This window comes from Canis lupus, chromosome 7 (genome assembly GCF_003254725.2).
Source record: "Canis lupus dingo isolate Sandy chromosome 7, ASM325472v2, whole genome shotgun sequence".
NCBI lineage: Eukaryota > Metazoa > Chordata > Mammalia > Carnivora > Canidae > Canis > Canis lupus.
In genome coordinates this window covers 43,669,712-43,794,423 of record NC_064249.1, presented here as the reverse complement: position 1 = coordinate 43,794,423, position 124,712 = coordinate 43,669,712, and the positions used below count along the sequence as shown (strand labels likewise).

The window sequence follows — 124,712 nt, the reverse complement described above, 5'->3', positions numbered from 1 at the left end:
TATGGCTGCTGATAGGATGCAGGCTTTTCTTTGGGGTTTTTATAAATCAGCCAGAAAAGACAACCACTTTCTTGCTGAGATGTCCTATTCAAGGCCCACCCCAAGATCAACTGCTGGCTGACTTTGGTTCTCAGTCATGGAGCCTGGGGCAGCCTGTCCCAATCTGGGACATTGGCAAAGCTTGAGTTTTGATGCTTTCTACTTAGTCTGTCTTTCTTTCTTTCTTTCTTTCTTTCTTTCTTTCTTTCTTTCTTTCTCTCTCTCTCTCTTTCTTTCCTCTCTTTCTTTCTTCTTTCTTTCTTTTCTTCCTTCCTTCCTTTCTTTCTTTCTTTCTTTCTTTCTTTCTTTCTTTCTTTCTTTCTTTCTTTCTTTCTTTCTTTCTTTCTTCTTCCTTCCTTCCTTCCTTCCTTCCTTCCTTCCTTCCTTCCTTCCTTCCTTCCTTCTTTCTTTCTTTCTTTCTTTCTTTCTTTCTTTCTTTCTTTCTTTCTTTCTTTTCTTCTTTTTCTTCTTTCCCCCACGCCTGCTCCCCAGGGCAACTTTCTTCCTTGGTTTCTACCAACTGTTTTTACCCTGGGGTGCTCAAACAGAAGAGGTCCGAGAGAATATCCTGCAATTTGGCTATGCTGCCATAAGGGGCGGTAGTTCCATTGACCAGGTAGCATGAATGGTAACGTTAGAGGTGAAAACCAACAGTCAAAAGAACCAACTAGGGGTGGTGGAAGGGGAGGTGGGCGGAGGGGGGGGGGGGTGACGGGCACTGGGGTAGGCACTTGACGGGATGAGCGCTGGGTGTTAGTCTATATGCTGGCAAATTGAACACCAATAAAAAATAAATTTATAAAAAAAAGAATGTTTCTTTCGGCATTGTATTTATTTTTTTAAATCTTGAAATTGTCACCAAAATTTTAACATTAGGGGACAGCACATAAAAATCCTGATTTGGGCCTTCCTTTAAAATATCAAGACATTTGGCAACATTTCCTCAGGCCTACAGCCAGCTGGGGTTGGGGAGGGGTTGTCTGCGATGGGCACGCCATGTAGCCTCCATTGGTACTGTCCTCTTCTGGTTGGCAGTCTCTTATTACATTACCTGTCTGCTTCTCCAAACCCCTGGTTTAAGCTTTAGGCCTTTCTAGAATTAGAGATAAACCTAGTTTAAAAGAACATTAAAATTGCATTGCTTAAAAAAATTAAAACAACTGAACTGATGTGGCAATAAATTAACTCAATATTTAAATATGATATTTTAGGATCAACTTGGAGATTTTAGACAAAGTGTAAGATATGTTTCTTATTAACTTGTCCTAAACTTGAACCAACTTCTATTTCCAGAATATTCCATACTCTCACTTACTGCTAGGATGACCAACAATTCCAGATTGCCTAACTGACTGGTTTCCTGGAATGTGGAACTTTCAGTGCCTAAACCAGGAAAATCTTGGGCAAGTGAGCACAAATCCTTCACCCTACTTACCTCTGGGCCTCTCTCTGCCTGGAACTCTTCTTTGCCTGGGTCACTGCCTTCTCACCCTTCAGATCATAGCCAAGGAAGGTTAGTCCTAACTACCCTTCTTTCTGAGGCTGCATCACTAGCCATTTCCCTGCGTGACTCACATAGGCTAGCATACCTGCCCACTTGCTGGTCTCCCCACTAGGCCCTGGAGTCCCTGGGCACTGACTTGTGGCTCTTCTGTTTAAGGATATGTTCCTAACACATAACACAGTGCAGGGCACACAGTAAGTGTTGAGGGCTGAATCTGGACTAATTCCATACTGTTGTGCATGGGGCAAGCACAGTGTTGACTGCTTCATGGTCCTTGGGCTTGGCATATAGGTGACCCATGAGAAATTGGTTGGGCTGAATTGCATTGGACTGGCCAAGGATTCAGATAGATGGATATCTCTCTTCTGATAAAAGAAAAAGATAGGGGCAGCCCAGGTGGCTCAGCGGTTTAGTGCCACATTTGGCCCAGGGTCTGATCCTGGAGACCCAGGATTGAGTCCCACGTCGGGCTCCCTGCATGGAGTCTGCTTCTCCCTCTGCCTGCTCTCTACCTCTCTCATGAGTAAATAAATAAAATCTTAAAAAAAATAAAAAGATAAAGGAAAATAATAATGTCCCACAGCCATATTTTTCATATTATTTTGACTATGATTCATAGAGAGAAATGCCTTTTACATTGAGACGCAGTACACTCCACCTTCCCTAGCTTCTATATGCATGTGAAACCAAAGTGTTGTGTTACGGATGGTCCCCTCTGCACTATGCAGCAGATGCACTCAGCTATAGTCTAGTCTGGTCCATCCCAACCCATTCTATCCCATCCTATTCAATTCTACTGTTCTATTCTCTTTCATTTAACAACATTTTGGTAATAACCTATTAAAACCGATCTCATCATCACTAATAGGTCACATCCTGTCATTTGAATAAGTGCCCAGAGCATGACTACCATGACTACTTGCCTACATTCTTAGTAGACTCGGGACATCCAATTTCAGGTCTTTCTCAGGCAAAAGGAGGAATGGAACTAATCCAATCCTTACCATCCATTAAGTCTGGCCTCTGTGATCCCTCCTCCACAGTCCAGTTCGTGCTCATCTGTATTGACAACTGATGGTAATTACTATCTGTACCATCTTCTGAAATACTCCGTTACATTATATTTCTTGTTGCCTGTATTATTTTCTTTGCTTCTTGGAAGTTCCTCATCTTCCTGAGTAGCCCCTTGTGGGCAGATACCATGCCTTATCCTTTTTTTTTTTTTTTTTTTTTTTATGTTCCTCTTTTAACAAGCATCCTAAAAGAAAAAAAAATAAATTGATGTTGAATTATAAGTGTCTCATATCAAAATGGTCTTTCTAGTGAGGGGCTGGCAACTTTATATTAAAATCTTATCTTTTCCCCATAATTCCTGGTTGCCTATGTTCAGTAAAGGCTCTGCTCATCCATTTCTCCATCCTGCTAAGGACGAGAATTGTTCCAAATTGCACCAGACTCTAATTTTAGTAAAAGAGTTGAAAGAAAGATAAACAATGGAGCTCCACTTTCAGGGATTTGTCTGAGTGCTTGACTGTGGAGGATATTGTGTAGGTGTTTAAGATTAAGGAGGGGGGAGCTGATTTTTGGGACCTAGAATGGTGTGGATAGCCTCTTCAGACCAGACCCTGTGCTAGCCCAAGATTTGGTGGTTTCTTGTGAGATCCCAGAGAGGAATGGGAGTAGCCAGTGGAAGGGTAGGGGACTCACCCCAGGGACAGCTCTGGCCACTGTTCACTCTTGCATGGCCCCTGTGAATGATTGGGATGGATTTAATCTCTCCCATTGCCACGTTTCCAATCATGCACCAGACTTCCTGGGCCGAGTACCTTGAATTGGTTACGGGTTGCTGAGCTATTGATCACTTCAGCCCCCTGGGTAGCCAGGATCCCCAGATTGCATACCTCTGGGCTCTGGGACTGCCCACCCCCTCCATTTACCTCAGCGTGCTTCCCAGATCATTTCATGTTCTGTCTGCCTTGACCTGAAAAAGCTGAAGAGGCTCTGTCTTGTACTACACTCATGGGACCCCAAACATAATGTAGCTGACTATGCTTCACCGGCATCCAGAGACCAGGGCCCCAGTCCTGGCTCAGCACCACCCCTTCCTGCTAGCAAGAATATCTCAGGCCATCAGATTTCTCATCCATATTATGTGAATGGCCTCCAAACATCCTTGCAAATTCCTGATGCTGGTGGCAAGAATATATATTTAGTATTTCTGTTTAATATGTAACATGAACTTCTATACTGAATTGCACCTCTCTCAGCCACTATTCAGCAAGCACTTTTGGGGGGGCCTTCTCTGGGACAGGCGTGACAGTCCCCGGGATGCAATGGTTAGCAAAACTCCAGTCTTGGTACTTTTGCCTTCGTGGAGTGCATGGGCTAGCTTTTTCTAGTCTTATATTCTAAAGTAGAAGACCTGCATTCACCCCCACTGACCCTCCACTTGTGAAATTGCCCATGAAATAGGGGGATAATGCCACCTTGCTATGTGAAGGGCCCGAATCTCCTGATCTTGAGCTCAGGACTAAGAGTGACCCCGTCATCCCCACTCCCACCACTGCACACAGGCGGGTTAAGACACAACGGTGCAAAACCGTCAGAGGAAACCTCACAGAGGACACTCTCTGGGTGTGAATGTATCACCACATCGCTGGGCACTTGCTGTCTTGTTGACATCTGGTTGTGTTCTTGACGCTTCTGCTGTCACTTCAACTCTCCCCGTCCCAGGCACCTGCTCTGGGTCACTGCCCAAATACCTCCTTTCCCAATAGGGCCAAGGGCATCCCTCCAATGAGGAAGGAAGCATTTGTTTTCATCATCCACTATTCCAGCAAAGAAGCAGTTGTAAGCCTCTCTCTGGGGAGAACCCGGCTGCAAAATCTTTTGTTGAACGAAGCACCTTTCACGTGAAGAAACGGCGGCAAGATAAAATGACACATTGCTAATGATGTATTTTATGGACTGCCATCTGTCTCCGGAAAGGTCAGAGAAAAATGGCAGCTTGGTTGCAGGCGATTGGGTGGTGGTGGTGGTTGGGGGGACAAATGGCTCTCGTCGGAACATGACAAGGAGCCTCGGTGACATCATATAAATGCCCTAATTGGGAAGTGGTCAATCGAGCGGACCTGACTTCTGAATTTGATGTGTCAATAAACAAGCTCAAGGTGAGATGCTGGATCAATACCGCAGGACAAGAACCATCCGGCAAATTTACTGCAAAGTAATTGGGTGCAAAATGACTCAACTCAACCTTCACACTGCTGAAAAGCAAACAAACGGTGGGCCTACCGGCAAGTGTTTGTACATGTCAGTGGCTGCTTGAGCGCTCACTGCCTGCTAATGGGTCTGGGGAAAGGGAGCCCCCCTAAAGGGAGAGAAAGCCATGCACGCTGTGTGCGGGTGCTGATTCCAGCATAAGCATGCTCACAGCTGGGGAGTATAGTCTAGATGCTTCTACAAGGACTGCATAGTCTTTCATCTCATATGATAATAATTATAATTATTATTATAGGCCCATTTTTTACTCTAAGTTGCAAAATATGAGACATAGAGGAAATCTGTATTTCTATCTATAGGTGTGTATGTGTATCTATATATCTATCCCTGTGTAGTTGAAGTACCTGGATCTATATCATCTACTACTGGTGGTAGCTTATTCTTTGCATCTCTGGATATAGCGAAAAGGGAATAAAGATTCTCAATTGTGTTAACTTCAGGGCGTCTGTCCTGGCCTGAAGGTGGGTGGAGGGAGCAAGGAGGGCTCATCCTGCGAGCCCTGACCCAATGGTAGGAAAGGTGTTGTGTCCTAGAAACCACCCGCTGCATCATCCAGGCGTGCAGACCTCTGAGCAGGTCGGGTGGGAGAGTGTCCTGGAACCGGCTCATACCGGCTCGCGAGAGCTGATGGTTAAATATCCAGGAATTTTGTATGCTGGTTGCTTAACCATCGGTAACCTGAAATTGGCCTGTTGATGTCACGGATATAGCAAATGCTCTATGTCGGATCCCGGGAGTCATTGACTGGCACATCCCTGGAGGAGGGGAGGTCCTGCAAGTCTGGGATCCAGGCAAAGAAGGGTGAGTCCAGGGCTGGGCTGTACCCTCCGAGGCTGGCCTCGCGGCTGGGTAATTACATTTTGGTCTGGGAGGTCTTCGGTGAGACAGGGGAGCGGCAGAAGACGGAGGAGAGCTGATGGCAAAGGAAGAGATGCTATCTCCATTTTAATCACATTTTCTCACAGTGGCCAAGTTGGGGAGGACTGATTGGTAAAAGGAGGTTGGGTGAGGGCCTTCTCCCTGGATCATAACTGGCACCTTTTTGCTGTGTCCTCACAACATGGAAGGGGTGAGGAGTCTCTCTGGAACATCTTTCATCAGACCACTGATTCCAGTCAGAAGGGCTCTGCTCCTATGACCTAATCAACTCCCGAAGGCCTGACTTCCTAATACCATTCACCTTGGAGTGAATTTTGGTGGTAGTGGTGGGCGGAGGGGGTGGCATATAAGCATTCAGACCATAGGAGTTTCCCAAACCCCTGGAGTGCCCTGTCCATAGCTCGAGTCCCTTCTCCACCTGAGGCTTTTTCATTCCCCTCCTCCTCACAAGCCAACAGCCAAAGGGTTAATCCCTGGTACACCTGGGGGGGCCTCAGGTACTCTACTCCTGTGTTAGGCCAGCTTTGCTCCAGATGGGTCAGTCTACAGCACCAGGCAGGAGGATTTGGGGAGTCACGGGAAGTCATCTACACCCTGAGCTCTGTTGGGGTCCCTGGCTGGGGGTAGAAAGGGCAAGGTGCCGATTTACCACCACCAAACCACTGGGAGGGATGGGGGCTACTGGCAGAGGTGAGCAGAGTCTCCGAGTGTGAGAAGACAGGAGGCCTGGACTCCATGGAGAGGGCCTGAGGGGTCAGTGCCCTCAGCCTCCCACCTTGGCCTGGCGGCCCCCTGACACTGTGTGGCCCAAGGCAACACACTGCACACTCTCCAGGCCTCAGTTGTCCTATCTGCCCGATGAGGTTATTGAGGGTGGAGAACTAATTTATAGAAGACACTCAAAGCAACATCCGGCTCTTACATGGTGACTTTGGAGCCAGTTAGCTCCTGTCCTTTGTTCAGTGCTGCCCTTATTCTGTGTGAGCCTAGAGCAACTGCGTGAGAACCTATTGTCACCAATACATTCATTTTTAGGATCTAGAGACCAAGGCTGAGAGGTGTGCTTACCTGCCTATGGTCTCACGGCCCATCAGTGCTGGAACCACCTGGGACCCAGCTGCTCCCTCCTTGCCCAGGATGTTCTCCACTATTCTGCTTGCTTGCAGGTGCCCAGGAGGTATGAGGGGAGGACACAGGCTTGGGAGGAGGCAGGCCCAGCCAGGGAAGGGGGGGCGGTGGGGGGTGGGGGGGCGGCTAGAGGAGGTAGCCTGAGGCAGAGGCAGAAGAGGAGGGGGGTCTGTTGGGGATGGAGATGGGAGGGGGGTAAGATAGGCAAAACTAACTTCGTTTTGCAGAATGTAACCTGACCCACGAGTGCTCTGTCAATACGGACCAAGAATTTCATTCTGTCCTACTTACGGCTGTCTCTCCGGGTGTTTAATGTATAGTCACTTTGGGGTAGAGACTAGTAGGTTCATGATTCTTCCCTTTCTCCTTTTTCTTCCCTTTTTCCTGAGTGGGAGAGTAGTGGCAGAGGTGTGTGTGTGTATGGGGGGGGGTGGTTTGTTCTGACACTGGGAGAGGGGCAGGTTGGAACGGGTCCTCTGGCCTCGTCATTGGCTGAAGTGTGGTCTGTCCCATGGAATCTCTGGATATCAGTCTTACCCCCTACACGAATCGCAACCCCTGTGTCCTGTGGTCACAAGGCCCAGACAGGCTGAGCCGTGTCTCCCTCACCACTCTGGGTCCCCGTCCTCCCTCAGCCATCCACATCTGTTTGGTGGAGCTCGGTGCACCTGTGCATAAAACCCCTCCTCCAACACGCATTGCTGTGGGGTGCCCTCAGGCCCAGCAGCCCGGTACCCTTCCAACCTTTGCTACCTGCACACACAGGTGCCAGGTGAGGTGTACAGCAGGCTAAGGTTCTTGCCCCACCCTGCAGGTGCCAGGCAGCTCAGCCTTCTGTGGCCTCTACCATCCAGCCTGCTCCCCACATTCAGTGCCTGTTTGGGTGCTGGGCTCCTCTTCTTGGGCTTCAGCTGTTCCTCCTTTGGCCTGCTGCTCAGCTTTCTACCCGTGGCTGAGGATTACCATGTGTGGCATTCTCCTCCTCCGAGTCCCTTATGTGACTCCTGGGGACCAAGTCCCCCAGGCCCCGGGACAGTTAGAACCCAAGGTCAGGCTTTTGGCCTAAAAAGCCTCATGTTTTATCAAGCTTCTAATGCCTTAAAATATTTTTCAGAAAATATTCCTTCAGTGAGTTAAAAAAAATCATTCAGCAGCTCTATTGACTTCTTTATTCTAAGCTGGTCCTATTCCCCTGATTTCTAAGACCAGAGACACCCACGGGCAAGAGAGACAAATGGGGAAAACTAAAAACTAAATTTTCTCAAAACATTATCCCTCGGCTTATGCCAATTGCTTAGCACAGGGCCTGGCATTTACTTGGTAAGAGCTCAGTAATTGTTACCCATTACTATTCTATTGTTATTATTAATTATTTTTATTTTATACTGTTGAGCTTATAGTATTGTCAGAATAAGAGAGAAGTTAAGAGACAATTATAATCTTGTAATATAGAGAAGTGCAGGGAGCCAGGGAGCCGGGTGAGAATCTAGCAGGGTTGAGGAAGGCTTCTGGAAAGAAGTGTGTGCGGAGACTAAAGCTTCTCTGGCCACCCCCCCCAACCCCCCCCATGCCTCATGTCAGCCTTGCACAACTCTGTGGTCCTGGGGTCGCCGGGATCTCTGCTATTCCCCGCCTCTCTGTTCAGGAAACACTCTCTTCCCTACTGTCATCCCCTCCCCTGGCCTTAGCCTTCATCTTGACTGTGGGCTCAGGAGAGACCTGGCACCAGGACCACCCACCTCAGCAGGTCCCAGAGTCCAGATCCACAGGACCCTTGAAATAGTAAGTGCTGGTCATTTTAAACCACTAGGTTGTGGGCTAATTTATTCCACAGCGATAGATAACAGATACATTTCCACATTGTCCTTTGACTAGGAGGCTCATTACCATCCTAGCACAAGTTTTTGGGCTCAAGGGACAGTTCCATAAACAAGAGGGAGGGGTTTGTGGTAACAAATGGCTGAAGGAGGGAGCCCGGAAGTGCAAATTCCTGCTGTGGTTCTGTCGTCCCGTGCTGGGTGCCTTGGGTCAAGACTCTTTCCCTCTCTGGACCACAGACTCTTTATTTTTGGATAAGGAGTTTAAACTAGACAATCACTAAGGTGATTTCCAGCTTTACCAGTTGGTGAAGTTTTGTGAAAATGCTGCAGGCCGAGGTTTGCAGATCCACAGGAACTGAATTTCATGACTGGGCATGACTCCTGCCTGCCTCTTCCTCAGGTTGCCAGCAAGGCCCACGGGGACTGGCCCCATCAACACATTTGGCCCTGAGTGGAGCTAGAGAACCAGTCAGAAGAGACACTGGGCCCTTCAGGGGGACTTCTGGCCTGGCATCCTGACCTCAAGGCCCTGCCTACCCTGCAAGGACCTGGCTTACCAGGTGGGAAGGAATAGCTAATGTGCCCCCTGGCTCAGGCCTGGCCCCAAGCCTCAAGTAGCCTGGGATCTTTACTTGAACTCCTTATTTTCTTCTCTGACTTATGAGGATTACTCAGACTGGGTGTTTCACTTGTCAGGTGCTGTGACACTTCGCTTCACCTGCCTCACTTGACCTGAGGACTGGGGCCAGCTAGGCTTTTTCCAACATTGAGTGGTGCCATAGTTATATTGTTCTCCCATCCCAAACTTTGAGGTCAGGATTTTGACAAGCAGGGGAGGGGCTGACGGAGGTGGTAGGCAGTGCCGGGTTGAAGGGTCCTGTGTGAACAACCCCTGAGCCCCTCCATTCCTGCTAGAGGAGACCCTTACCAGCATAACTGGGGTCCTTGTGGCTAAATGAAGCAGAAACCTCGTGACAGTGTCTTAAATGAAGAGAGTTTTGTTTTGTTTCCCCCCAAAAAAGAAATAGAGTGGCTTCTGAAATCAATCAGTGGCTCTGGCCAGAGTACCAGCCATCCGAGGTAAGAAGGAAAAGATGTCACCAGCAGGTGTCTGTTTCTGTCTCATTGTCCAGACGGGTCTCATGATTCCTAGCTGCTCTGGAGGCTGAGGAAGTGTGGGTGGTGGAGGTGGGAACGGGAGAAGGGAAAGCAGTTGGAGATCAGGCAGTAGCATGTTGTTTGCAAGTGATGGAAACCTAGTTTAGACTAGGACAGGCCACAGGGAAATCAATTGTCTCCTATCACTAAGTGTCAGGAAGACCGGAGAGTCGCTGGGCCTCAAGAATTGCTAGGGCTGGTGCTCCAACACTCCAGGGCTCTACTTTGCCTTTCTCTGAGCATTGGCTTTTGTCTCTTGGACAGCCTCCTTCCTCTGATCAACTGAAACTCAGCTGCCACTGCTCCTGAAATCACATGTCATAGCTTGGCCTCCAGAAAAGAGGACGTAGTTTGTCCCTAGTTCCAAATGGAAAGTCTCTGGGAAGATCTCTGGCCTGCTTGCTCACATGCCTGTCCCCAGACCATTCAACCTGTGCTGGGCTGGAGGTGGGGTGTAGTAGCAGCTCTTGTGACAAGTGGGAGGAGCCAAGGTTGTCCCTATACCAAGGTTGCTGGAGAGCCCAGACAGCATGGAGTCCAAACCCCGGAGGAGTGAGGTAGCTTGGCCTTAATCTCTGCAAAGCAACTTGAGGGAAGACAGGAAGCTAAAGGCCTGGCTTCCTGACTCTTGTGGACTCTGCCAAGGGGTTTCTCAACCAAGGCACTATTGGTGGGGGTGGGGGTGGGGTGGGGGGCCGGGGCCTGGGTCACCCTCTGCTGTGTGCTGACCTGCACACTGTAGGATATTTGATCCGGGCACTTCTTTGGCTGGCCATGCATGTTTTCTGCCTCAAATGGATTTCTCCCCTTTCTGGGCTTTGGTTTCTCTAGCTGGCAATGGCAACAGAGGTTTGCCTACTTCAGGGAGGTGGTAACAGTGGTGTTGTTTGACAGCAATCCAGGCAAAGGGCAGGGAGGGGGTGTGTGTGAGTGAATGAGAGTGGGTGGGTAGGAGAGTTGTGAGAGTGTGTGTGTCTGAGCATGAGTGTGTGCAACCACCTCTCCCAGAGGAGTAAGACATTCTTTCATCAGATTGACAGTGGGAAGCTCTGTGCTCATCAGGTGAGTATTTCTGGGGGTGTGGGGGTCTGGGGTGGGCTCAGTTCCAGCCTCCTCCTCCTTTCTGTTAATCCTCGGTGGAACAAGTCGTGGTCTCAGAATCAACCTTCAAAAGAGAGGCAGAGCCTCAGGTGGGATAAAGGATGGCCACTGGCAGCTTCTTTTCCAACAGGACCCCTGACACATTGGCCTCTATTGGCCTCTGACTTCCTCAACCTCCAAAAAGAGTAATTTGTCAAAAAGCTCAATCAACCAACCAGGAGTCAACCAACAGGGGCATCATGCTTTAGAGCCTGATGTAGAACAATGGCCACAACATGAGCAATTTTGCCCCCTCTGCCCCAGGGGTGTCTGGCAACATCTAGAGACAGCTGACATTCCCATCCCCGTCCTCACTCAAACGGCAGGTTCAGGTCAGCCCTAGGGCCTCCCTCACCCAGGTTGTGGGGGGTACAGACCCTGTGATGGCCATACCCAGGGCCCTTCGCGGGTAGGGCTGTCAATTCACAAGGAGACTGCCACCTGTGTTGTGGACCAGGCCCGGTCCCCAGGAGGAGGCCCACTGGTAACCGATCTCCCAAACCCTCCAGCGCATAAAGCCCACTCTGCGTGGTATTCTGGGGACATCAACAAGGAACTAGGGGCCAGGGACTGCTTCCTGGAGGACACGATGTCTGAACAGGGCCTTGGAAGGACGAATGATGCTAGCCAGTGGACCAGCAAGAGACACCAGCCTCCGGGGGCCCTACCTTGACCTGGCTGCACCGTCCTTCCTGTGGGCCCCCCCTGGGACTGTTCTACCCTGACTGAGCTGTGAGAAAGGCCAAGATTCTGAGAACACCCTCTGAGAATCAAAGGAAAGTACAGAGCTTCTGAAGATGCAAGCTGTCCTCATCCCTGTTCTAGGAGGAAGGTGGAGGCCGCGGGTTCGAGGGTTTGGGACAGGCCAGAAAGAGGCTGCGAAGTGGCGGAGTTCAGGAGCGGTGGTGGGGACCTGGGGGTCACCGCCAGCCCTGTTCCTCCGCCCTCCAGCTGCCAGGAGCTCTGCCATGCAGGGGGGCGTCGGGCGTGCTGAGAGACACCATCTGACGAAGACGGCCTCTCGCACATCCCATCTCTTGCTTCAGCCCGAGGGTCCTAAATTTCTGTGCGTCTTTGATCTGCATCGGCGTCCTCCCATACTTATCCCACATTCGGTTGGAGAAGATTTTCTAAGAACTAGGAGAGTGCCCAGCCTGGAGGAGAGGTTTACAGGAAAGAAAAGCCGTGGCTGCTGCTATAATTAATGGACCAAACTGATATGCAGTTGACAATTTAAAAACTCTGTAATCATGAGCTAAGGAGAATATGATAAGTTGGTTATAGGGGAATTTGGGTGCTCTATTTGGGATGAAGTCAGTGTTATGGTGTTCCCTATCCAGGAAGGCTTCCTGGAGGAGGCAAGGAGAAAGGGATTCATTTCAGTGGGAGGTGCCCACAAGAAGGCCAGGCAAATCTGACCATGGGGCGAGTGGGCTGCTAGACGACCCTCATCTCATCATGTGGCTGACAAGGCTCCCCGCTCCCCACGGGCCGCCTTTCTGGGCTATGCGGGTGGCCGCTGGTGGGCGGATCTGCTCCAGGTGCTTTCCCTGGGGTCATTACCTGGGACTGCATCCCCTCAGGAGTACACGAGCTCCCCGCGATTTCGTGTCTGCTCAAGTTTGTGTTTCCACAAAAGACTGAGTTTCCACACAAGACTGAGTTTCCACCCACCTTCCGGTGCCCTTCCCCTCCCAGTGTCACGCTCCTGTCCCTAAATAACATCTGCGTTTCCTATTAACGGGGGCTGCCTTGATTGCGGCTGGCTCAGCTGCCCCAATTTCCCCAGGTTTTTGTTCCAGAACTGCCACTGCCTGATTCTCTTTGCCCCGTCTACTACTCACCGCTTATTCGGCATGTGGTGATGGGGCTCCTGCTGTTCAGAGATTGAACAAAAAAAGTGTAAAAGACGGTCTTGGAGCTCAGTGGCTTGGAGTCTAACTGTCTGAGGGTGGGACAGGGGTGAGGCCTCAGGGGGAGGCTGGGCGTGGTGAGCTGTAATATTTTTCCAGGGAGAAGGTTCCACAGGAGTGAGCTCTCTCCTTTCCGGTTCATAATTCCTTAATTTTGTGAAAGATCCTCCAAGGCAAGATCCCAAGGAAGAGATCGTGAGTGGGCTTGCCAGTCCCTTCTGCCTCCAAACAGGTGGATCCCCAGTTTCTCCCTGTGCATCTGTCATTTTGGTTTGGGTGGCAAGTGCCGCCCTGGCTGTCCCTGCACATTGGGCTCACACTCACTTCCATGCCTTTGTTTACACGATCTCTCCAGGTGGAATATCTTCCCCCTTCTCTCCATCACTCTAGTAGACCTTAAAAACAATTCACTTCCTTCGTACCTATGCCTGCATCCTACACGCACAAAGGCACGTGCACACACACACACACTGCCCTGCCCTATGGAAGTTGGGCTTGGCTGTGTCATAGTGGACGGCATGTACTTCACTTTTTCAGTGAAGGGTTCAGCCATATGACCTGCTCTGGCCAATGGGTTGTTAGCAGATATGACACCAATGTGCCCTCCTGTGCTTCTGCTGAGGAGAGCATGCCCCCACCCCCCCGACCCCAAGCTGTTCCTGCAAAGGCCCAGAGGAAGTCGCGTTGGACCCAACCTGCAGCTTGGAGCAAAGCCCAGCAAAACCAAGACTGGCTCAATGCCCTGAAGTAGCATGGGTAAGAGTGGATGATTATTGCTTTGAGCCACTGCCTTTTGGGATGGTGTGTTATGCGGCATTACCATGGTATAGGTGACCCGCATAACCACCAATGAAGGAGTCCCCATTTCCCCAGGACTTTAGAAAGGACGCCAGTTGCTTCCTTCAGGAAGTATTCCCAGATTGGCCATGCCTACAGCTCTCCTCTTCTATTCCATGGCACTCTAGCTCCCGTTGACTCCCTCTCTGATACCCTCTGAGAGCGTTCTCTTACTAGTCCCCGTATGTGCTTCCTGCCTTTGTAAGCATGCCCTGAGCTTTAAGAGGCTGAATTGAGGCAAGTGTGTCTGTGTCACATTAGGAGCCAGGTCCTAGAAGGCTCCCAGGGCTCCCCAATGCTGAAAGAAAAGCATGTGGGAGTTCTGACATCCTCGGGGTTCTTCACCAGGGACTGACTTAGATGCCAATGTCATTAAACCATTCAGTATCTACCCTATGTTTCTGGAATGCCCAGGGATGTTTCAGGGCAAGCCGGATCCCACAGGTGTGGCACCTGGGGACAGTCTGGAGTGTACTGCACACTTGGCCTGCGGACCTCCCTGGCCACCTGAGTTCAAGCAGAACTATTTCCACTGCTGGACTCAGTCCCAGGAAGTGTCATGTACCTGAGTTAGGGCGCTGAGTCCATCTGTGTGGGTGTGGGGGCAATAACCGTTTCCTGGACAATAAAGCTGTGGGTATTCTCCGGTATCCAGAAAACATTCATCCATTTCATTGACACAATTTTGAAGGTAGAGACAACTTCCTCCCTTAGCACATCCCTGCACGGCCCCACTGCTCCCTTTGCCCACTCCTGCCAGTACGCATGCCCTTGCTTTTGCCAGAGGTCTCCTCAACCTGCCAGGCCCAAACCCTAAGCCACTTCCTCTGGGAAGCCTTCTTATTCTTGGGCAGAATTCACGTTTCCTTCTCATCGCCTTGATTTATTCACCTTTTTGGATGTTCAGTATTATATTTTACGTATTTGCATAAACATCCGTGACCTCCTCTGGACTGTGAGCTCCTCCAGGGGAGGAGGGTCCCCTCAGCGCTGACTGTGTTTTCCTGGTAGAAGGAGGCGCTCAGTGACTGCGTATTGGGCTGAGCTGAATGGCCATATCCCTCACTGTCCAGGTCTATGTCCCCATGCTGCCCTGGTCCCCCACACCCCATGCAGCCTGGCTCTCCTTGGCTTTTCCTCCATCTGGCCCTTTGCTTCTGAGTTTCTCTTTTTCATCCAAACTCCATGTCACTCCAGTCTCATGTCTCCTAGCCTTGCTAAACGACTGCCAAATTGCTGATAGCATAGCTTCAAGCTCACAGTTAGCATTTAGTGTGTCTCCTCAATGCTCTAACATGAAGGTAAAAGGTTCCAGTCCCGAATAACACAGATGGAGGAGAAATCAGGGGAAGGGGAGACTTTGAGGGATAATCACAGAAGGCCTTAGCCACATTCTACGCTCAATTTCATACCAATTCGCCTTTAAGGACAAAGTAAATCCTCTATATCAAAATGACCTCAGATGCCCCCACCAAAGCTTCAGAAACACCCCACCCCCAGAGTGATGAACAAGAACACGCCATTGTGGGTGCCCAGCATCCAGCTTCCACCCATGGCCAGGGAACAGAGGAGGTGGGAGAAGGAACCAGGAGAAGGAAATCAACCACTCCTCACTCCCTCCTTCCCACTTTCTTCCACAAATATTCACATGCTCCCTGTTATGTGCAAAGCCCCGTGGTAGAAAGGTGAATGTAGTGTAGAGACCCTTAGGCCAGGCTATGGCACCCATGGAGAATTTGGCTCAGCTACACACAACGGAAGGCCCAAGAGACTGTGGTGTAAATGAGGGGGGATTTATGAGAGAAATGGCATTGTCAGACTGGTATGATGGCTCTGCCTCCCAGTCATCAAGGAGCCAATACTTCTCTGATTTCTGGCCCACCATCTGTAGCTCATGACTTATCTCCTCAAGGTGGCCTCATTCCAAGATGGCCACTAGAGGTCCAGCTATCAGATGTTCACTCCAGGCAGCAAGGTGAGCAACAAACAAAGCCAAAGGAATGCCCCTGCCACTTGACACATGGACCAGGTTAATATGAGTAAAGAGAGAAGGCCCTTAGGGGGGATTTCCTGGGGGGAATAAGGCACAAAGATACAAATAGGCACTTCATGCTGACATCTTGAGTAAGAAGATGAAACCAATGGGAAGGACTCCATAAGAGACTTGGAAAATTCAAGGACAGCAGAAACCCAATCCTTGTTGTTGCACGAACACGTATATGCACCCAACTTATGACACTTTGTAAATGGTGGAAAGGGCTAAAAATATAGTTTACCACAGGGCTGAGATTAAGCCTGAGAATTCTTGAGAGTCCTTAAGTGATGCTGGTTGTCAAGAAGAGAACGCTTCCTTCCTTTGGTGCCCAGAGCAGAGGCAGCCTTTAGACCGAGGCTGGTCCTTCTGTACTCATCGGCTGATGGTTGTCACAGGGATGTGAAGGAGGGCTTCAGAGATGCCCAATGTTTTTGGATAAAGGTAGATCTCTGGGGCTGGCTTGGATTGGCAGAATGGCAGGGCTGGAAGGGAACCTAGGCCATTAGGGAATTCTTTCTTTCCTAGGTCATGAAATGAGCCCAGAGATCAAATGTGTTGCCTCAGCAAACCCAACTGAGAGAGCGGTGGAACAAGGGCTGGGACACAGGTCTTCAGGTGTCCCAGAATTGTGTGAAAATCCTTCTAAAAGTGGTGGATGAGTGAATTGGCCCCACAGGACATACAGGAGTGATTAGGAGGAAGGCATGAGGTCAGCTGATGTCAAATATCCACTCCCTGGTCAGCATCATCCATAGGGCATGGCAGGCTGTGCACCTCCTGGGGCCTTCCACTGCAGTTGAAGTTTGCCCCAGGCACTAGAAAAGGAGGACACCCCATTGCTGGACATTTTAATATCTCTTTCTTCTGCCTTTCTTCTTTGCTCTCCCTCCTGAGCACCATCCCCCCCTCCTTCTGCCTCCATCATATTGAATCACCAGGGTGTGAAATATAATAAAGCATTGTACCGTTCAATCTGTCGGCTATTCCTTAAAGGTGTACTCCAGGTAAATATCCCCTTGGCCTGTGAAAAATGAGCTTACCTGCAACAAATGACTTTGATGAACCTCAGGAGCCAGCCCTCTATCATTCTTTTCCAATTGGCTTCCCCAGCCAAGCATGGTTTCCCTGCACAAATTTGTCTTGCTGAAGGAAGAATTTCTCTAATTCACTTCCCTCCCAATGCCCCAGCTTCCCTGCCTAGGCGTCCCTTTATCCGTCCACCACTCTCAGAGATGTCTTTCTTCTGGAAGCCAGGGAGCTCTACACCGTCATCAAATGCTTCACCAAGTTGATCAAAATCCGAATCCAAATTAATCAATTCTTTCATGAGCGATTATCGGGTTCAGCAGACTGAGAGCCGACTCCATCTGGATTTGTGAAATGGGCCTAGCCTGTGCTCCAGCACTTTCTAGACCTGTCGCCTGCACCCCAAAATCCTTACCTGTTAAGCCGGGACAAGTAGTACCCAATCTTCCTCCAGCTCAGGGTTGTCTGATTATCAAACAGATCTTTTCAATTTGAAGATGCTTTGAAAAGCGTACATCACTACACACATACAAGGCTTACCTTGATTGTTGTGGATCTAAACTCCTCAGGGGATGAAAGGAAAGTTTGTTCATTCATTCAGCAAAGATTTACTGAGTGCCTACTTTGTGCCAGGCATCATGTGAAGCCCTGGGCGTAGTTTAGGGAACAAAAGGGACTCAATTTCTGCTTTCACAGAATTTGACTGTATTTCCTTTCAATCTAATTGGGAGGACAACACCAACATGCATTAGAACCAACTACCAGACAAAAGGGTGTCCTATATATACATCTATATATGGGTGAACTAAATCATGTATCTTAAAATAGAAGTTTCTATTACCTGAGTACCTACTATGCTATAGTTTTACTGAATTTCAGAACAACTGTACAAGCTAAGCATCTTTTTTTTTTTTAAAAAAGGATTTTATTTATTTATTCATGAGAGATACAGAGAGAGAGGCAGAGACACAGGCAGAGGGAGAACCAGGCTCCCTGTGAAGAGCTCGATGCAGGACTCAATTCCAGGATCCCAGGATCACAGCCTGAGCCGATCATGGCACATGCTCAACCGCCGAGCCACCCAGGCCTCCCATTAAGTATCTTTACAGCAGAGGAACCCGAAGCTTGCAGAAGGAAGGAACTGGCCTGAGGTCAGGAGGCAGAGCAGGGATGGAGGCCGAGTGGTCAAGCTGCCCTGTGCTTCTCCTCACAAGCCTCTCAGCTTTGAGGCTGCACACGTTAAACTTGCTCAGAGTTCAGGGGTTGATAGTGCTCTTGTGGCTTGCAAGAAAAACTTCAGCGGCCTCCCACTTGGTTTCAGGGGAAAAATCAGCTGGGTAGATGAAGGAAGGCATTCCTGATAGTGGGGGAGTTGGGAGTGTGGGAGCCATGCAGGTTGCAGGGGAGACTGGTCATGAAGGCCAATGCAGGGATGGTAAGATCGGACTGAGCCAAATTAGGAAGAGGCTCTAAGTGAGGGCATAGGGAAGGCGGAAGGCATCTTGTTGTTAAAATAGGAAGTGGACCTTCTCCCTGCCTGATGGAAGTTTCATTTCAGACGTTTCTACACAGAAAGCATGTCACTAACTAGCAGAGCCATGCTGGATAATTACTATCCTCCTTCTGGGCCTCAGTTTCCCTAGATGTTAAAGGAAGGGGCTGGAAGAGAGTGGCACTGAAGCTCCTTGTAGTTGTGAGATGCCCTGATTCTGTGATTCCATAATGAACTCAAAAGCATGTAAATATGCAGATCACAGCCATGTACCTGCGAGGGCTTTTTCCCTTCTCCGCTGTTGTAATTTTAGATAAGTGCCAAATGCCTCTTTATTCTCAAATATAAAAACATCGAGAAGATTAAGCCACAGCCTGTCTCATAATAATCTGGGCATCCAATTCCAGCTTTCTGATGAAGCCACCACTGTTATAAGAAAATTGGAAAGTTTAATATTTGCAAAAACAAATAATCCTCCCCCACCACCTTGAATGAAGCTGAATGTTTTTGGTGACTTAGTATCTCTCTTCTCTGGTTCTTGATCTGTGGAGCTTTGTTTTGGGACATCAGCAATTTCCGAAAACACGTTGTGTTACAGTCCTCATTCGGGTCTCCTCTGTCCTTTGAGGGTCAGAATCAGGTGACGGATCTGTAACATCCACAAGAGTCCGAGTCCCCACGGTCAAACCTCAAGAAAGGACTTCTATAGTTCAGATTAGTTACAAAACAAATTGGAGGCACCTTGATGGGTGCAAAATTGGTGGTGGTGGTGATCAAGCATACTTACAGCCTGCTCTGTGCCAGGCAGGGTCCTAGGCACTTTACTTGGATTAATTTGTTAATTCTCCTGACAGCTCTCTGAGGTGTGTGCTATTGTCACCCTTATTTTGCAGAGGAGGAAACAAACTGAGGAATGGAGAAGTTAAGAAATTTGCCTGAGGCCACACAGCTAGTCAGAGATGCAGTTGGAATCTGAATCTGGCCTTGACGCTCCAGAGCCCTGGTCCCCCATGATGTTCCACGCCCTTGAGTGAGGATTCCCGCTACTGCTCTCCAGAAACATTTCCCACCTCTTGTCCTCATTCTCCCTCTGTGGCTTTTCCTTCCTTCTTCAAGCAGAACTGGGTCACACAATAAGCAGAGCGACTTTCTGATCTGGTATCAGAACGATAGACAGGCCCTCTCCCAAATCCACTGCTGTCGGGCCCCTACCCATGCCAGGTGCCAGGCTGGGCTTCTCCTCAGAGATTTCACTGCTAGCAGGGGGGTCAAGGAACAACAGCTGGGGGACACATTACGTGCAAGCAGGAGTGACATCCTTTGTGGAGGCCATACGGGGTGAGGGGCTCCTCCCATTCACCCTTCCCCTCTCGCTACCAGGATTCCTTCAGCTTGTCAAGCTTAGTGCACCCTCTCTTATTCTCCACTGCCGACCCCACTGCCTCCTTCCCTCTCATCCCCCAGGCACTTCTTCTTGGTGGCTTTCTCTACTTCTCCTCCCCTTCCATGGTCAGTGGCCTTTGCTGACCTGTCCCCGTACTTCAATGCTCTGATGCTCCGATGCTCAGCACCAGGGCAGCTATGGCGGGAGTCTCATCGTAGCATCACTAGGTGGATAAAACTAAACTGGGAAATTCGAGCTGATATGGATGTGTTCTAATTCTCCAGAGAAAGGAACCAACAGTATGTACAAATATTATAGAAGGAGATTTATTACCATCAGGAATTGTTTCACGTGATCATGGAGGCCGACAAATCCCAAGACGTGCAGTGGGCAAGCTGGAGACTCCGAAGAGTGCTTGATGTAGTTCCAGTCTGAGTTCCGAAGGCCTAAGAACCAGGGGAGCCAAAGGTGTTTTAAGTTCTAGTCTGGAAGCTGGCAGGCTTGAGACCCAAGAAGTGCTGGTGGTTCGTTCTGAGTTCAAAGACCAGAATACCAGTGTTCTAGCTCAGGCGGTAAGCCAGGAGGAGTCCCCTGTTTCTCAGCCTTTTTGTTCCATTCAGGTCTTCAACTGTTGGGATGAAGTCTACCTATGTTGGGGAGGGCAATCTGTTCTACTCAGTCCACTGATACCAGTGCTGACCTCACCCAGAAACACCTTCACAGATGCACCCAGAGTGATGTTTGACCAAATGTCTAAGCACCTGATGGCTCAGCCAGGTTTATATAAAATTAACCAACACAGTGGGCATCTGATATGTGGGCAGCAGTGCATTGAGTGGGGCCTCCAAGTGTTCTATGCCACTTAGATTGGAGGGACAGATCCTGTGATGGAGCACAAGGTGGTCAAGGTGGAGGCTCTGGAGCTGGGGCTGCCTGCCTTTGTATCCAGTATCTGCACTGGCTTCATGTGTGATCAGGGATGAGTAACCTCTCCGTATCTTAGTGTCCTCATCCCCAAAATGGGGTTAATAATTGTAACTACCTTTAAGACTATTACCTCTTACCTGTAATTACCTATAAGACTATTGTAAATATTAAATGAACTCATACATACAAAGCATCAAGAACAGGGCCTCGTAAATATGAACTACTATTACCCTGGGCTTCTGGACCAGGGTCCTACAGCCTATCCATCTGCTCTGATGGGGCACCTTCAGTCTCTGGGTGCTCTACCCTTTGGGAGTTGCTTGAGCAATAGGTGTTCCTTGCTACCACCCATGTGGCTTTCAGAAATTAGGCGAGGGATTCAGGAGGCCTCTTTCAAGCCAAACTCTTTTATCTCCCTAGCCCAGCTGAAAAACTTTAAGACTCTCTCATGTGCTCATATAACCTTGTCACTGGGAACAGAAGCAGGGAGTGGAGCTGCTGCATGTTGGGGAGGGGACATTGGTCTCTCAAATAAGAGGGGAAGTGGGATTTCTGGAATGAAATGTTAGCAAGCTGTGATTGCCACAGATCTCAAGCTATATCTTCTGTTTGGCAGTGATGCAGCTGATTCCCTCTCTGGTGGGCTCAGCACTCCTGAGTCATCTGTCTGGGGAGAGGAGTATTATTTATTGACCTGTAAAATCTCATCAGGAGTCACTTCCTAAGTGAGGCAGAGGACTGGGGCCAAATCCTTTCAAAGGAGCTGCTCAGAGGAGCTTATAAATCCTCTCTGCTGCTGCTCCCATCTCACAGATAGAGAAACTGAGGCCAAGACAGGGAAAAGAGGAGGAAAGTAATAATTGGCCACAGGACTCCCCACAGCTCTCCAGGATTGACATTATTACCTGTTTTTACCTGTGACGAGGTAACGAGAGGAAAAGGGGACCACAGGGTTACAAGGGAAAGGGAGATGAGTGGGAGAAGGAGGGGCCTCCTTCAGATCCCTGGGGGATGAGCCTCCATCTAAGGAGCAAACACACAAGGAGTTGCTGGTAGAGGAAGAGGCACAGAAGGGTGTGGAGAGGGGGACATAGAACCAAAAGCTGGGCGCTGGTAGGAAGCCAAGGAGGTCAAAGTTTGGAGAAGTGAGGTGTTTGCATCAGGATGGGGATTGAGGAAAGTGAAGGCTGAGGGAAGTCCTGGGGGCTAAGGGTGCAACTAGTGATGCCAGTGAGAGCATCTTTATGAGTGGGTGTCAGGGCGGGGGAAGACAGCATCCAAATGACAAACTACTGAGGTCTGATAGAAGCAGAGAAATTCTGGGCAGTGAAAGATTTTCCCCTGATGAGAAGGAGTGATTCGTGGCGTTAGAATGATGGAGAAGGTGCTGAGAATGGCATTTTCCCAAACGGGGCCCACCGAGCATGCTTGAGGACCATAACAGTAACAGAGCAGCTCACATTTGCTGCGTGACACACCTACTCTGAGTGTTTTGTAGGGAGTGTCTGATCTCATTCCAGAGCTGGATGAAGCAGGTGCTATTATTATTCCAATTCTCAGCCATGCAAATAGAGGCACCAACAGGAAAAGTGGCTTGCCTAGCTACTCAGTGGTGAGGGAGGGATTCAAATCCATGCAGCCCGACTCTGCAGAAGGAGGGCGAGCCTCTAGGGAGGGGAGATCACCGACCCTGGAGAGCCGGGGATGATTGATCTAGTAATGGTCTGGAAGAGATGGGAAGGCATGGGATCAATAGTCCAGGTGGAGGGGTGCACCTTGGCAAAGTAAGAAAATACGTCTTCCTTTGAGACAGGACGGGGGCTGAAAGGATGGATGATAATGATGCCGAGAGTCTCTGAGGCAGAGGGAAGGAGTCAAGGCGGTTCACACTAGGTGACCTTGATCTTCCCCGGGGAAGTAGATAGCAACCTGCACAGCAAAGCTCGTCTTCTTTCTCACCTACTTCCTTTTTCCTTTCCCTGCCCATGTCTGCCCCCACCCGCCCCCACCTTCTGTTTTCATAGAGACGACCCAGATAGTATTCTCTCATCTAAGTTGGGCATTTATGTATCGATGAGGGATCAGGCTATCGAGAATAACCAGGGAAGGGGAAATAAGTTGAAACAGATTGCTCAAGGAAGGATTCTGGGAGTTCACGAAGGAAGGGGAAGGGTGAAGGAATTGCAGAGGTAAGTACCATTTTGATTTTATTTCAAGGACTACCAAGGGGGAATGCAAATCTTGGTGGGGCATTCCAGCTTAGCTGCAGTGCTCCCAAGGAGGGAGATAGGAATTTGGAGTCTGTGAGTTTGGGGTCTGGTGTTAGGGATGACTCTTGTGGTGGATGGTTTGGAAAGTAGAGATTTTTCTTTAACTTAGCTTTAAAAAAAAATTAAATTAATGCATGCTAATAACAGAAAAGTAGAACGTACAAAAATGTACAGAAAGGCCAGAAGAATCACTCTACCTCAGAGAATCATTATTATGTTTTTGGATTTCCATCTCCAGTTGTTTTCTGCATGCACTGAACAAATTTTGAAGACCCACCATATTGTGGTTTTACTGTATAATTGTATTGTAGGCATTTTCCCATGTCATTAAAACTTCTATTAAACATACTTAGAAACAGAGAGGATGGGCAATTAAAATCATTGGTAGTTGATTCAGTTATATGATTTGTAAGTGTAAATATGCTTTTTACTTGCTGGAGAGCAATCCTTCACGTGAATGCTCCGCATTGATTTGGCTCTTCTCCTAGTGCTGGGCGGTAGGTTGTTTCTAGTCATTTGCTTTGGTGTTAATACTCTGAGGGACATCTCTGTGTACAAACCTTTGTTTGCAGTTTGACTATTTCCCTAGGATAGAGTCTTGGAAGTAAAATAGCTGAGATGAAGGCTATGAATACTTTAAAGATTTTTTCTAGAAGGTTGGCTTATCTGTTGACACCTCATCTACAGGGGCAGGCAGAGAATGTAAATGTTGCAAGTGTCCGAACTCTGGAAGGTTGGGATCACGAAGAACAGCATGAAGCAAACTGATTTGGACTCTGACCTTGAAAGCTATCCACTTGGTCCTCTGCTCCGGGTACGAGCTGCTCTCAAGCAGGTGTTCCTGGCTTAAGGCTAGAGACCCATGGTGAGTCTTGCCCCAGAGAGAAGCAGGGGCAGGGGTTCTGGGGCTGTGTGTGGAGGTACTAGATGCAGGGGGGATGGAGAAAGCAATCCTTGCCCCTACAAGTGTAATGTGTCATCTGATCTGCAGCTCATAGTCATAAACCTTTGGAAAGACTAGTGGATGTGACACGTCTCTCCCTGGAAACACACGCCTGTGCACGCACACACGTGCACACAGACACTGGTGCTTTCTTCAGATTCAAGAGCTTCATTGATCCACAGAGGTCTTGGGCTTGATGAGCACTCGGTTGAGAACCTCTGCTTTAGACACCATTAGCAGTTCTGGCCTCTGTAAATAGTTGAGCACTTTGGGGACCCTGCTCTGTACTAAAATTTCAGTCCACACTGAGGATAACTGTAGTAGCCCGAGTTTGCCGTTTTCAGACAAAACCCCTGTATCAATAGCTCCTTAATGTATAGTAGGAGGAAAAATTCTTCCTAATTCTCAGTACTAGGAGTTCAGCAAGGTGTCTAGACCACTTGATAAGATGGGGGAGAGTGCACAGAAGAGAAAATACACACATACTCACACACACATTTTCCCAGATACGCACATACTCTCACACACGTACATACATGTTACTCTCTCACACCCATACACACGCTCCCTCTCATACATACCCACCAACCCACCAACACACGTTTGTATCTCTGCATACATATGCACTCTGGCACACATACACACACTCACACATCACTCTGTACACATATATTCTCAGACACACTCACATACACATCTATTTCCAGAAACACATAGAATTTCACACACACACATCACTCTGTCATATATACACACATATACATACACACTTTCACATCTACACATCCACACACGTGTTTTCCCAGACACACATGGACTTTCCTCCTCACACCCCCTAGCTTTAGGACCTAGTCCTCCACGGCCCCTGGCTCAGCCCTGGGACTCCTCTTTCCTCCTTCACTTGATCTTAGCCTAGATTCCCATCCCCCCACACACCTCTTTTCCTCCCACCCAATGGTGAATATACCCTCTTGAGTTCGAGCGAATGTAAAAGAAGCACAGGAGGAAAGAGGTAGATAAATTTAACAAGCATTAAAGTTAATATATAATTTAAATATGTATAAAATTATTCCGCGCATCGATTAGAAAATGGGCTGTTGACCGTTTCAAGGCAACAATCAATTTCAGAGTTCACAGGTCAGGTCAAGTTTCTTTCTAATGATCTACAAAAGAAGCAGCATTAGGGAGATAATGAACTCCACGGGCTTACAGATGTGATCTATGGCCGGGTGGCCGTGGGGCCGCCCAGTGGCCGCCGGGGGCTGGCTGCAGACCCAGTTCTCCTGTGGGCCAGGGTAAAAGCTTGGCTGGGCTGCAGCCTGTGATGTCATCAAGGCATCCTTGGGATGACTTGCCTTGTTTTTAGAGACCATGTGGTTGCTGAAGCTCTGGGTTATCAATGGGAACAGCGGTGGAACCCCACGCATGTGGTTTGTGTGGAAAGCTTCCGCTTTTCTGGGAAGTGGAGATGGGCCTGGCCAGCACTGTTAATCACCTGGCCTGGCTGGGGCTGGGCAGCTTGGGGGAGGGTGCAGACTGCGGGCATGTGACCTCACTGCTGGTCTGTGCAGGGGCTCAGGCCGCAGCTTGCCACCATGTGGGGGATCCCCAGACCACTGGGTGATTTGGCAGCTGGAGCTGGAGGATATTTCCCAGGGTCCCTTTTTAAAACTGAGGTGCTACGGTTTGGGAAGAGGGGTGTGGATGTAGGGTAATGGGACAATTGGCCCAGAGACCATGTGCGTTCCAATCTCCCTCTGACACCAGGAGGGCATGGGGGAGCAGCCTGGCTCCCAAATGAACTGGATCAGGAACTCAGCTCTGCCTTCTAAGAGTTGCTGCCTTATGACCAAATGGCCCATGGATCCTGAAGGCAAGAGATGCTAGATCCCAGAGCTTTCATGCTCCCTCTTGAGAGGAATTTGCTCTTAAAAGGCCTTGAGATCTTTTGATGTAATGAGATGCTCTTGTCTGCCCAATTCAGGACACTTGCACTGGTCCAGCCTCCCTATTATTTGAAGGGCAAGGAAGGTGTGTCTCCCTCCAGAATTGCTCTCTCTCGGGAGGGTTTGTTCTTGATGCTGGAAATCCCACCACCATTTTATTAAGCATCACATTCTCTTTCTTTTAAGATGAAAATATACTCTGCAGGTCCCTGGTTTACTGGTGATAAGTGGTCCTGAGAAATGTCACACCAAGAAGTGGAGAAGCCACAGGCTGGCTATCTTTTATGCCGTGGTGTGGACAGGACTGCTGGGGGACCTTGAGGGTCCCCTGAGGGTATGCATGGGCCACGGGCCTCTGGGGACACTCTCCTGGGAACTGGCGAAGGAAGGGGGAGGGAGGTGGGAAACAGGAGAAGGAGAGGGAAGGAGGGGCGAGATAGGAGAAGAGTCACCCCAGGAATTGTCTTTACCATGGTCACTGCCATTTTCAAATCACCTTACATTTGCATGTGCTGTTAGTTGGTCCTTCCTGCTGTCACATGTCTACTCTGTCGGTCTCTCACAGCCCTTCCTTCGCATCTCCTTGCTGTTAGAGCAGTGTTTGTGAGCACCCCTCTCTTCAGCAGGGAAGCTCTATCCTCTGCAGCCCCACAGGGCCATGTGCCTGGATGTACACTATCAGCACACATAGCGAGAGATTTGTTCTACTCCTTGCTTGACTGCAAGTTCCCTGAAAGCAAGAACCTTTTTTCTTTCTTTCTTTCTTTCTTTCTTTCTTTCTTTCTTTCTTTCTTTCTTTCTTTCTTTTTTTTTTTTTTACCTTGGCATCCCTGGCGTGCTCATTAAATGGCATCCTCAAGGGAGATGCTCACAAAATGGTTATTGAACTGAACATGGGCGGACATGTTGCTGGGGTTCCTTCCATTCCATGGAAGCCCAGCCAGGCCTGGAGTGAGCAGATCACACCCCGGGAGGCCAGAACTGAGGGTCCTTCCTGAGGGGGAGTGAGGGCAGGAGCTGGGAATGCTCCTAGGAGGCCAGACCTGGGCTAAATGACCTGATGTGCTCCTCATTCCTCTATAAGCATTAAAAAAGATGAAACAGGACTATAAGCACCAAGGCAAATGTTGTTGGGGAAAAGAACACAGAAGGGCAGCCAGTGGCATGTGGGGCCGAAGGGGCTGTCTCTCCTGTTCTGCCCCGATGTCGGCAAGGGCAGTAGGATTAAGCTGTCTAAATGTCTAGGAGACCCCAGACTTCCCCTTTGTTTCATTTGGCAAACGTCATTCCTACACCATCCACGCTTTTCTCTTCTTGAATCTCTGCTCTGCTTTGGGCTCCAGAGACCTTGAAATCTCAGGATCTTGGACCGAGGGCAGCTGTGACCCTGGAATGCACACATGATTCAATCCTCACAGGATAGAACGAAGCTGCATCTGAAGGGGTGTAGAATGGGGGGACAAGAAAGCTTTCAATGATCCTGGAAACCAGCACCCCATGATGGCCATCTGGAAACAGTTACTAATAAATGTGTGACAACAGGACACTGTGGGGGAGTTTATGATAAAAGTTCTGCTGAGAATGGCATCTTTGCCCAAGTCTCCCTCCCAAGCCCACCATCCCTCTGTTGCCCCATGTGCCTGGTGGTTGGAGGAGAGATGCCATGTGCTAAGTGATGACCATGCATGTGCCTGGGCAGTGGTGGGGAAGGTGGTTCAGATCATTTTTGGTCGTCATCGTAAGAGTTGTAAAGAACAACCACACCAACAGGTTTGTAACAGCCTTCTTCTCCCCCCATTAATCTCGTGAGGTGGAGGAAAGGAGAGAGCTGGGTTCGCGCAGCAATGTGTGTGCATTACTGAATTAACCAGGCATGTAATTAGCGCTCAGGTGCTCAGCAGAGGAAGAACCACTCATGATTAGTCAAATTTAGCTTTAATGCCCTGAAGTTAGGAGAGCCTCATCACCCACAATCCCTAGAATCTGTTCTCTACTTACCCCCACTCCCGTGCTCATGGAATCTGATGTCTGGGACATTTGCTGATCTTTATGGAAATTCATGTAACTCTTCTGAGTGTTGTAAATCATGTTCTGACAAGGAAATTCTTTGATCCTGGTGCTTGGATCAAGGAGCTTGTGCGAGACGGTTTTGGGAGTAGTTGACCTTCCCTTCTATTTAAGAAGCTTTTGTGAATTATATAGAGATTAATGCTGTTATTAATTAAATGTCACTGGGCCCTTGGTTATGAAGCCATCTTTGTAGTCTGTGTGGGGAATTTGTCCACCGGATAATACCATGTTTCAACAAAGTACTTTTATTGTAAAAAGAGATGTGTGAGGTCTTAGATCGCAAAGATAGCTTAGAGATTGTCAGGATTCACTCCTTCATTTTGTAGGTGAGGAAACTGAGGCCCAAGTTGGGAAGCTGTTTGTTCAAGATCATGCAAGTAATGGTGAGTAGGACTTCTGGCTTTTAGCACCACGTGGCCTTTACTAGACTCCTTGAGAAGGATCTGATCCCACCCTGTTCTAGAAGACCCAATGTCCTGGAAGAGTTCATCATGTCAGCAAGCCTGATGAGGGACTAACACACCTGTGTGTGTGGAGGGTGAGGTCATCCTATGGAAGTGGGGTGTGGTGGGAGAGGAGAAATTCCTTTCTCCTCTGAATGGAGGTGTCTTGCTGTGCCTTAGGAGCTCAAAGGGAAGAATGTGAATGAGTAAAAATAATGCATGACAATTCATGCTTTATGTAGAGAGACCTTCTTATTCCCAAGTATGGGTGGCTGAACAGTTTAAGATGGAGGAGGGTGGCTATTCCATGCTGTTCAAATGATGTCTCCTAGAAAGAAGATAGAGGGCAGGTAGTGGAAGCAAGGACAGATAAACTATTCAGTTTTTGTACTACTTCATCGCTTTTGAACAAAAGGTACTAGGTCACTCCAGAAACCCAGCTAGAGTTTCATAAGCTGGCTACCCCATCATCTAAGTATGCTGTTCTGGCCTCAGTCTTTCTTTCCAGTCCAATTTCCTACCTCTTCCAGGTAGAAGAGATTTATCAACAGGCAAACCAATTAATCATCCCAGAGGATGACTTGGTTTTTTTGAATGCTCCTTACTAGCCTTGTCCAGTTCAATGCTCATCTCTGCCATGAAGCCTTCCCCTACTAGCACCCTCATGGAAAGAACTACAGGAACCTGGTTTACAAGACTTTTCCGGGACATCAAATGGGTCCATATGGTTGCCTCTATGAGCAAGTGCTGCTAGCCAGAGAATGGCCATGTGGGAAGGCATGTGTGAAGGAAGGGGTAGGAGCAGAGAGGGATGAGAAAGAAGGGGCTTAGGCTTGTCCCATGGCTCCAAGCCAGAACACAATTTTACCAGCTTCAGACATTTGAACTTGACTTAGAACTATACAAGTGTTGCCTCAAAAGGGTGGTGGTTGGTAGCAACAGGCTTATTCCTAGAGCATGGATATTCTTAATCATCTTTGTATTAATTTGCATGTGTTTATATGTTCACCTCTAAGGGGTTTAATACTCTTTCATGTGTGTTGGCTTATTTCCCTATTGGAATTACTCAGAATTGGAGTCCTCTAAGCTTTATGGGTCTGACCCAGCCTGCTGGTGCTCAGATTTTTTTTTTTTTATTTTGTGCATTGACATGGATTCTGCATGTCTTTACTATTGCCACCTCATCTCCTCTCATCTTTCTTGCCCTGAGCTTATAGGAGGTGATCTGACAATATCAGTGATGTAAGATTACCTGACCCTAAGTATAGTAATGCTGTGCATGCTCTCAAGCAGCCCACTGTGTCTGAAGTGTCCAGATTTAGAGTAGTTGCATTGCACTATCTCCTGAGTTCCTGGTGTTGGAACCATATCAGAAAATTTCAGTGAGCTCTAAGATACTCTGAACCCATCCACCCTGTTCCCCAGTTATAACCAGCAGCATCTAACCTGTTTTGCTTTTATGCAAAACCAAAACAACAGAGTTTCACACCACCTTAGGATAGGACACATCTCTGAGCCTCTGGTCTCTGAGTGGCATGTGCTGAAAGTTTATTGTTTGGGTACTCATTGATGGCCCTGGTCTCCCATTCTTGAATTTGCTCCTTTTGCTAAAACTCACTCTTTAATTAAAAACATCCTCTAGACACCGCGGCGGCTGCTCATTCCCCATTCAGCAGCAGCAAAGCTGCAAGAGGAGCGGGAAGGTTAAGGGAAAGCTAAGGCCCATAACTTAATTCCTGTGCATTAGCCCTGTCCTGCATTTGCCCTTTCCAATCTTGGCTTCTCTGCTAGTGAAACAAGCCGGATTAGTGCCTGATAAGAGAAGCTGGGGTCGTAATTACACCCTCTGCGATGGGGCAGCAGAGCCACCAAATAAATCCCTGGACAATTATTAAAATGGCCCAATGCATTACACAAATTAGAACAGGCTGGGACTTTTGGGGAGAAGGGAGGGGAGTGAAGACCCAGTATTTAAGTGTTCTTGTAAGCCATCTAAGATATTAATGTTGCAAAGCTCCTTATGAATATTTAAGAACATAAAATGGAGCTCGCTGCAGTCCCACATCACCACAGAAGCCTGTAATACAGTTGAGCCCACTTAAGAAGCCAGAGCCTGAGTCCACAGCAGATTGAAGGCAGATGAAGCTGGGCTGGTGCGTTTGCAAGGGAAATGCTCGTCACGGGCCAGTTTAATGATGTTGCATTATGTTCTCCTAGAAGAGGATTTAGTTAAAGACTCCAACTTTTGTGGGTGGGACTCCCTAGTGATCATTAACCCATTTCTCACTCCCCAGTGATTTCAGAAGATTGACGACATCCTTGACTGGATTTTAACGCAGAACCAATGAAGTCTTTATTTACCCACTTCATTCAAACCCAGGTGCAGAGAACCCTCTAGGAAGTGGAGTGGTGGGTCCTCTTGGCTCAGCAAACAGATTCCTCGGTGCTGTATTTGTGTCCCTTTGAAGCTGTTTCCTTGTGGGAGACAATGGACTCTACTTTGTTCTGAGGAATGAATGGAGTCCCTTGAATGAAAGGGAAGGGCTTCTTTGTCCAGTGAAGAATCACTCTTAGAAACCAAATTTGATGGCATCTTTCCCAGGATTGGACCTGGTGCATCCCTGTGTGGGGAATGGAGGGGTGGGCTTCTCTCCTATAGGTGGTTGGAGACACCGAGTCAGAGGGACTCAGGAGGAGAACTGTTGAGGAAGAACTTAGAGGTCTTGGTTCTGGCTTCAGCTCAGCCCATGGTCTTAATATTTGTCTCACTTTCGCCACCCATCAAATGGAAATAATATTCTTAGGCAACTCTGCCCATAAATGGAATAATAGACATGGATATACTTGAGAAGAAGGATATGTGATAGGTATGTGACTTGTATTGTTACTTCACCTATTTTTTCTTATATTTGCCAGTGGTTCTGCTTTTCCCACTTATTCTGCCTCCAGATAAAGGGAAAGAAGGAGATGATGCTCTTCATGCCTACTGATTACCCTTCCAGACACCTGGCCACCTCTTTTTAGGATTGCGACAACTCCGAGGCTCGAGGCCCTGTGACCTCGATAGCATCCTGCATCTGGGGTGGCCCATGAGAAAGCAGACAAGTGTTTGCCTCCATGGAGGGATCTGAGGGCACCAAAGAGGCTCCTTTACTGAGCAGTAATGTTGGACTGTCAGAGGAAAGGAGACTCCATCCTTCCTAGAACTTCAGGCCCCAGGGAGAGGGAAGGGAACACAGTATAAAAGGGAGATAGAGAACCTACACTGGTACAGGCTGTGGTAAGCCTGACCATGGAATGTTCTAGACTTTCAGGTCCTCTCTGCAGTCCAAGGGGAGAGCAGCACTTGTCCAGGCAGGTGCCAGCATTTCATATCTAAACAGTATCAGCGGCATACAGCAGGCCAGAAATTAACAGTTTTGAAGTGGAGTATGGTGCCCAGAGCCCTGCATTTTCTTGCTCCTACAGGTGTCCTGAGAACCCCTAGAGCTTCTTAGAGAACACTTTGAGAACCAATATTAGTGGCTATATGGAACAAGTGTCATTCATTTGGGTGACCAGCATCTAAACTGGCTTTCCATTCTAAAGGAATATAGTTTTATTTATTTTTTATTTTTTAAAGATTTTATTTATTTATTCTTGGTAGATACACACACACACACACACACATATACACACAGACACACACACAGAGGCAGAGCCACAGGCAGAGGGAGAAGCAGTCTCCATGCTGGGAGCCTGATGCAAGACTCGATAACAGGACCCCAGCATTGCGCCCTTGGCCAAACCACTGAGCTACCCAGGGATCCCCAGGAATATAGTTTTAGATCAGACTGATTTTATGGATATGGATGTACTTAACAAAGATGTTTGACTCAACATGTTAACTCAAGTATTTGTAATTATTTTCTTAGATGACTTACTGAAACCTGTACTCAACAATGACTTTAGGAATGAAAATAAGACACCAGAAAAATCTGATATAATGTAAAGACTAAAAAAATTAGGTAGATAAAAATTAGGTAGATGGACTTATCATATGCAACTTGCTCACTGTGCCCACTGTATTCCCTAAGAGGGGCCAGAAGATATTGCCAGGTCACTGAGAATGACCATGATCACTCACATCTTTGAAGAGAGCCGTAATGGCTCTTATCTTTATGTTGAGAGAGTACTGTAACTGAAATGAGATCCTTGATTTCCTTGGGGAATACTAGAATCCCCTGGGGAAGAGACCAAGGAGTGACACTTTAAAAACCTCTAGAGGCAAGGTGGTACATGTATTATTTAATGTTTTTAATTGCAACAGAATCCATGTGGGCTGGCTTAAGCAGAAAGGGATTTTATAAAAGGGTATTATGTGCCACCCAGGTTACACTGGGCAGAGGTGTGGCTAAAGAGCAGATCCTGGGGCTCTGGGCAGCCTTAGCAACAGCACTGCCCCTCAGCACTGGTAATCTCTGGCTGTCTTCACCGTGTACTTAACCAGATGTCAATTCCACTGCATTTGGCCTCCTCTTCATTTTGCTTCCTTCCAAATCCAATTTTCACACACGTCTGTCTGCTTTGTCAGATTCTAAGTCATGTACTTGCCACCCAACTGCAAGAGGATTTAGTAGGGTGAGAACTTTTAGTAGAGCACATTATCACACCGTTACACGCTTTGTTTCCATTGACAAGGAAGATGTGGAGGGTGGCTCTTGGATGCACAGTGAATAGGGTCTAACAATACAAACTTCCATAAGAGGCAGCAGGCCAGTGTGCTAATTAAACCAGCCTACGCCCGTAGCTACCTTTGGGATGGCTAAATGACCGTGAAGTCTTTTGCACTGAAATAGATGGATAGTTTCTAAGAACTTTCTTGGTTCATGTAATCAGAACAAACAACAAACACTGGGCCTAAGGAACAAAAGCCTTTTTTGAGTCACCTAGTGTGGGGAACCACTGCTTCTCATCCAATTCCTAAACTTGAGCCATAGACCCAGAGCCTAGACACCTTTGGAGAAGGATCTGCAATTACACCACAAGTATATACTGTAAATCCAACTCCTGGCTATCTTCAAAGAGATCCAGAGCCTTTTGTCAAGGTAACAGTGACTGGATGGAACAGGACACATCTATACTTTTTAGATTTTTCATTGGCTCTGAGCTAATTGTTGGGGATACTGGGACATACTGGGAGCTAGAGGACAAACGAAATTTTGACATCATAGTTGGCCTAGTGAATCCCCAAATACATTCCATGTTATTTTCTCAGTTCCTGACTGTAAGGTTGGAATAGATATATTCAATACCAGGCAGAATTATTATATTGATTCCATTATGGGTTTCTTTGTTAGAAAGTGCCAAATGCAAGACATGAACCCAAAGTAATACCCTATCCTTGGGCGAAATCATTATAACCAACACAGACTCAAAAGGTGCAGGTGTGGTGATTCCTATCACAACCCCATTGAAATCCCTTATTTCTCTACTGTGGAAAATGGCTATATCTTGGAGAATGACAGTAGATTATTATAAACATGATGAAATGGCCTCCAATTACAGCCACTCCAGATATGGCTGCCTCACTGGAGAAAATACCAAGCCCCTGATACTCACTCCACAGCTCTTTAGATGACTGATACTTTTTAAAAATTCAGTTCCAATAAGAAGACACAGTTGGCTTTCACCAAACAAGGACTGCAGTACACTTTATTGCTTCAACTTTCCATCTCCTTGTCACAGTGTAGTTCACAGAGGCATTTAATCATCTCTTCATCCTACAAGTCATCAGGTTGATTCAGTGTACTGTAGATACCTGAGTAAATCCACGACTGCCAGGAGATTGAATTCCATGCAAATAGAGGTACCTAATGATCAGGAAACAATTTTTTTATTTCTCTAATAATTTTAATATCTTTTGCAATAAAGAGAAAATTTTAAGTAAAATTTAATATAATTTAAATCAGTACTTTGTTACTATTTTGTTTTTCCACTTACTGTAATTATATATGCATTCATATGTGTGGACATTGCCAGTTTTCACTTCAACCTAAAATGCCATAATGTACTTAGCTTTACTGTCCCATTAGAGCTTAGTTGTTACTGTTTTTCTCTGGATTCTAAGCACCGTTGGTATAAATATCTTCATATAAATTGCTTTTTTTTTTTTTTTTTGGTTTGGGTTATTTCCTCAGGGTATATTCCCTAAAGTGGAATTACTATGTCAAAGGGTATGAACAGTTTTATAGCTTATGTTACGTCTTGCCCTCTTGCTCTCTAGACAGATTGAACCAATTTACAATGCTACTGACAGTCCATAGTCATGTTCTTCCCCACAGTCCACCCAACTGGATTTTATGTTTTATTTATCTTAGTTAATGTAATGTCATGTAGAGATACCTTAAAGTGTTAATATGCACTTTTAAAAATTGTTAGAAGGTCTGTGCATCACATGATGTGACATCATTTTTGCCATTTTACAGTTTGTTCATATTATTCTGTTTCCCTGGCAAGTTTGGAAGCCTGTCAGTGGTAGACACTGTCCAATATCCATGTGTCTATCCATTTGTTCCTCATTTATTGATTCTTTATTATGTTCCAGTCCAGACCCTGTGCTAGGTTTGAGGGATCCTGGGAAATAAGATGTAGTCCTTACCCCCAAGGGGCTCTCCTGTAGTTGAAGAGAAGAACAAGATTAGTGGTTATGATTAAATGTGACTTAAAATGTGCACATAGTGCTAATGGGGTTCAGAAGAAGAACACAAAGGGTTTACCTAAGTTGTCCTTAGGGGAACCATGCTGTATTCAGATACTCGATCTCCAGAGAGGGTGAATCCAGCTTCAGAAGGAAAGTGAATTTAGCCAGGAGAGAAAGACGTATTATACTCTTCAAAAAGAGAGAGCAGCATATGTAAAAAAGGACATGGGGAAGTAAGAGTATTATGTGACCTTCAAGAAGAGAATAAGCAGGGGCATGTTGGGAGAAAGGCTTTAAAAATTAGGTGAGTCTGGTAAGATATTTTGGCTTCAAATAATAGAAAACTTTTCTTTTCTTTTTTAAAATATTTTTTAATTAGAGTTCGATTTGCCAACATATAGTGTAACACCCAGTGCTCATCCCGTCAAGTGCCCCTCTCAGTGCCCGTCACCCAGTCACCCCATCCCCCCCACCCACTTCCCCTTCCTCTACCCCTTGTTCGTTTCCCAGGGTTAGGAGTCTCTCATGTTCTTTCACTCTCTCTGATTTTTCCCACTCATTTTCTCTCCTTTCCCCTATAATCCCTTTCACTATTTTTTATATTCCCCATATGAATGAGACCATATAATGTTTGTCCTTCTCTGATAGACTTACTTCACTCAGCATAATACCCTCCAGTTCCATCCACGTTGAAGCAAATGCTTTAACTAACTGAGACTGTGAGATAAATTTGTATTTAATCAAGAGAGGAGTTCTGAAGTAGGGCTTCTCCTCCGCTGGCTAATTTTATGCCTGACAGTGTCATTAAGAACTCAAGTTCTTTCTATTTTTCTGCCTTGCCATCCTCGTGGACTTCCTTCCTCGTTACCAGATAGCAGCATCCCTGTTCACGGCAACATTTGTAGATGGAACAATGTGGGTAGAAGAAAAGAAACTGTCTCTTCCTTGTGTCTCTTCTTAAAAACAAAGAAAGCTTTCCCAGAAACTCCATGGAGGACTTGCACCTCCTCTGTGCATACATTTTTCCCCTTCACTTGTTTTTCTGTGGAATCCTTTGTTCCAGGAACTCGGTATTGATATTGACATCTCACTGATCTCAGCATATACATAGTATACATAGTAAGGAGACTTGGATGGCCAGTGCCAGCACTGATCATGAGACCACCTTGAAGACATGAGGAATGTGGCTGGTAGCACATACCAGGATCCTATTGAAAGCACCCAGATCCTGTATTTTCCTATAAAACCCCTCATCCTTTTACCCTGGGCAAGCCTGAAGGCATGAGTCTGATGCAGTCTCCTTTACCTGGCAAAGTTGTAAAGTTCCTCTTTCAAAAGGAAAAACAAGCTCCTACAAGGAAAATGGCATTATAAGGAGTGGTTTAGATTTTTTGTTTTTTTTTAGGACTTACTTACAAATTGAGATAGGATCATTTTCTTTGAGAATTGAAATGGATCGGAAAAAGAGTTTAGTTAGCAAAGAAGAATGGAGAAAGGAATTGGATAGACAGCCATCTATAATTGCTGTATTAGGGAACTAATATTTGTATCCTCTATAGGCCTGATTGATTCACTAATTGTCACTTCTGAATTATTTCCTATGGAGACTTTATCATTAATCAGACTAGAGAGTCCCTGTAGTGATTGGAGAGTCCTTCTTCTGCCCACTTGTCCCTAGTAAGACAGTGGAAAAGAGATGAGAAGTCATCAAAGAAATATTCATTGCATGTTTACTATGTGCCAGACAGAGTGCTAGGTGTCATGGATACAGAGCAGAATAAGATGCAGCACCTCATCCTTGTTCCCATGGAGCTTATATTGGGGTTTGGGGCTGTCATGAATCAATTAGAGCTCTCATTTATTGAGTATCTGCTATGTTCTACCTAAGAACTTTGCCTAATATTAATTTCTATGGCTACCCTTATTTGTGTCCCTCATTTGAAAAGTGAACCTCAGGATTAGGTGCTTTTTTCAAGTAGCCACAGCTAGCAAGGGTGAGAGCTGGAACTCACACTGTGGTCTGCTGACTCAGTGCTCACTCTCTTAACTGCTCTGTTGTCATCTTCCTGTCCTTAACCTAAACACCAAACTGCCCTGAATTCCCAGAAGAATGCTATGCTCCTCTTATCAGGGGTACATTGCAGAAGTGCAATGTGAGCTGAATTGTGGAGGGCCAGAGGAGAAACCAGGTGAACAAGGTTGCCAAGGCCTCTTGGCATGGGGAAGAACCTGTGTAAAGGCACGGAGGCATGGGTCTGCTGGGAGGTGGGGTACATTAGCAGCTGGGGTTGAAGTGGTAGGACGGACCAGCTGGAGACAGGCTTGTATCCTATGCTGAGAGGTTTAGATTTGTCTCATGGATGTCTTCTGGAGTTTTTGAAGCAAAGTTGGATCTACAAAGACCAACTTGGTAGCATTGTGGAATATGAGTTTGAAGGCGGAGAAGATCCAAGGAAACAAGTTAAAAAGCTATTGTGTGAACCAGGCGAGGGCTAATTACAGAGAACAGCGGAGTAACTGAAAAGATGTTTTAGAGGTAGGATCAAGAGGATTTGGTGATTGATGAGATTTTGGGGTATAAGAAAAAGATTTGAGGATGACTGCTATATACCTAGCTTGGGCAATTAGATGGATAGTGACACTGTATATTCAAGAATCCCTGTATTGTGGGTGACAAAAACCCAACTCATTAACTGAAGCAGGGAGAAATGTAAAGATGCTTGTTCCTGGGGAGAAATTGATGAAGCTCCAAGAGTTGAGGGGAAGAGATGTGGGAACCAAGGTCTCAATACCTCTAAAACCTGATGTCTCATCTTTGCCTATCTCTGCTCAGCATTTCCACTCATCAGCAAAGATGACTAATAGCTCCATATGTTTCCCTCATCTTTGCAACCCCATTGGAAAGACACCTCCTCTCACTCACAGGCCTGCTTGAGTCACGGGTTTACCCTAGGGCCATCTCTGTATCCAGGGAAATGAGGTTCTGTGGTGGCCAGGCCAGGACCAACTGCTCAGTCCTGTGGCCAGAAGAAAGGAGACGGTGCAGAATGTACTGGGCAGTCCCAGATGATTCCCATTATAGCTCACTTGAGAAGCTATTGACCAAAAGAGAAGGCAGTAGGGAAACAGGCATTAAATGGCTTTCAATCCAGTTCTGATTTGGATGTGTGGGATTCACAGCATCACACTACCTCCAAACACCATAATAATTTATAGAAATCAACATGCTAGTGAGACAAGGAGCCTGACAGACAGCAGATGGCTCCCACATAGAAAGGCTAATCAATCCCGACAAACAACAGCCATCATAAAAGAGTGGAACGTACACAGCATGCACACACATCTGAATGGCTCAGAGACAAAGGCTTCTGCTCAGTCTAGTCAGGGGAGGGAAACAGCCTCTATTAAGGCAATGTTGTGGGAAAGCCTGGGTATTTCAGGCCCTCTCTCCCTGACCTTACCTCTCACCACTCACCCACACAGATCTCTGTTCTACTTGCACTTGGCTCTTCACTTTCCCACCTCTGTGCCCTTATCTTATTCCTTTCCCCCTGCCTGGGATGCCCTGACATCTCCTGTTTCTGTCCCTTGAGAACTGACCCAGGCCTCAAGGTCAGTGCAAACCCTCTCTACCTAAAGACTTGTATAGTTAATTCTTCGTGGATGTGTTTGTGACTAATTTTCCTTGCTAGATTAACTAGATTGCAAGCTTCCTGAGGACAGGTGACATGCCTTACATATCCCTGCATATCCAGGGCATCTGGCACAGGACTGTGAACTCCATTTTTAATGAAGATTCATTAATTCACTTCCAGTGTTGAAGTAGAGGAAGTCACATTTCTTAAGAGATAGAAAAAATATTTGCAGCACACAGAAAAAGATTAATCACACTAATGTATTAAGATAGGCCTTTGCAGATGGATAATATGGTACAAGAAATCCAATAGAGAAACAAGCAAAGAAAATTAACAAGAAATTTACAGAACAGCCCACACTTATTAAAAAAGTCAACTTTATTAGCTATCAAAGAGATAAATAATTTATTGCTTATCAAGTTGGAAAAGATATAAAAATGGATTCTACAATGTTAGTAGGAGCATAATGAAACAGATACACATTGGACACACTGGAACTACACGTGGCTACAGCTTTTCTGGAGGTGATGTTGGCAATTTTTATTAAGTCTTATAAATGTCCATACTTTACAAATGTGTAATTCTGCTTCTAGAGTTTTATTCTAAGAATGTAACTGGTATGATGGTGAATGACCTGGCTGATTCTTACTTATTTTGGTGTCAAGAGTCAGTCCCAGAAAGAGAAGTAGAATTTATATAATTCTTTCCCATTTGCCTGACTTGTCAAAACCTAAAAAAAGTCCCTGACTAATTTCCTTTTTAAAAAGTCTTAACAATGGATTGATACCTGCTGGAATATGGTGACCAGCTTCCTTTCTATTGGCAGAGGATATTCTACTTTCCCTGGAAGACCTACAGCCAGGATCTTTTGCTTTAATCTAAGTTTCTGCTGTGAACCTTCCCATTGCAATCATGTAGCTTCCATCATTTTCTGATTACTTCTTTAGTCCTGGGGGTCTTTGGGAGATCTGATACACTGTTTTAGAGGATGACCTAGTTGGTGGAGTATGGACGGAAGAAGTAACCTCATTTTATTATTGATCAGGTTGCTTAAGCTCTGAAAACACATCCATCCATCTATCTATACAAATACCTATCCAACCATCCATCCTTCCATACACCCACCCATCCATCCAAACAACCCTCTCTCCCTCACATATTGATTGAGCACATGCTATCTGCCAGGAACTGTGCTGGGTGTTGGGTGCTAGATTTACACAGATCATAGGCACAGTCCCTACCACTAAGTTACTCACAATTCAGGAACGTGATAGACTAGGAGAGAAACAGTTCATTGTTTCTTCAACACACACAAAGTGCTCTGGAGCATGGAGGTGGGGTGTCTAACCAGATGGACAGCCTGAATATAGGTTTTCAAAGTTTCTCTGAGTTAACCCTGTTATAGAGAAAAGAGAAAGGGACATTTCAGAGAGGGGGTGGGGAGAGAGAGTGAGAGATCCTCATGTTTAAGGTCTAGAACCAAGAGGAAACAGGGAGCACTGGAGGAAGTATAGGGAATTTGGCATGACTATGGGGTTTGGTGGTTCAGGAAAGGGATAGATCTGGAAAGGGAAGGAGGTATGAGAACATAAAGGTCTTGTTGGAAATGCCTAGGAGTTTAAGCCTCATGTGGGGGGCGAGGGGAACATTGAAAAGTTAAAGGGAGGGACATTTTAAGTATTTTGAAAAATCAGGTTGGAAGCAAGGAGTGGATGGATTGGAGGGGTGAGAGGCAGTTGGGAGATGATCGCAGGGATCCAGAGAATAAAAATATGTTACAAAGGCCCAATTGACAGGACTCAGGAGCAGGAGTGCATGGGGTGAGAGATGGTACCAGGGGTGAGGGAGGGTATCAAGGACATTGCAGGGATGAGGGGTGAGGAGGCATTAGCAAAAACTGACAGGATTCTGGTGTAAGCTGGCCAGTCTAGATTTAGAAGTCATGAAGGCAGGGAAAGTGATTTATTTCCTTGCCCCATTTCCCATGGAAGCCTACTGAGCAACCAGCCCCATCACCCTTCTTTTCTTCTTCTAGTCTGTGTCTTGGAGCCCTTGGGACATGGCTGCCATGGGTAGCCCAGACAGTCCTGTGGCCGGGGGTCAGCATTCACACAACTTCCTGGACCACACACGTGGCTTTCCTAACAGCAATTTCCCAGTCTGGTCTCAGGGATGGGCAGCTGGGGAGCCTTGTCCCTGGTGAGAAGATTCCTGAACACAGTCTATTCTTTATCCCACAAAATTTTATTGAGGGAGAGTCTCCTCCGTACTCAGCATAGAGCAAGGCACTATGTAAAATGGATGTCTTAGATACTGATTGCACTTTTTATCCAACTTTCAAGGCCCAGCTTAGATGACACCTGTCCTACAAAGTCTTTCTTATGTTCTCAACCCTGTCCTGGGTTCCCATGGTTAGACCTCTATTACATTCCATTTGAATCATCAATATTTGTTCATGGATCTATCCCTTTGAATAGGCTGGGAATTCCCTAGGGCCATATTCCCCTTGCCCCCTCTTGCATATGCCTACCCAGTCCCCATCTTCACTCTTCCTCATCACTTAGCATTTTTGGACAGTGCTTGATATATAGTCGTTGTTGGACTTCCTACTTCTCTGGTGGGGTAGCACCATTGTTCTTCATCAGCCACGAACAGCTGCTAACATTGTTGGGGGTCAGACATGAAAATTCCTCCAGGTTTTTAAAAGCTTATAGCTGGGGCCTGAAGCTCTTAACGCTCTGCTAGCTACCCAATTTCTTCAGATTGGTCTGGTCTGTTTGAGGGAAGGCATTTTGGCCTGGAAACGTGATGCTTCGAGGACGCCATAGGAATCAAAACACCCAGCTTACCGCTTGGGAATGGGACTTGTGCCTTTAAGACCTGTCTTGGGAAATCAGCCTGAGCAACATAATTGCAATGAAATTACCCCAGATCACACCCACACATTCATTATGAGATTCCTTATTGACACCTTGACAATTTGTTTTAGAAGACGTTATTACATATTCCTCCCTCTGGAATAGATGCAGATGCATATAGACATATGAGCCCACACATAATGTATATGCATATCGGTGCGTTTTTATTATATAATTATACGAGGCTATCAATCAGTTTTCATTTGGAACTCTTTGCATTTATAGTTCAGGAAGTTATTTAAAATCAGGAGGTGGAGAAGAGAGCCTAGAAGAACTGCAGAAGGAGAGTTGCATTGGGTAAGCAGTGAGCAGGTCTTTGCTATTTGGGAGCTGCAGTGCTTCCCCCCACTCCTCCTTCCTTCACTAGACCGCATATTGCTACCAGTAGGGACTCAGTCCTAGGCAGCACCCACAGTAGGAGGTATCAGTTGAACGACTCCGAGGGGGAACCTCTTCAGGGTCATAAGGTGCCATCTTTGGCTCCTGTAGATCCTTCTGTCGGGTTTGGGGAAGGCTCATGGTCACACTGATTTGCATACAATGGTAAAAGGGCACTTAGGTGACAATCAGACTTGTATACTCCCCGAGGTCCATGAAGATCAAGCAAAATACCTTAGAGCAGGGTTTTGCAACCTTTTAAGGTCGTGACGTACAAGAAAACAAGAATATTTGTACTGCACATTAAAAGAAACCATTGGGAATTTGGGGTTCTATTTGGGGCTGAGGGGAAAAAGGTCATTCCATTTTCTGTATATTCTACAAGATAAAAAATAAAGTATAGTATATCAGGAAAGACAATATATGTTGAATTAGGATAAACCATCTTCCCAGTTCTAATAAGAAACTTGAGCTTGCTTCTTTCCATGAATATAACTGTTTTATATCAGGGATTATGGTTGAAATGGCTACGCACATGCCTGATCAAGGCTCTTTTACTGATGATCTCTATAGATTCTTGGTAGTCACCCTTGATAAGAAACTTTGTTTGCACAAGCGAGTGATAAAAAATTTAAAGCCATTTTTATCACCATTAAAGATTCATAACAGTTGAAATTATATGTAAAGTATTTAACAGCCTTCCTTTTCTTTCATTGACAAATGTAGTGTTGAAAGTTTTTGTGATGAGGCGGATGGGTTTCAAGTTCAACTGAACTCATTCACATCAAGGAGTCAGAAGAGTGACGGCATTTTGGCTCATAGAATGTGGATGTGATTGATGTTGGAGCATCACTCTGTGGCTGGCTTGGATGACACTTGAAAGACACCGCAGAGAGACAAAAGTATATGACATCTATGAATTCAATCTAGGGGCATTGCCACTATGCCTGCCATTTAAACCTGCCCAGCTTCTCTGCCCCTTTTCTCTTCTGGTTGTTGCCTGTTGGGCTGCAACCAATGTGCCCTTTGCCGCCTGAGTTGCTCCAGCAGCTCATCGGATTTTGCATCTCTATGATGATAGCCAGTGGGCTTGCAGCTGGCTGCTGCAGTAGGTGTCCAGGTGGTAAGTCTCTTCTAGGTCATTTTCACTGCAACTCTCAAGAGCAGCATGAGGGCAGATCCCACTTGTCCTGCTCACCGTCTGGGGGAACCATAGCATATGCTGTCACACCCTTCCTCCTTTGGGTGGCCTTCTGAGGAGGTTGCTTGTGGCCACCATAGACCATCCCCATGCCCTGTGTCTGCTCCAGGCCCTGCCCTGCTAACTGCCTCCTTAAATTTTCTGCACATTATCCCCAGGCCTTTGCTCACACTTCATTCCTTTCTGGAGTGTTTTCTCATCTTCTGTCCTCATTGTTAAACTTTCTCTGATCTATAAAGTCCAGCTCAAGCCCTTCTCCCTCACCGAACCCTATCTGACTAATGTGTCCCACAGAGACCCACCTTCCTTAAACTTCTAGAATCTGTGCTCAGGCCTGATCTGTGCCTTGAACTTATAGTAATTTGTGCCACTCTTTAAAATCTAAACGTGCTCTTGTCTCGGCTAGACAGTGAGCACACCTGTGGGGCTAGTGTCTCAGAGGCGTCGATCACATGATTCTAGAATACATTGTCCCTTGTTCATTCCTGCATGCAGTGCCTCGCGCATAGTAGGTGCTCATTCATACTATCTCAGTGATTGATAGGAAGTGACTTATGCCCAGTAAGGATGATTCATAATGATGCAGAGTAACAAAGTCCATCAAAAGTAATGATTTTCAGCTCCAACATTTTGTGCATTCTGGGAATACCAACAATTTCTATTACAACTGACAGAATGTGCCCATGTTCTTTTTCTCCTCCTGTTGAATAGTCAAACAAGTGCTCAATTACATTTAATATTAAAGGCTCATTAGCATTTTAAAAATTCCCTTTACCAGCCGGCCCAGCATTTTCATTTGGTCCAAGGGGCATTTCGGCTGTGAGGGAGGGCTGCAGAGATGCAGGCTATTTTTGCATGGAGTGAACCCTCTCTGCCCAGGCTTTGCCAGTCCAGTAGTGGGCCAAAGTGTGGGGCTGAGGAGGTGAGGGTTAACAGCCAAGTTAGAGACCTGCTAGGTCGCTGAGCTTAGAGTTCAGAACCCTAGTTTGCCCGGGTGCCTGTTTTGTTTTTTTCTTAATTTAAGTTTGTGATTGACTTATTATGTGCACTGGCACTTTTAAGAGATTCGAATAAAACACAGTGAGAGTTCAGAACAAATGTAAATGGCCTCAAAGAAAAGGGAGGGGAAAACCGGCGATAATCTTTTTTAATGGCTGTAAAATGTGGGAAGGATAGATCATGAGCTCTCTGCATGGGGCCCTCGTCTGATCTCAATCCAGTATTGTAATTTAGACATGACTTTTTATTTAATTTCTGACTGAGAAAGGGAAATTAGAAAACAGCATTATCTCAGCTGCTTCGTTATAATGAACAATATTTCACAGTGCCAGCCCTGGAGTTACCTTCAGAACTTCTTTTATGAGGCGGATGTTGACTTGGGTTCTAGGAGAGCTTGAATTTTCCCACACACTGGTTGCTAGAGGAGTAAAAACGCAAGTACAGGTTTTAATTAGAAGCTGGTTTAAGGCTCAGGCAGCCCACAGGTTTGCAGGTAGGGGGAGGGAACAGCAAGATAATAACCCGAGGTGCTGGAAGACACTGAAGCCTGGAGTAGGCTGCCCTGGACTTCCTTACCTGTAAGTAACGGTCCCTTTCTATCTCCCAACCATGTTTATTTATTTAATTTTTAAATCAGGGGGATTTACCCAATCTGTAATTAACCCTTGCATCTGGTCCAAGCAGTTCTGCCTTCCGCCCCTTCCACTCCCTGCTCCTGGCCACTAAATACATAATGGTCTGATAAATATTTAAGCAGTGATGAGGGAGATAATGCAAGTGATCCATTAGAGCCGCCCGCCTGGGCTGGCACTGCGGGAAGACGGCGGTGTTACTGTGGGGGCAGTGAGTGCTAAGACCCTGGGCTGAGCAGCAGGCTTGCTGAGCACCCAGGGCCCTGAGCGCCAAGCCCGGCTGGGGGGCAGCGAGACATGGGAGGCCCCAGGAGCCTTTTCTCCCATGTTCCCTTCTTGAGCACGGGTCCCTGCACCATGGGTTAGCTTCACTGCTGAGTGGAATGGGACCCAACCCATATTCTGGAAGCAGGGGGATGGCATGGCAGCAGATGTCCCCTGTCCCCACTGTGGCCGCTGGGACCTTGGGGACAGCCTGCTGCTAAGCTCTACAACCAGGGTCACCACGGTCCCAGTTTGCATATGACGGTTCCAGGTTGTGCTAGCTGTCTGGCATCATCACTAATCGTGCCCTCTTTGACTTTCGAGTGTCTCGATTTGGACGCTAAGGCAAGTGGTCACCCTAACCACGACCTTCTAATAACATGCTTCAGAATGATGAGCGGAGGCTAGAAATCATGGTGGTAACGCCCCTCATATAAGGTGCATGAACCCCAGCCATCTGTGTGAGTCAGAAACCCGAGGCTCAGCTACACGAGCCCTTCACTGGGCGCAAGTGCCCTCCTCCCCCATTGCGCCTCTTGGCTTCTCCTAACACCTCTTGCCCCTCACCTGTGTCTCTCTTGGCCCCTTGCAATCTCCCCCCTGATTCTCATGTTGGCCAACACATTTCATTCCTTCAGTGAGGGTCTGATCTATCATGGTATCCGTCATGGTTCCCAGCTCAGTGCTGACCACATCTGTGGAATGAATTAATCAATCGTGATTATTTGTGATTGCATTAAATCTCTCATTATCTCAGAAGGTGAACTTGGGCTTTTTTTTCAGTCCCCCTTTATCCAGGGTAACATTCATATGCCCAAATACACATCCACATAAAACTTTCCTTTATACACACAAAAACATCTCAAAATAACCACATACGAAAACACAATACTTGCAGTGAACTCCTTCTATACCTCCTCTCCATCCTTGGAAGATAGATCAAGTTCCCCATTTTTAATGACTCCATCTCCACTAGGCGTCTCTTGTTTCCCCTCCTTGGAATTAGGAGTAGAGGGTCAAAAGTTCAGGATGGTCCCTATTTCCCACTCAGATAATCCTTTCTTTTCCCTTCCTCCGTTTCATTCAGCTCGCCATTCATTTCTTCACTTACTAACTCCTCAATAATCCTTTCTCCACACTGTGTGCTGGGCTAGCCTGATTCCTGGGTGACCTGGGACAAGCCCTTCTGAGACTCGTTTCCTCATGACCAGAGGGAGTTGAGTGTTACATTGCTGGCTTCAGATACACCACCCAGAGCATTCCTTGTGGACAGAGTGACATACATCTAGGTATCTGCCTCCTTCCAGCTCCCAGGGGGCAAATCTAGAGCGTGAGGAGGGACAGGGCCTTCAGGGACTTCACACCCTGCAGCCTATTTGTGCTTGGCTTTCCCTCCAGCCTTGGCCCCTGGGTTGGCCTGTGACTAATGCCCCCGAGCTTTGCTCCTCTAGGGAGCGGCCTTGGCCAGAGCCCAGCCGTCCAGCACTCCAGGGTTATGAGCCTGTGTGGCCTTGAGGCCAGCTCCCTCCCTATGGCAGTGCCCTTGGTGAGGGGGTTACTTCAGTGCCAGTTCCTAAGGGGCCCCACTTCTCAGAAGTGAACCCACCTGGACACACAGGTCTTCATGCCTTGCCAGACATTCAGAAGTTTACCTGTCTGCTGGTCCTGTCCTCACTGCTAGCCAGAATATCATTATTCACACGTGTACACGCACATGCACACACACACACACACACACACACAGATACATACATATATATGCACAGTATACATGCATTAATATATGCATGTGGTTTGCAAAAACAGTTCACAAAATCAACACATTTGCACACATATCAATTTATGTACACACACAATTTGTACACATATATACACATACAGATCCAACATACACATGAGCATAGGTACCCTAAAATATTAGAAAACATGAGATAGACACCGGTCTTCCAACATCTGCAGGATGCTTACACATGAAGCACTTTGTGACATGCCATGTGACTAGAAGGCATGGACATGTACATGTGTGTGCAGATAAGCACACCCTGAACTTAACAGGTACATACATTTCCTCTCTGTCTTTATTATTTTATTTTATATTTTATTTTTTTATTCATGAGAGACACACACACACACAGAGATGCAGAGACATAGGCAGAGGGAGAGGCAGGCTCCATGCAGGGAGCCCGACGTGGGACTCGATCCCAGGACCCCAGGATCACGCCCCAGTCTGAAGGCAGGCGCCAAACCGCTGAGCCACCCAGGGATCCTCAGACTTTTTTTTTTTTTGAGGCAGTTTTAGGTTCACAGCAAAACTCACTGGAATGTACAGAGATTTCCCATATGCCCCCATTACCCCCACCAGAGTGGGACATTTGTTGCAGTGAATGAATCCACAGTGACACATCATTATCACCCGAAGTCCACAGTTCACATTAGGGCTCACTCTTGATGGTGTACATTCTATGGGTTTGGACACATGTATAATGACATGTATCCGCCATTAGAATATCACGCAGAGTAGTTTCACTGCCCTAAACATTTTCGGTGCTCCGTCTACTGTTCCCTCCCTGCCAACCCTTGGCAACCACCGATCTTTTGACTGTCACCATAATTTTGCCTTCTCCCATATGTCAAGTAGTTGGAATCAAACAGTATGTAGCCTTTTCAAATTGGCTTCTTTCACTTAGTATCATGCGTTTAAGGATCCTCATGTCTTTTTATGGCTTGAAAGTTCATTTCTTTTTGGTGTCTAATATTTCATTTGTCCGAAGTACCCAGTTTGTTTATCCATTCAACTACTGGAGGACATCCTGGTTGCTTCTGAATTTTGATAATTAAGAATAAGCTGCTATAAACTTCCATGTAAAAGCTTTTGTGTGGATTTCAATTCCTTTAGGTCAATACCAAGAAGTGTGATTACAGGATTATATGGTAAGAGTGTGTTTGGTTTTGCAAGAAACTGCCAAACTGTCTTCCAAGGGGCTGTACCATTTTGTGTTTCCATCAGCAATGAATGAAGGTTCTTGTTGCTCCACATCCTTGGAGGCATTTGATGTCAGTGTTCTGAATTTTGACTATTCTAATCAGTGTGTACTGGTATCTTGTTTTAAATTGCGTTTCTTTGATGAAACATCTTTTCAGATGCTTTTTTGCCATCTGTTTATCTTCTTTGGTGAGGTGTTAAGGCCTTTGGCCCATTTTTTAAGAAATCAGTTTCTTTTTTACAGTTGAATTTTAAGAGTTCTTTGTACATTCTAGGTAACCATCTTTTATCAAATGTGCCTTTTGCAGACATTTTCTCCCACTCTGTGGCTGGCTGGTCTTCTCATTCTCTTGACACTATCTTTCACAGAGCAGAGGTTCTTAATTTAAATGCTATCCAGCTCATCAATTATTTCTTTCATGGCTTATGTCTTTGGTGTTCTATCTAAAAAGTCATTGCTGGGGTGCCTGGGTGGCTTAGTTGGTTAAGCATCTGATTTTGGCTCAGGGCATTATCTCAGGGTCCTGGGATCAGCCTCACATCGGGCTCCCCACTCAATAGGGAGTTTGCTTCTCCCCCTCATTCTGCCCCTCCCCATGCTTGTGTTCTCTCTCTCTAAAATAAATAAATAAAATATTTTAAGTTTTAAAAATTAAACACCAAGGTCCTCTAGGTTTTTTCTATGTTATCTTTTAGGAGTTTTATAGTTTTATAGTTTTGTGTTTTACATTTAGGTCTGTATCCATTTTGAGTTAATTTTTGTGGAAATGTCCAGATTCATTTTCCTTGCATATAGATGTCCAGTTGTTCCAGTACCATTTGCTGAAAAGACTCTTTGCTCCATTGTATTGTTTTTTCTCCTCTGTCAATAGAAGAAATTATTATTATTGTTATTGTTGTTGTTATTATTATAAATAGCCTGGCTAGAGACTTATTGATTTTAATGATCTTTTCAAAAACCAACTTTTGATTAAGTTGATTTTCACTATTGATTTCCTGTTTTAGATTTTGTTGATTTCTGTTTGAATTCTTATTTGTTTTCTTCTGCTTACTGTGGGTTTAATTTGCTCTTCTTTTTCTAATTTCCTAAGGTGAAACTTAGATTATTGATTTAGAGACTTCTTCTTTTCTAATATGTGTAGTCGATGCTATACATTTCCCTCTAAGCACTACTTTAGCTACATCCCCCAAATTATGATAAGCTGTATTTTCATTTAGTTCAAAATATTTTCTAATTTCTCTTGATATTTCTTCTTTGGTTCATATGTTATTTAGAAGTGTGTTGTTTTGGGATTTTCTACTTATCTTTCTTTTGTTGATTTCTAATCTAATTCCATTGTAGTCTGAGATCAGGCATTATATGATTTTTATTCTTTTAAATTTGTTAAAGTGTGCTTTATGGCCCATTATGTGGTCTAGCTTGGTGAAAGTTCATGTGAGCTTAGAAGCATGTGAATTCTGTTTTTGTTGGATGGAGTAGTCTATAAATGTCAATTGTATCTAGCTGATTGATGGTGTTGCTGTATTCTGCTATGTTCTCACTGATTTTCCTCCCATTGGATCTATTTCTGATAGAGGGATGTTGAAGTCTTCAACTATGGTAGTGGATTCATCTATTTTCTATCAGTTTTTACCTCATGTAGTTTGATACCCTGTTTTTTGACACATTCATGTTAAAGTTTGTCAAGTCTTCTTGGAGAATTGACCATTTTATTCCTTATGTATCCCTGATAACTACCTTTGCTTTGAAGTTTGCTGTGTCTGAAAGTAAGATAGCTGCTACTCCTGCTTTCTTTTGGGTAGTGCTAGCATGTATATTTTTTCCATCCATTTACTTTTAGTCTTTATGTGCCTTTATATTTTAAATGGATTTCTTGTAGAAAACATATAGTTGGAGCATATTTTTTGACCCACCCTGACAATGTCTATCTTCTGATTGGTGCATTTAGACCACTGATTATTCAAAGTGATTATTGATGGAGTTGGATTAATACCTATCATATTTGTTACTGTTTTCTATTTATTGATCTTTGTTCTTATTTTTGTCTTCCACTCTTTTCCCACCTTTTGTAGTTTTAGTTGAGCATTTTATACAATTCTATTTTCTTTCCTTTCTTAGCATATCAGTTGTCTTTCATTTTTTACTTGTTTTTAGTGGTGGCCCTAGAGTTTGCAATGTACATTTACAGCTAACTTAAGGCCACTTTCAAGTAACATTACAAGAGTTCATGGGTCATGTGAGTACCTTATAATGACAGAATAATCCTAATTCCTCCTTCTCATCCTTTGTATCATTGCTGTCATTCATTTCACTTATATATAAGCACACATAAATACACACACACAATGTACATAAGCATGTGTAATTGAATACAGTGTTGCTATTATTTTGAACAAACTATTATTTGTTAACTAAGAATGAGAAAAAGTTTTTATTCTACTTTTGCTTATTTTTTTCTCCAATGCTTAATCCAAGTTCCTGAACTAGAGTATTTTCCTTCTTTCTAAAGAACTTTTAACATTTCTTGCAAGACAGATCTTCTGGAAACAAATTCTCTAAATTTTTGTTTGTTCAAGCAAGTCTTTATTTCTTCTTTACTTTTGAAGGGTAATTTTGTAGGCTACAGAATTCTGGGTTGCTGGTTTGTTCCTCTCTACACTTTAAACATGGAACCCTACAGGTTTCTGGGGGAGAAATAGGGTATAATTCTTATCTTCGTTCTTCTGTAGATAAGATGTTCTTTCCCCCTGGCTTCCTTCAGGACTTTTTGTTTATCTTTCATTTCCTGTAGTTTGAAAATGGTATGTCTAAGGTGTAGTTTTTGTTTTTGTTTTTGACATTTCTCCTGCTTGTTGTGTTGAGTGTCCTGGATCTATGACTTGGTCTGATACTCAATTGGGAAAATTCTCAGTCATTATTATTTCAAGTACTTCTGTTCCTTTCTCTTTCTGGTATTCTCATTTTGTGTATGTTACATGTTTCGTAGGTGTACCGCAGAGGTATTTTTTCCCTGGCTCCTTCAGTCTTTGTTCTCTTTGCTTATCAGTTTTGGAAGTATCTATTGTTATAACCTCAACCTCAAGAGATTCCCTCCTCAATCATATCCAGTCTACTAATGAGCACATCAAAGGCATTCTTCATTTCTGCTAAAATGTTTTTTATCCCTAGCATTTCTTTACCAGTTCTTTCTTTGAATTTCCACGTCTCTGCTTTATCTCCTTGCATATTGCCTACTTTGTCAATTAGAGTCCTTAGCATATTAATCATAGTTGTTTTAAATTCTTGGTCTGATCATTTCAACATCCTTGCCATGTCTGGCTCTGACGGTTTCTCTGTCTCTTCCCATTTTGTTTTTCTGCCTTTTGGGATGCCTTGCACTTTGTTTTTGATAGCCAGACATGATGTACCAGGTAAAAGGAATTGCCGTAAATAGGTGTTTAGTAATAGTGCAGTGAGGTTGGGGGTAGGGTGGGGAGAGAGAATGCATTATATAGTCATATGAATAGGTCTCAGTGTTTTAGTGAGCCTATGCCTCTGGATTGTGAATCTCACAAACATTTCTTAGGTTCTTCCCCCACCACCCTACCTCCCTTAGTTGGGAAGGGATGGCTAGAGCTGCCTGGAGTCATGTATTTCCATTTGCCCCCATGGTAGGTTAGGGTTGGCTAGGGTTGGGTATTTCCCTTCCCTCAGGCCGGTCAGGCTTTGACAATACTCTAGCAAGTTAGGCTCTAGCTAACTAGTTTTTCCTGACAGCTGGCCTTGTTAAGAAGAAATAGAGTGCTCTGGCTTATTTCAGAATGATTCCTTTTCCCCTCCGCCTGCTAGAAGCACCAGGGGATATTTACTATGAGAACCTAATCAAGCTCCTGGAGGTCAATCTCAGGGGGTTGTGGGGATTGCCCCCACATGAGTGTATCTACCTGGAGTTTTTAACTGTCAGGCTGAACTGGAAACTAGAACTCCAGCACTTTAGTTTTGTTCTGTATACACAGGGATCAGATCCATTGAGTTCTGCATGTTTTAAGCTGGCTAGGTTTCTTGGTATGTCTGACAAGAAGGAAGACAGCAGGGTAGGGTGTACCTCGGGGCCCTTCCCACTTCCCTTTGCACCTCTCACAGGGGGTCTGTTCCTCTTCTTGCCCTTCTGCTGCTCAGGCCAGCTGGAGTCAGCACCCACTGGCCACCTGCAGACTGATCATCACCACTGCTGCCCTGTGCTCTGAGCCATCCCTGTAGCATCACTGATTCCTATCTGCCAAGTTTCACTTCTGCAGAGACCTTTCAGCTAGCCCTTTCTCTGAAAGAATCCTACATCTAAGTCCTGTTAGGCCATCAGATTTTATGAGGCTGAAATATGGTATTCCTTCCTGAGGTTAATTGCATGTTAACAGGGCACAATCTACCAAAACGGTAGACTTCCCAAGGAATTTTGGTCACTAAGAAGAAGTAAATCAGGAGTCCCTACAATCTCCACTGACTTCTGCCCCTGACAAGCTCTAGTTAGGATTCCCTTCATGGCGCTTCATGGTGTCAGAGAAAGCTCCACCCGCAGCTGAAGGAGATCCATTGCTCATAACCGAAATGGAAGGGTGAGAGAGCGGACATGAGTCCAGGGCCACTTCGTGAGGTCAGGAATTGGAGAAAGTTTTCTTATATGTCTGCATGTCGCACCTGGATCAATAAACAGGTTTTTTTAATTGTTATTCATTTTACAACTCAATAAAGCTTAATTATGAGGAAGCAGAAAGCAAGCAGAAGCCATGCTCACATAATATTGTATTCCTCGCAGAAATTCCTGCGGGGCCCTCACACTTGCACTGCAATGTAGAACAAACCAAATTACGGGGACTATTCAAAATTCATTTAAAAACATCATTGAGGAGCATCATAATAAAAACACAATGAAAAAGACAAGCTTGGGTTGTTAATTTGTAGTGCCGTGCATATTCATGGGGGCATGTGTACATGTGGGGGCGTGCACATGTGGCCTAATTAGCTTTGCTGGGAGCAGCCGGGCACTTGGGGCTGGATGGTCAGAGGCTGTGGATCGGACAGACACAAGGGGACATGCGGAGAGTTGGGGACTGCTGAGAACTACCTGCTGCCCCACTTGTGTTTTGGACAAAAGTCAGCCAGGTGACGTTGGGACTTGGAGCCCAGAGCAATGGCTGGGGTTTCTGAGATGTTGACGAGGGGCTGGGGGAGGATCCCAAGGGCTAGGCTGGTGGGGAGGGTGTTTGAGGAGTGCTGACTGCCTCTCACTCACCTGGTCTAGCAGGGGAGCCTGCTCACCCCACACGAAGAGCCCCACACTCTGATTAGCTCTAGGCCCACTAAGGAGCATCTAGGGAGGTGCTGGGGGCTCAGAAGCATTTAATTGTGTGTCAACCGCCACCTTACCAGGGGAGCCATGTGCCTGTCACTCAGAACCTTCTCTTAGCCTGTGAAGGGCTCGGGCCCTCTGTCAGGAGCCTACCCAGCCTGGGTTCTGGATCGAGGGTCTCTGACCCGGGAGCCATAGCACCTAGTGTTCACCTGGACTCACCCTGACAGCCTCTGCTACACTCTTAGCTTCAAAGGCCAACACTTTAGCTTTCTTCTCTCCAATCTCCAGCTCCCTTCCTCCCACGCCCTCCCTGTCCTGCCCTCTGGGTACCCAAGCCTTAGCAGGTTGGAACAAAGCCACTCTTACCCCTACTCAAGACCCCAACCCCATCTTGCCCCTTTTCCTGTTGTGACCTTGAGCCCATTGCTTTGGGCCTCAGTTTACTCATCTGGAAAACAGGTGTCATTAAGTACACCTTCCCTCCCTCCAGGAGTGTTTTCCGAATTAATTAATTCTCTTAATTAATTAATTAAGTAAAGCGCTTTGAGATACTTAGACAAAAGGTGCACAAGAAGTGCAAATTATTATTTATTCTTAATGAACCCTTCTTTGGAGATAATTTACTTCTGATTCTGAAGGGAAATACAGTGGACCCTGGGGGAGGAGGGAAATGACAGGGTTGGGTTTGTTTTATTTTTTATTTTTTGGTGGGTTTGGGGGATGTAGGGGTGGATTATTATCCTTAGTGCTTGTCTCTGTAGGCTAATAGTGAGAGAATTAGGCGAGCATTCTTCACACCACCCTCTATCCTGCTGCCTCTGCCTGGATCGTTTACCTGCAGAAGTGCAAAGGCTGGCAGCTCTGAAGGCAGAAGGTTTTCAGATGGAACCACATTCTGGTTTTAAGACTGGGAAGTCAGAAGTATGAGAGGGAGGGAGATCAAGGAGAGGAAGAAAGGGAGAGAAGAGAGGGAGAGGGAGGGAGGGAGAGGGGAAGTTTAAGGGCATCATTACCTGTTGCAAGTGCTCAAGGACAGAGGAGACAGGTGGAGAGGCTGTGTCGGGGCTGCCAGCTGCTCCAGTGTGTGTCTAGCCAGGGTCCCCAGAGTCACCCTCTGCGCCCTCTAAGATTCCTTCCAGCACTGACTATCCGGACTTCCAGCAGGCTATCCTCTCCTCCCTCTTTTTTTTTTTTTTTCCCTTCTGCTCAGACATTAGCAAAAGTGTGAAGCTGTACATCTCATTGAAGGGACTCTTGGCTCTGTGTTAGGCACCCCACCTCTGATCTGAGATTACCTTTTTCCCCACCAGGGTTCTTTCCTGATTGCCTTTGATCCCTCTGCTCAGAAGTGCAGGTTGGGGTTGTGGGGGGCAGTGGGAGAGGGCTCATCCACAGAAGGCCAGTGACCCAGGGTGATGCAGCTTAATTCTGGGCCTGGAAGTGGCAAAGGTGAAGGAGAGAGGAATAGAGGGAGCTTTAATTATTCCTCTCAATGCTTTTGTATAGTTTGACATTTTTTCCAGTGAAGATGCATGATTTTTATTATCACCATCTCCTATCTCAAGCAGACGAACAAACAGCCTAAAGAGGACATTTAAGGCATTGGCCAGAGGAGGGTGGTCATTCTTCTCCTTGACAGTCCTGATGCTTCCAACATCACCTGCCGGTTGTGGGAGGTGTTCTGGGGCTCGCCTGCAAGGAGGGGACATTGGTCAACAGGGCCAAAGAAAGGGAATGTGAGCAGGGGAGACAAATAGGTAAGAGCCAAGAAACTTGGATGCAAACTTATGCTTCCTGAAGCCCTATGGATAGTGGATTTTTGCAGGACATTAAAAGCTTTTCTATAAGACAAAGTGGGCTGTGGCATGTTGTGAATTCTCCAAAGCCATGGAGGGTGTGCTCTGTTAGAAGTGAGCTCCTGTGCTCTGTGCTGGTGTCTGGTCCCAACCAGAGGATGACAGCTGAGAGGCAGGCCATACCGGGGCCATGGGGTGGGCTCTGGAGGCATCGGGTCCACATTTGAATCACTGTTTTGCTCCTTCTTTGCTGGTAACCTTGGGCAGGCTCTCAAGTTTTCTCATCTGCCACCCAGGGATGTTGTGAGGAGTAAATGAGTTAAATGGTGCAGCACTTGGCCATTGGTGTTACCTGCCATCATGACTGCTATCACTGCAGCTTCTGGTCCATGTACATAGCAGGGCCTGTGCTGGCCCAAGCTGGGTAGGCAACTCAAAGTTAGGTACACTGGTGCCCACCTGGGGTGAGAGGAAGGGCCTGCCCCAGTCTACCTGCATGGGGCACTGAGGAAGAACGTGCTGGGGATGGAGCCCTTCCAAGGATCAAGGTCTGTCAGAGGAGTGATTCCCCACAATGCTTCCTAGCTTTCGGGCTGTGCCCCGTGAGGCCTCAGAGACCCCAGACTGATTGCTAGCAGGGCCCACAGTTGCAGGGAAATACAGAATGAGTGCAAACCACAAGAGCTGGTAACCAGCATCTCTGTAAGTCACACTCCTACTGCTCCAGGGCAGGTAAAAGTGAGCTCAGGGCAAGGCAGGGCTCTCAGGCAATGCATGGAGGCCTGGGCCTGGGGCAGATGGACCAACCTCCAGTGGTGGCTCGAGATGCCCATGGGACTCCTTGGCAAAAATTTAAGCTGGCAGCAGTTCCCGTAGGAGAGGGCAGGATCAATGCCGGAAAAATGGGAAGCTTGTTATAAAAAAGAAAAAAGAAAAAAAAAAAAACGTAAAATGCTCTTTATGATGCTTCCTGCCTTCTGAGAGTGAGTGAGACCTATTTCTGGAAAGGGCTGGGTCCCCTACAAGGTTTTAACTCTTGGTGTAGAAGGATAAAGTTATTTTTTTCTTTGATTTTCAAAGTGTGGGGCTTGGCTTGAGTGTAGGACCACACTAAGTCTCACCTGAGCGCTGACCTCATGAAGACGCTTGGTACTCGGGGACAGAAGGTGACGGATGTGTGCGTCTGGATTGAGCCAGCATGGAAATGGTGAATCAGCTTTCTCAGGCTGCTGTAACAAAATACTGCACCCTGCCTGGCTTAAAACAATAGGAATTTATTGTTTCACAGTTCTGAAAGCTAGAAGTTCAATGTCGAGATGTCCGCAGGGCTGGGCTCCCTCTGAAGGCTCTAGAAAAGGATACTTCCTCTCCTCTTCTCGCTGCTGGTAGCTCCTGGCAATCCCTGGCATGCCTTGGCTCCCATCACTGCCTCCGCCTCCACGTGGCCTCCCCTTGCGTCTCCAAATCTCTCTCTCTCTTGGCTATAAGGATACCCGTCATTGGATTCAGGATCCACTCACGTCCAGCAAGACCTCGTTTTAACTTGATTATGTCCATGAAGACACAATGTCCAAATCAGGTTACATTCTGAGCTCCTGGGTTTAAGGAAGCCGAGGTACTGTTCACTGTTCAGCCTGGCATGGAGAGCATGCAGCGACCCAGACGCTGGAAGTAGAGGGGACCAGGAGGAGCGGCAAGAGTCAGGGGTCGGCTTTGGAAAGTCTGGGTCAATTATTTCTGGATCCCTACAGGGCAAGGGAGTCCTGAGAAACACCTGGATACTTCCTCTGATTGTAACCATATTTGTACAACCAGCGCGTGGTGGCCGAAGGTACTTGGGGCCTTCTCTCCTGCAGCTTCTGAGGATGTGGAGGAGGGAGAACAGCCAGAGCTTGAAGCAAAACCAACCCATCTCCATCCCTTGGGTGTCTGGGAGAGCCCTGGACGGAGCTCCGGAGGGAAAGGAAGGCCTTTCATACACCAGAGTGAGTGCCTCTTGCACACTTTCTGGTGCACGAGAGAGGCTTTATGGTCCTGGGTTGGAGCACCAGTAGTGGCATCACGCTGCTGGACTTGAAGTCTGGCTCTACCACGTGAAGCTTTGTGAAACTTGGGCACATGAATGTCCTTTCAGTGTCTCATTTTTCTCCTTTGTGGAATGGGGCTAATAGTAACTCCCCTTACTATGGTTGTTGTATATGACACATGTGATAGTGTATATAAAGAGCTTGGCACAGGGCCTGGCCCGTGGTCGCCACTCCAATGCTATCTATTATCAATATAATGATTTTATGTTTTTATTTATTATGAGAGAAGGAGAGAGAGGGTGAGTGGGAGTGGGAGGGGCCAAGGGAGAGGGAGACGAAGCCCAAGTAGACTCTATGCAGAGCACGGAGGCCAATGCAGGGCTCGATCTCACAACCCAGAGATCATGACCTGAGCCAAAATCAAGAGTCGGACACTTGACAAATCGAGCCACACATGTGCCCTTACAGTGATTTTTGGATGGACCAGGGAACTAACTGCTCTCTCAAACTTTCCCTGGCAGAAAAAAAAAAAAAAGACTTTGTATTTATAAACACCTTCTGTGTGTCAAGTATTGTTTTGGGTGATCTATATGTTTATATAATATCAATAGATGCCTTTGAGAGGTTAATTTGTAATTATTAAGTCAACACCATCAGGGTTTTGTTGAGCACCTACTATGTGCAAGAGGCAATGAGGACTCCAAATACATTTTGGGAAAGGCCACTGCACTTTGGACAAAGAAGTAAGCCAAGGTTGGTTCTTAATGGGGTGTCAGTTAGTTTAAGGAAGGATTTTATGCAATTTTGTCTTGAGACAGGAGTTTGATTAATTGACCTCTTAGAACTTCAGCTCTTGGTCCTGCAGGGCGATGTGATAGAAGAAGGAGGTGAATTATTTTCACCAATGTGCAGCTTCCCTGTCAGTGCTTGCCTTTGTTTATTTTACTGAGGCGGTATTAACTCATTTGAACTCTTAAGCAGTTTCTCTGCTCTGTTCAGGAAAAGGCTTTTCAGTTCATTTTGGAAAATATCTCGTTTTATTTCATTCCCATGATGATTCATAACAGAATAAAAAAAATGAGTGATAACCAAACTGGATTAGTAATATGTAACCCGTAGCAGTGCTTAATTTGGCTTGCTATTAAAGTTTTAATAGAAAATATCATTTGATTGCAATTTAGAAATAAAATTTGATTTCCATATTATAACTAATATGAATAATAAGCCCCCCAAAATGTCTAATATACTTCGGCATTTCTATTAACACAATGAATATGTTTCAGATGTTTCCAGCATACTAATTCAAAGTTTCATTGTCTCCTCGTACCTTTCTTGTGTGCTGGCTGACCTCACCCAGGCAGCCTTTACCAGCAATTAGTTTTCAGCTGAATTAGCCCTTCAGAGTGCCACGATAATTAAAGTGTTATACTTCTTTAAGTGAAGCTGGCTTCTGGTGCCAGCCTGAATTGCTCTCCTAAGAGTGCCCCCTTTCTCTGTCTTGTCTGGGGTTATGAGTAGCTGTGTCTTCTCAGCTCCAGGCTGGGATCTGGAGCTCATTTACTCACAATGCTTGCCATTTCCAGATCCCCAGTCTTGTTCTGTCTCACCGAAAGGACAGAGGCTTTCCTTTCCTCACAAACAACCTCCATTCGTTCGTTCATTCATTCATCCAATAAATACGAATCAATGGCCCACTCTATACGAGCACTGTGTTAGATGCTGGAGTTACCATGGCAATTGAAAACTTCTACAGTCCTTATTGTTGTTACAGAATTGAATAATCATGACCAAGAATGCATAAATTTGTGCCGTGGCAAAGAGAAATATGAATCTAAGAAAGGAAGCTGTCTTAGTTGGATTTCAAAGGTTTCCGGAAAGATGCTCAAATTTGAAAGATAAGGAGGAGTTAGTTATAAAGGAAAAGATGAGTTGGAGAGCATACCTGGCACATGTGAAAGGTGGGAGTGATTTTTTTTTAATATTGTATTTATTCATTTAGAGGATTGGGGACAGGGGAGAATTTCAAGCAGACTCTGCTGAGCGTGGAGCCAGACCTGGGGCTTGATTTCATGACCCTGAGATCATGACCCAAGCTGAAATCAAGAGTCAGATGCCCAATGGACTAACGCACCCAGGTGCCCAAAAGTGAATGGGGTATAGAGAGAATGGGGAGAAGGGATGCGTGATAAGAGAAGGCTGGGAGGAAGCAGGACTAGGCAACGCCTTGAGAGCAATGGGAGGATGCTGCTCTCTATCCCAAGTACAAGGGGAAGGCCCTGAAGGATGTTAAGCTGCATGGCCAGACAGGCATTTTATGGCTTGGGATGATCCAGAAATGATCCCACTCTGAAATCTTGTGTGCCAATAGCCCATTCTTGGACCATGAATGGTCCCTGTCCAGCACTCTCTGTCTAGCACTCTTTGTCCAGCACTTTGTCCATGATTCCCTTGGAATCTTCTACATCTTCACCCCTGTAGTCTGAGAACATGTTCAGGTCATTCTCATCTGAGGACCAACTGAATGACACCATGCTCTCCTTCAACTACTCCCTCGCTGGGGGCATCCTGCCTCACTCTTGTCCTGGCAGCCAGGGGCTTTCAAGTGTTTGCTGCACTACTCTTCATCACCACCTCCTGTATCCCTCTCTTATCGAAATCTGGCTTATTACCCATCTGATCCTGCCCACAGAATGTACTCCAAGCATATCTAGTCCAGTTTGTCCACACAGGACTTACTTCTCCTGAAACCTGACAATTGCCAATCTTAGTGCTATATGCCACTGTCTGGTCAGGAACCCACACCAGGACCATATTTACCAACCTCCACCTCCCTGCCCAGCTTCCCTTGCCAGGCATTTGGAAAGATCTGCAGCCTCTGTGTCTCTGCATCATTACCTTAGTTCAGCCTCTTGCAAATTCTTACCTGGATCATGAAAATAGTCATCTCACTGATTTCCTTGTCTCCTGACTATCCTTGGAAATAGCACATATTTTCCCTGCCACCAGAGTAATCTTTTAAAAGTTACACCTGATTTCTCCATGCTTCTTCTTAAAAGCTTTCGGTTGCTGACTGAACAGACTTTCAAACTGAGGTCCAAATTTCTGACCTTCATGCATACAAAGTCTTTTATAAAGGCCTAACTAGTTAATCTTCTCTCTTTGCTTTCCCATCCCCCTTTCTGCAGCCAAACCAGGACTTTCCAATTTCCTTGAACATATCATACTCTTTCAGACCTCTATATTCTTGCACTAATTGTTATTAATTAGTTATACTGATTAGCTGATGCAGCCTGGTATCCCATCCATCCATCTACCACATTGGCTAGCTAATGCCTATCAGCCTTCCAAACTTGGTTCACAACTTCTTCTGAGAATCCCTACCTTGACCTCTTCCTCTGGTTCCTGGTGCTCTCTCCTTATTTTTTTTCAAAGTACTTATTAATCTGATTTAGAAGTGTTGATAGATCTACATCCTTAAGCGCCTTGAGATGAGGGACTGTCTTCTATGACTGTCTTCTCAATGCTCAACGCAATACCTAGCATGTGGTAGATTCCCCATAATGTTAAATACGAGCCCCTGTTTCCACCCCCCCACCTCAAAAAGGAACCCCACTGACCATAAGGTGGGCTGCAGAGAGTATGGGGATGGCTTTCTGCGTGGAGCTCGAGGCTCTGCAGCTTCTGTATATGGCAGTTACAATGGCAGCTTTGTCTTAGTTTCTAATTTTGACTGAGCCCCTTCAGGTCTCCTTAGGTGGGTATTTCCACCATCTCCCCCTGCCCTTGGCCTAGTTCATCCCCCCATAGTCCCGGCCAGGCCACCCCCTCTGCCCCCAGGCGCCCCCTCCATCCCCCCAACACCTGGGAGCCCGTCTTCCCAGAGCCCCGCTCTCCTACTTTAGTTTTTAATCTTTCTTCATAAATTAATCTCTCCTGCTACCTAATCATGCCTGGTGCCCTTCCCTGAACCCTCACCACGTTGCCTCCTTCTGCCGGGTAATGAGATGCCCACGGCTGGCTGCAGCCTCCCGGGCCTCATCTCACCACCCGAGACCATTTCCTCCTGGCTTTGTGTCCTGGGCCCTGCACATGCACACCCAAATCATCTTGCTTTTTTTTTTTTTTTTTTTTTTTAATTTCTCTGCCACTTCACGCTGCAAACTCATGTAATTTGTGCTCAGCTCTGGGCCTGTGCCTCTCTCAGCGGGTCCTCACTTTTGAAGTTCCCTCCACTTATTGAATCCATCTCTGTCTTCGTGATTATTTTTCCCTTCTGTGTTAATGCTTATGCTTTTCCGAGGTGAATCTCATCTGGGGGCACCTTACCCAAACAGCTCACTTCTCCAGGTCACAGATAATTTTACTCGTCCCTTCCCATGCGGGGCCATCTGTCAGTTTCATAAGACACTTTTCCTCTGTGCTCAGAAAAAGCGGGTCTCTCCTGACCACACTCTCTTTTCCTAGAAAATGTCATCATACTTTTTTTTCTGCCTCAATTCTCAGAAAACCTAAAGCTAAGTTTTGTGTATGGTGGCAGCAACTGTCCTTTCCTGGGGGCTCTGTGAGATAATCTTTTCCCCCTTATTAGGTGGCACTTATGAATTATTACTATAAAGGGACTCATATATAAGGGTTTTATGCTGTAAGTTTGCTTCAGACATTTTTGAGATATGGGTGTGACAGGGTCTGGACTAGGTGATCCGCACAGGTGGGCAGAGGGAGTGAGGGGCATGGCACGGGGTGAGAGGGAGATTCTGACTTCAGAAGATGGCCTCCTGGCACCAAGCTTGATTCTGTCCCTTCTAGTATAACCTCACACCAGTTAACTTTCCTAAGTGTCAGACTTCTCACCCTACAGGGGATAAGAAAACCTTCCGCATTACGAGAAACAGATGAGAAAGTACATCCTAGTACCTGGCAACAGGAGGGGTGTGTGTTGGGGGGGCGGAGGCACTCAATTCAACTTTTTTTTTTTTTAAGGATTTTTATTTATTTATTTGGGAAAGAAGAGAGTTAGAGAGCTCACAGAGGCAGAGGCAGAGGGGGAAGCAGACTCGCTGCTGAGTGGAGAGCCGGACGCGGGGCTCCATCCCTGCACCCTGAGACCATGATCGAGCTGAGCAGAAGGCAGATGCGTAACCGACTGAGCCACCCAGGCGCCCCTCAATTCAACTTTCTATCCTTGATACCCTGGGGGAGTCCCCTGCCTGTAGATGCCTCCTCCGCCATTCCAATGTCATGAGGCTTGAAGTCCCTCCAGTAGTTTCGTTAACTGACTCATTTTAAAAAGATAAATACCCCCATGGTGTTTATACCTTAGTCTGGCTGATACTCGCTGGGGGAATGAGCTGTCATCAGGGCAGTGAGGTAATAGTTTGATGTGGAGGCTGAATTTCAGAGCGAGTGTTTTGTGGGGGCGGCTGGGGAGCAAGGGGATGGTGAAGGAGGCCCTCCTTACTAGAGGGTTTGGGGGGGGGGAGTGGTGTTACACTCCAACTTTGCAGTGTTAAAGCATGTGAATGTGTACCTGACTCCCTTGGGGCTTGTTACCCGCAGAAGCCACTGCAGGCCGGCTGGGCGGGGGCCCATGATTCTGTGTTTCTGGTAAGGCCCTGGCCTTGGCCGTGCTGAGGCTCCCAGGACCACACTCTGGGTTGGGAGGATTTGTCAAAATGTGACTCAGGCCTCAGGTGACATGCAGGCCCTTAGCACTACGTGGGGCTCCCTGGGGTCAGTGCCTCCCTGTTTTCCACATCCTCTAGGGCATGAGCTTCCTCCCTTCCCAGTGCCAGGACCCCTTCTGCTGCCTCTACCTGGACCCATTTGAATTGTTATTATTTATATTTTAACTCAGAACCTCTCCCAAGTCACTCTTCCCAAGCACGTTCCTAAAATCGAGAGCAATTATATTCACTGCTTTCCTTTTATCTCCTCATCTGGCATTTCAATAGATTAGAAAAAAAGCAATTAAGTTTGTCTGGCGTGATTTGCACTACATCAGTGCCTGCTATTTACTGCTTGTGAGTCTATCCTTCTCCCACATTTACAAAGTACTTCTCTTAATGCTGCAATCTTGGCTGGCCTAGGAGGTGACTTTCATTTTAAGTTTCCCTAGAGGGTGAGGCATAGGCCTCAAATGTATTCAACTGAAGATATCACTCTTTGTCACAATCTACCTACACATGCTCACAAAACAGCCAAGGCCCAGGGGCCCCAGGACTTCTCCATTGACCAGATGTGTGATGCCAAGATGCACATCTAAGTCCTCAGAGCCTCCTTCCCCATCTGTGAGAATGGAAGCCTTGGGACATGCCAGGATGCCTCACTGGGAAAGGACCCACAGAGAACATGGGGCATGTTAGGCATTCAAAGGAAGCTTATGGGGAAGATTTCTATGCCATGACACTGCCAGCCACCTCCTTGATAGCCATCTGTCTTTTCTTCCTTACTAAAAATACCCAATTTTGTTCAGGGTGGGGCTCACCTAAAACCAAACGCTTTCCCACACTCCTTTGCAGCTAGAGGTAAAAATGTGACACGTTCTGGCCAGTTAGTTAGACCTCAGCTTTTTTGAGGGCAGAGTGAGATAAATTCTGGGAAACTTATGTCTTCCTAATACAGGGCCACTCCTTTGTTCTTCAGATCTGAAACTGAGACATGACACCTGGGAGAGCAGCCATTTTGTGCCATGAGGCAACAAGCATTTTTTTTAAAAGAAGGTAGAGTGGAGGGAAGGCAAGAGAGTGGCTCCCCAGTGGCATCACTGGGCTTCTAGGCAGTCCTGACCATATTAGCTTGAAATACTTGTCTCAGAAGAGTGTAATGATGAGACGAACAAAGCCCTGGTCACTACCTGTTGGTGCCTGCCCACTCACGATGCTGCCTGTGAGCTGACCAGAGGTGAAAACTTGCAAGGCTCGCCTAGATCCACCATATAAGCAAAGCTGCACTTTAACAGCCATCCCCAGGTGAGTTACACTCACATTACAGTTTGAGAAGCACTGTCTAGTCAAGGTTCTGTGGCCTATAGCTAAACAGCGTATTTCTAACCCCTACTCTATATTTCCACGAGAACGAGATACATGCTGCTTTATTTTTTTTAATTTTTATTTATTTATGATAGTCACTCAGAGACAGAGAGAGAGAGAGGCAGAGACACAGGCAGAAGGAGAAGCAGGCTCCATGCAGTGAGCCCGACGTGGGATTCGATCCCAGGTCTCCAGGATCGTGCCCTGGGCCAAAGGCAGGCGCCAAACCGCTGCGCCACCCAGGGATCCTACATGCTGCTTTAGATTCGTGTGTATGTTGTATGTTGTTATCAATTTGTTTGCTCTTTAAACTTATATTTAAAAGTATTGTTCTTATTTCTCAATGTTGACTTCTAAAACTTTTTTTTTTTTTAAGATTTTATTTATTTACTCACGAGAGATACAGAGATGGAGGTGGAGATACAAGCAGAGGGAAAAGCAGGCTCCATATGGGGAGCCCGATGCAGGACTCGATCCCAGGACTCCGGGATCACGCTCTGAGCTGGAGGGCGATGCTCCACCACTGAACCACCCAGGTGTCCCTAAAACATTGTTTTCAAGATGATTTGGTGCACATATGCATAGTGAAATGATTCTACAGTCCAACGAATTAACATATCATCTTCTCACATAGTTACGTTTTTTGGTGTGATTGGGTCTTTTTTTTTTTTTTAATAAAAGACACATCCAGGTTCTGTTAAGAAACATCTTTTAACCTTGGAAGAAAGTTTTAAAAATCTTCCTCTCTTGTGGAAATGACCAGTTTAGTATGTGACCAGTGCAGAGAAGATCTTAAATAAATATTAATGATTAGTAAATACTTATTTGATTACATGTTGCATCTCCTTTATCAGGTTAAAAGCTTAAGGCTGACAACTATTGTGTCTTATCTCACCATGCAGTGCTCAGTGAAGTCTACATATAGCAATGAGTACCTGATACATAAATATTATATGAATTACTTTGGCATATATTTTACTTACTGGGGCAACCAAAGAGAGGTTCTGGTAAGCCCTCCAGAACACCTTCAAAATTCTGTTACATTTTCTGAATATTCAGAGAGAGTCAATTCTAGATACTTGATATATTATTTTTATTAGCTATTCTATAGAATGACTTTCCTCTCCTCTTTGACTTCTAGGAAACACAGCCAAAGGTAGTTCAATGGCCAAAGTTAACTTTGGTTCAGCTTTCCTTCCTTCCCCTATTTATGGCTCCTGATTTGATATTTCTGTTTCAACGTTTTAAATTTCAGACCTTTATTTCCAGCTCCTCAAATACTTTTTTGGAAACAGCAAAGTATAAATTATACATAAAACCAAAACGTGGGGAGTCTGTTTGTCCAAGGGAGTGGATGCATTTTGCCTCACAAGTTAAACCTGGGCTTGCGTCTCTTCCTTTGTAAAGAAGGGTTTGGGGGATTTATCACTCGCAGTTTGCACTATGGAGATATTCACAGCACCATGGTTGAGTGAGAAAGGTGAATACAGAGAAACAGAGAGCAAAAGTCTTAAAAATGTTTGAAAATGGAAATTTTGGGAGGTGATGGGTATTAAGGAGTACACTCGTGATGAGCACTGGGTGTTGTATGTAAGTGATGAATCACTGAATTCTATTCCGAAACCAATACTATTCTATATGTTAACTAACTAGAATTTAAATAAAAACTGGAAACAAACAAAAGAGATCAGTGTTTTCAAACTGAAAGAAAGAAAGAAAGAAAGAAAGAAAGAAAGAAAGAAAGAAAGAAAGAAAGATCTCTATAACCCGCTCCATTCCCTTTTGCCCATCTGTTCATCACAACTTATGCATCTGTATTCCTCACTGAGCTGGTCACACTGCTGTGGTTTCATGGGCTGCATCAAAGTCTGAGAAGCACCATCCCCTCCTGCATCACCTGGAATGACCTCCCTTCTGCCTAGAAGTTCAACTAACTGCAAAATCCAGCTCATCTGTGCCCTCCTGACCACAGCACCTCGTAGGAAGCCCTGCCTACCTTGAGCCCACAGCACTTGACTTTGCAGTGTCTTTTTTGTCCTTGTATTGCTTCTTCTGAGGCATCCCCTCTTCTCAGGGCAGGAAATTGGGCATTCCTTTGTTTTCTAACAGTGCCTAGCTGGGGACTGGTCTATAGTGGGCACACAACATTGTACCTGACTAGATGCTATTTTAACACGTCACCAAGGTCCCAGACATGGTCACATTATGTTGCAGGCTTATAGGCTCTATATTCTTACCTACAACAACACAAACAGGTCATTCTGTAACCCAAGATATTCATAAATACAAGTCATAGGGTTAGTGCTAGGAGAAACCATAGAACCATCTGAGTCCAATCCCCTTCCCATATGGAAGGAAGCTCAGAGACAAGAGAGGCCTGGGGAAGGTCCCACAGCAGCTTGGTGGCACAGCAGACCTTAGTGCTCAAGTCATTTGACTTCAAGTCCAGCTTGAACATGGCCTTCAGTTCTATCTGTTCACCCAAGCCAACTCTTCCTCCCTCCATCAAAGTTCTAGCATGAGCACCTCAGGCTGAGATTCAGGTGAAAACAAATCGGTACAGCTGTCTTCACAGTGCTTGGTGATCAGCTAGAAAAATGAGTTCTACAGAGTAAGATACTATTTTAATTGCATTAAGATATCTAACCAATTAAAACACTTTAGAGGAAACATCTTTTGTAAAGTGGAGAATCATTTTATGACATCAGTATCCACCTCTTTTGCTCACTGGGATTCAGCCATGATTTGTTTCATAAAAGGAGGATTTGCCTGTTATATATACATCTTGGTTATACTCAAAAGTGAACAGTAATGAATTTATTTATAAATTCTGTGATAGGCACAAGTTATTTATACAGTCATAACATGAGATGTGCAAACTGCGTTTCTTTATAACAGAACTCATCTTAGTTCTCAGCCCTTCATTTCTTCCAAAGGTGGAAAACAAACAAATTCAAGGTAACTGGCACTTCTCATTTAAACTTGGTCAGTTCAGGACACCTGGGGGGCTCAGTCAGTTGAGTATCTGCCTTTGGCTCAGGTCATGATCCCAGGGTTCTGGGATTGAGCCCCATGTCGGGCTCCCTGCTTAGGGGGGAATCTGCTTCTCCCTCTGTCCCTCCTCTTCTGCTTGTGCTCTTTCTCTCTCTCACTCTCTCTCTCTCAAATAAAGAAATAAAATCTTAAAAACACACACACAAAAAAACCATGGTCAGTTCAGGATTTAACTTCTGTTTTTCTCTCCTTTTCCTGGAGTAATCTATGTTTCTGGGAGCCAGAGGAGGTACATCTTGCTGACTTTGTCATGGATCCTGGGATATTGGCCTCTGCCCCTGCTGTACCTGTCGCATGTGACCTTGGTCCCTACTGTGGCTTCCACTTGCCAGGTCAACACCAGGTCAATGGTTCTCTTTGTCCCAGCAGCAAAGCCTCTTTGCCTTTTTTCCAGCTGCCCTCTGGGCCACATCTACATCTCTTTTGGGGAGCATGGGGATGCTGGTGGCTTTCTCCGTAGCACCCCAGGATAAACAGACACCCAAGACTGATCAGATCATGAAGACACTTTCAGTCATGGCTGGTCTTCTACTCAGGCGCCATGTTAGAAAGGGACACCTGGCCTCCTGGACTCCATCCTGGAATGCAAACAATATTCTCTTCAGCTCTAACTGGGATCTAGAATCAGGTTTTTTGTCATTATGTTGACTGCCTTTCACTCCCAGCTCTATGAGGCAGTTCTGCTGGGCTCTATGTCAGACACCTACTCATTGAAACTCCGGTCCTACTTCCTTTCATTCTTCTCTCAGCTGCTCTCTGGTCTTCCTCACCTCTGAACCTCAGTCAGGGCCAGTTGGTTAAGGTAATGATTGTTACTCAGCTTAGATTCCTCCCTATTCTGTTTAAAATCTGTGCTCTGACACTTCCAAGCCCTTTTTAAGTGCTGCAAAATATTATTTCACAAAACTCTTTGCTCTCACACCTTCATTTCTGCTATGGACATTCAAAAGCATGCCCTGAGACTCTAAGCTGGACAGTGGCACCATGTTCTTGGCTGTGGCCCTGGAGGGCAGGGCACCTGCCACCTAAATGACAAAGAAAGGTAAGATGAAAAAAGCACTGGGCGAAGAAATCTCAGTTACATTCTCAGATGATTATTCACCTGATTCAATAATGATGAAAGGAAGCATAACCAAGAGCAAAGTTTCCCACCAGATGGCCAGGCACAAAAGTCTTACAAGTGGGCAAAGAGATAGTGATGCTTTTAGCCTTGGAAGCTCCTGGAATCCCTATCAGCGTCGGCTTCCAGGACCTTGGTGGGGACTCCTCTGAGCACAGTCTGAAGGGAACAGACTCCAAAGAGCCACCGTGTAGTCCTCACCTGTGGCAAACACACCTATGCACAGGGACTGCACTGACCCTCCAGGAGCAGCCAAGAGGTGTTCTGCTTCTTGCATGCCTACTTCTGCAAACAGTTGTCCATCACATGCAAGGAGCTGGGGAGGTGCTGGAAGGCTTGTGTTCTGGGCACCCAAGGAGCACAGCACACAACCTGGGGTATGTGTGGAATATGGTATGAGTTCCTGGAACGGGCAGGAGTCCCAGGGCCTCTGCTTTATGTTTATGAGATTCTCTCTTTCATTTGCAGCTGATGAGCCCTTTCAGGAAGGCCCAAGCCAACTGTTGGGTGATGCTCAAATATTGCATACGAAACCCTCAAATCAAATTTTATCATTATATTGAAGCATTTGCTATGCAAAAGTTCAGTTCAATTAGAAATCCAAATGTAGTATCACAAGACGTTCCAACAGTATAATTGTCAGTGAAAGAAAAGGAAAGGCTGTTACATTCTTAAAATATAATTTCAACTGTTGTAAATTTTTTAACTGTCTGTAAAAAAAATGATTTAAAAATTTTATTGCATACTCATGTGAACAAAGTTTCTTGTGAGTGGCGGTTGTTGAGAGTTTGAAGACACCATCATTAAGAGGTATTGATCAGGAATTGGGTGCAGCCATTTTACACATAAAATTTGATATGAGAATGTTATGCTCACAGAAGCAAGTTTGGGTTTCTTATTACAAATATGAAAATATACTCTTTGAGATTTTTATACATATTCAATATTTAATATCTTTCCCAATACTTATTTTTCTTGTTTGTAATTATGTAATATAAACCAAAAGTGATAAAAAATTTCCACCAGCCCCCATAGGAAGACTCTCAAATCCCTTCCAGGTCATTCTGGCGTGTAGCACAAGTATTACTATTTTGTATATGTGCCACGATGTCAAAAAGTTCAAGAAGGTCCCTTCTGCTGCAAAGAATATGAATTCTGGATGCAAACCAAGTTGGGGTTTCAGTCCCACTTCTTCCCTGTACTGAGGTCATGCAAGCTACTTAAGAGACCTGAAGCTCAATTCCTCTCATGCAGAAAAGGGGAAAGAGCCTCAACTTCCAGGATGGAGGACACCCAAAGAGCCACACCAACACTGCAAACTCATCTCTGCACCTCTGTGACCTTGAGCGAGACCTCTTGCCTTTCTGAATCCCACTCTCCCAGAGTCAGGGATTCAGAGGCCACCCTGGCGAGCCACTGTGATGGGCACGTGATCCCACTGCCTGGTCACCGGGTGCATCGGCCCCTCGGGAGGGGCGGGGCTGGGTCACAGAGTCCCCATAAAACTGCCGCTCCAGGAAGAAGGAGAACCAGGCGCCCAGCACTCGGCTGCCACTCACTGATTTAGTATTCAGAATTCGGAATTTATGGAGCCGCCTTCCTCTGTCACATCATCCATCAGAAACAGACACTCAAGAGATGGAAGGGGAAAAAATTAAAAACCTGTTTATTGCTCAACTTGCTCTAGGCATGTTTTAGCTTATTGTTCAGCTCTGTTCATTTCAGTGCTGCAATTTGGATGGCTTTCTTAGTTGCCGTGGCTAACATGTATATATATGGATGGATGGATGGACTCGCGTAGGTATCTTTATCTCTGGCAAAATGAAAAAAAGCACCAGAAATTGCATTATCAGTGATGTTCTTAAGCCTGGGGGTAGGCCTGGGCCCTGTTGGGGTGCACCTGGGCTCAGCTCTGGATTCTCGGCATGCTGGTATGGAGCTGGCCTCCCCTGGCTGGCGGAGGCTGCTGCACTGCGGGTATTCATCGGGTATCCTGCTATGTGCTCCTGTCCACAGCAAGGGGAGCTGGTGGCCAGGATGGGTATAGAACACACAATGGCAACAGGCAGCAAAGACGTGAAACATGATGTATAGGGATGGAGGGAGGAAGGGATCAAGGTCATCTTTGCAGAACAGACAATTAGATCACATCTGGTGTGTGTGTGTGTATGTGTGTGTTTAAATATTTTTTTTATTTGAGAGAGATAGAGCACATGAGCAGGGGGAGGGGCAGAGGGAGAGGGAGGAGCAGACTCCCCACTGAGCAGGGAGCCCGATACAGGACTCAATCCCAGGACCCTGGGAAGGCAGGTGCCCAACCTACTGAGCCCCCCAGGTGCCCCGTTGTACATCCCAGGGCCCTCACACTAATTTCTCAAGGTGTTGGATGCATCATTTTCAGAAGCAGAGTATGTGTTATCACGTGGTGGGGGTGGTCGGCCCTGGTGGGGGGCGCTCTAGGAGACGGTGATCGGCAGCGGGGCTGTAGTTGGGTCTTCCCCGCTCCCTTGGAAGTACTGTTGTGTGACCCGGCTTGGGGGCCGTTGTTGGCTCGCTTGGTGACAGTCCTGACTGGTGGCTTCGGTGTCTTAGATCTTGCTTTCCATTTCCGTTTTAATCCATATCAGTTATAGTAAAGCCTTTTGTCTGGTTTCTGACATCTCAACTCCATGTGCTCACTTTGCAGGCAGAGATAGCTTGAGAAAAATGTAGTATTTTACCAGGGTGCATTTCTAGAGCGGGCTTGGGGGAGGCAGGCCTTGCCCGTTTGAGCCAGGAGTCAGACCTGTCCCCCGTCTCATAGGGGGAGAGGATGACACAGGCAGGGGCCTGGTGTGGCATGGGCGCCGGCGGTTTGCTGGAAGAGGAGGGCTGCAGGCTGGACTTCAGCGGTGGCTTGGGATTGGGGCAGCAGGAAGAGGAGGTGACGGGGATGTGTTGTGTGTGCGTGTGTGTGCGTGGTGTGGGTGCTGTGGAGGTGCTGTGAGCACCAAAGAATCCCTGGCAGCTCATTGGAAATGCTTTCTGGCGGTAGGCCGGGCTCACGTGCCCCCACCTCCACCCAGGCGCACCTGGCCCGTCATCCTGAGACCTAGGAGGCCAACGTGACACCCACAAATCCACAGTTCACAAAAGACCTTTTGGAGAAAGAGGGTGCTGGTGGAGCATCTCTGCTTCCACACCCCGTGAGCACCAGCAGGATGGGGGAGAAGACAGAGCCTCCCCTCCCATGGGGCGCTGTGACGCGTCACAAGGCTGCAGAGGCCCAGCTTTCAAGCTCCTTCTGAGGCAGACGTGGCTTCTGGGGAAGCTGATGGTTTTCGGTTTGAAGTGCAGGCTGCAGAAAGCCAGAGGGCAATTGTGCAGGGCTGACGCCTGTGGCCTGACTCCACCGGTTCTTTGGCAGCAAAAGAGGACACACCTCCTCGAAAGAACCGGGCTTTGGACTTAGGTTCCAACCCTGGCTCTGCCGCCCTCTGGCCTCATGACTTTTGATAGTTTACCTCCCTTCCCCGAGACTCTGTTTTCTCATCTCTAAAATGGGTGTAAGAGTATCTGCCTTGCAGGCTTATGTTAAGAAGCATACACATTGCATTTAAAATGCTGAGGTCATGCTAGGGCATCGACACGTGCTCGCGATCGCCAACATGTAGCAAATCCATCCTCATTCCATGTCCTGTCCTGGAATGTCCCATGTAATGCTTTGTCCCATGTAATGCACTTATTCTCCCAGCAACCCCATTGTGTCCCAGGAAGACCGGTATGATTCCTGTTTTCAGGTGGGGAGTTTGAGGGGCTGAGAGGTTGACTAACTTGTCCAGGACCCATGATGTGTCAGGGGGGCAGCCGGACATGGGCCCAGATACGGAACCAGGCAGCTCAGATCTGGTGGCTTCCCCGGCACAGTGTTGCCTCTGCCATGATCGCTGCCCCCGTGCTGAATTCTGGTCAAGGGAGAGTGGCCCACATGGCTGCCACTCACAGTCTTGGTAGTGAGCACCTTGGCAGGTGAGCTTATGTATGTGTAGTGGGCAAGGCAGTCCGGGAGTTGCTCACTCAACAGTCATTTCTCTTCTCTTTCCTGGCTCCTCAGGCCCTAATTCCACCGGTGGCAGCAATGTGGCAAGTGGGGAATGGTCTACACTGGCCGTGGCGGCCCCATCTCCTCTCCCGGCCTCCTCCTCTGCAGCCAGGGTAGCTGGGACATCCAGTCTGGTCAAGGTGGAGGTTTGGTGGGTGCATCTGGGAAAATTTTCCTCTTGGAAAACAAAAAATGGAGTTCTCCGTTACCCAAAACATTTCCATTAATGGGTTGGTCATCTTCAAACATTAGCTGCCCAAGAGGGGCGCCTGGTCGGGTAAGCTACTGACTCTTGGTTTTGGCTCAGGTCATGATCTCAGGGTCCTGGGATTGAGCCCCAAGTCAGGCTCCACGCTGAGGATAGAGTCTGCTTAAGATTTTCTTTCTTCCTCTCCCTCCACCCTCCCCACTCTCCTGTACTCTCTCTCTCACTCTCTCAAGTATATATATATATACACACACACACATATATATACACATATAGATATAGATATATAGATATAGATCCTGCAAAAGACAGTGTGTGGATTTTTTTCTCTGCTCATTCTTGAGTTCTTGAGACTGAGGCCAGAGAGACAGTTTTGCCCCTAGTCTCCCCTCACGCAGGCAGATACAGTCATTGGTAATTTAGGCAGAGGCCAAAACTTTTACATGGGATGTAAAAGTGTTCCAGTCCTCTACAGGACACATTCACTTCCTTTCCCCGAGTGGTGGAGGATGAGTCCTCCTGTGGGGTAGGGAGTGGGGAAGGTGGCTGTCACCCCATGGACAGAGAAGGTACAGTGGTGTGTCAAACCCTAACCCTTAATCCTTGCCCCACTTCTTCTCTCCCGTGACAATATGAAGAGTTCAGTCCTTTCTCATCAAAACAGAAACCATAAAATCTCTCCCTTGACCTGATGACCCTCCGCTGGCCTTCACCTGATCTTTCCTTCTGCCCCATGCACACTCAGGTCACCTTCTTCCCACCCCTTCACCTTCCAAAGCCTGGGTCAGACTCTGTCTTGCTTTCAAAACTTCTCTCAAGTGGACTGAGAGCCAAAGACCAGCCTCTAGTTTGCTAAACCCAGTGACGGCACCATCATTTGACACACTTGTCGACCTGGCCAGGCTCACTCCATTAGCCCAGCCTGTGGACTCCAGCCACCCAGGACACCTTGCAGTCCCCAAGGACTCAGCTTGTGATGGTCTCTGCTATGGTGCTGTTCTAGTCCGGGTCATCCTGTCTCCTGCTTCCTTGATTCTTACTCATCCTGCACACTTCAGCTTAGATACCACTTCTCTGTGACATGATGTTTGGACCTTAGGTGCTTATACAGCATCCAGGTTCCTTAGCACTTTACGGGGCAGCTGTCTTTCTGTCTTTTTATTTACTTTCTCCATCATGTAGCTTGACTTATTGAGAGCCATGATTATTCTTTGTCACCACAGTTTTGTTCTCCGGCACCTAACTCAATCCCTGACTCCTAGTATGTGCGTAACAAATGTTGGCTGGATGAGAAGACCAAGCCTTGCTCTCAGGGACCTTGGAATGAACTTGACAGCTAAACATGAAAAAAAAAATCAGAATACAAATTAGGAGGAAGTGAATGGTCCAGGGTTTCTGGCAAGAGAAACCTACGAGGAGAGTTCTGCTGTTGTCTGGCAAGAGATGATGAGCACCAAAGAGTGAGAATGCAGAGGAAGACAGTGAGGGGTGGGGTGAGGGGGAACCCCAGCCACTCAAGCATTCACCAATCATCTATGGAGCACCTACTGTGTACCAGGCTCTGAGGACAGAGCAATGAACGAAACAGTCTCCAGTCTCAGCCCTTTGGAGCTTACATGTCTGGTTGGGGGAAAACAAGATAGATAAATATGATGTATAATATATCAGACAGTGCTAAGTATCATGGAAGATGAGATAGGAAGGGGGCATCGCCCACTGCACACATCTTAAGTGTACTGCTCAGGGAAATGTGAAGTCTGTGCTTTCAAGCCTCCCACCTGCCCCAGCTTTTCCACAAGCCTTTTCTGACCTCTTTAGCCTGCAGTGACGTCTCTGTCATTTGAAGAGACTCCGGGGCACCAGAGACGCTCCCGTTCAGCTTGGGACACTCTCCTTTGTGTTCATTCCAAAGCTCCTCCCGTGTGCCAACCTTGTACACTGGGTCAGAAGCTCCCTGCGGACAGGGCCCACATCCTAAACTTCTGTTCTCTGCTATCCCGCAGCAGCATACTCAGTTCCTATTAGATATTCAATAAATACTTGTTAATTTGATTGATTGCCTGATTCATAAATAAAATTGCAAGTGAAACCTCTAGTTAAGGTCTCTTAAGGAGTTTTCAAGGCACTGATTGCTAAACACACTACAAAGGGGAAAACATCTTTAGAAGAGAAATTAGGGTACTAGCTATTCTGGGTATGATGATAACAATCTAAAGCGTGAGCCTACCATATTCCCTCCAAGGACACAGGGGTCCAGAGAGGACAACCATGTGCCCAGGATCCCACAGTTTGTCTTCCCTCTGACTCCGTTTTCTTATCTATACAATGAAGTGAACTACCACCTAGGCCACTTATTCGAAAATCAGCTCTGTGGCTCAAATAACGTGTGGATGAATTCAGCCTGGCATGAATGTGCTATCTCCTGTTGGTCACTGATCCCTGACTTGCCTAAGGACGCAGAGGGCTCCCCTCTGGTGGCACACTGGCCCCCTTTCTGGTGGGAAAACGAAGCCTCGCTCGCTGGCGCGGCCAAGGACTACCTGCTGGTTGGAAGGGAGTGGGCAGGCTCACGCCCTGTGAACCAGCCCTGGCTGCCTAGCAGCTTGCCAATTTTTAATTTAATCTCGTGCCACCCTCGTTAGCATCTGGTTATTACTGGGCCATAACCACAATAATAAGTATTCCAGTTGTATCTTCTATTTGTGGAGTGCTTTGCAAACCTTTTTATTAGTTAGTTGCAGCTCGGTTGTCCTGGAAACCGACACACACACACACACACACACACACACACACACACACAGAGTAAAAGCAATGGGGAGGGGGCTAGGGTAAAGTGTCTACCAGGCAGCTCAATTTGTCTTTGACCAGCAGGACGCCAGTGTTCCCTCCGGGGCTCTTGGGGGAAGTTAGACCAAGGTAACCCTTCAGCACAAAGAGAAACTGGTGCCCAACCTGGATACCTCCATTCAACAGAGACCCCAAAATGTCTCTGTGGGTGACCTGGCTACTCTGGCTGCCCAGCCAGTCAGTGGCAGAGTTGGCCCCGTGGTTTGGGGCGCAGGGAGAGGCTGCTCTTTGTCTTGCATCTGGGACGACATCTGAAGAAATCGCCTTGTACATAAGCAAATGTACGACTCTCTCTCTGGGAGATCAGTCAATTACAGCAAATTGAGCTATTTCATTTCGGCTTGCAAATGGCTTTCAGTTACACAAGTAGACACATTAATCTAATAACTAATGATCATATATTTCACTAATCATACAGCCCTGCATGTGGTATAATATCTAATTATATTTAATATTAAGACATCTTCACATGTGCATTTTTACCAACTGTCTGGCTCAGGGAGCCATGCAAGAGCACAGTGGCAAAAGGCAAGGCAGCGGGTCCCAGGAGGAGGAAAGCCAGCAGGCAGAGGGACCACGGGGTCTAGGAGACCAAAGGCCACCCCCCTGGAGGAGGGGGTCTTCTTTGGAGAGTGTAAGGGAGATTTTTGTCACATCAGGGTCAAGGCTAACCTATGGGAAACTGTTGTGAACACAACACCCTCCCTGGACAGACCAGTTGGAACAACATGCCCCTTGCTGAGAGCTTCTGTGGACAGTTGCCAGGGCACTCAGTTAGGCCTGCAGCAGCAGGGCACACACTCACTTCAGCTCCCACTCATTCTCCCTCTGCCGGGCCCCTGGGGTGCCAGCCGCCCTGCCGTCTACACAGCCCCGGGTGGCTGTCCAACTCTGTCACTGACTGGCTAGGCTGAGTAGTCAGGTCACCCACAGATACATTTCAGAGTCCCCACCTGAGCTTGGAGCCAGAGCAGGAACCCTGAAAATGGCCCCCTGCAGGCCAACTCAGACACCACATAGTTTATCTCTTCCCAAAGCCAACACTGCAAATTGCAAGAAATGTTCAAGGTAGGGGTAGGGGAGGAGGTGAGACTAAGGAAGGAGAGTCTGTTGGTCCTTCTGGGCTGGGTGACTGTGTCTAAGCTTTGGGTTTTTGGTATCAGCCTCCAGCTGTCACCTTCTCTACCTCTGGCTGCATCCTTGGAACACTGGTTATTATGGGCTCCATGTTTGTGTCCCCCCAAATTCATAAGTTGAAGGCCCGATCTTCAATGTGAGAGTATTTGGAGGTATTTGGAGGGGCCCTTTGGAGCTAATTGGACTTAGATGAAATAGTGAGGGTGGGGTCCCCATGTGTGATTAGTGCCCTCAGAAGAGAGAGAGAGAGAGCCCTCTTCACATGCCTGCAATGAAGAAAAGCCATGTGAACACACAGTGAGAAAGTAGTCATCTCTAAGCCAGGGAGAGGGGCTCACCAGGAACCGAATCTGCCAGCATCTTGAGCTTGGGCTTCCCAGCCTCCAGAATTGGGAGAAATAAATATCTGTTGCTTAAGTGCCCCAGGCTATGATATTTTGTTATGGCAAAAGATGAAGCCACTGGTCATTTGCCTGGTGATCACAGTGTCTCTGGGGCCACTGTCCCAAGGACAGCTCTGGTCACTTGTGCCACTGTTTGGCCAGGAACTGATGGAGATGGCTGAGGGCGAAGCCATCCTCTGCTCCAGGACTGGCCATGAGCAGTCTCTCCATGCTCAGGGGGGTGAGGAGAGTCAATCAAGTTTGAGCCCAAGGCCAATCTTGGGCATGGACTGGCTCCATCACATTTAAAAAAGAATACAAAGTGAGTGTATAACCCCCAGAAACTCACTTCTTTGCACCACCAGGTGTCACCAGGTTGGCAGTGATTGCCCATTGCTGGGGCCCAGCTCCAATCTCTTCCTGGTGCTCACACTCTCCCGTGCTTCCTCTGCAGGGACCTTGGGGGGTTAGGAGATTTTTCCAGATACAAGTACTGTGCTTCCGCACCCAGTTTCTTTGAGTGCTTTTATTGTTTGCCACAATCCCCAGTTGTAAGTGAGGCACAAACTAGTGAGAAGAGAAAATCTAGGAACAGAGTGGGAAGTGGGAAGATGAGGACCAGAGATATAAGAGCCAAATGTCTGCTGCACTGCGACGGATGGGGCTGGGGTCCATGGACTGAAGGAACACCAGCTTTAGAAGATGGTGGTTGCCTTCCACCATGGGAACAGGGCTCGATAGGATACTAGCTCTTTCTTCAAACCTTCAGCCAGGACTTGGGCATTGGAGTCTGACTTTTGCTTACACCCATGCTTTTCTGTCACACCCATGCCTTTCTGTGTGACCCAGGACACATCACCTTATGCCTTTGAACCTCAGTTATCTCAGTGGTAATACGAGAGGGGCGGCATGGTATAGGTGAAAAGCTAATGGTTAGTGAAGAGCCAGTCTGGGGATCAGAAGTCCTAGCTCTAGTCTTCCTCCTGGCTCCGACACCCTGGGCAAATCACTTTCCCACCCTGGGCATTAGCAGTCTGGAGAATTATGGAGTTGGACTGAGTCAGTGGTATTCAAACAGTGCTCATTGCCATTCCAAGGGACACACCACAAATGGGAGAGATGAAGGCTCAGTTGACGGGGTCCTGGCCACACAGCAGCCCCCTGCTTGTCTCTGATTTGTGCAGTGAGGATCCCACATGAGATGGATTTGGGCACAAAAGCTCTGCTGTTTGGACAGGTCTGGACATCTATTAGGGATCCCCTTGGTCGTGACCTGCTTGAGCCTCTGGTTTTGGGGAAGGTCTCAAGGGAGAAGCTCCCACAATCTGACCCCTAAGGGAACTGACCCCAAGGAGGGGAGAAGGAGGCCAGAAGAAGTTCTGAGCTGATAGGAGAGGAGGGAGTGACGGCTGGACTCAGGCAGGCAGGGCCAGCCCACAGAGGCCATTCTGTGAAGTTAGAACTCTTGGGCTCTGCGCAGAAGTCTTTGAAGGGTCTGGAGCAGAGAGGCATAGTCTGACTTGGAAGAGAGAGAGAGAAGAGAAAGAGAGAGAGGTTCAGGCTGAGGTCACGATCACATGACTCAGGACACTCCCGAAACAGCGCCACCCAAAAGTGTCTGGAACAAATCTTTCCCCAGCCTCCACCTCATCTTCTCCTCTGTGCCCCTCCTTTGGGAGGAGACGAGGTGGAGCAAGTTTCTGAGGAAGTCAGAATTGACAGATAAACAATGAGGTCTGGGTCCTCCCCTGCAGGCTCTCTGTTCTCCGATGACACCCCTCCCCACTTTCCCCTGAGCTTCCTGCAATGAGGACAAGGAGACCACCCCTTGGGGGCTTCCCTCCTGCACCAATCAATTCTCCTCAATTACCAACAAATCTAAATGTGATTTATCTGTGCAAGAATCATTCCAATATCAGGCGAGAATCTATCAATAAAACCCCCTAAGGCAATCTTGCTCAGAGTTGTCAATAGAAGCTCTAAAGCACAAAGGCAGAGCAGCTAGCAATCAGAGTATTTTTGCCTCCCTCCCCCCTTTTTGGGGAGCACTTAATTAAGTCGACCAGAAGCTGTCAAAGATAATTTTCAAAGCGCATGACCTCAGCAGCTGACATTTGATAATATTACATTCCACGTTGATTGAAATTGATTTTCCCCTCTTTTTGGGGGGATGGGGAGAAGGTGGGAGGGTGAGGTTGCAGAAGAGGGGAAGCTTGGATCCCTTTGACTCTGCCTGGGACCAGCAGCCTAAGGGTTTCCCCAGAGCAGACTCCTAGGCTCCCCCGCCTGCAGTGGAACCAGGGTTGGACAGACTTTTTCCAGCAGACCCATCATCCGGAGCTGGTGGACAGAGCTCCCTCCACCCAGGATGAGAAATTCTGTTGTGCAAGAAGCACAAGCTAATACATATATGGTGCCCGGTGAAGTTGATGATGTCCAATGGCCTATTTGCTGGAAAGATAGTGGTACTGAGTGGGGAAAGCACGATGGAAGGTATAGATCAGCTGATCTCATTGGGTCCATCCTTCACATTAGCCATTTAGTCTATGATGGGCACACAAGGTGGCTCACCATTTTTGGCTTGTTGCTTTAATTGGTCCAACAGCTCAGCTCTCTTTTCCAGCTCTGAGCTCCTGAGAGCTTTAATAGAGAGTTTCTATAGCATTGAGCAGATGGAGATGACAGAGGGAAGTGCTCCAGGAGCTGAGCACAAGGTGAGGCACTTATAAACTCTGGGGCTCCTTCTTCAGGTCCAGAGCCTGAAGGGCTAAACATCGAAGAGTCATGGAAGTAACAAGAGGAGAAGAGAAGTGTACTCACTGTGGTGGGAAATCGGATCCACAAAAGTCTGATCATAATCATGCGTCTTGTTTTAAAGAGGAAAAACTAAGCTTGATTGTAGTCAACGGTCCTCTGTTACATAGCTTAAAGTTGCTAGGAGAATAGATCTTAAGGGTTCTCATCACAAAGATAACAAAAAAAAATGTGTAACTCTAAAAGGTGGTAGATGTTAATTAACTTACTGTGGCAATCATTTGTCAATACATGCTTCTATCAAATCATTAGGTTTTGCACCTTGAACTTATGCAATGTTATATGTCAATTATATCTCAGAAAAACTTGAGTCATTGAAAGTTTTATGCCTGGTGTTCAAAGGCATTGCAGAGTGGTGGAACAACCAGCTGTGTGGCTATGAGCAAGGTGTGTCTCCTTTCTAAGCCTGCATTCCCTCATCTGTATAAGGGGCTGCAAGGTTGTGTGGACTAAAGGATCTATACATCAAAATATACAATCTACAAAGAATTTAATCTGATGATAAATTCCTTTCTTCCTTCCTCCCCAAGGGATGGGCATATAGCTTTTTTATAAGACCCATGTCTTTCCCCTGGGCATTGCTGCCCTAAGAGTAGGGATGAAGAAAAACAGGGTACATAACAGTTACACTTGGAAGCATAATTTCAACCTTATAGAGATTCTGAAATCTTGATCGGAGCCTGTAAGGAAGTGTAACTGTCAATAAGCCTCTTTCCTTTGACTTTTTTTTTTTTAAGATTTATTTATTTATTTATTTATTTATTTATTTATTTATTTGAGACAGAGAGAGACAGACAGACAGACAGACAGAGCTTGAGCACACGAACCAGAGTAGGGTTAGGGGCAGAGGGAGAAGGATTCCCACTGAGCAGGGAGCCCAACATGGGGCAGATTTCCACTGAGCAGGGAGCCTAACATGGGGCTTGATCCTAGGGCCCTGGGATCATGACCTGAGTTGAAGTTGGATGCTTAACTGACAGAGTCCCCCAGGCACCCTAACTTTTAACAAATACAGCTCTTACTATGTGCAGCAGAAGGGTTTGGTGCCATGTGTCAGCATCCATTGGCTCACCTCCAATGTCAGCTGCAACTGTGACGAGGCGGTTCCAGATGAGCTCAGACACATGCTGGCACTGGCCTAGGTCCATTTCAAGTGCATGTTCATTTCCAGCCCAGGGCCTTCTCCAGAAGGAAGCTGCTCAACCAATGAGCGAGGGCATCCCAGAAGGCAAGGGCACTGTTGTCTGGGAGTGGCTCACTTCCAATGAGGGATGGAAGCCAGTGTACAAACATTCCAACCTCTCATCCTTCAAACAACTTCAAATGGCATTCTCTCTAATGTTCAGAGGTCCTGCGGACTAGAGCAGCTACTGCCTATGGCTGCAACCTTGATGATGAGTCATTAAGTTGGCTTTTTCTCCTTCTCCACCCCATTCTTTCTGATCCTTCACACCTTTATAGGGTCACCTCCCAAATAAATGACCTGCACCAAGGTACTCAGCCTCTGCTTCTGGAGAGAACCCTGCCTTGAACATCAAGTCTTCAGAGAGGAGGGCTTTGTCTCTATCTGATCAAAAATTTTAGGGGATGAAGGAGCATCGTAGGAAAATGGAAAAGAAAGGAGAATTAACTTAGATATGTATAGAAATAAGCTTGCATTTTCTGATGCTGGGATCAACACAAAGATTGCAAAGGGGAAATGAGGATGTTCAAATGAGATTACACTGCAAGGAAAGTTCACAATTACATGCAAGGAGTCTGGGAGTTTGCTGAAACTAGCATCCCAATTCACTTCAGTGTTATAAGGAGAACTAGGGATCAACCTATGCTTCCCATACCCTGAAGACTATAGAAGAGGAAGGTCTTTGCCCAGGTGCCTTACCTGCCTTGGCCTTTACAGGTGATCCTTCCTGGGCTTCAAGGGGACTCCGTAGAGGGAGCTTGGGGGCAGAATTTGGGTGATAAAGGATAGTGAAACTACTCTGAGTAAGGAAATTGGAGAAATTAGGTTTTTGTTTCATAGATGGAAGAGCAAGAGACTTTGACCAGGTAAGAGGGGAAGAGCATAGGCTAGTACAGAGCCCAAGTTGTAGAGATGGCTAAGGTCTTCTTGGATTTATTATTATCTTCTTAATGAACTATGATGTCTAACGTGATTTCTGAGTGGCTTGTTCTGGTAGAAATCTCTCTACTTCCTCAAAAATTCCGTGAAGTCCACTACACATCTAGATCCCTTGTGTGCATGGAGTGTCTGGAAATCCATGGAAATTTTAGTCTGAGTCCTAAGCCAGGTAAACACTGGGTGCAATGGAGATAGTAAGTTCAGGGAAGCAAGATATTCTCCAAATATAACTAATTCTGGGGTTTGGGGGCCCAAGGATGGGATTTGCAGAAATCTTGAGGAAGACTTTGGACTTTCCCAAATCAATGGAAAGATGGCTTGGGTCAAACTTAACCTAAATGTTAAGGTGTATGGGGACCCAACTGATTTCTCAGTTCCCGAACACACAAGGACAGAAATCATTAGCCTAATACAATAGATAAGGAAATGGGGCTCAGTGCAGTCACATGGATTCCACACCTCATCATTTTTCCTTAAAGAATATTTTGTTGTGTGCCTGTTCGGTGGGAAACATCCCAGAAACATTTATACCTTGGTCCCTGCCCTCAAGGAATTTCTAATGAGCTAGAGCATAGCCAAAGGTGGACTGGACTCCATCTTTTGGAGAATGCTTGGCTCTCATGGTCTGCTGCCTCTACCTTCCCTGTGCTCACCAAGAATCAGGCATGAGGATCAACCACCTCCAGACCCCAAAATGGGTCCTCTGCCACACTGGATGAGTGAGGCTGGGAGCTTTTAATCATTGCACCAATCCAAATTCTTGCTGATGTGGTTGTGGCTAGATTAATGTGACCCATTAGCCTGCATTGGATAAAGAGTTTCCAGAAGCGGAGACTGATGGAGACGCTTCAGCAGCTTCTGGGATGCCGACGACTTCTGAGTGACTATATTAAGTATTTTGACAGTGACCTCCTTCTTTAGTGGACCTATCAATCAGAAGCAGTATTTTGGGTTCCTACTCCATTGGTAGGACCCTCTCTATTGTCCACCCCAACGAGGAGATGAGTCTGTGTTGACAGCCACAGGGTGTTAGAATGGAAATCATGAAGAGGAAAGAAACCCTTCTGCCAGCAGAGCTGCTGTTTCAAACCTCTCTCACTCACATTTGGAACAACAAACTTTGACTGATGATGCTTCTCCATATGGAGGGTCTTCCTATCTTCTTGTTTCTTGTCAAAATCTTGCTCATTCTTCAAGGCCCATTGCAAATCCCCTTCCTCAGGAAGGTTTCCCTGATGCTCTGGTCCTTATTATTTCTTGTGTGTGCAGGTTACCCGACTGTTACTTCTGTCTATGGCAATGTTCTTAGAGCATTGACCCTGGGAGTTGTTAATAGATGTTAATGTAAAAAATTATTCCGTTCTCAGGTACATTTGGGAAACACCAAGCTTAGCAGTTAAGTGGGTTTCTTTAAAGCAGGATGACTCAGAGCCTTTAATATGCTTACGTAGTTATAATGAGGGTGACCATATAATTTATGATCCAACTGAGGACATTTAGAGAGTAAAAGGGGTGCCATTCCTAATGATGCAAGACAATTGGTGCAAACTGGAATTGAACAAACTGGAATATATAGTCAACCTAATTAAAATCTCTCTGAGTGGTATTTTCAAAACTTCTTAGAACAAGGAGTCCTTTGGTTAAGGAGCATATCTCAGGAATAGTATTGTATGGATCACACTTTGGGAAATGCTGGTGTGCTGTGTGACTCAATCGCATATGAGCTCCCTAAAAACAGGGTCTGTGTCATGTTCATATTTGTTCCCCCTTGGCACCTAATGCAATTAGCAGAGGCTCAATAAAATACTGACTGAAAATTAAAGTAGGAAGAAAATTACTTTTATTTTCCTTGGGCATCTCAAGTAAGAGGTTATTCTAATGGGTTTGAATACATACAGGGCAGGTTTGGGGTTTTGTTTGTTTGTTTGTTTGTTTGTTTGTTTTTTGAGTCTGGGATTCTCCAGAGAAACAGAACCAATAGGATGTGTGTGTGTGTGTGTGTGTGTGTAGATGGATGATAGACAGATATTGATTTATTGGTTCATGCTATTGTGGAGACTTAGTAAGTCCAAAATGTGCAAGGCAGGCCAGGAAGCAGGAGACCCAGAGAAGAGTTACAGTCTAAGTCTAAAGGCTGTCTACTGGCAAAATTTCTTCTTGCTTGGGAGAGGTCAGTCCTTTGTTCTGTTTAGGCCTTCTACTGATTGGATGGGGCCCACTCACATTACGGAGGTTAATGTACTTTACCGAAGTCCACTTATGTAAATGTTAATCTCATCCAAAAACCATTATCATAGAAACACTCAGAATAATATTTTACCAAATACCTAGGTACTGGGGTCTAGCCAAGTTGACACATAAGATTAACTATCATAACACATATGGGAAGCTCCCTTACCTCTAGCTGGGGATGTGTTTAAAGCAGTGGACCCAACTTGAGCCTCCACAGAGCCATAGGTATCTCAGTATCCATGGTGGACTATGGTGGGGTCAGCAGGTCTTGAACTGAGTGAAGGTCTTTGTCCAGAGAGGAGTCATGGGAAAGACAGGAATGGGGACACAGCGGCTGTCTCTCCCACTAACTCATGTCTGAGCTTTCTGGTGAGAGGGAAAGAGTAGAGCTGTCACCACGAGGGTTTTGATGAAGACCTGAGGCCCTCATGGTGCTGCTGTTTCTAAATGACAAACTGAGATTCAGAAGTGGGGGTAGCAGCACTGTCCCACTTCAGCATGGAGCAGAGAATGACCCCGACAGGGCCAGATCTGGGGGAACTGCAGTACCGAGCCTGAATCTCATCTTAATAGAACACTGTAAGGGTTGATTCAGCTGCCATAGGACCTTCTCTTTTTTTGCCCTGTGCCCTCTCCCTTTCTTCTGGCCTGAACCTTGGATGTGATGCCCACAGATGGAACAGCCAACTTGCAATCTCAAGAACCAAAGTCACATGCTAAGGACAGTGGGTCAGGAAGGGAAAAAAAAAGCCTGTTTCTTGAGTACCACCCCTGTGCTACCTATCCTGGGACTCTGTTCTACAAGAAAAATAACATTTATTTCATTAAACAGTTATTCGTACTGTCTAATCTGTCATATATCACGCTAAGACTTTAGGGCTTAAAACAACTGCAGCACTCATTCTGCTCATGAACCTGCAGTCTTGGCACATAGGCTACCCATCTTGGCTCTACCTGGGGTCAGCTGGGGCAGTTGGAAGGGTCCAGGGCTGGAGTTCCCTGAAGGTTTACTTACTCACAGGTCTGGTAGTTGATGATGACATGACTGAGGCCTAAGTTAGCTTCAGCTAGAACATTTACGCGTGGCTTATGAGTTCCTCTCTACATGGTGGGTGGGCTCCAAGGTCAAGCAACCCAAGAAAGGCAGATCCAGCCTATCTTTTATGACCTAGCCTTGGCTGTCACAGTGATGCTCCCACTGCATTCTGGTCATGGAAACAGCCACCAAGGCCAGTCCCATTGCAAGGAGAGGGAAGCAGGGTTCATCTCTTTATGAGATAGAAACATGTACAACTGGAAATGTGGCTGTGGCCATTTTTGTAAAATATAATCTGCCACCGTGCTTTAGACAGGTTTCTGCTCCACACAGCTGCTGGCAATTCTAAGTGCTAGAGAAGGATCACTGCCATGGGGCCGCTTCTCCCTTCCCTCCAGGCCTCTGGGCTGTTTTATGAGGTCTCACAATGCTATTACACTGTGACCCCACCAAGTAGGCAATGGTCAACCTTGAGGCGCAAGATACTTCCCAAATTGCATTCAGTGGGCGCCTTAACATTGCGTCTGATCACCGACAATGCTTTGGGACAGATCCAAAAGACGCCGTGACTCTTAAAGGTGTTCACAGTCTCATTCGGGTATCCATATTCACACACAGGGCACAAGGAGCAAATAGGGACGCAATGGTAAGTAAGGCTGTTTCTGGAAAGGGTGATGCAGACCAAGTGCTACAAATGATGAACGGATGTGACGCGGTGGTGTGGCCTGAGGCCAGCCAGGGATAGCTCTGCGGGGCATACTGGATGGGGGAAGGAATGGGAGCTTTCTCAGCAAGGGACTCACCTTGAAGGTGGGGCCCAGCAGGAGCTTGGTGTGTGCCTGGGCCTGGAGGCAAGAGCACTGTTTGTTCAATGGGATCTTAGAGCCCAGTAGGGAGATCCACTGCAGGTGGCACCGGGGCAGGAGGAGGGGAGGGGTACAGACAGGGGCTCCTTAAGGCATCACACCACCAGAGACCTTCTCACTGGGTCCTTTCTAGAGGGATAAGGAGATTGGCTTGTCATCTCGAAGTGCAAGGAGGGAACAAAGAACAGCCTCCTTTCTTCTCCTGACAAGGAAAGCCATACCTTATGGATTTGTTCGAATCACTAGAGGACACCCGGTATGTTCCAGGTGCCAATGATATCGATGTGAAACCGCTGTGCGCACAGGAGTGTCCGGCCTACTGGGGGCACACAACAGAAACTGGGCTACTGGCCCGACCTAGTGGTGGGGGAAGTGTGATAGTACAGGGCGGAGATGGAAGAGGCCAGAAGACCACTCACTGCGGGGTGCAGGAGCCAAGGAAGGTGTCCCAGAAAAGGGGGTTTCTAACTTAGTGCCTTGAGGGAGCGGGAGGTAGCCTTCCCTCTAGCTGGTTGCTGGATAATGTGAGCTGCCGGAGTTGGGGGCTGGCTAGACACTGAGTTGGGAGGATGGAGGCTTTAGTGGAATTTTTGTCTCCATTAGCTGTGTGACCCCAGAACAATTACTTTACCTCCCTGGGCTTCACATGCCCTCAGCTACAAAATGGTGAGGGTGGCCGATGACCTCTAAGGTCTCTTCTGGCTCCAAAATTCTATGGCTGTCAGAAATCGCTTCCTCTGAAAAGAATTTATGCGGAGGTGCTTAAGGAATGCATATGTTTAGTTAATTTAGCTCAGCTTCATACGTACGAATTACGGCTACCCAGGAGAGACAGGGTTCTATTAAAAGCCTGGCATTCGTTTTGATCACGCTTAGAAATACTGCTGGAAACATCAGCAATGCACACGAAACCTCCTCTCACTCATACCCCAGACAGATGACAAAGTGATAAGCAGAGCTAATTCCCTGGGGCAATATTTCTTCCCAAAGCATAGATATGGGTGAATTATTGCCATTCTTAATTGCCTAATGATTTTTTTCCCCTTTCATGTAATCTTTTCGGGGGGTTGTATTTTTACCATCTTGCAAATTCATATTGGCAGAGTGATATACATTGTCGAATAAAACACAGTGGCCAATCCATCAAAAATCAGGCTGCAGTTGCCTTGAGTTTTTTGGAGAGAGACTGTAAAAGGGGGAGGAGTGGAGGGAGAGGGGGAAGGTGCTTCAGTGAGGTGGGCGGTCGCTTTCCTGCTGGTGGATCAGCAGTTCTCAGGGCTAACCCTGAGATGGGCTGAGCATTCCAATTTACTCCGAGCTCTTTTCCTTCTGGGTTCAAGTTTTGGTTCTTTGGGGTGTTTGCCTTATTAGCCACAGCTGTCTGGGGAACTCAGAAGGCAATTAGACCAGGGAGTGAGCCGTTTAGGGGATTGGTAATGGAATGTGGATTCTTTTCTCCCTAACTTAATTGTTTGCATCTGACCAGAAATCATTACCAGCTGATGGCTGCTTGGTGGCATCAGTGAACTAAAGTGGTGACCCAGTGGAGTTCTTAGCACTTGATGGGAGAGGGTTCTTGGGAGAGACCTAATAGAGAAAGGGGTTCTCTAAGGAGAGAACTAAAGCTCCTTTGGTGGTGAGGAGGGTTTGCCCTAGACTTGTGTATCCAGTGAGAGGTGATTTTGCTACTGTGTTGCCTCCTATTCACTTTCGGGGATGTGAGGGCCAATGACAATGACTGAATGACTTTGGAGATACCCTGCCCACAAGTCCTTGATGGGCTGTAAATGGTTCTAGCCTTCAAGGCACATTAGGGTTAGATGTGAATCTTCCCAACCTCCATTTGCTCCAGGCTCCACCTCAGACCAATTAAATCTGAATCTCTGGAGATGGGACCTGGGCATCAGTATTTGCAAAGCTAGGTTTTTCCAATGTACAGCTAAAGTTGAGAGCCATCCCAAAAGGAAAGTTTCATCACCTCTTACTTGGGAAATAATTATCTCAAATTGCTTGGTCAAGACAGCGATAGGTGAAGGGAATGAGGAAGAAAAGTCAGGAGTGTGGGGACCCCTGAAAGCAACAACTTCAACAAGTATTTATTGAGACCTGTTATGCACCAGGCACTGGACTAGGGCTGCTGGGGCTGCAGCTGGAATGAGACGGTCTTTGAGCTCACCGTTCCCCTAGAGGATACCAACAGTTGATCCCAATGGCAAGCATGCAGGATGCCAAGAGAGAACAAAATAAAAAACCCAAAATCTAAAGGGTGAGGAAGGATAGGGTGAGTGAGAGGGAATTCAGATTGATCCAGGCCAGTGATGTCCAATGAAATGGAACATATTACAAAAAGAATATAAAATAAAATATAAATTATATATGTAATTTCAAATTTTCTAGCAGCGCCATTAAAAAGTAAAGAGAAACAAGCAAAATTAATTTTAATAGTATATTTTATTTAACCCCATTTTGTCCAGAATATTATCATCTCAACACGTAATCAGTCTAAAAATTACTAATGAGTTGTTTTACATGTTTTTGCACTAAGTCTTCAAATTCTGGTGTGTGTGTGTGTGTGTGTGTGTGTGTGTGTGTTTATACTGATTGTGCATCTCAATTTGGACTAGTCGCATTTCAAATGTTCAGTAGCTAGAGGATAGTGATTTTTTGCATTGACTGGTCAGTGCTGCTTTAGGGAGAGGGAATAGTGCATTTGCCACAGTATGTTGGGGAAGGTGGGATGTCCAGTGTGGTGAGGGCAGAGTGAAGGGCATGGCAGGCGTAGTCTGGACAGCTGAGTAATTTGCAGGTCAAGTGCAAAGTGCAAAATGAAAATGCAAAACTCCTTATTCAAAAACTACGAGAAATTTAAGATTGAAAGAGCAGAACATTACATCACGTTGAGGGCGGGACCCAGGCAACTGCACAGGTTGGGCACTCGAAAGCTGGTCCTGGGCGTGGCAGGCACCAAATCGCCATGCCAGACCGTATTCTCCTTCTCCTCCTCCTCCCTTGCACCTGGAGGCCCCATCTTGATGCAGTACTTCCTCTTCTCAAGTGCGTTAGGGAGGCCCACCCCTCCCCAGCCTCAGGGAGATGTGGATGGCCTTAAAAGCCATCTAGGTCATTTCATTCCCTTTGCTTGTGCCTGGTCTAGAAGGTCCATTGATAAAACAGGAAGCTGGCTGATGATCATTGGGAAGATCATCCTCCTACTATGCTGAGTGAAGTAAGTCAATTTTAAGAAAGACAATAACCATATGGTTTTACTCATATGTGGAATATAAGAAATAGTGAAAGGGATCATAAGAGAAGAGGAGGGGGGACCCAAGTGGGGAAAAATTAGAGGGGGAGACAAACCAGGAGGGACTCCTCAACTCTGTGAAACAGAGGGTTGCAGAAGGGGAGGAGGGTCGGAGGTGGGGCAGACTGGGTGACAGGCACTGAGGAGGCACGTGATGGGATGAGTATGGGGTGTTAGACTATATGTTGGTAAATTGAATTTATAAATAAATAAATAAATAAATAAATAAATAAATAAATAAATAAAATATAAGATCAATAAGATCACCCTCCCTAATGTAACACTGTGAAAAGAACCTGTCCTGCCAGAGGCTGCCTGTGGCAACAACAGCTCCTGAAGACTGAGCTGCTGCAGGCTTCATGTGACTCAAAGAGAATATTCAGGAAGCTTCATGGAGACCTGACTTGGTTAAACCATGGAATGGATCAACTCTGGAGCATCCTTGCCACTGGCCTTCTTGTTAGGTGAGTTAGTAACTGTCATAGTTCAAGGCACTTCTGGATGGGCAGCCCAAAACCTCTTTGTGGACTCAGTGTAAGATGGGGACTTACGAAGGCAGGCTGTAGGGGTTCCTGAGGGGCTCAGTCTGTTAAGCATCCGACTCTTGATTTCAGCTCAGGTCATGATCTCAAGGGCTTGGGATAGAGCCCCACGTTGGGCTCCGTGCTCAGAATGCAGCCAGCTGGAGGATTCTCTCCCTTTCTCTCCCTCTGTCCCTCCTGCTCCTCTCACACACACTCTCTCTCTAAAATAAATAAATAAATCTCAAAGGGGGAGAGAGAGAAGGCAATCTATGAAGTACTTTTTTTTTTTTTTTTTTTTTTTAAAGCAAGGAAGCACCTTGAAGGGTCACCTATCCCCAGTTTCTTATCTGGTAACCAGCTGACATCCTTATTCCCTCACTGTCCTCAGGCAGATTTGGGATCAGGCCCCATGTTCAAGATGGTGAGTGAACCTATATGGGGGATTTAAATTGCTTCTCTTGGAAACGTGTGCTGGCTGTGGTTGACTAGGAGTGGCATCCAAAGTAACTGCCACTCTTGGTCAGCATCAGATTTTCAGCTCCTGAAAGATTTGGGGCCAGTGTCCTGCCTCAGAAGAAACATATAACACATGAGAGGCATAGAATACATATTCATGTTTCCTCTCATTTCTCTTTCTCAGGTTACTTCATTGTAGAATCGAATGAAATAGCCAAGGTGTGTATAGGTCTGTATGAACTAAGAAGCCATGAACTGATTTTGCTGGTCAGGGTAGAAGGCTTACAGTGGGTAAGAATCCTTATTTCATTCAACACAAATGAACAAGTATTTATTGAACATTATTGAGTACTTATTATACACTACCTATAGTTGAAAAATTGACTATGCTGTGCTCCAGGGAGGCAGAGTTTCAAAGCAAGGTGCTAGCAAATGGCTTCTACATGCCCATCATGAAAGAAGAAATTCAGGGTGCCTGAATTCAGTTAGGCCTCTGCCTTTGGCTCTGGTCGTGATCCCAGGATCCCGTATCTTCTCCCTCTCCCTGTGCCTCTCCCCCTGCTTGTGCTCTCTTTCTCTCTCTGTCAAATAAATAAATAAAATATTTTTTAAAAAAAGAAAGGAGGAAAGAAAAGAAAGAAAGAAGAAATCTACTTGGCCAAAAAACAAATGTAGAAGTGTTCAAATGTGTTAGAAATCCGGGCAATAAAAACTGACATCGTCATGAGATACCACTGCACACTCATGGGCTCAGCAAAAATTAAGTCTGAGAAACGAAATGTGGGCAAGGAAAAGGAGCAGTGAAAACTCCTGGTGAGAGTGTAAAATACTACAAATGATTCGCAAAATGTTTGACATTATCCAGTAAAGTAAAAGCTAACTCCTGCCACACGGTAATTTGCTTCTTAGGAAAATGCACCTCAGGAAGCGCATCCTGATGATGCTCGAGTATGAGGCCAGTCCTCCGAACAACCCGAATGTCCACCAACTGCGGAATGGGTACGTAGTTTGTCATCTGTCAGTGCCATGGGCATGAGACAGCCGTGCGAGTGAGCAGACCACCGCTTGGCTGAGTCTGACTTCCTGTCGTGGCCTGGTCGCTTCCAAGTCATGCTCTGTAGCCAATAACCTCTTCGGGCCTCAGTGTCATCACCTGGCGAGGAGCAATGGTCCTACCCGCTTTACCACGTTGGCGTGAGTCTGATAGATGACTGTCACACTCGCTGGCTCACTGTGAGCCTCGCTGCAGAGCTAGTGGAAGAATGGGACACTGCGGTCTGCACGCTGCCTGGCAACTTCCCCCTCAGACTCAGGGAAGGCTGAGGATGAGCCTCCGCCGGTGAGGCTGGAAGGGCCTGAGCGCAGACTCAATGCAGGTGCTCTAGGCGGAGCAGAGCCAACAGAAAGGGACTGCGCCAGGGAATGGGAGCCCAACGGGAAACCGGGGGAGACAAGGAGAAAAAGAGAAGCCCCCCTATTTTGGAGAGGATGTCCAAACAGGGCCATGATGGTGCCAGTCCAGCCGAGCCCGGGCCTTCCAGAGTCAAGGGGCTCTCGCCCTGGGGAGAAGGTGTGAGCATGTGTCCTACACAGGGCAGAGCAGACATCAGAGGGTAATCGGGGGCCTGCTGTGTCATCCCACAAACTCCTATGAGCAGAAGAGGAGGGAGATGGAGTTGAGACTTGGGGAAATGGGAGTAGAGGCTGGTGGAGAAAATCAGGCCCACCTGTGCAGTTGGGAAGCAGGTCAGGCTCCCTGGGCTCCCCAGGGACCAGGGAGGCAGGGTGCTAATCTAGCAACTGCTCCTCTTGGCCGCCCGCCCACACCAGCACCCGGCCCCCGAGCGGCCACAGTTGGCTCGGGTGGCAGCTGTCCCGCTCTGCCCAGGACCAAGGTGGTTCCCAGGATACTGGCCTTCAGTCTAAAAACCGGGACAATCTCGGGTACACCAGGACACATCGGTCACCATTTAGAAGGACTGAGACCTACGTGAAGTTCTCTGGATTCCTTTGTTTTATTTTGTTACAAACGAAGAACAAAGCTTGATGAGGGACGAGGAGCTCCTGCCAAACACGGGGGGAGAGGGCAGCGAAGAGAAGTATATACAGGTGGGGTCCCGGCGGCGACATGCTGTGTCTCTGTCCTGGTGATGAGGGGAGACTCAAGCTTTCACACATCTACACTTCTTTCCAAGTTCACACTTGAACACTCCAGGTTCCTTAGGGTTTGTTTTTGTTTTGTTTTGTTTTGTTAAAATTTTCAATCTCCTAAAGGTCTGGTTTACATTTCAGGAGACTAGCTTGACTGCACAGAAAAACAGACCATGATTCCTCTCTCCTGAATCAGTAATTATTAAGGAAATCACAAAGAAAGAGACACCGGGCCACGTTCTGGCGGGGAGGGAGGGGGGCACAGAAGAGGTAAATTCTGTTCCCCTGAAGAGTTTATAGTCTGGTTAAGGAGACGTACTGAACCCATGAGTATGAAGAAAAAAATAGAACAGAACAGTCATTTTATCTGCAACAGGATGGCACCAGGTAGGAGTTCAGAGAAGATGCAGGTTCATATGGGCTGGTGATCCTTCACTAAGGGGGTGTCCCAGAAGGAAAGTGAGCCGGGTAAGTAGAGAAGAAAAGGAGGACATTTCAGGCTGAAGGGGTGAGGAAAAGTAGCACCAAGCAGGGGCTGACAGCTCTGGTACCTGCTCTGACTCGTCTCGACTGCTTTGGAAGCTACTAAGATGCAGGCACCAGGCATCCCAGCCCCCTGCCCCTGCAAGAACAACCCGAGCTGCTGCCTGTGAGGCTTGGCTTCTTTCCTCCTGAGCTGTGTGCCTGGGGGAGCCACTTAGTTACCCTTGCCGGGCCTCTGTATTCTCATGGGAACTGCAGATGACAACCCCCTCGACTTTGTGGTCACACGCGAAGTTCCAATGAAAACCCGGGTGTGAAACATGCCCGACCCTTTAAGTGATGATACCAATGGAAGATGATTACAAATCTGCACCCTCCCACATCCTGGGCAGGACGAACATTCGATTAGTTTTGCCCAATGAATGAATGAAGTCAGCTTATTATTTTTTTCCCCCCAGAAGTCTCCAGCACCTGGCGGAATCAGGGACATGGGATGAACCACAAGAACAAAAATCCCCCCAAAACTCACTTCATTTTTGATCCTTGGGATGGAAAACCAGCAGAAAAACCCAACCCCAAACAGCCAAGGCAGGGGTACTGCCGAGGTCTTTGGGGTCTTCAGCTGTTTCCCCCCCCACCCCGTCCCTTCCCCAAACACTACCCCGCCCTTCTCCCTTAATTGCCAATCCTCAGCCCCGGGGCGGTACTTTCAGAGCCTCCTAAACTCCCTTAAACCATTTGCTTGTAAACTCCTCCACTTATCAGCCTCTTGTCAGCCGCCACCAGGAGCAACACGGAGGCCTTAATTGATCAGGGAGGGCAGTAGCCTTGAGAACTAGATTCAGGTATTGACTTCCGAGGAGCCAGTTTCACTCCGGCCTCCACAGCCAGGAGCCGCCAAATATCAAAACTATTAACCTCTGGCCCGAGCAGTTGGCGAGGCAGCCCAGCAGCAGTAATTAGGAAGTCAATCGGAATCGCCTGTCTCACTTACACTGGCATGTCAATCAATAGCCGCGGTGACAGGTTCATTAGGCCCAGGCCATGCAAGCCCAGCCTGGAACAGCCTCATAAAATACACCAACGACTCGGGGCAGAGAGAAATCTGCTCGAAGGACTGGAGTGGATGACAATATGTATTGATTAGGGCTCCAGCAATTTATGAAGTGCTACTTGTTGGCCAACCTTTCTGACTCAGTGCTAAATTTTCCCCAAGTAGTTGCAAGATGAAACCAAATATTACCCTTTAAAAAATGAGAGAAAGCAGGCTGTTGTCTGACAGGGCATTTTTTATATTAGTTACTCCTAGCAAATAATCTATCGGGGTAAAACTTCAATAGTTAGTTAAGGCTGAAGCGGTACCTTTGTCTCTGTGACCATCAGACTTTGAAAGAAGACATCCATCTGGAGAAGAAAAAATATGATTTGACGTGTGATTAGGTTAAGACTCTACCTTCGGAGAGACAGGGTGATTTAGGCATTCATTTCTTCTTGGCGTTTTTAATGGCTTGTCTGGCTTGTTCCAGGGGGACGGCTGACACCTGGTTTTCAGAGCTAATTTAAGAGCTCAATAGAGGAGGGGGGTACGTACAAAAGGGTACTTGCCAGCTCCTTCCCTGTCCTCACGGATGACACTGCTTGACCACATTTGCCAGAGACCTTGCCTGCCTCTGAGCCCACTGAATAACAGGGCAGTTATTCTGAGCCTCATTCTGGGCCGTGGCCTTGAAAATAGCACAGGGTAGGGTGATATGTTCACTGCGTAGCCAGACTTACAAGTCACCTCACTATCAGCCCTTGGGAGATGGCCAGAGGCCTGTGGAACGTCTGATGTTTCCTGCTACAGGGACCAATGCACCTGCACCTGCACGTATGAATTCATCACCAAATGGATGCTTGAGGTGGCTTTCTATATGAGAAGACTCCAAAATCTTATGACATGCCTCAAAGTTAGTCCCGTTCGGACTGTCCCCAGAGGTATGACCTAGTCACAAGCTGTGCGCACCCCAAAACAGAGACACGGCGGTCCGAGTCGGCTCAGAAGGGCTCGATTCAGTCTCTGAGTTGGTATGAATTAGATGCCCCCACCCCCCGCAACTAGGTTTAGTTTTTGCATCTATAAACTAGGATGCAAAATGCCACGGCTTCCATCCAACATGGTTATTGTGGAGTAATGTTGAAATAATGGAACGGCAACATTTTGGGGGAAGAGGGCAAAATACTGTAGAGGGAGGTTTATGGAAAAGACATCGACTGTGTTCATCCCAGGTAGAAGGGGAGGTTCCAAAAGGTTATATATGAGCTGAGATTTTCTCCCCTGACATCTCACCGGCAAGGCCAGATCAATCAACCTGCAAATGTTTATGGAGCTTTGTACAATATTGTGGTTGAGCTCACCTCCCTCTCTTCTGGTTTCAGTTACAGGAACTCAATAATGATGAAGAAAGGCAAAAAATCGGTTGTTCCCAGCTAAGTTCCAAGTCACCTCTCTTTATTCAAAACCTGTTCCTTATGCAGGTGTTTCTCTTGTCCTGTAGGTTCCAGGAATCTGGCTTATGGGTCCCAAACTCCAGCCCTACCCCGCTGTGGGCTTCATTTAATTTCTTCTCCGGGGTTACTTTTATAACTTTCTTTCAAGAGCTGGTTACCGTTTCCCAGGCATCATCCTTATATCTTCCTCAACAGACAGAGATGGGTATTTAATTGCTTGGCATTGTGAAAATAGAACAAAACAGCAAAACAAAACAAAAAATTCACAATTCACTCAGTGTGTCCTAGCTGAGGTTGCCATTTATCTTGGGTTGCTCTGTGGGGACAGATCAGGCTTTTTTTTTTTTTATCACCCTCTTCCTGACTGTTCTTTCCCTGAACCCGCCAAGTCTCTGGTTCCTGCTTCACAGACCTGCACTCCCAGTTCTGAGGGAATGGATGCCCAGACTGAAGCCAGCAGTGGGGCTGAGATGGAATCGCTGCTAGGGCTGGGGGTTCTCTACCTCTTCGGAACTTGCTGTCTAATATAGTATTTGGATGTGAGTTCCCAGGCAGCCCTCTGTTAAGGGAGGACATCTAGTTCCCCAGGACTCTTCTTTTATACCCAAAACTATGAGCCCTGAAAAGATTCACCCCCACAACCTTAGCCTATATAGTTGTATGTGCATTTCTTTTAAATTTTGATTGTTTTTTTTTTAAAGTATATGCACAGGCTTGTTATCAGGATTGCTTCTACTGTAGAGGAAGCTTGGCTTGTTAGATCTGTTGATTTCTGGACCTGGTTTCACTAGAAGCCGTGGCAACTTGATGAGGGGTCATCTTCCCCAGGCCCGTGTATGTGATTGAGGCTCTTCACCACCTCCAGCAGATCATAATCTCTTCCGGTTTCAAAATCTCTCCCAAGTTCCTGTTTCTGGTCCAGAGGCCTCTTGTTTACAGTCCACTGGCCAAGCAGATAATGGACAGACTTGAGACAAAGGCCTCTCTGTTTAGGGCACACCAGCCATCCCAGCTCCCAAGGTTCATCCCTCTGCTCAATGACTTAGGAGTGTGACCCATTGCCAACCCCCTAAAGGAGAGCAGGCCTTGACAACCTGGAAACACATAGAGCAATAGAAGATCTTTCACCAGGAGGAAAGCAGCCCCAGCTGTGCTCTCTAACTTTTAACTTTTCAAAGCGCTTCCATACACTTGACCTCATAAGCTCTGTACGCCTGCCCTATAAGGTATGTATGGCACATAGTATTAGCACGGTCACAGGGGCCTGATGCTCCTTCTGACCAGGAAGAGTAATGGCAGAGCACACTTCTACACTCAGAAGAGGCCCACTGACTGCCACCTCTCAACTCTGACACCACATCTAATGTGGCTCAGTTCTGACCTCTGCAAAAGGCAAGCATATCTTCATTTCTAATCATCACAAAGCCTCCAAAATGTGAGACCATGAAAAATGTAGTAATGTCACACAGGGCTTTACCATGAAATTACTTTGCTGTTTGTATATCGTGATATAGCAACATTTTAAGCAGACAATTTTGTCATTATCTGACTCAGCCCTATATCCCAGGACCCAGCACAAAGCAGGACACAAAGGCAAATCAGTTTGTATGAACTTATCTTTATTTAGAAGGGAAAGAGGATGGGAGATTTTTATTTTTATTTTTTGTAAGGTCACACTATATAGAATTTCTCCATCCCCCTCAGCTGCTTACAGTGGCTTTGTTTGTCCTGTGGCTCTGGTTTCATCCAGAATCTAAAATTGGCCATGCCTTGAGGAAGGCACCCTCTCCTTCACTAGAGCCACACAGCCCTCAGCCCTCCAGGCCATGTACTGCTGCCAGCTCATTGCAATGTAGAGATGGACAATCTGCAGGGTGCCAGCAGGGTGTGTGTGTGTGTGTGAGTGTGCGCGCGCACGCGCACGAGTGCATGTGTGCATTTGGAAGGGGAGTGACCCTCTGAGCCCTGAAACTCTCCGGAAGCCCAGCTCCTCTCCTGGCTGCACTATGAGCATCCCCACTCCACCAATAGCCCTCCTGGCAGGGGCAGCTGCGGGAGCCTGTGAGATGCTGGCTTTTCCTTCTCTCAGGCACAAGCATGCCGGGTGAGCCTTCAGAGCAGGCCAGTCTGCAGCGTGGCCTGCAGGAGAAATCCTCACTCTCCAAGACAGAGCAACCAGCCAATAACGACTTCCCTTGCACCTGTGCCTGTTGCAAGCATTTTTATCATTTTGCCATGCTTCATTGACCGATGGATTTTTTCCAGCTTTGCACTTTTTTTTATTACTATTATTTCTATCTTCATCATTACCTCCGTGCCTCTGATGGCATTTAGATATGAACCGCCTATGAACCTTCGAGCCCGATTGTGCCATGACAAAAATACTGTCGTTTACATTCTGTGCCAAAGTATTATATAAAAACACATCAACGAAAAGGAAATTCAGGAAGCTGGGAGTAAAGATATATAGTCAGCAAAGTATATAACTTCTGGCGTATTACTGCCTAATCCTAACATAATTATTCTCATCCTTTTATTTGATTAACTTCTAATGGTTCCTCTTGGTGTTAAAGGTCCCACTCTGATCATTTGATTTTAGTGTCTGCTATAATTACCGATAATGTTCTTTGCAAGACAATTTAATGATAACCGCATAATGGCCTATATGAAGAAAGCTGCAGGGTTTCAAAGCTTTTGAGTAATATAAAATACATTAGACTAACACAAGCTATCAACATGACAGGGAATGTTTGATTTACACTCAGGACTAGGTTATAGCATTGTGGAATTTTTTTTTCTTTTCTTTCCTTTTTCTTTTTTTTTTTTCTTTTTGCAGCCGTTTACAATAAATGACAGAACAGTTGGACAATCTGCAACTTGCTGATTGCAAGAAAAAAAAATTGTATCGCAAAGTTTGGAGTGGTGCAAAGGCATCCAGGGGAGCTCTGGGGGAGCCCTGTGTTTGGAGCAGAACTGAGACAAGAGCCACGGGCCTGGTTCCCTAGGGCAGCCACCAAATTAGCCTTCCCCTGACAAAGATCAGCCAAAAAGGAATCTCTTTGCTCACGAGGTCCGAACAATCAAGGATCTCTCCAGCAGTCATATTCACCAGGTAATTGTTAGCTGCCGGCACCTGCTCCAGTAGCCAAAGCCTCAATCACTTAACTATTTTTTTTTGGATCCAAATAAAAATTGTTGTATTTTTAGTTCCTCCGTCTCTCCTTTTTCCAAACAAATAAGCAAGCAAAAGAAAAAACAAAAAACACCCTCAAACAAAAGAACCCCTTTTTCTAAGCCCAAATGGCCAGCAGAGTTGACTTCATCTTCCTCCTGGCCTCCCCCTCTCGGTGTTCAGTATTTGGGAGCCTGGCACATGTGCCTTGTCCCTTCAAAACAAAGTAATCACTCACTACTCTGGCCAAATGCAGCATAATTGATGGTGTGAGTGGATGGAGAAAATTTCCTGTCAGGAAAAAAAGGTTAACCGTGGACATATTACACCAGGGTCTCTGATTCCAGGATAATGGCATTTGGACAAAAGTAGGGCCCCGTCCTTTTTATAGCACTTTATGCCCCATTAGTATTATTGCAAGTCCCAGGACCTGCCTGTTCGGGCACTTAATCAAAAGCAATGGGTTGAAAATCATGTTCCAGCTCTCCTCATATTTGATTCATTCCTCCCAGATAGGAAGAAGTAAAAAACACATTACTAGCATCAAAACAGCACATGCATTATGTGCTAAGCAGTTGAGAAGGCTATCATTGGGTTTTATCCCTTTGGGTACTTGGATGGACAAGTACTTTCCTATTCATCCATTCAGTGAACTGAGGCAGCCATATTTCACTTTTTTCCTTCCCCTGACAGACAATCCGTTAGTTTTCCACAGATCTCTCTTTTAAAGACACATTCATGTCCCTTATTTTAATTGTAGGCTTCAGGCAGCAAAGCCCAGAATGTGTGTTCGCATACATGTGCGTGCATACGCGCTCGCGCGCGCACACACACACACACACACACACAACTGGAAACCCACTACTTGGATGTAGCTCCTCTGAGAGCCAAATCTAATAATAGGAGAAGAACATTTCTTAGGGGAAGAATTAATTTATACACTTAATTACTCGGGATCCACTTCAAGCTCTCCGCCTTAACGCTCTTTCTTTTGGAGAGAGTTTTTAACTAAATGCCTAGTGTTTTGACAGACCCCGAGGAGAACCTGCCTCACGTAGGTGGAGGGGCCTCGCCTTGTCCCTGCCCCAGCACCATGGCCCATTTGCCCAGTCTCCTGGAAGATATGTGGGCCTCGGCCATGGATCAGAGGCTCTGCTCCTGTTAATATTGTTCGGGGTCTGAAGGAGAGGGACTTGGGCCCAGTGAGCCACTTTCCCTCTGCTCCTACACTCTCTGGGGCTTCCAAGTGGATTTTCTGCTAGATGGCTCAGTCCTAGCATAACCATGAAAAATGAAACCATTTCTTCTGTCTGTTCAAAACAGGGTAACATCCAGGTCCCTCTTCATTTAGAATGCTTTTGAAGGCTTTTGTCTCAGGAATGGCCTTTGTCCTTTTCAGGAATTCATCTCGTTTACCAATATCTTGATGAAAAGTAGAAGGACATAATCAATTATGAAATTGCCTGGCACTGGGAAAAGGGTTACCTGTGCTGGGATAACAAGGCAAGAGAGTTATTATCTGCTTTTGAAATCATCAGAAACATGGATTTGGCAAAAGGGTCCCACAGAGCCACACAGGTCAGGGGGGCTACCTGTAGGTTGGTCTAGCCGACTTAGAATCCTGGATACCAGAGATCCCAAAGTGAGTTCTGGCTAGGTGCAGAGGGAGCAAGTCCCTGAGAAGAAGCTGACGTGGGCCCATGATTATCCAAATTGGGGAGGGGTAGGATGGGGAGTTCTGGAAATGTGGGCAAACAGAGCAGAAACTCAGAGATCATTCAGAGAAACAGTGTGTGACCCATGGCCCCATCTTCTGAATGGGGACAGATTTAGGCTCCTAGTGGATAACCACCCTATCAGTCTGCCAAGGGACCTGCACATCCCTCCAGGGTCGACATTTGAAGTTTAACCATTGTTTATTGATGAGCCTTGTTAAAATATACACCAAATATATCTGAAATGGATGAAACAACACATAAAAGTAACATGTCATCACATTAAGATTAATTTAGGTTCAATCTTTTAGTGACCTCATAGAATATTTTGCTTATATTAAGATATGTCGGAAAATACCTCTTTTTTAGCATCTTACGTTCCATTAAATATCAATATAAACTCTATACTACAGAGGTGATTATTTTTAAACCTTGAGAAAATCTAGAAGAAAATTAAATTGACCATTTATCAAGCCTCAGGAGAGAGGGCGAAAATGATTTTTCTAAGCTTAGAAGCAATATAGAAACCCTCAGAGGAAAAGAGTGACAGATTTCACTATATAGAAGAACAAAATATTTCTGTATGCTTAAAAGAAAGAAGCAAACAAGATATTGGGAAAATATAACTATGACAATGAGTTAATATCTTTATTATTTAAAATGATCCTATTAATTGGTAAGAAAACACCAGGTCCCAAGAATAAGCTAAGAACATAAGCACAATTCATAGAATAGAAAACACAACTAGTAAGCAAGAATATAAAAAAGTGTTCAGCTTCCCTAGAAGCCAAATACATGTAAATTTTTAAAAGAATATTTCATTTGTAAATAGATAATATATTTCATAAATAAATAACTCTTTCATTTGCAAATAAATATATTTTTCATTTGCAACTTTTGTACATTCCTGGGGGTCTTGTAAATAGATGAAACCTTTCAGACAGCAATCCAAAGTTATAAAAATGTTTATTCTCTTTGACTCTGGAATCCCATTTCTGGGTCTCTAACCTGGGAAAGTACCCCAAATGATGGAAAAAGTAATGTGCAGAGGTCTTTACTGCAGTGTGGCTTATCACAACAAAAAAACAAAGAGAACCCAACATCAACAAGGGGTGCTTTCGCCACATCTACTCAATGGAATATAATCTTAAATGGTAGTCATGTGGATGAATGCTCTCTTTACTATCAGATGAAAAAGGTAGTATACACAATTGGATATAAAGTACGATTTCCAGTATGTAGAAAACATGCACTTATAAAAAATATATCAAAACCCACTATACACCTACTCACAGGGATAAGATTAAATAAACACAAACATACAAAACTGACCACACCAAGGACTAGCAAGTTTGTGAGGCAACTAGAATTCTCATATGTTATTGGTGGGACGGTGGACCTACGAAGTGGTGCCACCACTCTGGAAAACGGTTGGTCAGTTTCTTAACAAGTTAAATATATACTTACTGTGTGAGCTAGAAATCCCATTTGTATTTACCCAACAAAATAAAAACATACACCTACCAAAAACCTGTATGTGAATGTCTATGGTAGCTTTAGTTCTAACTGCCCCAAAATGAAAACAACTCAAATGTTCATCAACTGGCACATAGTTCAACAAATGGCGGTCCATCCATACAGTGGAATACTCTTCAGAAATGAAAAGGAATGAAGGACTGATAGACACAACATAGCTGAATCCCAAAAGTGTTATGCTAAGTGAAAGACAACAGGCATAAAAGGTTACATATCATATGATTCTATTTATATGACATTCTGAAAAAGGCAAAGTTATGGGGACAGAAAAAAAATGAGTGGTTGCTAGGGGCTTCATGTGGAGGGTGGGGGGATTGACTGCAAAGGGACATGAGAACTTTTTTGAAGGAACTGTTCTATATCTTGATTATGGTGTTAGTTACATGATTTTGTGCATTTGTCAAAAATCATAGAACCAGTTCCTCAAAGGTAATTTTCTTCCTGTAAGTAAACTATACCTCAACTAACCTGACTGCCATCTACAAAAAAAAAAAAAAAAAAAAAAAAAAAAGCAATCCAGAGTTCTAGCAAAATAATAAGATCGTGGGTGATTCTTCTCTTTACTCCATTCTGCAAATTTTCTGACGTAACTTTGAGAAGGAAATATATATGTGTGGCATGTGTGTGTGCATGTGTGTGTGGTATTGTTGTCCTTAGGGAGGGATAATTCATGATTAGAGGAGTATTTGTCTAAAAACATGCAATACCTCTATCTCAAATAGTCACCGACAAGAAGTAAACAATGTGAAAGATCCTTTGCAAATTCTTAAGTTCCCCAAACCAGGAGGCTCTTCTCTGACTCTGCCTCTCTTTGGATTTTTAAGAGCTCTGCTTTTCGCCTGACCTGACCTCAGCTCTCAAGTTAGATGACAATGGTAAAGGAACTATATGTATTTAACTTAGAAAATAAAAGACTTAGGGATGCCTGGGTGGCTCAGAGGTTTAGCACTTGCCTTCATCCCAAGGCATGATCCTAGAGTCCCAGGATTGAGTCCCATGTCGGGCTCCGTGCATGGAGACTGCTTCTCCCTCGTCCTATGTCTCTGCCTCTCTCTGTGTGTGTCTCTCATTAATAAATAAATAAAATCTTAAAAAAAAGAAAAGAAAAGACTTTGGAATAAAAGTGAAATTTATTCCAGAATGCAAGGTTGGCTCAACATGACAATTTTTTTAAATTTTTTTATTTATTTATGATAGTCACACAGAGAGAGAGAGAGAGGCAGAGACATAGGCAGAGGGAGAAGCAGGCTCCATGCACCGGGAGCCCGACGTCGATTCGATCCCGGGTCTCCAGGATCGCGCCCTGGGCCAAAGGCGGGCGCTAAACCGCTGTGCCACCCAGGGATCCCCATGACAATTTATTGATGGGATATATTTACCATATTAACAGAATAAAGGACAAAGACCATGAAATCATCTCAACAGGCATACAAAAAAATGCATTTGACAAAATCCAACATCCTTTCCTGGTTAAAAAACAAAAACAAAAACAAAAAAAACTCAACACACTAGGAATAGGAGAGGGAACTTCTTCAATCTGATAAAGGGCACCCGCCAAAAAGCCCACACTAATGTCACCCTTAATAGTGAAAGACTAAAAGATTTCTCCCTAAGATCAGAAACACGAAGAAAATACCTGCTCTCACCATTTCTGTTCAACATTGTCCTGGAGGTTCTAGCCAAGCAATCAGGCAAGAAAAAGAAATGCAAGGGATCAGATTGGAAAGAAGCAATGAGAGCTATTTCTATTTGTGGATAAGATGATCTTGTATACAGACAATCAATCTACAGAACAATGAGAACAAATGAGTGATGAAACTGTTCTGGAAGGAGATTAGTGGCATGATTCTGTGAATATGCTAAAAAAAAAAAATCAGTGAACCCTAGGGTGACTTTTGTGATATGTGAATTATTGCCTCAATAAAAACAGAAAGAACTTCTCTCTCCCTGAGATATTTGGAAAAGTAACTGGAGAGGGTCAGCAGGCAAAGTGTATGTAAATACCAGACAGCCTCTGGGACAATAGGATCTGCGTCAGCTGCAGAGTTTTCCAGCTATCAGATGTTGTGGGAGTAACAGGGAGGTCGTGAGGTGGGCATTGTCCAGGCCTCTCCTAGTTTGGCAGGTTTGAGACTACCTCTGGCTCACCTCTTAGTCTCCATAGCCTGTAGCAAAGCGCCCATCGACAGATATCACTGACTGTACCTCTATGACAAATATCTGGATGTGCATCTTCCTCTCCCTGATTATAAAGTCTTTGAGTGAGAGGGCTGTTCCCCAAAGTGTCAATACAGTGCCATACATTTGGTCGATAGGTCTGTTAAATGAAGAAAATCGTAAAGCAGGTGCAATTTATGTTTAGCGCATCCTCCCACCAGAACCCTATGAGGTTCCTTGATCTGCCCCTTGCCATGTCTCTGGAGGATCTGAGGGTCTTGATGTGAGGTGATAGTGCAGGGGGCACTCAGTTGAAGCCACTGTGCTCTCCATCGTTGCACAGGGCAGTTCTTAGCACCTTCCTACTTGAGATGACTCCATCCCACAATATATTGAACATCACAAATGTACTTATTTGTACATGAATACAAGAAATCTCATTTATTTTTAACTATCTGAGTTGAGTTGTGGTCGAATAGTTGACCAAACGATATACTTTGCAAACATTTGGTTAAAGTTTAATAATTTTGATTTTGCAGTTTTCTTACTTTAGAGCCAATTTTTTTTCCAAGTCGCAAAAATAATTTTATAGGCTCTTACAAAAGTACTCGGGTCCAGAGCATTGCGTTGCCTAAGGCGACATGCTGGATGAAACGTTTTTGTAGACTTTATCAGGGAACAGATGGGGAGGCATTTGAGGGACCAAGGAGTCCCCTCCTAACCCTTAAAATCTCCCCTCTAAGGAGGTTTGCTTACTGTACTCATGTTTTGACCAGGCCTGTCTCTTTAAAATGGGAAGCAGCCCAGTAGCCTGGCACCTCAGAGACCCCCAGTGCCCTTCGCAGGGCCACATGCTGCCCACAGTGGTGGAGGAGTGGGACACACAGGCATTGACAAAGATTAGGAAAGATCGATGAACACGGACGCGGATTCATTCTCCACCGCTGGACTAATCAGTCGGTTTTCACAAGCACTTTATTCCCCCGTCATATCAGCCACAAATACCCGCTTTAACGCTTGGGATAAGCCCTGCACCAGCCAAATTGATTATATTATTTGGTTTGCTTTAGGAGGAGAAATGGAAAAGACCTTTGCCCTCCCCTCTATAAAAAGCTGAAGCAAAACCAAGTAAAACAGGGAAAATAACAACCATTACAGCATCTGACAGAATAGAAGAGCCTGCCGCCTGGTTCACAGAATACTTTAGGGAGATTAAATGACCATATCAACCTGTTTGGTCTCCAAACCACCGACCCCTGATGTCAGGAGTCCTGGAGGGAAGGCTAGCAGCTCCTTGCTGGTCCTCCAGGAGCCCAAGCAGGAGGACTCGAATCCCTGCATGAGGTGGGGGGGAACCCTGAAACAAGACAGGCCCCCAAGGGGATAAGGTTAGAACATAAGCATCCTGGGGAAATCTGCCCAGAGTGCGATGGGAGGACTCCATGTGCGCAGTGGGGGTGTTCAAAGGAGGAGTCGGGCCAGGTGGAAACACAGGGGTGTGTTCCTGGAGTGTGGGGGCCATGGCAGGGCCTGCCTTCCTTGGGAACGGGCAAGAGGGTGTCCGTCTGTGTGAAGGCCACCCATCCAGAAGGGATCAGGGAAAACAAATGGTCTGACCACCTCTATTTATATAAGGGGGAAACTGAGGCTCAAGGGGGGAGCAAGCGACTGGCTTTAAGCCATAAAGTACAGCTTCAGGACTTGAACTTAGATTTGGATCTCTTTAGTCCTATCTGGGGCTCTCCACGTGGGGTCATCCGTGGCTCGGGGCCCATGGGACTGAACAGGCCATGGTAGCACATGTGTGAATCCTCTCATCTCTTCTTCCCTGGAGTCATTCTCTCTGCTCCTGGGCCTCCCCATCATTGATGGCAGTCCCCTGGAGGGCCCCCAGGAAAGAGGCACAAGCATGTGAACACTAAGGGCCTGTGGGCTCAGGCTCTGTTAGGGAACTCACCAGAGGTAGGTGTCCCGGGAGGCAGGAAAGCAGGACTAGGGCACCGATTCAGAAGGGGGAGCAGGCTGCCCTGGGAGCTCAGCTGAAGTCGTCGTGAGCCTGCCTGACCCACTACGGGGTCTGTTCCAGGAGCAGGAATCAGTGCCATCTGACTGCAGGACGGTCTGTATCCTCCAGCAGGGACTTGGCGTCTCTGGACCCGAATGCCTCACTTTAGAGATGAGCATGTCAGATCAGATAATCCTCATAGCTCCGAAATTATGTGGGTCCCTGACTTCAAGGTTTGTCTTTGCTTATCTTAAAATAGAGGACCCCAAACTCTCTCTTGACCCCATTTCTTCTTAGCTACCACCTGCCTTTCTGTCCTTCCCAGGAGCACTCTCTGTAGGATTTGTTCACACTCATCTCTACCTCCTTACCCCAAATTTTCTTCTCAGCCCCAGTTGGGTGGCTGTCCCCACCACACCAAAGGGACTATTCTTGCTAGAGTCACCAGTAGCTTGTATGTGGCCAACCCAAAGTCATTTCTCTGTCTTACCTTCCCTGACTTCTCCGTGGCAAGAGATACAGATAACCACTTCTTGAAACTCATCCTTCGCCTGGCTGCTCTGGGCCCCACACCCCACTGGCGGCCGGTCCTCCTGGGCAGCCTACTTAGGCTAATTCTTCCTCTTCCCCTGCGCTCACTCCAAGGGTGGAGCTGCCTCAGGACTCAGGTCTTGGCTCTCATCCCTTCTTTATCTCCACTTTGCCTCTAAGTGTCCCATCCAGCCACCTTGGCTTCAAGCCCCTCTGTAGGGCAATGGCCACCGAAGCATATGTCTGGCTGCAGACATCACTGTGGACTCTCCATCTAACTGTTCAGTCGCTCCCTCCAGATGAATAGCTAATAGTCATCTCCAGCTTCACGTGGCCAGAGGAGCAACCTCCATTCTCTCCCTTTAGCTGCCCTACTGGTCCTCCTCTTCTCAATAGACAATTTGTTGTCTAGCCCGTGGTTTACCTAGAGACCTAGAAGTTGTCCTTGGTTTCTTTTTCTCCCCCACCTCCACATCCAAACACCATCCACAGGGCCACCTGGCTTTATGATGACTCAGAGTTCATCTAGTATGGGTCTACTTCTCTCAGTCTCTGCCTCCACCACCCCAGTCTACTCAGCTGTTACCTCCTGCCGGGGCTCTGACACTACCCTCTGTCCCGGGCTTCCTGCTTCCTCCCCGGCCATTCCCATGACCAGTCCATTCTCCCAGTCCATTCTCCCCATGACCTCCCAGTCCATTCTCCCCATGACCACAAATCAGAGCGAGTCACTTCTCTGTTTTACCATCCCCCCCATGGCACCCCTTAGCTCTTGGAGGGAAACCCCCCCACTCCTTGGCCTGGTTTTCAGTGGGTTACCCACTCTGGCCCTTGTCTCTGTCTTTGACTTTATCTTTTTTTACTTGGGCTGAGCCATTTTCAACCATTTGACCCTTTGTTCTGGCCATTCCCTTGCTTGTAATGTTGCTGTCCTAGACCTTCACATGGTGGGCCTGTGCTTTCACACCACATTCTCTGAGATGCCTTCCTTGGCCATCAAAGCAAAATCACCTTTGCATCAACTAAGTCTTGGTATGTTACTTGTTATTTGAGATTTTTTGGATTTGTTTTCTGTTCATTTACTGTCTGTATCCTCATTATTAAACTTTAAGCTCCAGGAGGCAAGAACTTTGTCTATTTAATTCATTGTCATATCCCTGGTGTCTGGATTAGCCTCTGACACTTAGAAGGTATCTGCCCAACAAGTTTGTCAAATGAATGAGTCAATCAATAAATGATGATCTCTGGGAGTAGAGTTTGGAAATCTCTTTAAAAAAAAAATATTCAGCAACTAGGGATGCCCCTAGAGACTTAATGCATTTCCTGGGTAACAAAGAATTTTCATTTTTAAAGGACTGTGGAGGACAATGCTTACCCTAAAGAAATAAATCTCTAATAGTGGAATTACAAGGCCTGTGACAAATACTTAAAAGATGGAGGTCAGTGGGGCCCTTTGCCCATGTATTCAAGTGGCATAGAAGACCGTTGTCTTTGCTTCCCCATGTCGCGGCCCTGTCCTTAGTTCAACAGCTGGGAGATAAAGTACCTTCTGTCTTTCTTGAAAGGAATCAATAATAAGAATGAGTACTTGGCTCTCTCCAAAAGGTCAGCTTGACACCTGATTTCTCAGGCTGCTCTCTTGATCCCTCCTCCCCATTAATGGGGCAGCCTTTTCCTGTCTGGGAGACAACTTTCGAAGAACATATTTGTAATCTGATTCTGAGAAATATTATAGGGATTAAGATGGTATCTCCGGGTTCATTTGGTTTGGCCCCTTGAAGGATGGAAGGTAGGTCCAAAGCAAAGGTCAGCATCTCCCCAGGATGAGCATCTGTGTGTGCACTTGCGTGCACGGGTGCAAGCAAAAGGACATAGGTAGGAGTGTGAGCGGGCAATAAGATGCCCCACAAATGGGAAAGATTCTCTCTGTCTGCACACAGGGGGCTGCCTATAAAGCCCCCATGCCCAGCAGTAAGCACGCAGAGACACAAATAAATGTTGGCACATGTGTTCACATGTGTGGTACACACATGAGTGCATTAGCATGTGTGCTAGACAGGGCTTCGGCAGGTGTCTATAACCTTGTAATCATGTGACTCTACACATTCACTTACATTTCCTCATCTGTAAACTGGGACTGCTAACTAAGTCCTATGCATTTCACACGCTTGTTGCTGGGATGAAGTGAGAGCATAGAGGGAACACTCATTGTAACTGGAAAGCTCTGCACGTCTTATTTATGTTGCATGCAAGTGTGGCCCACGAGAGTGCCTAAAGTGACAGGCGGGCCTCTGCACTTTGGCGGGGGGAAGGAGGAGAGTCTCAGGGAATTCCTATCGGACAGGCCCCTTTTACTTATGAGGGACCACAAACCCCCCTGGGAACGGGGCTTTGGCAAGAACCATTTCTAACATGCTGGAGACAGGCCAAGTCCCCAGAGGTCCTAGAGATCCCCTGTCCCTCGAGGCCCCAGGCAGCCCTCCAGCATCTCCAGCCCAACACCTCTTGCTCAGAGCCCTGGCCTCTCTAGAGAGATGCTTCACTTTAGGAAAAGCTGATACACAAAGCAGAAGTGCCAAGCACAAGTGAGACAATTAACCTGGGGGGTGAGGGTTACAAGCTGGCAGGCTGGGATCCTACGGTTTGGAAAACATCTGGGCCCCCTGGCCCGGCGCCCCACCCCCATGCCATACCTCCCACCTCTGGCAAAGCCGCGGGGTGGAGGTGGATTATCTTTTTTTTTTTTTAATGAATAGGATGGGCTGTGGGCGCCTGGCAGGCCCCATCTGTCCGCTGCCCTGACTCAATTTGATTCCCATTCACCCGCCTTTGTTTGCCTTCCTTTTTTGATCAGCAATCTCGTGGGGGGTGGGAGTGCAAAGGCTTAATGTTCTCGATGGCTTTGCGAAGCCGGGACCCTCTCCTGGCCGCCCACCCCCCTGCAGCCCTGAGATGCTGTTGGAGGTGAGTGTCCTCAGGCCGGCAGCTCCCTGCAGCACAGGGCCCTGGTCAGGACAGCCTCCTGGGTGCAGCAGAGGGGTGGTGGGCAGAGATGCCTCCAGAAAGAAGGTGGTATGCCATGGTATGAGTTACCAGGCAGGAGGGCAGCTGCTCCCTGGACCACAGGAAAATGCACCTTCAGGGTCAGGGGCCTCTCTAAAGAAGGGGAGAAGAGGTAAGGCAGGGGAGATAAGCTGGGGGCCCCAGTGGCTTCTGAGTGGGTGGGGACCACAAATCTGGAGGTGTCACCACTGTAAGCCCTATCACCTCTTTTTAAATAAAAAAGGTAAAAGAGCAGCCCATTAAAAAAATTAAAAATTTTGAGTTTAAAATGTCACCCGTAACCTCACAGCCATAGTGTAAAACTATTTTGGAGTTTGCACAAGACTTTGGTGACCAGGGATTATTTTGCAAAATGTCATATTGTCTAAAAAGGGACCCAGGGAACTTTAGAACTGAAATGGGGCTTGAGGACGCGCCATGAGCCCATTTTGCAGATGGCATGACCAAAGAAAGAGCCCAGGCCTCTGGACACCTGGCTCAGTGCTGGTCCCTAGCTTCTGGGGCCAAGGTTATGGCATGAGAGGATTAACCAGCCACTGTCCAAGGACCCTAGTTGTCTGCGAAGGTTTAGAGGCATAGGTATAGAAATAGTTCCTAGCCTCCTGATGTCTGGGTGAGGGAGAATAGAGGTAAGATCAGATAATAGCAGTAAAGATCAATCCAGAAGCTTCTACCATGTGGGCTGGACCCGTTAGAGGTTGGGAGGTACAGATTTAGATTTTCTTGGTGCGATAACCAGGACTGTGCGGCCTGGCATTGTGGGCAGCCTGTTTCTGCCCAGCGGGGGGCACTAGACTGTGTTTTACATGGGTCACAGTTGGCATGGACTACAGCCAACACCTGGCTAGCTTGTCCTGAAGGAGTGGCCATCCTCCAAGAAATGTGAGATGTAGCCCAAAAGCTATAGGATGAAGTAGAAAGCTTGGGGGGGGGGGGTTGGGCACAACAGAGGTACAAGTAATGGGCCACACAAGGGGGAGAGATTACTCTCAGCCACAGGATGGCCACAGGGCAGGTTTGGGAAGAAAGCCCCTGAGCTGGTTTGGATGGAGGAGATGGGTCCTCCAGGAAGGGAGAGTGGTGTTACACGTCCTCAGAGAAGCCATGTGAGGGCAGAGGCAGGGCTGGTCAGGTGTCTGGGCAAAGATGTGTGAGGCAGAGCACTGGTTGGCCCTGTGGTGCACAACTAGGGGCTAAGGAGAGCCAAGAGCGGGAATATGAGAATAGGTTGAAAGAAGGTTGGGGATCCCTTTGGCTACCCAGCTTTACCAGGAACCTGAAAGGAAAAATGCATTTGCACACAAGGACCACATTTTTCATGTACTTGTGGACATTCACGATGGATAAGCCAATGTCTTTAACAGCACTATCACCTTCTTCGTGGGTTTGATCATTCTGAGTTTTCTCAGTGAATGGATGCCACTCTCCACTGGAGCTCTTGAAATGCTTTTACATTGAAAGGTGTCCTTCTACTTGACAAGATCCTGAGAGCATCCTGGGAGCCTGGCCTGCTTGAAGCGGGCATGGCAGGGTCCCCTCATGGCCCTGCCTTCCGGATGTTTACACCTCCCAGAGCCAGGATTCAGACACAAACAATGGAAAGTGTCATGAGACAAATATGTCGGAGTGCCAAACCCAATATATATGTATATAACCCAGGGCCCAAACGCCTGCTACTGTAGACGGTACTCTAGAAATTTGGAGGCAAAATCTCTGTGGGTAGGGTAGCAGGATGGGCTTTATGGGCAATATAGGATTTGATTAATCCTTAAAGGGTGTGTGGTAATTGGGTAGGTAGACGAGTGAACGGCATATGTGCTTCTAGTTAATTATTTATTTGTGTTCATCTGCATATTTATTTTTTATTTTCAGAAATTAAAAAAAATACAAAAAAGTACAGAGATTAATATAGAGACAGGTGTGGCCACCACTCCAAATTGATGGTTATTAATATTGTGTCCCATTTGCTTTGTTTTGTTAAGTAAAAAAAAAAAAAAAAAAACAATAGTTAGAGTAGATTTGACATCCCTTCTGTCTCTCCCCACTTTATCTCCTGCCAATTCCCTCCCGGTCTGTGCCTCACAGCCAAGTCACTGCCATGGTGAATTTGGTGCATAGCTTTCCAGCTTATTTTAAATACTTTCCCAAACATCTTATTTTAAATACTTTCCCAAATGTCCCAAATATCTGTGAACAAATATTAGTAGTGTTTCTTAAATGAATATAAAAGCTATACTGAAAGCACTGTGCTGCAAGTTTGCTTTTGTTTGTTTACTGAGTTATGTGTGGGTTGAACAGTGTTCTTTTTACTTGTAATGTGGCCCTCGGTCACATGAATGCTGCAATAATTTTTTTCCTGCGATCTTACTGTCACAGTGAACATGCTCTTAAACTACTCTTTACACATACTTATGAGAATATAAGCAGGATTACTGGGTTCTGGGGAATGCATGGTTTTATGGTTATACTAATTTACATTATTAACTGCAGTTAGTTTTAACTAGACAATTTTGCAAATAATCTGGTGAGTATGAGAGATTACATTTGTGCTCCACTATCACTTCTATTTACAAAGCATATTACATTAAAATGTCCTACTCTTCATCAAAGGTGAAGACGCATGGTAGTTTTTGCTAAGGTGGCTCTAGGATAAAAAAAAAATACAAAAATACAAATACATTTTCATTTACTAACGTTTATAAGAAGAATAATTTTTAATTGTTGACGTTGAAGAAGGATGATAAATAAAAGGATATTTTTTGAATAGGAAACCTGTCCTGCTGAGCTATGTGTAAAAACTGTCAATTGGACTTGGGTTATTGTAAATGTACGTATACCACAGACCAACTTACTTTATGACTTTGGGCCTTGGTAGACAGATGATAGATAGATAAGATAGCTTAGATAGATAGATGATAGATAAATAATAGGTAGATAGATGATAGATAAATGATAAGCAGATACATGATAGAGTGTGAGAGAGCAAGAGAGAATATTATACATAGTTCTTATGGGCACAGTACATGCAGAGAATACATGCTGGCTTTAAGCTCTCCTGAGCGTGGTGATTTGTGGGTGCTCTACTCTGACCTGCCTACCGTCACATTAAAATCACATTACTGAAATCCTTTGTATGCATTAGGGCTTTCATAATCACAGAATGGGTAAGATATTAAAATTTGCCTTCTTTGCCAAGTATACATTTGCTTGCCTTTTCCCTGTGAAGATAGTTTCTGTAAAATGGAACATGAGTAATTTCCCTAGCAGGAACAGTGGGCAAAGGTGGAGAGGTGAAAGGCAGTCCTATGGCCGGCTGGTTGAGAGCTGGGCAGGCATGGATGTTTCTGGAGGTCCAGAGGTCAGAAAGCCCACATGGAGAACGGGGTATCCCTTGGTGGCCGGTAGCAGAGGGGTGCATGGAGGAGGACTGGGTAAGGCCGCGTCAGCCCTCAGAGATGGTGTTCAGCATCTCCTGCTCACCCCTGTCTCTGACACACACACACACACACACACACACACACACACACACACCTCCAAACCAGAGGGTATTCCCCTGAAGTGACGCATGTAGGCCACTGCTCCATGGTCTCCTGCTTATTCAAAGTAGGGAGAAGACTGGCCCAGGGTAGATGTGACCTGCACGGTCCACACCTCGGCTCTCGGTGGTGCACACATATTTTAAAACACCTACAACAGCTGCGTGGAAATGTGAATCGCGGCAGAAGCCACCTGCACGGTGAGGTGGCTCAGGCTGGCCAGTCGGCTGTCCCTGTCCCATTGTGGGCACTTCCTGCCAGAACTCCTCTCCGGAGGCAGGGGCACGCTCTTTCCTTCCTTTCAGAGTATTTCCACATCCAGTTGTATCTTGGCTGATCCTCACAACACCCCAGTGAGCTGAGTTCAAAAGACCTGGAGGCCCCCCTGGGCAGAGGTTAAGCGGCTTTGCTGAGGTCATATATTTTAGCAGCAGGGCCAGCCTGGAGCCTGGGCCCTGGACAAGGATGTCTGAGATGCCACTGCCACGTGCACACCCACATGTGCTTGTGTACACACACAATTTGCATCTTACGGTATTCTTCACAAGAGGGCAAGGCCTGCATCTTGCCCCTCTCTGAATCCTTGAAACAATTTTCTAGGGAGTTACTCTCCCCAAAAAAGCTGAGTCCTTTTCTGCTGTTCCAGGGTAGCCAGAGTCCTTGCGTGCCTTCAAACCTCTTCTGTCTGGGGCAATGGACATTTTAGAATAAAAAAATTGTACAATCCTCGGCACCTGGGTGGCTCTGCGGCTGAGCATCTGCCCTCGGCTCAGGGTGTGATCCTGGGGTCCTGGGATCCATCCCGCGTCGGGCAACCCTAAGGGAGCCTGCTTTTCCCTCTGCTTGTGTCTCTGCCTTTCTCTCTCTCATAAATACATAAATAAAATATTTTAAAAAATTGTACTATGCAAAGCCTCCTAATTGCCACCCATCAGCCCCCTTCAGACCTCCAAAATGGTCCTGAGCGCTGTGCATGTGCCGACATAAGCATGTCACAGCTGCCATCTGTCACACGAGTCAGTGCTGGACGAGCTGCCGGGAGAGTCACTGGCCCGCAGGACAGGGCCTCATGGGAGCGTTGCCACCCCGGTGCAAGAAGCTGCTGACCGCCCTCCTGGCCTCCCCGCCGCGGTGCCTTCTTGAGCGCCAGCCTCCTGGGTTCTTCGCTGCGTTCCTCAGCCCTCCTGCCCTCCACACTTGCGCCGCGCATGGCAGGTGCCGCGTCTATTTTTGGCAGCAGAAATGAACTTGAGCGTAGAAGGCCTTATGCATCCAGGCAGCTACACAGAACCAGGCGCTGGAACGAGTGGCCTGAGAAACAGACCGCCTTGCGGAACCATCGGGAGAGGGCGGGCCATGTCCTGGACTGGACGGTGTTGGCCCTGAATGCCCAGAGAAGGCCAGCAGGTCAGGGGGGCTTCAAGGAGGAGGTGGCCTGGAGACGGCCCTGGAGATGGGAGATGGGGGATTCCTATAGAATGAAGGCGCAGGAGGGCACAGGGTCTGCCTCTCCCCATTTTTCCTCTGTGCCTCCAAGGCTGGAGCCTCGAGGCCACCTGGAGTGACCCTGCGGGGATCAGCCGGGAGTCGCCTCCGCACTCACCCTGCAGAGAGGAGACATTTCCCAGCCAGCACGCCGTCCCCCTTTGCTTTCCCTTTCTCTTCAGAAACCAGAAAGACAAGGGAAATGGGGGGGGGGGGGTTAGGGGGTTGGGGGCGGGAGGTGGCAGCAAAGGGGCTTCCAGGCAAAGCCGGGGCGGCGGACAGGCGCCTAGAAGGATAAACCACTCGGATCGCCGCGCCGCCCGGGTCACACACCTTGTGGGTGTTGGCGTGAGGCCTCGGCGACCCGCTCTCATTGAAATCACTTTCCCCGACCCCATTCCCGCGTCCGTGAGGGCGCGCGGCTGGCGGCGGGGGTGGGGGCGCAGGTCGGAGGACACCCTGGCGGGGCCGCGGAGCGCGCCCACCGTCCTCCCGGGGCCGCCCAGCCCGGCCTGCGCGCACCTGGGGGCTCGCAGCGGGGCCGGGCCTGCCCCCTAGAGGGCACTGGGGGCATTGGGGGGCCTGTTGATTGGCACTAGGACTGGGGCCACTCCACGCGTGGTGGCGAAGAGGCTCGGGTGCCCGTGCGGTGCGGTGCGCGGGGACGAGCCCACCTTTACCTAGCGGGACCCGCCAGTGCGGAGGGATGGAAAACCCCGCTTACGGTGATCCAAGCCTAGACTCTCTCACACATAAATCAAAGTATTTCTGCACCGTTACAATACACTCTGGTGTTCCCAGGAAAGTGACCACCTCGTGGATCAAGGGAAAGGGAATTCTTTTTCCAGTTCATCTCATTAGGAGTTGTTTACCATTTAGGCACCTTGAACAATGGCCAAATAACGTATCTGTATCCAAATCTCCACTTCTTTCTTTCTCTACTTATGTGCACATGTATATGTAATGGGTTACATACATGCATACATATGCATGTATACACAAACACACACACCGAATATACTTTTATATCATTGTTTCAAAATGTCAAATATAAAGAAGTTCCAACAGTATTCAGTTGAATATCATCTAGTCTTAAATACAAACTTATTGTGAGTACGTGCAAGACTCACTGTCTCCTGGAGCACATATGCCTGAATTTCCATACAAAAATGTACATTATTGGATTAGAAATTACTTTTACTTTCCATATCTCTCTTTTTTTTAAGATTTTATTTATTTATTCATGATAGAGAGAGGGGGAGAGAGAGAGAGAGAGGCAGAGACACAGGCAGAGGGAGAAGCAGGCTCCATGCCGGGAGCGCGACGTGGGACTCAATCCCAGGTCTCCAGGATCATGCCCTGGGCCTAAGGTGGTGCTAAACCCCTGAGCCACCCAGGCTGCCCACTTTCCATCTCTTTATATTGATACCCAGACAATTGTGTTGACCTTTGGAAAGGGATTTCAGACCCTTTAGAGTTGAGAACTATTGTTGTTAGTTCTCTGGGTCTTAGTTTCCTCTTCTTCCTCGGGGGGGAAAAATGGGGACAATAAGATGTTAAAAACAGCAAAAATGTCATACGGAATCATATTCATGGAGCACTGAGCCCAGGATACTGCTGTCAAGGGAAACACTGCTGATTAAAGTCCCTAGGAAGTCCAGATTTCAAATGTGGAGGGGGGTGGGGAGGTGAGGCTGGCAGATGAAGGTGGGGGTGGGGGTGGCTGGGCTTGGGGGCAAGGTGGCGTCGGGTGAGGTAGATGCAGAGCACAATTGTGAACCAGAATTGGAAGACCAAAGGCTGGTGGTAGTTTTCCAAGTGAGTTATATGCAATGCATGGAGATTTTTTTTTTCTCTTAAATTATTAAACAGCTAAGAAAAAGAAAGGAAAACAACCTCCCTTAAGCACATATTGACCATCTACTATGTGCCAGCACTCTGTTATAGGATCTTTTTAGAGTCTTACCTCACCCTAGTGAGGCAGGTATCATTTAACCACATAGATGAAGAACTGGGTGTACACTTAGGAAGCAAGACTTGAACCAAATCCATTTGATGTCACAGTCGGTATGACATACTGCCCCCAAAAACTTGCCAGTGGGCTTGTTTTTATTTTTGCAGATTGGTGGTTTAATTAAGGCCCTCTGTCTTAGTCAGCAATTTTGGTCTATGATACTTGGCTGAGCCTAACGCTTAGACGTCAAAGGCAATACAAATAAAAATTCAAACATAGAGCTGAACTGATACGAAGACATTGGTACACTTTTGAAAGAAATAAAACAATATCTATACAAATGGAAAACATACTACCTTCTTGGATGGGAAGACTTAATATCATAAAAATTTCAATTCTCTCCCAAATCATTGTGTAAATGTAATGAAATTCCAATTGGAATTCAAATGGAATTTTTATTGTGTCAAATTATCTAAAAATTGATATGAAAAAGTAAATGTCTGAGAAAGGCCAAGAAAAATTTTAAGAATAGTTGAGGAGAGATAACTTGACTTAGTAGATATAAAAAACATACAGAATGGGGTTGACATAGAAACAGAACGGGAAACCCAGAAATAGATCTCTGTGAAAAAAAGGTAGTATTTTTAATAAATGATGCTGATAATCTGCTTAGAAGAAAAATATATTTAGGTTCTCTGCCTCACATCATATTTTTAAAAATCTACCTGGATTAAGGCCTTAAATGTAAAACAAATGAACAAAAACAAAACCATAAATTTATACAAGAAAAATATATATAAATTTTATATATTTGAATATATATAAATTATATTCTATATTATGATATATAAATTAATTATATATTTATATATAATTTATGTTTATTTATAAATATAAAATTTATATTTATATATTTGTATATAAAACTTCACCGGGCTATGATTGAGGGAAAGAATAGTGTGGAATAGAAAACAATTATAGCAAGTCAGGAAATTCAGAAGCTATAAAGGAAAAGATAAGGTATATTCAACTGTGTAAAAATTGTATAACATTAGTTTGGCAAATAGATTGGGGAACACATTTTCAATGCAGATGTTTGAAAATGTTAATATCTCAACTGTACGAAAAATTTCTGACAAACGAATAAAAAAGAACAGTTAATTGGAAAATAGGCAGAGGATATGAAGAGACAGTTCAGAGAAGATCAAGTTCAAATATCAATAAACTCATGAAAAGATATTTAACTTTTCTAGCAGTCAGTTAAATGCAATGGAAGTAACAGTAAGATAGCACTTCAACCACAAGACTAGTAAAATGTTAAGAGTGATAACTCCTACCACTAATGAAATGTTAGGGGGAAAGTGTCCTCTTATCTACATTTTGAGTAAATACAAATCATGTTTTTAGAATGCAACTGGGTGATGATTTTTAAGATGTAAGATATGCATACCCTTCAACCTAGCACCCCACTACTGAGAATCTTTCCTTAAGAACAAGATTTTGGTAACAAAACATACTTAGTTAAGGTCAAAGATTTTGGCATCAGCATTCTTTGCAACTATGCAAATTGGAAACAAAATTAATGCCTATTGATAGATGAATAGTTGACTAAACTGGGGAAACATTTATATCATGGAATATTGCAAAGCTCTTTAAAAAAGATTTTATTGAATATCATTTCTTATTGACTTTGAGGAATTATCATCATATACTTTTGAATGAGGAAAGCACCTGCAGAGAATGGTACATAATATGACCCAATTTTGTAATTTTGACCCCCCCCCTTGGTACATATATATATTGTGTGTGTAAATGGCCATGTGAGCATAAAGAATATTAATGGAGAGATTCAAAACAAATTTATATCAATGAACATGGGAGATGAACTGGGGGGGTGGAGATGGGGTGTGTGTGTGTGCAGGGAATCAAGAGGTTAAAAAAGATATTAAAGATTGTTGACCTTGATAACATCAACATGAATGATATGACCTAATTTGTGTAAAATTTGTGTGTGTGTGTGTGTGTGTGTGTGTGTGTGTGTGTGTGTGTGTAAAACCATACATGGAGGGCAGCCCCGGTGGCTCAGTGGTTTAGTGCTGCCTTCAGCCCAGGGTGTGATCCTGGAGTCCCAGGATCGAGTCCCACGTCAGGCTCCCTGCATGGAGCCTGCTTCTCCCTCTGCCTGTGTCTCTGCCTCTCTCTCTCTCCCTCTGTGTCTCTCATGAATGAATAAATAAAATCTTAAAAAAAAAACCCATACATGGAGAAAGAAGTCTGGAAGGACATTAATTAAATATTAATAATATATTCATGGATTGGCTATCATAAAGATGCCAATTCTCAGAAAATTAATGTGCAGATTCAATACAACCCTAGTAAAAATCTCAGCAAGTATGGGTATGGGTCTGTGTGTGTCCATGCATTAGTGTGCATGTATGTATTGTGTGTAAATGGACAAGCTAATTCTAAAATGTATATAAAAATGCAAAGGGCAAATAACAGTGAAGATACTCTTGACAAAATAATCAAGATGTGGGGTGAACGCAGAGAGAAGGGAGGTGTCTTTCACTATCAAATATCATGACTTAGACTTACAAGCATATGGAAACTAAGACAATACAGTGTGCAAAAAAACAAAAGAGAGATGAATAGCTCAAAAAAGTTGGATAGGGTGTCCAGAAATAGGCCTACATATATATGGAAACTTTATTAATAACAGAGGTGAACACAGCAATAGGAAAAAGAAAATAAAAAATAAAAAAAATTAAATTAAAAAAGAAAAGAAAAAATATTTTCAATAAATGATATTAAGTCTATCAGATATAAAAATGAAGAAAAATTGAAACTCTTACTTCAGCTCCTACTTCTCACCATAAACAAAGTGAATTCCAAGTGGGTTGTGACTGTCAACGTGAAAGGTAAATCAATAAAGCTTCTAGAAGATAATGTAAGGGGATATCTTCCTTGACTTTGGGGTAGCGAAAAATTTCTTAAATCTAATACAAATCCCACTAATCTTAAAGGAAGAGATGACTACCCTGGATTACATTAAGATAAAGGACTTACTCTTACCAAAAGAAATCATTAAGAGCGCAAATAAGCCACAAAGTGGGACAAGAGATTTGCAACATATAAAAAATGAGAACTCAAAAGCAGGATGCACAAAGAATTCTTACAAATCAGTAAGAAAAGACCAACAACCCAACAGAAAAAAGGCAATAGACTTGACTGGGTTTTTTACAAAAGAGGATAAAGAAATGTCAAGAAACACATGAAAAGGTGTTCAATCTTACCAGTTATCAAAAACTTCATAATGAGATATGCATACCTTTTGAATGGCTAAAATGAAAAGTGTTCATAGAGCTGTGGAGCAGAAGGAGTCAAACACTGTTGGGTAGTATATAAACTGGTGCAATCACTTTGAGAAAGTGTCTGATGGAGTCGAATATACATACATATGATGATGGAATAGTTTGATCCCTAAATGTTCGCTTGAGAGAAATATGGGCCCAAGTGCAACACAAGTCGTGTATAAGAATGATGGTAGCAGCCATTGCTAACAGTCCAAAACCAAAAGCACAAAATACCCATCAACAGTAGAATGAACCAATAAGCCATAATATATTGTTATAATGGAATAATTACCAGAGTGAAAACAAACAAACCACAGTTATGTACTATGGCACAGATGAATTTCCAAGCACAATGTTGAACGAAAAAAGTTAAACACAAAGCAACATACTCAATTATTTCATTTATATAAAGGTCAACAAGCACTAATTGATGGCATTGGGAGGTGGGACAGTAATGATCACTGTGAAGCAGGGCAGGGAGAGTAACTGAGGTGACATGAGGACTCCTGGGGATCTGGTCATATTTTTTTTTCTTGTCCATGGTGGCAGATACATGGAAATTCATTTTGCAAATTCATTAAGCTGTGAATCTGTGGTTTGTTCACTTTTCTATATTTGTATTATACTTCAATAAACAGATTAAAAAGGATTTTAATGGTAACTACCTCAGGATGGTGGGATTTCATACAATTTTTACTTTCTCATATTTCTCCTATTCTTTGAATTATCTGCAATACACTTCTATTCTTTATGTAATCAAGAAAACCATAAAGCTATTTTAATTGTGAAAATAGATGTTCAAACAAGTTTCAGAAATGCAAATATATTCATTTAACTAGTGCAACTAAAGTTGGGTGCTCTTCCACAAAGTTGGTTTTAAGAAAAAAATCATGAACCTCCATGCGCACATTTTCTTCCCTGTTTGATTATTGAATCCATGTTGGTCTTGAGAGATACATCTCCATCCCCGCCATGGGTGGGCTCTATGGCACCCAGGTTCTGCCACAAGAGCACAGGGCCAGGTGTTATGGAAAGAGCCTGGGCAGAGAACCAAGAGAACTTGGCTTAAGTGCCAGCTCTTCTAGAAACTTCCAGCAGTGTGACCTCAGGCTAGTTACTTCATCTTTGGAGCAACAACACTGATCTAATAATTTCTAAGGGCTCATCCAAATCTAAGTCCCGTGACTCTACATCTCAGTGATGTGGAGCAGGTTTGGGAGTGCTGGAGCCAAGTGCACTGGGCAATACCAACATCTCATGTATGATGTGACAGCTTCCAGAGTAGGCATCAGAGCTACACCGGCAAATTAGACACACAAGATTCCCACCCGCAAGGAGTTGGCATTCTACAGTAGAAGACAGCCAGCACACAGACAAATGAATGCTGAGTTGAAAGCTTGTCCTTCTGTGCAAAATGCTTGCTGAGAGGGCAAAATGAGGACTGAAAACTGTCCATTGGATTTGGCAGCAGAGAGGTAACATGGAGGACCTATTAGTTTCAGAGGGACATGAGGACAGAAGCCAGTGAGGGTGTGTTAGAAAGAATGAGAGGTGCAGAAGCAGAGATGGTCCCAACAGACAATTCAGAAGTTTTGCTAGAAAAAGGCAGAGAGATTAGGTGGCAGCTGGAAAGCATTCAAAGTTAAGAGAGTAGGTTGTTTGTTTGTTTGTTTGTTTGTTTAAAGGACAAAACTAGAGCACATTCGCATGTCAATGTATTGATGGAATGACCTGTAGAGAGGAGATAGGGATAATGTCTTTGTAAGAACAAAGTCCTGAGAAAGAAAGAAGATTGGATCCAGCACACAGGAGGAGGGTCAGCTTTAATGCAGAAATGCAGCTCTTCCATGAAGATGGGATGAAAGAGTGAGATGATACTGGTGCCAGTAGAACTGAGGATTTGATGGAGGAAAGATGAGGGAGTTCCTGTCAACTGCTTCTCCTTTCTCATGGAGGAATGAGGTGACTTTGCCAACTGAGAAGTGATATCAGATATTGAAGGAGAGAGGAGAGTCATCTGTAAGAGTGGGTAAGTGCTCTCAAAGAGAAATAGAATTCCTGGGCACTGTTGAGTTGAAGTTTGTAATGATAAAACCTTAGTAAATACTGTAGTGAACTTGGAAGCCACCAGTTTCTCCTCAGAGGTATAGATTAGTAAGACCCATAGCCTTCTGGTACCCTACAACTATGTGCATAGCCCCTGAATCCTCTTTGGAAAATACTTTGAGACTTACAATCTTAGTTTGTCTTGTGTAAATAGGCCTGGTTACTAAGAAAGAGCTTGGGCGGCTGTTAGGTCTAATTCAACTGGATTAGATGGGTTAGGTGGAGTCTATTATCCACTCATCTGTCCATCTATCTGTCCCTCCATCCGTCCATCCCATCCCATTCAATGGGCCTCTTCTCTGTGCCGTACATTGGGTGCTAGAGTAACATCATTCTCATTACTTGAGACAAGTTATTTGGCCATTTGTGAGTAAATTTGTTCAACAAGTGTTTGTTGAGCACTAACTATTTTAAGCTGAGCCTTTTGCTGAACATTGTGGAGAACACAAGAATGCAAAAGGAATTCTCTCCACTCTCCAGCAGCTTATGATCTAGGGAGAGAGACCATCAAGGTCACGCTGTAATAATTCAGTGTAAGTAAGAAGTGCTAAGTGACAGTGTGGAGGTATGGGCTCTGCAGAGGGAGCTCAGAGAAGGCAACTCTGGGTATCCAGGGCGTCACCAGCAGGGAGATAGGGTTTGAGCTAGGCCTGATCAGCTCAACTCTTCTCTTCGGAGAGGAAAAAAAAGACCCCAAACTTGAAGAAATAGCGCAGTATTAGAATGCAGTCATAAACATAAAACATTAACATGTAATTCCCTTATGCTTTTGAAAAATTACTTCATAAACGCAAAGTAAAATATTTTTCCCTTTTTATTACCTGACAATTACATATTAAGAATTTCTTTTTATGTTTAAAAACATATGCAAGCCGGGGAAGGCAGACGCCAAAATGTAATTGCTTTCCTTCTATAAGAATCAGATGTCATTTTCTTCCAACTCAACTCCGAAAAGAGATAGGGAAAAGCAAATTGTTGTATACATTAAATTTGGAAACATCTGATAGCTTTCCTCAATTAAACTATTTAAATGGAAAAAGATTGCTGTACAGCTCTATCATATCCCACTGAATAAAACCTCAGCTGAGGCAAATTGGCAGTGGCAGGTACCAAATGCATTGGCAATAATGAGATTGGACAGCCCAGTGGAGGTCATTGGTAATTGTTATTATATGCAATATTGCACTGTCAGAAAAAGAAAAAAAAAACCAACTTGGTAGCAAGCAGAGCAGCTCTGAGGATCTTATGGGAGTATCTGTGACCATCTCACCAGGGAGACTTAGGTGGTGTCAGGAAAGCCAGAACCTCTGGCATGGTGAGCCCACCCTTTAGGGAGGGCCCCTTCGTGGCCTGCCGTGTGCTGTCAGCATGTGGGGACAAACCACTACACGCCTTCTCAGTCAGCTGACCACAGGGTCTCAGGGGATGGCACGGGGACACAGAGCAGTGGGTAGGGGAGAGGTAGGGGATAAAGGCAACCCAGACAAGATCGGTAGGACAAATAAGGACAAGGTTTGTGTATTTGTTATGGTTTGGCTCTGGGCTGGCTCTGAAGGGAAGCATTGAAAGTTCATCTTTTTTCTCTCTAAATTTCCAGGTATGGAAAAGGAGAGAGAAGCATATTCTCTTGCTCTCTGGGATTTCCTGCTTCCAGCTCAAAACTCCAGACTTGTGGAGAAAGGGTTGAGGGGTTGTTTGGGACCTGAGTAAGCCAGACTGCTACATTACAGCTTCTACGAAGGCCCAGGCACAGACGCCAGCTCTGGGCAGTGTCTGGGTGAAGATGATCAGTCCTGTGCAGGTGACACACACAGGCCCACGGGGTTGATGCAAACAGTAATGAAGAAAAAGAAATGTATTTGGCTACCAGTCAGTCCCTCCCAAGATAGGCTCGTGTCTAATACACTGTCTCAGTGGACATCTGTGCCCAATGCAGCTTCTTACACTCTAGATTTAATCAGTAGGTCACTCTGAAACAGCACATGACCAGTTTTCATGGGCCAAGAGCCTCAAAAGGACTATGATGCTGCCCAAGGACTCCTTCTATATTGCTCAAGGTTCCTAGTATTTTCAAAAGCTGTGACATCACATTAAGAAAGCAGGGAGGGAGGGACCATGAGCAGCAGGGCCTCTAACACTATGGAACCCAATCATGAGAGTTAGAGTAAATCACTCAGAATCAGGCCTCCTGCTCTTAAAGACATCTTTGAGAGTATTCCTTATGCCGAGCAGGTTTCCTGAATTTGTCCAAAAATAGCAACAGGTAAGACCCCAAAGAACCATACAGGAGGGAAAAAAAAAAAAAAAAAAAAGCTAGAGAGAAGGCCCGGCACCAGCATGATATCCAGATCCAACCTGGAGGAACACAGCTTTCTGAGCTGCAGGATACTTGGACGTCACCTGGTCTGATGTCCTACTCTAGGACACTACTCTGAGACAGGGCTTCCCAGACCCAGTTATGCTAGGAAATTTCCTGGAGGCCTGTGTGCAAAATACTGGAATTTCCATGCTCCCTGCCTTGCCTGTTAAGTCAGAATTTCTAAGGATGAAGGTCCAGAGAGTTGCATCTTAAACAAATTTGCTGAAGAATTCTGGAGCAGATACTCCACCAACCTGTGCATGAGAAGTGCTGCGCATTCTTGGATGTCTTTGCTGGAAGAATTCTCAAAGCAGGAGCTCATTACT

General features: G+C 46.0%; 2 long non-coding RNA genes across 17 annotated transcripts; one reads left to right on the top strand and one right to left on the bottom strand.

Moving 5' to 3' along the window:
- Positions 1 to 32,545: 32,545 nt before the first annotated feature.
- LOC112647775 (uncharacterized) lies at positions 32,546 to 85,424 on the bottom strand. 16 transcript variants are annotated; one of them, XR_003128457.3, is made up of 12 exons: positions 85,123 to 85,424; positions 84,274 to 84,473; positions 79,760 to 79,897; positions 77,289 to 78,458; positions 74,383 to 74,590; positions 45,513 to 45,640; positions 44,394 to 44,467; positions 39,810 to 39,949; positions 34,995 to 35,107; positions 34,621 to 34,891; positions 33,838 to 34,088; positions 32,546 to 32,836 (listed from the first exon to the last, which is right to left on the bottom strand). It is a non-coding gene; the product is annotated as an uncharacterized LOC112647775 (long non-coding RNA). The 16 variants fall into 16 exon arrangements; XR_004817377.2 differs by lacking the exon at positions 39,810 to 39,949 and having other exon boundaries at positions 85,123 to 85,421; XR_003128458.3 differs by lacking the exons at positions 34,621 to 34,891; positions 34,995 to 35,107 and having other exon boundaries at positions 32,548 to 32,836; positions 85,123 to 85,411.
- On the top strand, positions 85,336 to 90,714 carry LOC112647776 (uncharacterized). The gene is made up of 3 exons (XR_003128468.3): positions 85,336 to 85,789; positions 89,604 to 89,774; positions 90,475 to 90,714. It is a non-coding gene; the product is annotated as an uncharacterized LOC112647776 (long non-coding RNA).
- The last annotated feature ends 33,998 nt before the right edge of the window (positions 90,715 to 124,712 follow it).